This window comes from Vanellus vanellus (genome assembly GCF_965231255.1).
Source record: "Vanellus vanellus genome assembly, chromosome: 1".
Classification (NCBI taxonomy): Eukaryota; Metazoa; Chordata; class Aves; order Charadriiformes; family Charadriidae; genus Vanellus; species Vanellus vanellus.
In genome coordinates this window covers 185,243,844-185,388,022 of record NC_138905.1, presented here as the reverse complement: position 1 = coordinate 185,388,022, position 144,179 = coordinate 185,243,844, and the positions used below count along the sequence as shown (strand labels likewise).

At 37.1% G+C, this 144,179-nt stretch overlaps 1 protein-coding gene across 1 annotated transcript; it reads left to right on the top strand.

Annotated features, from left to right (window-relative positions):
* Positions 1-48,500: 48,500 nt before the first annotated feature.
* PCDH17 (protocadherin 17) lies at positions 48,501-134,788 on the top strand (the record flags this gene model as incomplete). Its single annotated transcript, XM_082494870.1, has 4 exons — positions 48,501-51,272; positions 75,931-75,989; positions 76,159-76,331; positions 134,106-134,788. Exons 1-4 carry the CDS (start codon positions 48,645-48,647, stop codon positions 134,786-134,788), a joined length of 3,543 nt encoding a protein of 1,180 aa, XP_082350996.1. The 5' UTR covers positions 48,501-48,644.
* Positions 134,789-144,179: the final 9,391 nt, after the last annotated feature.

Genomic DNA, 144,179 nt, shown 5'->3' with positions numbered 1-144,179 from the left:
ACCCCAAATTTATGTTAAAGGATACAAAACATCTAATAAATACATATATTTAAAAAAAAAAGAGATTTTTTTTCTGTTTTCAAGTAGTCTGTATATTCTGACTCACAGTGATACTCTGGCATGAAAGCTATCTGCATGTCCAAGGTGAAAGGTCAGCTGAAAAGCTTTTTTATAATACCACTCAATATTTTACTCTTACGTCCTAATACAGGAGAAGCCTCATAATGGAAAAGCTACTTTATGATAACTGGTGGAACCTAGAAAAAATACATAGCTATATATCCCTGTCTTCTACTTTTTCTGGAAAATAATACTTTCATGACATAAAAGCATCCAGATTTCACTATACATTTCACAAACTTCTCCGTTACAACATATGAGCTGAATGTCTCACTTGTGATGGTGTTGCTATCACAAAAACACTGTACGACACTAAAATACAATCACAGATGCATTCTACCATTTAATTTCTATTTATTTTTTCATTTCAAAGAACACATTTAAAAAACATGAAAGCATTGGCAGCCCTTCACAGGGACAGAACTCTAATCTTAATGAGATATGATCCTTTTACAGCTGTTATCATTTTAGTCTCTTGTAAAGAAACGCCAGCTAACCTGACTGCTGTCCAGGTCCCCTCTCTTTGACAATGGTGAAGGATGATAATATCCTGGAGTCCTAACACACTGACGCTCTGCTGAGGCATGATGCGCTGCTGAAATGTGGGGCACCACAAAGCTAAAGTGGGAGCAAAGGTTGTGGATTAGAATGAATTAAGCAAACATGGATTAAGAAAGATCAATGAGCGGGGACACAGACTCATCAGGCTCTGCTTAGATAATCTGCTTGCTCCAATGAACATTTTCTTCCAGGGTTACAGCTGAAGAAAACATACTTGAAGTTCAGTCTTGTCAGCTCCTGAGAAACTATCAGTAAATCACACAGATGAGATAGTACCCTGAAATGTAAAAACTCTGCCAAGGGCTGATATTAACCCTGATCCCCAGATAGCAAGTACTGTGCCTGAAAAGACAGGTCTGCAATCCCAGATGACGAAACCATCGGGTCAGTTGCTCCGGCTCAGTCAGTGCATTACTGAGGAAGACAAGAGAGAAGCAACAAATGATACTGTAGTAAACTGTGGAAAAGTGCAACGGGAAAAATCAAAAGGGCATTCCCCAACATTATGCATTGCTAGTGGTGACAGAAATGTTGGCAGAAGAGACCCGTCACTTCAGAGGAAATAACCTGTACAAAAATACAATCCTACGAAGCTATCACAGAAAACTCTCAGGGTTACAAAAGCTGTGGGAGAAAGTTGAAATGAGGGAAGCTCCTATAAGCCACATGGTGAGCAGGGACATAAAAAGTGTGAGCAGAAGTCTTAGGACATTTACTGACTAAGAGAAGTCTCATAAAGAATTGTGTGTCAGTCAGTAGAAAAAACAATGTCCTGACTCATGTGCATAAGGTCAAAGTTGTTTGACAAATATCAAAGAAGTCTTGCCAAATCTCCCACACTGAGATCTATTTTTTACTGGTGTATACTCCACTAGTTTGGAAAGTTAAAAAGCAAAAAAGAAAAATCTACCAAAGATCTGAAAAGAAAATATAGTAGACATCATGCTATAGGAACCACCTCAGAAGTGATGGCATGTTTGCTTAACACATCTCACCCCGTAAGACCTGATAAGATCCCAGATCTTAATCTCAACCCACTTTTGCCTCCCTAAGTGACACCAAGAGAACGGGTATTCTGTAGAATTTAGAAATAGAAGAAACTTGCATAGTCAAGTTTGTTTTTTTTTTTTTTTTTCTCTGTCACTGCAAGATTTTTCTTAGTGGTGCATTTTAACTGATTTGCCACACATTTAACTGATTTGCCGGCTGTATCACAAAGGTGCCAAAGAATTTTACAGATAAACCACTAAGATGTTTGCTTAAGTAACAGTGTACAGCCCAAAACACTACCAATAAAATTAGGAGAAGGATTGATTTCTCACAAAGTAACTGATGGAAAAATACTTACTTTCCTGCCAGGGAAGATCTTAGAAACTGCAAATGGTAAAGAAAAACATATTTAACTTCCAGTCATCTGTTCATGATCCCATAGGACAGGGACGGTACCAGCACAGAAATGAACTGCAGGATATATGAAAAAGATATTAAAATCAGAAAACAATGTCAAAACAATCTTTTATTCACATCATGAATAAAGGACTGAATTTGTCCCTTATAGCCTGTCAGAATAGAAAGAGACTTGCTTATCTCTAAAAACTCACCCATTCTAAGAAGAATAAATAGTATAATGATTCATGTTTGCCTCTCACTCAGCTTGCTTTTATATTTTTCCAGGAGAAAAAACAAAAAGAAAAGAAAAACAAACTGAAAAACAAATGAAAAAATAAAAACAAACCAAACTTAGTAAATGGGTTTTGTTTTCCTGTTTTTCCATGTTTCAGTATCCAGTGAAAGAGCCAGGAAATTGCTAACTTAGTGCTGGATCTTAACTCTGTTCAATGTAAATAATTCCATAAAACAGCAGACTGAATCAGGATGAGGATTCATCTGTCCCAGCATCCTTCCTTCAACAGACCTGAGTATGGAGAACAGGCATGCCTAGAGTGATCCTTCCTCCTGGCGTGCTCTTGCAGCAGTACAGGTCTGAGGGACTTCCTGAGATGAAGTCTCCAGACTTCTGTGTTCAATAGAGAAGACGGGCCTGTCCTCAGTCCTTTTAAGAATCTAATTACACTTTTGGCTTCTGCAGCGTCCTGTGGCAATGAGTTCCACAATTTAATTACAGCCATTATATGACAAAGTACGGGCTTTGTTTATTTCAAAACCGCTGCATGAAACTTGCGTTGAGTGCTCTCTAGATTTTGCATTGTGAGAAATAACGAACAGTTAAACAGTTTACCATGTATCTGTGGTAAAGAGCAAATTATCATCCTTCAAACAACTTGAGCTATCTGGTTTCTCATCAGGATCACTTGGAACAGAATACACCAAAAAAAAAAGTATAAATACACAAAACTGTATTTGTGTGAAAAACATAGAATCTTGAAAGGGGAGAGGGAGAGAAATTACAACAGTTATTTGTTCACAGTTTGAGAGGTATTTTTTGTTTTACATTTACTAAGGAAGCCTTGCTTTTAACCATTTGCACAAGGCGATTTTAAATTATCTAGCCCTGGGAATGTTCTAAGATATATGCATTTTTAAAGACTACTCTGTTAATGTAAGGGTAGAATGATTCCTGAAAGTACAAAGTTCATAATGTATATGATTACAAATTCCTTTTGCAATCTGTGTACCGCCTTATTCACTCCCTGATATTTAGGGGCACTTACTGAGGGAATGTAAGTGTTATTACAGTGAGTGACATACCATATGGCAAGCAGGATAAGCCGCAGCTTTGCACACTGTTGTCATTTTTCCCCTTGTACTAGAGTTTTACATGATGTAATGTTTTTCTGTGATTGTTCAACATTCTACCATTTAAGCCTGCCATATTATAAAATGTCATATTAGGGGGTTGCAGCTGAACCTCCTCACCATAAGTCTGCATTTATTTCACAGATGTCTATCACACTGTCATCCCACAGGTGCACTCAAACTTTAAATTTTTCCTGTGCCTCAGCTTCTAATGTAAGAAAAATGTATTATGCAAGATGAGGAAATGGCAGCCAAAAAAAAGTAAATCCTGCTAAATGTCACTTTACAATACAGCATGGGCATGCAAATGCAAGTAACCTTATAGGGTGATAATATTTGCACTCGCAGTAAAATGTGATGTGCAAATGATAGTGTAAGGGCCATGTTCTGAAAAGCGAAGGCCCTCTCCAGGGTAAGAGTAAGAAATATAAATGGGGGAGGGGGGGGGAGGATGTGTTCCATTAATATGGGAAAAAAATGATTTTCTCTGTGCTTCTGCCCAGTTGTCATCAATTAAAATTTTCTGGAGGTTATTTTCTGTCTTAAGTGGAGTTACAGCTGGTTTAAACGTAGTCACGTTGCTCCATCCTCAAAGAGTGTTAGAAAATAAGGAATGTGGAATGTACAGCAAAAAAAACCAAAAAGAGGAATAAAAGCTAAATAGTAACGTAACAATTCAATGTAATCACACATTTAAGGAAAAAGCTGGTTTCTATGACTGTACCTGCAAAGTTCATACAACTATGAAGGACGTTCTCTTCTCTATTCATTTGGCTTCACTTTGCCTCACCTTTCCTCTTTCCTCTTTCCTCTTTCCTCTTTCCTCTTTCCATCTCAACATGCCACGCCTCTTTTCTATCTGTAGGTCATCAGCAATGTTGAGATCTAAGATTCTATTTCGAGATCAAACTTTGCTGCATATCTACAAGAATGAACCATTTAATTCAGCTAGGCTGCTAACAAACATAGATACACTGGGAGGAAAACAATGAAAAAATAACTAAGGAAAAAATTTGTTCAGCAGGAAGTGCCATTGGTCTAAAAAAAAGATTTTCAAATCTCAGTTTGAATTTTAGATGCCCATTAGAAAAATAGTTTTATTTATGCACCAGTCAAGAAAACTGTCAGTAAAAAACAACAACTAATAAGTCTTTCAAGAACAAATAATAATAATAAAAAATCTTTCCTGAATTAGAGGAGTAACTAATAAAAATATTTTCAGTGTGCAACAATAAATATAGATTCACAACCAGTGTTATTTCTGTGCTTAAATGAGACTTTTTGGTTTTGACATTTTGAAAATTAAAGACTGGGTAGATGTGAAAATATCAAAAGACAAATTAAAATATAAAGGAAGAAAAAAAAAAAAAACAAAACCAAAATACAACTAAACTTTTAATTAAATAAATCACCATAATTTGTTCATAATTTTGGACTACATAGGTATATAGGTCAATACATATAATCCTATATTCTGAGATCGTATTGGTTTTGGTGCCAGCACAGTGTTACAATAAAATTAGTGTCTTGTTCATTGTTAAATTAATTGAGAATAGATATGGCCTAATATTTTTGAAAAATTCTTCTCTGATCAGTCATTCTGAACAAGAAAACAACTGTTGTAACAGGAATACATGGATCTATTGCATCTAAATAAATAGAAAACCTTGATATTGTTTCATAACTGCAGTTGAAGTTACTGTTTTATATTGAGACCTTTACTGCTTGCTTTACCGTGCTTGTTTTATCAGGACTGGAAGGGTTACCAGGGTAGCCTGGTAACAAAAAGCACTGCAGTAAGGAAAGTTAAAACCCCTTCTCTCTCATTAATATGTGTATTTCTTGTCTTACTTAATCTACTTTAAGTACTTATTTACCAGATATTCTCTGACTGTACTTGGTTAATAACTATCAAGCAACACTGAAATATGTGGTTAAAAATCACATCTTTATTTTTCTTCACAAACAACAAATATGATTATTAGAATCTTTCTTGGCATTAGAGAGGTTTTTCTAATTAAATACCCTCAATAAATTTCACTGATGTCAAATAAATACCTAAGGTCGCTTTTTTTTTTTTCCCACTTAGAAATCTGAAAGTCTGTTAAAGAAAAAGGGTTTTAGAGAAAACAGTCTTTAGTTAGAATTCTGATAATTTTGTACAGTTATTGTCACTTCCTTCTTTTACATAATTTTATATTAATTTCCTATTGAAGGATTTGCATTTAAATAACAGCAGCTGTCAAGATTTATGGCTTAAGATATTGGCACAAATATAATAGAAAGGTACTGAAAAGTATTGCAATTGAATGAGGTTGGGTAAAAAGGTAAAAATTGTGCTTTCCTCTCAAAGACTTTAGTTCCACTGGTGAGCTTACTTGTTATTTAAAAAGGAAACAGAAACAATTTCTCTTACAAGCTTTGCTCTCATGTTTGTAAAGCCAGCTGCAGATACTGTCCCAGCTGAGAGAGAACAGGGTAATTCTTTTTGTTCACTCTGATTCTGCAATTCAGTAAAACTTAGAGAAGATGGGAAACAACGAAAAAGAGAGCTATAAAGCAAAAAAAGTGAATGTGATTCTAAAGAAAACAAAGTCTTAAAAAGAAAGTGATGACAGCAGGCTACTGAAAAAGCAAATACACTGTCATATGCCAGAAAACTTCAGAAAAATCATATTTTTCATTTTATTTCAAAGCTCTCAAAGTGAGTTAGATCTTTTTCTAGATGATTGTTAATAAACAGATCTCATAAATTCTCATTCTCTATTGAAAATAAATGATATCCAAAATAATTTTTTTTTATTAACAATCAGTTTCTTAAATCTGTATTTGCTTTTCATCCAGCTTTTAGGTGATTTACTTTTATATGAAATTATTATTTTCTTGGCATTCACTGAGTTGCCAAAAATATTTTTATGTTTAATTTTTTTTTTTTATAGTTTGTGTTTTTTCTTACATAAAATAATGGAAAGTATGAAAAGTTTAAACTAATATGTTTTCCCAACTAATATGACTGAGCTGTAAAAATAACCATTTCAGTGGAAAGACCAAATAGTGCTGCCAGGTGGCCTTATGAACTACAGAATATAATAGATATACATTTTGCACAGAATAAAAGGATTGCAATAGCTGAAAATAATTAACAATAAAAAATTCAGGAACATAATATATTTATACCACAGCATTTACGTAAGTGGTCAGGAGATGTCTCACCTAACTTTAGAGGTCTACAAGACAACTGCGTATTTACCAGTCATTTTCAATTTCTTTTTTATATCCAATGGAGATCAATAGCCAGTAGAGGATGGAATTTATGTGATCAATTATTGACATCTACTTTAGTATTATATGAATCACTGACTGAGTGCCTATTTCCACTGATAATAAAAGAAGCCTACACAAATAACTCAGTTGTAGGTGTCTACTTAACACAGCTGTAAAGGTAAATTAAAAGAATCATCCCTAATTACTATTTTCTTTACCTTATAAGGCTCAGATGACTAGTTTTCCACTACAGTAAATTCAGACAGTGGATTATTCTACAAGGATTATAATTGAAAATACATATTCTGTATTTGTGTGGCAATAGAAATCAAATTATCCTATACAAACTATGCCATACACACTTAATTACTAAGAAATATAAAATTCACAGTAGCTGATATCTCAGCATACAGTCATTCTCAACACCAGTTTGAACCTATGTTTCATGGGAAAATTGACATGAGAACATTTAGATTGTATTATGACTTGCCAGTAATGCCAAGTGCTTGTGGAAAATTATTTGTCTCTACATTTGCAATAACAGCTCGATTGTGTTAGGAAACGTACAGGTTGTGATACATAACATGTCATATCCAGATACGGTCATCCAGATATGGTCATTTAAAAACCATTATTCATGAATAATTACACTCCTCAATGTATCAGAAAGTTTAGCTAGTTTGGAATGGGAATGAAGATTATCTTATAGCTGCAATTATGGTAGACAATAAATAGTACAATACACAGACATAAATGCTGTCATTACTAAAAATGTAGTGTTGTCTTTTCTGATGAGCAGTGAGAAGAGTAAGGCAAATAGGGTGAAAGAGTAAAAGCAGAAAATAAATCAGGAAATATGAAGAGCTGATACAAAACAGAATGGCAAAAGAATAGAATAAATTAATTCAAACAATGTAGCGGTGGATGTGGGAAAGCCTTCATTATATAAAAATAAAATATTGCTAATCATTGAAAAAACTAACTGAATTAAGTAGTTCAACACCTAACAGCAATCTATGGCAAAAAGTCATATGGAATCATCTGTAGTGTCACACAGTTTCCCTCAGAAAACCGGTTAGTGATAAGTTCCTACGCAGTGAGAAGATGTGCACAGCCAAAGGAAAGGAAAAGCTTCTGCTCTTATTTTTCAACTAAAGATGATCATCAATACATTTTGTGGTTTGTAAAGGAAAAAATACTAAAAGGTACAAGAAAAAAGTCAAATGTTTACCACTGAGGTGACAAAACTTAACAAAGAAGACATCAAATCCCAGGTTTTTTTTAGTAGGCTTGTGTTAGTTCAACACTAGTTAGAATTAAAAGATGTTTTAAATTAAGAATTCATTGCAAAAACAGGACAAATGTTTTTTATCATCTAGAATTCTTTTTCACAGCAGCTCTAATGATAAATGAGAAAGACATTTAAACAAGCTGAAATATTAATAATTTAAAGGTACTTCCTTTGTATTTTATATCACAAAAGGAAATAATTTAAACACTATTCTTTAATGAGTACTTTGTCGTTTGTGTAGTTTCTGTTTAGTGATAATATTTGTCAGTGCACAATGTTTATGTGTAGGACTTCAAATATATCTCCTAAATTCTCATGTTCAACTGTCATGATTGATCTTGCCATTACCTGTAGCTGTAGAAATCCCAATAATTTAAACTCAAGCGTTTACTGCTAGTTAGCCTAGTAAATTTAGTCTGCCTCTGAAAAGATCAAGCTTTTACAATTTTATCTTACTAAAAAGAGCTACTTATTTGCAAAGTAAAAGTTTAAGGAACCTGTTACTCCATCTGTAATAGTATATAGATGCTACAGCAAAGAAATCTAACAAATCTGGGGAAACTGGCTGTTTGCTCAAACAGCTGACTGTGTGAACCATTAAAATGGCTCATAGAAGCTCCAAAGTTTCAGCTTCTCTTTTCGATATGTATTGTCTCAGCATGCTCTAGAAAAATGCAGAACTCCTCTACCTCAGGGCCTGAGTTGGGAAAATGCATAAATAAATGTTTTCTATAGCACTCTTCATCTCAGGAATTTTATGTAACTTGGAAGTAATTAAAAAAAAGCGTGCCACAAAAACTGAATATTAGATTAAATACAAGTTCAGAAGCTAGAACAAAGTAAAATAAACCAAAATTTTCTAATGTGTATTCTTTAATACGCTTTCTGGAAAGATGTAGTCTTCATTTTTCCATGTGTTTTAGAGGACAAAATATTTTTGACCAGAGTATGGTTCTGTATCCAAGTATCTAGGATGTTCGACTGTGGATTGAGAGTCACAGACAGTTCCAGACACAGTGTCTGTATCTTATAGTTAGCACTAATTGGAGAATAACTGGAGAATACCACTATATAAGTGTCAATTTATCCAGGCGGGTACTAGGCTATACTGTCATTTTCTCTCCTCTTGACTGAGACTCTGAAAGGATTTTGCATGAAAAACTTCTTGCTTTTGGATCAAAACCACAATCGAAGTAAGTTCAGTCCCGAAATCAGCGTCAATATGTTCAGCGCTAGACAGCCAGAGTATACACATCTCCAGCTACGCGAAGAACCTGAGAAGCAGTTTTGCCAGGATTTAAAGAATTGCGAATATGGACCAAGGCACCTACGTATCACTGAATACATTTCAGTCCCCTCTTCCTTTATGCTATCTAGCTGCTTCTGCCTGCTCTTCCCAAGCAGACCATTGTTTTTGACTGGCAATCTGTGGAAGAAAAGATCTGGGCCAGAACTCAATGAGGACGACTAATAGAAATATGCATGGCATGACGCAACAGAGCGTCAGCCAACTCTAATTAGTTATCTTCTTATTGTAATTTAGTCTGATGTGCAAAAAATAACAGTAAAAGCATTACTTCTTTATATATCTAAATACGAACATAAAAATTTCATTAAAAAATCTTTTAGTGACTTTCTATTATGTCTCATAATTGAAGTAATGGTTGCTCTACAATGCATCTACTGTGCTAGTACACATTAAGCAAACATTAGCAAAACCAGAGAAATTTCAATGGAATGGAACAGTGTTATATGCTGATCATTATTTTTTTCTGCAGTGTATCTTTCAGCCCAATAACAGCATTGAATATATTTCAAATTCTCACTGGCCCTGGAAGATGTCACAAGAATTTTCCAGCCTGGTGAAAATCTCACACCACTTTATCCCCCAGCACCATACCTCAGCATCCTTGCCCTCAATTTTGGTGTCCCGTTGTTGCACAAGAACTCCAAACACCTTTTCAAAAAAATCTCGCTGCTGATCTTAACTACATCTCTTCAGTACATGAGTTTCTGCTTATTTGTTTCTCCTACCTCAGGCAACTTTCCCCTGATGGAGCTTCTTTCCCAGCATACAATTTTCTCCACTTTACTCTCATAGAACTTCTCTCCATACTGTAATCTCCTCATCGCCTGGGAATACATCAGTTTTGCCAAGATGTTTTGGATGCACTGGCTGCTTCCGTGTGTGGCGTTAGCTCCATCTCACCCCTGCTGGTACTCCTTCTGTCTTGTCTGTTGATTAACCTGTAATGATCATTTGTTAGAATCATAGAATAGTTTGGGTTGGAAGGAACTTTAAAGGTCATCTAGTCCAACCCCCCCTGCAATGAACAGGGATATCTTCAACTAGATCAGCTTGCTCAGAGCCCTGTCCAACCTGACCTTGAGTGTTTCCAGGGATGGGGCATCTACCACCTCTCTGGGGATGGCCTGTTCCAGTGTTTCACCACCCTTATTGTAAAATATTTCTTCCTTATATCTAGTCTAAAACTTACCTCATTTGGTTTGAAACCATTACCCCTTGTCCTTCCAGCAGCAGACCCTGTTAAAAAGTTTGTCCCCATCTTTCCTGTAGGTTCCCTTTGAGAACTGAAAGGCCACAATAAGGTCTCTCCGGAGCTTTCTCTTCTTCAGGCTGAACAACCCCTCATAGGAGAGGTACTCCAATCCTCTGATCATTTTTGTGGTCCTTCTCTGGACCTGCTCCAAGAGGTCCATGTCCTTCTGTTGAGGGCTTCAGAGCTGGGAGGGCATAGTACTTCAGGTGGAGTCTCACTAGAGTGGAGTAGAGGGGCAGAATCCCCATCCTCAACCAGCTGGCCACAGTGGTTCCCTTCCTCCTTCCCATTTTTCCTCCACCTGATAACAGTAAAAGTCCATTAGTAGTGCTTAGAAGTTACCTTTAGATAAAGTGAGTTTTTTTATTAAATAAGCTCCAGTTGGAGCAGAGACCTAAGCATGTGGCTAACTTCATCCATTGAAACACACTTGTTAGTTTCATGGGAGTATTTATGTGTGCAAATTATATTCATTACTACCTAAGAATGGCAGGTCATCAACCATGCCAATGTGAACTGCACTAGTAAAACAACATATCCAGTTTGGGGGGGTGTTGTTGTAGTCTCTCCTTCCACATTCCCTTTCCAGCTAACAAATGCTGCTGTACTAATCTTACAAGTTTGCTTACATAAATATTTCAGAAACTTAGCATTAGCAGCTTCTTATCCTTTACTTCTCTCATGTCCCTTGAGAAATAGTACGCAGAGAAGAGCATTTGGTAAAGAAGTAGTTTCTTATACCTTTCCAGTGTGTTTTACACTAAGGAGAGTCAGGCTGGTGAAGTAATAGCTGCTGTTTTGTCTCTGAAGACAGAGAGCCAAGGGAAATTTTATTATTTTTTTTTTTAATTTTCAGCCTTTGATATGGCATCTAGAAAGACCATTGAAATTAGAAGACTGGAGAAGTGATTCTCTGCCCTTTAACTTGAAGGAGTCAACAGAAGTCTGAAACCAGAGTTAAGCCCCGCAAGTGCAGGGACACAGGTAATTGCATAACAAGCTGTTTAGAGAACACTGAAGAAAAGACATTCAGAGAAAAAGTGAAGACCAAATCTCAGGTTTGATTGGCACTCGTTAAAACTTCTCCATAAAAAGTCACGGTATTTCACATTTTTTTAGGCAAAGCTTCATTGTGGTGGGTTGACCTTGGCTGGCTGCTGGGCGCCCACCCAGCCACTCTCACTCCCCCTCCTCAGCCGGCTGGGTGAGAAAAGAAGATGAAAAACCTCATGAGATGAGAACAGCGAGATCACTCACCAATTACGACCACAGACAAAATAGACTAAACCTGGGGAAGATTAATTTAATTTATGGACAATTAAAAATAGAGTAGGATAGTCAGAAACAAAAACTAAACTAAAACCCCTTCCCTCCGCCCCTTTTTCTTCCAAGGCTCAATTTTGCTGCTTTGTTCCTGACTCCTCTACCTCCTCCCCATGCTGAGTAGTGCAAGAAGATGGGGAACAGGGGCTTGGGGTCAGTCCATAACAGTTCCTCTGTGCCGCTCCTTCCCCCTCATGCTTTTCCCCTGCTCCAGTGTGGGCTCTCCACCAGCTGCAGTTTCCCCAGGGCGCATCCACCTGCCCTGGAGTGGGGTCCTCTATGGGCTACAGTGTGAATATCTGCTCCACTGCGGTCCTTCATGGGCTGCAGGGGGACAACCTGCTTCACCATGATCTTCTTCATGGGCTGCGGAGGAACCTCTGCCCTGGCTCTTGAAGCACCTCCCCTCCTCCTTCTTCACTGACTTCGGGGTCTGCAGGGCTGTTTCTCTCACATTTTTCTCACTCCTCTCTCACAAAGCTGATATGCAATGTTTTTTTTTCTATTTCTTAAATATGCTTTCCCTGAGGTGCCACCATCTTAGCTGATGGGCTCAGCCGTGCCCTACAGTGGGTCCAATGAAGCCAGCTCAAATCAGCCATGCAGCTGTGTCCAGCATAGGGCAGCCCCAGCCTCTCCACCCCTGCAGTCCCCTGCTACCAACACCTTGCAATGGACACCCAGTAAATGAATTAATGTAGAAACCTTTTTTTTTTTTTTAATTTGGTTTAGTTATAAAACAAAGCAAATAAAGCTTGAGACTAACTTTCTCCTGCTGCATGCTGCAATCATGTATTCCAATCAGTTTAATTAAAATAGACATTTTCTCACAAATTCTATTGATTTGGATGAACTCCATTTCTCCATGAAATATTTTTCTCATTAAAAAATATTAACCAGCCAATTATTATTAATGTTTCAAGCCAATATCAGCAGGCTAACTAAGCTTCTTTAATAACAGAAAAGGTTTAGAAAACATTCTGGCATGGAAATTTGAAAATTCAAATCAACTCCAAAGATTTCACATGAATTTTAATATTTAAATGCAATTAAGAAATACAATTAGCAGCTTTATACTGTAGTCTCACCCACAGCATATTCAGTGATTGTATCATATCTAACACATGAAATTATACATGAAAATGGATAAGAACAATTTCTCCACATTTCAGAGGAAGATGAAGTCCATTTTGATGATATTGCTAGAGCAAGGCAACAATGAGAAATGCGCTGGATTTGGAGTTCTGAAGATAAAAATAACTGAGCTTTTTGTGCAACAGTATTTCTCAATGTGTCCCCTGTCTCAGCAACTGGCATCCTTAGGAGCACTCCTTGAAGAGGTAGATGAAGAACTGGGTTCTGTGTAAGTGGACTCCTTTTTGAGGATAACCAATTCTTTGCCTTCTGAAAAATAAAGACGAAATAACAATAGTAGATATTATAATTAACAATGATCACTTTCAGAATACCTTACAGCTTCAAAACACTATGAAACCATCAAGTAATTAATGTTTAGTTAATGAAATTAACATAATTCAATATGCAAAGATGCTGAAAGAACAGAAGAGTTTTAAAATGCACAAGCCAAATACCAGAGCCCACCTGAGAAGCTGCTCAGCTTTGTAGTCAGGTGCTACACAGTCCTTGATGTGCCATGTACACACAGTGTCCAATGACAGCAGAATAGATCAGCAGAATAAATCACTTGGAAAACAATAATTCTCAAAGGAGATTCAGGCTTTTAGATGGCTCTCCAGAGGGTGAAAATCACATACCTTAATGATCAAGCTATTCAAGCTACTAATAGACAGGAAAGAATTGACCAGATAAGGGTGGTTTGATGTGGGTTTTTTTGGGGTTTTGTTTTTTTTTTTTTTTTTTTTTTTCCAAATAGTATAAGATTTTATTGCTAATTGATTCTTACAGCTTATTCACGATATGATTCTGCATTTTTATACACTTAAAAGTCCCATTGACTTAAATAGGAGTAGTGAGTGCATAAGGAATGGAGAATAAGGCCTTTGAAGTTCAGTATCATTATTTAGATTTCAGGCATGCCTGGAGACAGCACTCTAGATTAATAAAATGCTTTGCTTCAATTAGCTCTGTGTCTCCTGCATCCCTCCCCAATTCCCTCTGCCCTTGTTTAACATACTCCCTTATCCCTTCACATTATCCAGACAGGTGCTCTCTGCTACCACAGGCTGCTGGAAGTTTCACGAAGGAGATTCAGTGTGGGGAGGAGGAGGGTGTATATTGGTTTCTTGGCTCTGATGCAGGAAAGGAGAATGTGTGAGTCTGTATATGACTCTAATTTTTTCTCCCTGAGTATTGTTTCAGAGATCCTTTAAAAATACCTCTGAAAAAAATAGGTCTTAAAAGATGTCTTAAACGGATATGCTCATGTGTGGCAAGCATATTTTCACAATCTAGCACAGAAAATGTAAATCAAAGGAGTATTCTAGCTGATTAATTTTGGGGGGTGAGAGAAGACAATATAAAATACTTATATATAATATTTTGTATATATGAAAGAAATCTTTATTGTAGTGAAATCAGATTTCTGCCATGATTTTCTCTGGTTTTCCATTGTAATAAGCCCCCTCATTCCAGATTTCCTTGAAAGAGTCTTGGGAACATAATGCAACGGCCACTGAAAACTGACGCATCCAGCAAAGTGGGGGCAGGAAATTATAAGTTTCACGTTGAGTTCAATGGGAAAGTCATAAGGCCCTGCTCCTTCTCCCTTGGGGTATTTTCCTATTTTATTGTCAGTACTATAATGGGCAATCAGTTCCTGAAATGGTGCCCTGCTGTCTAGATGAAGCATTTATAGGTTTTTTAAGCAGTCCAACTGAACACTACAGAATAAAAGTCAGCCCTTCTGAGTTCAGATTTTAGGGCCCTGATCCTTCACTGAACTATGTGTCGGCAAACCTCCTGCCCACTTGGAATTCAGTGCAGGATCAGGGTCTCAATTTCTACATTTTCCAATGCAATTCAGACATTTATTTATCACAGCTGGAAACAACATTACAAGTAAAAATGCTTCTAAAAACCAAAGTGTCTGTCCTTTTTAAAAGTTAACTTTCCTAGATTTATGCACATATATTTACATAGTAATCTTCTGAATGGAGATACTGCTTCTAATGAATTAGGGGATTACTACAAAAATATATAAATCATCACAGATGTTTTCCATGCAGAAACACTTTCTTTGGAAAAGAAAAGAAATCTGTTCAAAACGCAAAGGAAAGAAGTCTTTTTGAGGACCTAACATCAAAAACCAGATCCAATAAAGACCTTATGGGCCAGATCCAACAGAAGATTTTGGCCTGAACTGAGAGAATTTAGGGGTCACTTAAGGTCAGTCTAAATTGGGATTTAGAAGCCCAAACTTGACTACAGCCCAGACTACTATCTAGGTCATCTCTTTTCAGCACTGCCTAATCCTTACAATACCTAAATCTACAAAATGCCTTCCCCTTGTGGCTTCAAGTTTGCTACTACTGGAAGTGGACATACTTGTTCAAACTTGGTTACTGAAGTTATATGCCCAATGCCCAGATAAATTCCTGCCTTAATCAGAGGATATTAAGTCATCAAGCTATCTACGTCTCCAGAAAAGTCTGAAAATACTGCTATGTTGCTTTGTTGGTTTTTTTTTTTTTTTGCATCTGCTTAATGCTCAGAACTCTTCTTCATAGAAGCTAGAGGCCCATTACCAGCCCTGAGCCATCATTGGCCATAACCTTAATGGCAGCCCCAGGAAAGGGTATGTTCCACCCACCTCCTGAGGTGGAACCTCTTTGAAGCAGGAATCATACTATTAGAAGAGATGAGTGACTCTCTCCTAGTTGTTACAGCATTTAGTAGAGAAGAGGTAAATCTGATATTTTTTCAGGTCTTTGTTCCCAGGACTATTGTTCTTGTAGCTAAATGACATAGGAAATATATATCTATTCTGAGCTAGAGCAAGAATATAACTTCTGTCCCACCCAAAGGACAGTCAGAGAACCCTTTATATGGCCACTTGACTTTTCTGTATACAATGGCTTAATTGCAAGAGCAGAAGCAAACATTTATCAGCAACTCTGCTCACCAAACTGCTGCTCCTGTCTCAGGACATCACAGAGCTTGGTGATTAAGGCCACTGCGGTATGGGGGAACAGGAGGCATCAATTGCTTCAAGATTTGAAAATCTGCTTACTGGATGAATGGTTTAACTGCCAGCCTACAGTTCAAAAGACGGAGTGCAATTTATCACCCCTTTTCAAACTCATTCCCTTTGGTGCCTATTCCCCCAAGGTGTGTAGGCTCTCAAAATCAGCATCTCACTCTTTTCATCTGAATTCTTTCACATCAGAGCAAGAATTTATTCATGGGAACTAGCTACTTACTCTCAGCTGAGTGACATATATCTGAGTTCACCATACCATTTTCATTCTTGGGCTCAATTAACCTTGTCTCATGTAAAATAAAAAAGAAGGATGATAGCATGAGTAGGACTGAATTTTCTGCAAAGAGTGTTTTTTTTTTTTTCTTTTACTACATTGAAAGACTGAGGACATGGCTGCATAGGCAGATGTAGACTCGTAGGATAACCTATCCCAGACTTCATCTGGCCAGCTATAAGCTGACTCCAGTTCCAAAGCTGGGTGGTCATGTTAACATGGCACTAAGCCCAAGTTAACCAACCATCAGGACACTCCTGAGAAAATGAGAGCATTGGCAAGTCTGCAATTTTGAAAGACTTGAGACTGTGTTTTAGTCACTCCCTCAGCCTCAATGAATAGTTCTATTCAGTAGCAGGTGATTATCCTTAAGATCAGGACCTATATGCTCCGTGATAGAGAGCTAGCAGAGACACCCTACTGTGACTGCTTTTTTGGCAAGCCTCACCAGAGACTTTGGCAGCTTGTTTTCCTCTAAAGTGTTACTGTGCTTTTGCATGGTTGCATTCTTCATGCAAACAAATATCAATGACAACCCTAAGAACACGAGGAACTGATAATAATTATTGTTTTCACTGCTGGATAGCAGAGAAAAACTGCAACATCGAGAAATATCATGCTTTCTGAACATTTCTTTAGAAAATGTATCTAATTCCTTTAGCTTAAGTAATAAAATCCAGTTATCTGACAATATATTTGAATTGTGTTTTCATTATACGCATGTACATTTTGCAAAGGATTACAATTTTTAATTAAGGCCCCATGTGGTTAGCAGAATAGCGTAATTAGTAACTTCCAATAACAATTTTATGTTAATGTTTGTGAAATAGTGTATTAGAGAATTTTAGAACAAAATAAAATAAATTAAAATATAGAATGTCTTAAAGATCACACCATTTGAACCCAAATAAAATGTTTCTTTTATTCATTTTTTTTACTCCATTCTATGTTCGACAATGTATTGTTAGTAGATATATGTTCATATCATTTCATAATGGGAAAATATTTACTTGCTTGGATTGAAAATATCTCTTTACAATATTTTTAATGCTCACTTAACCTGGCTTCCTCTGGACTACTTTGTGAAGTTTTAATTCTGGGAAGAAGAGCAATAAAAGGTCCACAAAAAATTGTGGTAAAGAAAAGAGATGAAAGAGAAAGTAATGCAAACGGAAAAAGACATAAAAGAACAAATGATTTTAGAAATGGAATAAGAGCAACACATCATCTCTTCATAAAGTTACAGTGAAAATTATTTCCAACACTTGTAGCAATAGTCTATCGTTTGCATGAAACATAATACTCAGTCTAAAAAACCACTTATGGCAGGTGTCTGCTTAATTCCTACTACTGTTAACAGTTGTTGGGGTGGGAATAACCAGAGTTTTATTTCTTGTCCACTTGCCTACAGGCTGCAGCTCTTTGCACCACATTCCCTTCATGAACCTTGTTGGCCAAAATCAGGGAACAATAAGACTTGTTCACAAGAGGGAAAGTCCCCTGTCTAAAAAAGATAAAATGTTCTTGGCAAGATGACTCCAAAGGTTTCTCTGAGACATTGAAAATTTGTTCTGGCCTGAAGGCTTTGCTCTGCCAAGCAAGCACAATTTATTTTGTTTTGTGAGGAACACCACAGTGAGTTTACAGGGAGCAGTGAAGTTTCTGCTAGGCAAGATGAGAGTTCCCATCTCCTACCATTTTGTGTTGTAATACAGGAACAATTTAGACTGCCAACAATAAGTGTGTTAATGACTAATTTTGCTTCCAAGATCTCAGCGGCAAATGTCTCATCTTATGCGTCACAGTACCTCCTAACCTCTTGATACTGGCTAGATGCTAGACAGACTTAGAGACCTGTTGTAGAAAAATGTTATTATACAGCTCTGAATTATGACATATTCTAAATGCACCAAGGCTGACAAGGCCATGTAGGTGGAAGATGTCACTCCTACTATATGCATCTTCAGTACTGAAATTCCCACACTAGCTCTTTTTTTGACTCCAAGTCTTTTGTTTACAAATGAAAAATGAGATCTCTAATTTGATAATTAATTCTCACACCAGGTATTTTTGACTGTGTCTTTTGTTTACATGTAGTTGACATGCAGGGGTTTTCTGGTCTAATATCCAAGAGACAAGAGATAAGCAAACAATGACATAAGACCTAACTGATATTTATGTTCATTTTTGGTGGCTGTTTCTTACATGTAACAAGCACATATATGTTTATTTTTTATTAGAGTTTTAAATTATTTGGGCCAGCAGCTGGAAAGCAAAGGAGAATGTTGATAATTTCTATCACTAGTTCTCTTGTCATCCCTTTGACACTAGCACAAGGTCTCTATTTTTTATCTTTCTTCAACAATCTACTGATCAAATATTTATCCTCCTATTTCTTTTGCGCTGATGGAGAAATGCCATTAGTATTTCCATGGCAAATTCTACTTCTTTAAAAGGAATAGAAAACAAAAGTTTTCATTATCCCAATGAAAGGATGTATGATCTTAAAACTTCCCATTTGTTAACACCTTCTCCCCCACAATCTCTACAATTACCTTTTCTCTCAGATGGTGTAAATGAATAATGTTACCAAATTAAACTCAGTGCTGTTGTCTTCAAACTAATGTAAATTTGAATGATGATATTTCTATTTCAAGACTGTAGAAGGTTTACACGTGTACCTTTAAGTTTACCAGTTATGAGTTAATCTATTATAAGGCATCACCTCCTTCATATCTACTTTCACTTACTTAGCAAGAATTCCTGTCTTTTTTGCAGGAGCTTTGGAGGAGACGTTATCTAATACTGGCAAAAAAAAACCCTTAGAACTAAAGGGATAGAAATGAACCAGACCTGAAAAGTTTTGTCTGACAAGTCTCCTAAGACTCCATGTCATCTGCTTCTCAGAAAAAGGAATCCTACAAAATGTGCATGTCTTAAATAGAGGAATATTCTCAGCAGTTTGGTAGATTTCAATACAAACTAAAATTGCAAACTTAGAGTTCCTTGTATGGAGACATTACTATTTCTCCGTTTCTACCATTTCTGCTGAAGTAATTTTACCTGATACATACTAGGGTTGTAATGGCCTTTTGAGGGAGCTGCTTCATGAGGGAGTGCTGTTCTCTGATAGACTATTACAGCTAGTTCTTACTTCTTTTTTTTCACTCCCATCTGATTTAGCTCCCAGTTTATTGCTCTCTAAGATAATGATACTGCACTCAACACAAGTATGTTTCATTCTCCTTCTTTGCTGCAGTCACCCATGTCATCAATTTTTTTCTCATATCATGATCTTCCATTGAACTAGTGATTCCTCTCACTGCTCTGTAGTTCATGACATTTATGCCAAGTTTGTCAATGGAATATCAATAAATTCCCATCAATGATGTTTCTGGATCTTAACATTTTTCCTTCTGACACAAAACTTTTTATCTAAGGAAGGAATCCTTGTTGTTTTCATTCAAATAAATATTTTCAGGTGTTGTCAGACAATGATCCAAATTACAGTAGAGCTTGTCTTGAGGAAAAAAACCCTTTTCAGATGTGCAAATGGGTGGCAGCTCCAATATGTCAGTGTCTGGATGTCACTGAGATATCCTGTTTATTCATAGAATCGTAGAATTAGAATCATAGAATCGCTGAGGTTGGAAGGGACCTTTAAGATCATCAAGTCCAACCATTAACCTACCCTGACAAAAACCACTTCTAAACCATGTCTCTAAGTACCACATCTACCCTTTTTTTAAACACCTGCAGGGATGGCGAATCCACCACCTCCCTGGGCAGCCTATTTTAATGTTTAATAACCCTTTCCATGACAAAATGTTTCCTAATATCCAATCTAAATCACCCCTGACATAACTTGAACCCATTTCCTCTTGTCCTATCACTTGTCAACAGGGAGAAGAGGTCAGCCCCCACTTCTCTACAACCTCCTTTCAGGTAGTTGTAGAGGGTGATAAGGTCTCCCCTCAGCCTCCTCTTCTCCAGGCTAAACAACCCCAGTTCCCTCAGTCGTTCCTCATAAGATTTGTCCTCCAGACCCCTACCAGCTTTGTAGCCCTTCTCTGGACACGCTCCAACACCTCAATGTCCTTCTTGTAGTGAGTGGCCCAAAACTGAATGCAATACTCAAGGTGGGGCCTCACCAGTGCCGAGTACAGGGGGATGATCACTTCCCTAGTCCTGCTCACCACACTATTCCTGATACAAGCCAGGGTGCGGTTGCCCTTATTGGCCACCTGAGCACACTGCCGGCTCATATTCAGCTGGCTGTTGACCAACACCCCCAGGTCCTTTTCTGCTGGGCAGCTTTCGAGCCACTCCTCCCCAAGCCTGTAGGGCTGCATGGAGTTGTTGTGACCCATGTGCAGGACCCGGCACTTGGCCGTGTTGAATCTCATACCATTGGCCTCAGCCCATTGGTCTAGCCTGTCCAGATCCCTCTGCAGAGCCATCCTACCCTCAAGCAGATCAACACGCCCCCCTAGTTTAGTGTCATCTGCGAACTTACTGAGGGTGCATTCGATCCCCTCATCCAGGTCATTGTTAAGGATATTTAAGAGAATGGGCCCCAGCACCGAGCCCTGGGAGACACCACTTGTGACTAGACACCAACTAGATTTAACTCCATTCACCACCACTCTCTGGGCATGGCCATCCAGCCAGTTTTTTACCCAGCAAAGAGTACACCTGTCCAGGCCATGAGCAGCCAGTTTCCCCAGGAGAATGCTGTGGGAAACAGTGTCAAAAGCTTTGCAAAAATCCAGGTAGATAACATCCACAGCTTTTCCCTCATCCACTAAGTGGGTCACCTTATCATAGAAGGAGATCAGGTTTGTCAGGCATGACCTGCCTTTCACAAACCCATGCTGACTGGGCCTGATCACCCTGTTCTCCTGCATGTGCCATGTAATGGCACTGAGGATGATCTGTTCCATGACCTTCCCAGGCACCGAGGTCAGACTGACTGGCCTGTAGTTCCCTGGATCCTCCTTCCGGTCCTTCTTGTGGATGGGTGTCACATTTGGCAACCTCCAGTCAGCTGGGACCTCCCTAGTTATCCAGGACTGCTCATAAATGATGCAAAGTGGCCTGGTGAGCACTTCCACCAGCTCCTTCAGTACCCTTGGGTGGATTCTATCCAGCCCCATAGATTAGTGTACCTCCAGGTTCTGAAGCAGGTCCCTCACCATTTCCCCTTGGATTACAGGGGCTTCATTCTGCTCCCCATCCCTGGCTTCTATCTAGCTCAGGGGTCTGGGTACTCAGGGAACAACTGGTCCTACTGCTGAAGACTGACGCAAAGGCAGCATTAAGTACCTCAGCCTTTTCCTCATCCTTGGTCACTACGTTACTGGCCTCATCTACTAGAGGACAGAGATTATCCTTAATCCTCCTTTTATTGCTAATATATTTATATAAACCTTTTTTGTTGTCCTTGACAACAGAAGCCAGGTTTAGTTCCAGTTTTACCTGACACCAATTTAGCAACTTAAGAAAGGAAGAAAATGTAATTTATTTTTTTTTTTTTAAGAAAAGATACACAACCAGTAGCAGCCCATGAACAATGCTTCAAAATCTGATGACTTTAGAATAGTTTGATGAAAGACTTAGGGATTAGAAGGTATGTCTACATTAGGAACTAGTATAGCGCAATTGGGGTGAATCTGTGGAGTGAAACAATTAATTCAATGATCTGTCCTCTGCAGGATAAGCATTTTAGATGGGGTACTTTAGAAAAGCTGCAGTCTTCTCTTATGCTTAAGTGCAGCAGGTGTGCCACTTTGGCACAATTCTTTGCCTACCTTCCATGTAGACCATAAAAGGCATTAAAAGATATTCTGCAGCCATCCCTTAAATAATTACAGACTGGCAAAAATATAGGGTGAAAAATCTCCCTAGAGATAAAATGACTTACTGTGTACTGACTTTGACATGTAACTAGAGACATCAAAGTAAATCTACATCTAAGAACACTCCATTTTTACCAAAGATATACCAGTTACACCCACAACTCTTATGACATCCTGAACAAGAATTGTCTTTAGATTTGTGTTAGCTACTTATATAAGTTAGGAGAACTAACATATCTCTTTCTTTTCACAGAATCTTATATAAATTTGAATTTTGATTTTTTTTTTATTTGACATCTTTCATATAATTACTATCTTGTTTAAATATCACTGTGCTATTGCCTGAGGTAAATGCATTAGAAAATCGCTATGCTCATTGTTATTGTCTTATAGTTTCATCCCCTCTGTCAAACTGAGAACTTTTTTTTTTGATTCTGCAGGGTAATTTTTATTTCATTTGCTTGTTCATTCCTAATATGGGTGAATAAGTTGCTGGCTATCTACTTACAGATATAGAATATTTTGTGCACCTGTGTCAGTTAGCCAAGCTTAAAGTGGATCAGTGCACTTTTGTCATTGTCACAGATGATAAGGTTTTTTCCCACTGCATAATAATAAAATGTAGAAAAAATACACATTACCTTTTTTTAAAAAAATTCGTTTAAATGATTGATAGCCAAATCAACTGCTGCTTGTTCTAAGTCAGATTCTCAAACTTAATACAGACTAACTTTAGGAAAGAACTGAGCACATACTTAATTCAAACTTTTGCTTCAGAAGAGCTTGGAGTGGGTGCCAAGCAAGAATTCTACATTCACATAAAGCAGTTGCAGAACAATACAGCACAGTACTTGAGGTACTTGATGGCAGGGGGAACTGGTCACTGGCTTCCCTACCCAGTTTACGTTGAACAGCCATTAGATAAAAAAACTTATGGTGACAGCAAGAGTATGGACCAGAATGCAAATTTGGCTCTTCTCTACTCAGAGCAGTACCTTATGAAATAGGAGCAATAGGTTTTATTCCAAATCTCCAGCTTCTGCAGCAATTGATCTAACCACCAAGCTACTGCGTGAAAGGCAGACTCCTAAATGAGGTCCAGCCTCATCCAGGCAGCTAATTGTGTCTCAGAGTCAGGTTCTCAAATTGGAAGGGAAAGGGTGGTTAGACACCTATTTTTTATCATTTCTTGTTGACTGATCTTGAAATCACCTTGCTCAGTACCTCCAGTATTTGTATATTCTGTTCTTAGGTGACTAATTCAGCAAAATTCAGTTCCTGTCATACAGCAAATAACCTACACTAACACACAAGCTTTCCTTTGGAGCTGGTCCTTAGGCTACAAATACTGCTTTAGGTATCTACATCTGAAGGTTTTGTACCAGTGACATTTGCAAATCTCTGATATCACTTAGGAGGTGACTAACATTTCCACTGGTAATATCCCCACTATAACTAACCTATTGCCAGAGGCCATGCATATTAACACTGAACTTCTGACAGCATTAAATTGGTAGGTGTCTAGATCATTAGATTCAAAATTCGTAAAATAGACATAATTCAGTGTACTCCATAGCAAAGCCTGAAACACATTCTGAGTATTTCGGCTATACTCGAATATCTACAACAGCTTTGGCGGGACCCCAAATCAGCAAAATCTTTGGGGCGGACCAGTCTAGATCTTTTCCCTAGACTGACCTCTCTAAAGGAGGCTGAGAATGGAAAATCCAGGCTTTAACACTCTTTTCATCTAGAACAGCTAATTTCTTTTTTTTTTTCTTTTTTTTTCTTTTTTCTTTTTTTCTTTCTTTTTTTCTTTTTTTTTTTTAGACAGAAAACCACTAAGTGACTAGGACAGATACATAAATAAACAAATAATTAATTAATTCATAAACCATTTTCCCCCACCCCAGTTTGTCCATGGTCTTAAAGGTGGGTCCTTGCTTCTACACTTTATTTCAGTCAACCTGGCAGCTTCCCAGCTGGAGTAAATGGCACAGTACTCTGCAGTTAGTAGGGACCTTGCTTCTGTCATCCCTGAAGCCTCTAACAAGGCTTTCGGTTTGCCCAAGACCTGTAAGGGCCCGATTTATTGCTGTGTCTGTCACTGCCTTGCACTCCTGTTCTCTCACGCTTGTCAATCCCCAGAACTTCCTATCTCTGTGCATGCTCAGATGTTCTCCAGAAAAGGTCCACATTACCCTACAGACGGAATCCACATGGCCCGCTCATTTTGAAGGAATATAAACGTAATTTTGAACAGCGAATTAAAAGAAATTTAAAAAAAAAATGAAAAGAAAGTAAAAGAAAATTCTCTGAAGGATTTACTGTTGTGAAACTCACCCTAAGAAAGTGATCTTTACAGCAGGTAAGTAAACATCTAGGTCATCCCATTTCTTTATGGCACTCTTATTCACCATCTCCTTGTTCATCATGCTGGCAATTTTGTATCCCAGGCCTATCAGCCCAACACAACCTTACACGGCAGAGCCAGGACAGCTTCTAACTCTGCAACACTGCAGCAGCAGTCAAGGGCTGTAATATTCACCTGCAACACTGCTGCATCTCTGTGATGTCCAGAAGCCTAGATTACCTAAAATAAAATTGACATCACGACTGCTGAAATTGTTTGAGATACAAATTAAGCAAAGATGAAATTTGAACCTATATTCAAACTGGTTTGGGTTTTTGTTGGTTGGTTGGGTTTTTTTTTTCCAAATTTAGTGCTGCCAACAACATCTACAGGATTGGTTTCATAAAGGGAGTTTGAAGTCATTGAACTCATATGGTCATTACTGGATCTCATAGCAGCAATGAAAAAAAGAAGAAAAGATGCTATGCAGAAATGTCTATCCATTGGTATTCATCTCTTAAAGCTTTCTGTACTTTGCGATACGGTGACCTTTGTATTTTCTATTGACCACCAGACTTGTATTCAATATACTATTATATTTAAATATTAATGTATTAAAGCATATAACTGTATCATATGTTACTTTTTTGTTCCATTTGTATCTTAACTTATACCAGAGGGTTTAGATTTGAAAAAAAAATGTGCAATATGTCCTTGAAAACTTGTAACTAGATCTTTATAAATATTACAAAAACAATAATTTTGCATCAGTATGGTGAACAAGTAGCAAAGTGCCTGAAGAATATAAATTGAATGTTCTCTAGAAGAATCGGTAAAGGTTAAAATTCATCATTTTAACTGATAGGCTTTCTTTGGGAAATAACGGATGCAGTGCATACAAAATGCTATGATAATTTTGTGTTTCTCCTCAGTGTTTTTTTTTTCTTTGAAAAACAATATCTCTTCAATAATAAAGCATACTTTTTCCCATTCATTCTAGAACTAAAGTTTCCTACAATACTTGTCTTCATACAAAATTGATAGTTTTTTTCACTTTAAATGGAAACTTTTCATCTGAATGGAGTGAACACTTCCATCCATTTCAGGAAAGGCTTCAATCCTATAGGAAATAAACTGTGACTTAGATTTTTTAGGAAAAGATTTAACCTAGACATGGTATGAAGACTGGTTGCTAAATACCACATTTACTACCACTGTTTCCATAGTGATTTTCAGACTGTAGCAGGCTGGAGGTTAAACTAGAAAAATAGGTATAAATACAATTTATGCCAGAAATAACAGCAGTATTTAGAAGCACCTGTTTGTCCCAGGCACTGCACCAATGCTGGCATCAGATAGCTTTTCTTTTCAAAGTCTTACTGTCTACTAAGTGAAGTAGAAAGGTACTGCCATCTTTCTACTTAGGAAATTAAATTACAGAGAAATTGAATGACATTTTTTTCCTGGTCATATAGGAAGACTGTCACAGAAATGAACCCAAGTCTGCTGAGTTTCAGTCCAGGTTATAAACTGGGCTTCAGTTTTTCATCAAATAACTTTATTCCCTTTAACTGTTATTCAAACTGCAGATTAACCTCCTGTGCTGATGGCCTGGAGCAGCTGATTTTCATGGATATCAGGTATTAATTTGAGGAGATAAGTTAATTCCAAGTAATATTATTTCTTTCTACCATGTCAATACTTCTGCCCACAAAAGACTCTCAGTACAATGCACTTCGTTGATTTGGGGCGCAAACCAGTTTTTTCATTGTTTTGCCAATTTAAAACTTACTAGTATGATTAGACTGTGGTAAAACAGGGGCATACAGGGTCCAGATTTGTACTTAGCATTGCTGTCAGTCTATCACTAGTTCAAACATTTCCAAACTTTCTCCATGAAAAAGTTATTGCCCACCCTGAGTGTCAGGTATCCCCTGGTCCACAAGAACAAGCTCTGTGGCAGACAGACCCAGTCGCTTTGCACGGAGCACCATTTTGGTAGGCTAAGAAAGGATCTGCAGGTACATGAACCCAGGCCCCACAAGCAGAAACTGCACTGTAGTGCTGCGGGTTAGGGACAGTTTTTTCTTTCTTAATTCACCTTCAGAAAGACATATGCCCCCCTGCTCAAATCTCTCTAAAAGTTCACCACAGAAGGCACAATGACTCCGAGCCCGTGTTTGTGTGAAGTTCACCCCTAATCTTTACATGAGGTAAGAATTATTCCTGCTCCCTTTATATATTTCTCTCTTTTTTTTTTCTTTTTTTTCCTTTTCTTTCTGCAGGCTATTCAGATAAGGATTTTCATTGTCACTGTTCCCACTTTACTCTGAATAAGTGGAGTGTATGAAAAAGCAAAACTCACAAAAGAATGACTCGCAAACACTGATGCCACCATTGGACTTGAATTTAAAGCTATCACACAAGGACACTGTTAACATTTATCCTCCTCTCCGTAGGCCGACAAATTAAAATATTACTTGAAGTCTCGGATCAGTTTCTGCTACAGCGTTTCATTTTGATTGATGTCTTCTATTAATATCAGTGATGCTAGTTAGCTTTAAGACACCCTGAAGGCTAGTCAACTAGTTAAAACTCCAAATGAACCTCATGCCAGCTGTTTAGCCTCTTGAAAGTTTTGCTGAGCATTGACAGAAGACCGTATCAATCACTACAATTAAGTGCTTTCAGACTGTCCCTTCTAAGGGGAGTCAGTTGAAGTACCATCTGCTATTTTGTTTTTAAAACTCACTGGTTTCCTTCTCTAAGGCAGCCGTTTCACTTTTGAAATTATGTTTCTTTTGCAGGAGAGTGATGGGTTGCTGAAGAAAACTTTTTGTTTTAATAATCAGCAGTTTCTATGATGTGACATAATTTTTGCAGTGCTCAGGGCCTTTTACAAATCAAAAGGAATCCAACTAAAACAGTAATTAATGTCAAATGACTAGTCACATACGGCCCTATTTAATTAAAAAGTTCTAATCTTTGATTAAACCTTCTCACACGTTCTTGTGACTGCAAACTGTTGTCTGAAAAGAGAAAGTAATTGGGTACATAATCTATTGTGTCTTCTAACTGACACCTGCTAATTGTCTCAGGAGCAAATGGCAACAATCTAATTTAGAAAGTTAAGAAGTGTATCTTAAATATTCAACAGATTTTTTCTGTATTAGGTATTCCTTTACTACACTGAGAATGTCTCTTCCTGAATTTTCCCTCTAAGAATTTTCTGCTCTCCAAGAAAATTATTCCTTTTTTTTTTCAACAACATGCTTTCCTATAGTAAACAAAAAACATATGATTTACTGGTCCATTTTTTAAACGCACTGTTAATTTTTTAAATGCTTCTATTAATCTTTTTTTTTTTTTCCCCCCTAAATATTGACTAATCTGCACAGCAGCCCTTGCAAACAGGTTTCTATACCCATAGCTCACAGGAAGAAAACCAGGAGGAATGATCCACAGAAATTAACTCCTCAGGAATTCTGACCATTTCAGAATTTCAGCTGGGGAAAACTGGCAGCTATAACCACCTTCAGCACTATGGTGAAGGACCTCCCCCCTCTTCCTCATCCTCTTGGGATCTTAGCTTCAGCACTAGCAGTACAAAGACAACTGTTAAGGCAAGAGTGCCTCAGAGGAAAGAATATTCTTTACCAGTTTCCACCCTTTTTTTTTTTTTAACTCATCACTGCAGAGTCTAACTCTGTGATTTAGCAAAAATTGTAGTCACTGCTATGTCTGTGTTTACTGCTGAGGTACTCTTGCTTCCTAGGCTTATGGCTAATATAACAGATAGATTTTTCTTTTTTTCTGTCTTCTATGGCACGATCGTTTATTGTTTGCAGTTTTTCTGAACGAGAATCGTGACACTCCAAATATATTGGTATTCCCAGCTGAAATTCCCAACAAGTATTTTGTCTGCTCTATGTCTTATTTTACCAATATTTTGGGAAAGTCCTTTGGCACGTTAAATGAAGCATTCTCAGGAAGAATACCACTACTGTCTTTTGATAACACATGTTTGAAAGCTGTGCATAATCTCCCAAGCCAACTGGCAGGTGAACTCTGTCTGTAAATATTTTTTGGTTATGATGGCTTCAGACACAGCTGAGCTCTCACACCTCCAGTCAAAACTACCTACTTGGGCACAGTAATTTTTAACTTCCTTGCAACCCTAAACACATCTGGACCCACCCCAGTATCTGGAACTGGTATGTTTCCACTTTAAAGGGACCATCGCATCCCAGAGGTTGTTGTGAAGGTGTCCATGTAGGATGGCCCACAGGCATCTTCTAACTGAGCTCTGCAGAGAATTCTAAGTCCACTGTAGAGTATCTATCCTTTTTCATCTATAAATGTACAAAAAAAGGAAAGAACTCCTTTCACTGTTTTACAGACAGAAACTGTAGGACAGCAAACAGAAATAACCCATCCAAGATCACAGGGCAAATCAATGGTAGAGTCAGCAAAATAAACCTGTGTCACCTGATTTCCATATTGCTGCTCTTTGGTCAAAATATAAAAATAGCTATCTATCAGTAGATGTGAATGTGTAGAGACAGATAAAGATACAGATGATCTAGATACCTTTGTGACTTTTGCCACAGCAAGTTGGCTGCAGCATACCAATAAAATAACAAATAAACACAGCAGAAGCCTTGAATAGATTTTTTTTTTTTATTTTTTTTTTTACATAGTCATTGACTTTCAAATGTCCAAATTTGGGCTCCTTGGTTAAATCATATCATTTTTCTATCTACAGTATCTTCAGTTATTCATCTTTTTTTTTTCTCCTTGTTTCATGCCTTCATTATCTCTCACCTGCTGTGACCTCTTAGCCACTGTAACCTTCTTCCCTCTAATCTCCCTCCTCTGGTCCACTCCAAACACTGTGGCCAAGGTTATCTTTCTTGTTCACCACTCTGATCATGTCAAGTTGTGTCTCAGTCCCTCAGGTGGTTTTCCGTCTCATTACACTACAAGGTCAAATTTCTCCTCTGCAATTTCAAGGCTTTGCAAGAGTCTGCCTTAGCCTACCACTGGACTGAGTCCTTACTCTTTCCTGGCTCAGATACAGTCCTGCCTACTGTGTGTATCCATATCTCATGCATGACTTCCTATTTCTATTCCCAAAACTGTTTTCAGTGCCTAAAATATCCTCTCTGCTCTCTCATGCCAAACAACCCCACTTTCTTCTTTCAGGTCTCTCCACGCATTTTGTGTAAATTTGGTTATGAGTGCTTTGGGGCAAGAGTCTTGTTTTTGAAAATATGTGTTTTGAAATATGAAAATTTGTGAAGTTGCAGGTGTAACAATGATGTTGAAGAAATAATAATTATGAAAATTACTTTGTTATTTTGCACCGCACTGTAAATAAACAGATAAAGTAACATATTCAGAGTAAATAAACAACAGAAATGTCTCAAGTTCTCTTTTCCAACAGTTTTATACTCAAGCAAAGGAAAAGGAATAGTGGTTACTATATGTGAGTCAGATACACTTGACAAATTTGATTCCCTCACCAGATTGCCTTTCCTTTGAAGGTTGACCACAACCACCTGATACATATTTAAGCTGTAGCTTGGACTTTATCATGGACTAAAGCATACTTTTGATTCTCATTAAGACAAGACCCCTGACAGCATGCTATGAGTGCTGTGACTTTCTCAAAAGAGGCTTGTAACATAGTTAATTCTGAAATAAATATGCTGCCTTTCAGCAAAACAGCTCCTACTGCAAAAAGGCAGGTACACCTAAATCTGTAAAACAAAAAAGAGGAAAGTAGATCATGGAAAGAAATCATAGGCAAAGCTTGTATCAATTTAAAATGTTGTGAAAAAGTTTATGGCAGCAGTTTGATATGTCTTCTCTCAAAAGAAAAAGCAAAGTTGGGAAAGAAAAAAAAAGCCATCGACACAGCAGAACCTTTTATTCCCAGGAGTTTCCTAAAGCAAGGGGCATTTCAGCTTGTTTATCATACAAATCTTTCCTATAATTCAACTATTAGGCAATGAGATTCTGTAATCTATTGTCAGTTAAATTAATGTCTGTAAATCTTTAACTCTGATGATATTGTACTATCAGAAGCATCTAAGGGCAACTGCTTTCAGTTTTTATTGGCAGAAGCAGTGGGAAGTGGAAGTGAAAACTTGCAGCAGCAAACCAGTAACTCTTTCCAAAGCAAACACGCTGTATGTGATCCATTTTTTTAGCTTAGCTATGAAAAGAAATAACAGAAGAAATAAAATTAAAAAAAAAAAAAAGGCCTGGCCACATAAGGATTGCATCTTGATATGTAATTAACTTGATTAATTAGCAGTACGCTTCTTAAACTGTAACATGTAGATGAGTTACGTGAGAAAAAAGAATTCACTAAAAATTTCGATATTTGATGCTACTGTGGGAAAACAAACCCCTTCCCCAATTTATCAAAGTAATTGAAACAGCAAAAGAGATAAAAATGTGTCATCATAAAGTGATATAGAAATTAATCTGCTTGAGAGCTCAGCATGTTACGCTGATCACTAGCTGCCTAAATTCAAACATGCATTCACATTATTTGTGACACATACTCCACGCATCTGGAGACATAGACTACAATGCATGCCAATTGTTCATCTATCTGCTCTAACAATGTTGATAGAAGTTTGCTTATCATTCCTTCTTTGAAACACAGCAACAATGCTAGAAACACTGACATCTACAATTAAAACACATCTTGTTAAATTCAACCAGACCTGTTAACGTCAGGTGTGATTACACTGGTCCTAGTAAAAAGGTGTGTGCCAGAGACTCTACTCTCCATTCTGTGGTGCTAGTGAGTCAGTGTTGATAATGAGTAAGTCTAAATATTTTGATTGAAAGTATGTTATTTTAAAAAAAAAAATCAAAATCTACTGGAACAGACTACTTTTCTTTTTCAACATATCTCTGAACCAAATTAGAGCAATATTTCAGTGTGACAGCCTAGTATATTTACATACTTAATGTTAAATAATTTACATTACCTTGTACTGGGATAGTTTTACTCTGGCTGGTATAGTAGAAATCTTATACATTATTGCTTGTGAACTAAATCATTGTTGTGCTTACCTATATTAAGATAAAAAAAACTATTTTCAGTATTACAGTGTGTACTTTTGCTGCCATGGTAATCAATGGTAAAATTCTATCTGATTTCAGAAGGATGAAGAAAATTCCCCATGTTTAAATCTAGCTATCTCTCCTAGACTTTCCTTTCTAATTAATTGAATTAATTTATTATTCAATGTAAATTACTCAAAGTCATTTATTTGACTGAAAATAAACAACTTATTATCGGAAGTGAATTCTCATTTACATTTTTGCAAAAAGTGCTGTATGGACAGAAGCAATGACATAAAGAGATTGTGATATTTTTACTTTTAAAAAAAAAAAAAGAAGGAAAGAAAAAAGTATATGCCTTTGTTTAGGCTCTGCCACTAGTCATCACTATGTTTTTTAGCTCAGGGGTCTCAGTTTCCTTGTTGTGGAACACAGCATCTTTCCATATAACATTCCAATTTTGTCCCAGTGTGATCTTCAGTCCTGTGGCATTTAGAAAGCATGGCAAAACCTCAACACTTGTTTATTTTGCAGGTCAGTATTCCAAATAATTGTCCTGGTACATAAGAAATATTAGGTGCATAACTGTTAATCTTGACATGAGCTATTTAACCCACAGAAGGGAAAAAGCACAGGTTTTTATCATTTTTTTTTCTTCCTAATTAATTTCATAAACATACTTAATACCAGAAAAGGCCTTTTAAACCAAATAAGAATTTGTTCTTCTATTCAGTAGGGTAAGAGTCAGGTCCAGGTTATACTGTAGCTGACAATGAAATGATTTAATCATTTTAAATTTATGCCAGTCATACACAACAGAAAGTCCCCCAGAGTATTAGTATTTGCCTAACTCTGTTTATTAACCATCTTTGTTCTCTTTATGTGATCAGGTGTGAACACTAACTATTGTCATTTTTCTTTTTGGTCCCCTGACTGGAAAGAGAACATGTGAGGGGTCTAGAGCACAAGTCTTATGAAGAGAGGCTGAGGGAACTGAGGTTGTTTAGTCTGGAGAAAAGGAGGCTCAGGGTAGACCTTATCACTCTCTACAACCTCCTTTCAGGTAGTTGTAGAGACATGGGGCTAGATCTCTTCTGTCAAGTAACAAGAGATAGGACAACAGGAAATTACCTCAACTTACGCCAAGGGAGGTTTAGATTGGATATTAGGAAAAATTTCTTCACTGAAAGAGTTGCCAAGCATTGGAACAGGCTGCCCAGGGAAGTGGTGGAATCACCACCCCGGAGGTATTTAAAAAAGATGGTAGATATGGTGCTTAGAGTCATGGTTTAGTGGTAGTTTTGGCAGTGTTAGGTTGATGGTAGGACTTGATGATCTTAAAGGACCCTTCCAACTTAAATGATTCTATGAGTATCTCTCTGCCAAAGAGCATCCACAGCTTCAACTCTAAGTAAGCACACTGAAAAAGGAATACTTTCACCAAACACAATAAAGAGATTAAATATTAATCTGCAAATTAACTTTAGTTTCTTAGTAGAGGCTATACACTGTGTGTATGTGGTCATCTAGTGACGTATTGCTTAGGTCTGCCAGCTGTAACTTTGTATTATTTCTTATTCTAAACTCTTTGAGCTAGACAGAATAGACAACAATTTGGTCTCCTTGAGGGTTTTCAAAATCCTCTTGTGATTTTTTTACAATTTTTCTTTTATGCACTTACTGTATGATCAGTGGTTTTTCAGAGTTTTGGGCACGATTCCCAGGGTACTGTAGCCAGTTGTTTGAGACAGTTCCTGTTTAACACAAGGCAATAAACAATGACCCCTGTTTGTGAACGTTATCCCATAAAGTCTGTAAACGAAAGAGCTTGCTATATGAAATGCTTAAGAACAGTCACAAATTGAAATTTAGAATTCTTTTCATTCATTGGTTAAAAAAAACAACAAAACAACAAAACAAACAAAAAAAAACCTTGAAATAAATTGTGATTCAAATTTCATTAATTAATGAAATGTGTTTCTCTATAACTTCAGTTGCTCGGGGACTTCTTTGATTTTTTCATCACATCGGACAATTGATAAAAAGATGATCATGTCAGTGAAGGATCTGGCAGTTCTTTGATGAGTCTTTAGTAGGAAAACTCAACAAGTCGCTACTTGGTAAAGTTCTGCAAGAGAGCAGAATCAGGATTACAGCCATAATACTGTAGATACAATTTACGTCTGCTGAAGAAGTGAATGCTATACTAACATGACTACAGCCTTTAAAAATCAGAGACCATGATCAGGATTGCCACTTTCTCTTAGTGAAGAAAATAGGAAAGCAATTTAGAATGCCCTTCTTCAGCAGTTTTCTACATGATTATGTCTTGTAATAAGAGCTCAATAATGTCTGAATTCAGGCATTTTTGTGACCTGATAGATTTCATACAGTTCAGGTTCCTGACACCATGTTGTGGTTTAACCCCAGCCAGCAACTAAGCACCACACAGCCACTCGCCCACTCCCCCCAGTGGGATAGGGGAGAGAATTGGAATGGTAAAAGTGAGAAAACTCGTGGATTGAGATAAAGACAGTTTAACAGGTAAAGCAAAAACTGAACACATGCAAGCAAAGCAAAATACGGAATTCATTCACTGCTTCCCATTGGCAGGAAGGTATTCAGCCATCTTCAGGAAAGCAGGACTCCATCACGTGTAATGGTTCCTTGGGAAGACAAATAGCATCAATCTGAACATTCCCCCTCCCCCCCCCCCCCCTTCCTTCTTCTTCCCCCAGCTTTATATGCTAAGCATGGCGTCATATGGTCAGTTTGGGACAGCTGTCCCAGCTGTGTCCCCTTCCAACTTCTTGTGCACCCCTAGCCTACTCACTGGCAGGGCGGTCTGAGAAGCAGAAAAGTCCTTGACTCTGCAAGCACTGTTCAGCAATAAGTGAAACATCCCTGTGTTATCAACACCGTTTCCAGCACAAATCCAAAACGTTACCTCATACTGGCTACTGTGAAGAAAATCAACTGTATCCCAGAGAAAACCAGCACGCATCACATATTGGCAGTGATTTTATCTTTCTTTTGGTCATGTGGTCTTCTCTGATATACAGGGTTTTGATAGACATTCATCACTGTAGCATGAGAACATCTAATATTAGTGTACCAAGCAGTACAAATTAATCTATTTTAATTTTGCTCTGACACTCTTGCTTCAAAGAGAAAAGTGTTTCGTCTTAATAAATTAAAGTTACCTACATGTAAATTTTGCTATATATTTCCATTAAAGCAAGCTAAGTAAAGAGAAAAACCTTGAACCTAAAGCAGAAACTTGCTGAGGTATAAAATGTTCATTGTTTCTCATGGGATTTCATTCCACTGTGTATCGGGTCTGTCCACCAAAGGTGTCAGGTCCTTCTCCAGATAAACTATATTTATGGCAGACTGCTCTACTGGGACAAAAAAGCAAAATTGTCAACCACAGTCTTCACGAAGGACTCGGTTTTTCGATACCCTGAATCATTAAGCACTTTCAGATAAGACTGAGGCATTGAACTTGATTGATACACCCGGAGACAGGCTCTGTGCTCTCACACGTCAGGTGGCAGCCAGCATTACAGAGGAGTTGCACTGCAGGACCCCGTCAGCCGGAGTTTCCCGTGCAATGAGGGTGTATGGCCTCACCATTACGGGAATTAGGATGTAACTGATGCCAGGTCATCATTCACAGTAACAAAACGGCATGTTCTTGTGCCCCTGAGATGTTTACATACCCTTAATGTGGCATGTAAATTAAGTAGTTAATTAAAAAGTAATTTTTACTTCTTCAGTAAAACTTTAAATAGCAATCCTCCAAAAAGCATTTAATTTAGGTTTAATAGGAATCACTACACGTTAAACAGGAACTAGTTATTAAGAGATACAGAAGTAAAAAAAGGATAAATATCAATTATATATTCCCTACATCTGAATAAATATGTTTAAAATAACTATCCTATTTTAGTAATGTAACTGACTCATTAGATCCAAATTAAACACTTGTAGTGTAAACCAAATCTTAATTTAAAATATTACCTATCTTAATATAGTACACTCCCCTTTACACACTACAGTGGACACATTTAGAGGAACAGGCAAATGGCAGAAGTTAGCCATTTAAATACTTAATGACTGTGCACGTTAAATAAAAACTGTCTGCAAAATATATTTTGTAGTGATTTATTTGCGATTCAGATGTTATCTCTAGATGTATGTAAAGCCGTTAAGTCTGCTAACAATTTAAGATATTATAATAAAACAGAAAATTGTAGCAATTCATTTATGTTAATTTATTGACGCTATAAATTCCTCAGGGCAGAAGCCATGAACGCACTTTCCAGTGTAAAACTAAAAACTATTTTGGTACCTAACAGAAAAAACTTAACTAGAAATACTAACTAGGATTTGTATTTGTATGGGTTTTTTTTTCTGTTTCTCTTTCTTTCTCTATCTTTCACATAGGTGATCCAAAAATATGTGCTTTTTTTCAAAGATTTTCAGAGTAACAAGTGACTTTAGATACTGATCGATAAGATGTCTTAAAGGAGCTAATTTGCAGGACATGAACACTTTGCAATTTTTAAAAATCAAGCCTCCTTAAAACATCTTGCATAAAGACAGATGAATTCACTAAACATTTTTAGTGGTGTCAAGGATACAGTATTTCATATTTTAATCCTAGGATCTGGTTTGGGGTTTTGTTTTTTTGTTTTTTTTTGCAGCAGGTTATAGGATTTTTTAAACGTTACTTTTGCACCTTGGCTATTACATTTGGTTCTGGGTTTTTTTATAGCACTGGATTCTGACTAATCACTTATGACAAGACTGTAAGACAACAGTTTGCCTGCAGAAAGGGGGATGCATAACAGCACCATCCCAGGAGCAAACGGTGGAAGGAATTATGACTTTTAGAAACATAATTTCCTCTCTTGCTTGCCCCTGGCCCTAAGGGGGGCACAAACTCCTACTGCTCCGTGCTGGCAGCCAACTGTCAGGTCGGCTCATCTCATCTCAGATGGCCGATGTGTTGAGGGGATGAAGCCAAAGCCCTGCATGTCCCTGAGCACCGGCTGCCAATGACCCATCAGGACCAGGACCGGTGGCCCTGCACAGGCTGCTGTCATCACTCTCCAGCTTTTGCTGTGACCTGCAGTGCCACTAGCCCATGCCAAGAAGCAGGCCCTCAAGTCTCCCTTATTTTCCTGCACACTGGGGTTGAGAGCTTTTGACAACCCTATTTGGCAATTACACCACTGAAACCAGTATTGAGGCCTCAAATTGGTAGGCAAACAAAGCAAAACAATCATCCGCCACCCCGTTATCTAGTTGTAGCTATACTGGACCCATCAGGCAAAGAACCTCGTCTGGTAATTCCTGTGAGCACTTGCAAACTCATCAGAGGTGGGGCCCTCCCTGGATCCTCACTTGCCATCAAAAAATGAAAGGGAGCTTCGTACACATAAATGGGTTGTGTTGCATCTACAGACGTGTCAAACTTTGAAAACCTCATGCTCTAAACAGCCTTGCCTTACTGCTAATTGGTATGTTTTTCTTTAAAAAGTGAAGATTCTAACCTTTTACTTGACAGATATGTGGGTAAAATGCCACATAACATTTTGAAAGCTTATCTATAGTCTGCTGTTTACGAGTCTTGTTTATGTTGGAGCTCACACAGGAGTATACAAATGAAAAGAGTTAGCAGGAACAAAACTGAATGGTTGGCTTCAAATAGATGTGTAAACTAGAGAAAAAAGGTTTTCACCTACAGAAAGTCTAAAGATGTCGCACCCTTTTGAAAGGCAACCATACAAATGTGACACTTGACTCAACAGATTTTTTTATTATCATTATTTATTCCTAGTTGTGTCCCTGGAGTTTTGGGGTGGAGAGTAGAGACAGTTTCATTACCTGTTTGGGTTTTTTTTTTGTTGTTGTTGGTGGTGTTTTTTTCCCTTTCTTTCTAATCTTATGAAATTGCAGCTAGGAGAGAGTAAATGGGATTCCATTTCTCTGTGAGATTTAGCAACAGAATTGTTTACAGTGTTGCAATCAGTCATGTTTAAAGTAGAGCTACTAACTGCATAACTGAATAAGGGAATACTTTGGAAACAAAAGGGTTGCATAACAGGCAAATTTAGTTTGTAGAATCTTTAGTATGCAATGTATAAGAAATTTCATAAACCCTAGGGAGACTTTGCAATTTTGTCAGTGGGTGCAAAATGCTAACTTAGAGAAACTAAAATGACAAAAGTATGGAAATAACTGACAATCAAAAACCTGGCATAATTTCTTTTTGTTGTTGTTGTTAATTTTGGTTTTGTTTCCAGTAGGAACAGTGTCTCCTGAAAATTTATATGCACAGATTACTTTGCACTTATAGTTCAGGCTTATTCTCTTCAGGAAACTAAGCACTGCACTTGGAAACCAAATGTTTCAAAGACCATGATATCTTCATCCCACCTGGGGAGTAACTGTAAGAATACTAGCAGAAGTGATTTTTTGTTGCTTAGAAATACACAGTATTTTACATCTAAATTATTTTGGAGTCTTCCTCAATCCTCTGCTTCCTGCCACTACTTGGAGGTGGAAGCACCAGCTCTGAATTTCCACAAAGACATTGGTCTTGCCTTCACAAGCAAATTGCTGACCTGTCTGACTGATGTTACAGCTCTCAACCTCTAAGTAGTGCTCTGAGAGAAAAAAAAGTGATGCATTGAACTCTGCCACAATTCCTTGGCTGCTGCCAGTAAACATTAGCTCTGAAGCAATTGTAATACTGAAATACTGGAAGAGAGTGAACGATAAAAACCTGCCATTCCATAAGAAGCAATACCCTGATGCCTAAAATTTGGGAAAACATTCTGAAGAAGTGACTCAAACCTCCTGCAGCTTGAAGGTGTGAAATGTGGGAAGCCTGCAACGTTCCAGTTAAAAAACTTGTTGGCTCTGCTGTGCCAGCTGTAGGTTCAGCTTGATTCAACAACAATACCAGCCTGCTCTCAATAGTATTGTAACTTAGAAGGTGCATTTATTTTCTTCTTAAATGAGGTCTAGCGACACACTATATTGAGATTTCAGTGATTTTAAAATTATTAATTATTATTATTAATAATATTAATAGAATATCTTAGTATTATTAGGGATGTTCTTGCATAAGGAACATAAGAAATATGCAGCATCTTTCTCAGACTGTGTTGAGACAGTATTTGTTTAGTCTTTTTGTTTGCTTGGTTTTTTAATGAAGAGAAGGAAGAAGATTCCTCCCATACCTAACCTCACTGGGCATAACCTTAAAGTCTACTTGGTAGAGCATCTTTCTTACAGTTCCATGCAGCACATGCTCTTGCCCTTAGACTGCTCTCATGAAACACATTTGTCTAGACTTTCATCAGGGCCCCCATGTTCTTTGACTTTCCTGACCTTTCTGATATGTTCTTTAATTTTACTTATGTTCTTTAATGTTACTTTCATTTTGGCTTCTCCAACTTTGTCTTCTGTTGGTACTCTACCAGTACTTCTATCTGCACAATGTATGTCATTTCTCTAGATCTTTGAGCTGGATCTGCTTCTACCTTTTCCTTAAAGTGAGTACTACCAGCACTCCCCCAAAAAAGTTTTAAACCCCAAAGAGCAGATTTTACTCCAAAACAAAGCTTCATAAAATGTCCAAAGTGAGACAGAATAGGAAAGGTGTAGATGAACATCCCCTGGCTCATGCTGCTGTGAGACAGCAGGTCCACTTGTCTGTGTACAGTCTCAGTCCAGCACCTCCACAGGTTTGCAGAATATTAAGCACAGTCCCTTCCCCAACCCAAGAAAACTTTTTCTTTTCTTCCCCTCCAAGACTTAATAGCAGTTCTGTTCCCTGCTTTTCTCAGCACTTTCTGACTTTCTGGAGTTTCTGCTCACTCTTATCTCCCCCCCCCCCCTCCCCCTCCCCTTTCCTCCTTCTTTTTTATCCTGCACTTCCATAAGTTTCTTCATTGTTCATTCTCAGGGAAGACATAATCTCCCCCTTTCCAGACTGCAGCCTAACCCAGGAGACAACAAGAAGACAAACATCTGTCCTGTCCTGCTACATAATCTTTAAAGGGCATAGGAGACATTAACGTACAATACCTGCAGACAAATTAAACGCCATCTACTAAACCAAGTATTTAATAATTTTGAATTAAATTTGTAAGTTTCTAGACAAATATTTAAATCGTTATAATAATAAAGGGTGTATGTGCTCTAATATTTAACAAACTTGTCACAAATAGTTCACAAAATAAATTTTCATCAATAAAGTACTTCATTATTCAGTGAAACAAACCATATTGCTGATCTCTATAGGGTACCATGAAAACAAAAATTGCCAGTTTTTAAAACATCCATAAAATATTTGCTTCAGAAAAGTTTCTAAATGCTTCAGAGAATATCCTTTATTTGAAAATGCAAATATTTTCTATTCTATGTTACAAAATCTAGTGTCTATATTTACCCATTATATTCCTATCTCACTAATGATACCAGTGCATGCATGACAACAACATGCCAAGTCATATCATACCATCATATTGCTGTGCCATATCAAACCCACAGAATAAGTGTCATGTTATAATAAAATGGCTGAAATGTTTTAATATTTAGTATTCTAGGTTGTTTTAAAGGAGGCTACGTAAGTAAGCAAACAGCCCGCTTGGCCGTTACCTGAGTGTCTCTCTGTCTCTCCATCATTCTGCCTATTGGACAACTTCAATCAAATTTACGAGGGGGACTGACATTTCAAAGGTGGTCATAGTTTAAATTTTATTCCAGTTGGCGGGTACGTATGGGACATAAATTGATACCCGAACTGAGAGAAGGAAAAGTAACCGTTGTACCTTTCCAGGCAGTTGCTGCCTGGCCCAGCAGCACGTCCCTCTCAGCCAGCCACTCGCATCTGCAGGGTAACCATCGCTGAAGACACAGGAGGAAGCCTGTAGTAGCGGCAGTCGGAAAATTAAACGACAGACCTGTAGGACATCGGTTTTCATTAGTTCAATTGCTCTTAAATAAATTGCTTAATTTATTTTTTTTTTAAATCATTAAGAAAACTTCTACTTAGTCTGTTTGAAACACACTGCGTTTGATCTCAAAGTGTGTCCTGTTTTCACTGTAATAATAATAAAAAAAAGATTCTGCATTCTGTGCTAAGCAGTCATTAGATAACATGCCTGAAAAGAGGCATGAGAATCCAAGTCCTAAGCCACTTATCTGTGCCTAACAAGTCACCCTTTCTGTCAGCCTAATGAATCTTTGTATGTGTTTGTTTGTTTGTTTGTTTGTTTCCAAAATGACACAGGTACAACTGTACAAGCAATACATCCCAGCCGGAGGGAAGAAGTAGGTATCAACTGTTTCAGTGACAATCTCAACCTTATCTGCTACTTGCTAATTCCCTTTGACTGAAGGCTTTTTAAATAGCCCTATGCCCCACTTCAGCACCCTTTTCCTATTTTTCTCTTTTCTTGGCCCCTGCCCCTCCATTAGTCCACTAACATCATCTGCAGACACCTTCTCTTGCCTCTACCTACTGTAATGTTATTTCTTGTTCACTTTCTCAGGAACTATCGTCTCCTCTACATGTCTTGCTGATGTGCACTCACATTTAAATTGACATAAAACTACTCACATTCAGAGCAACAAAAGTAATTTTATCTATTATTCCGTTGCTACTTCGAAACAATGCTAACAAATGGAAGAAATGTCCTTTTAATCTGTGTAAGTTGTGCTACTTTGCTATTATGGGATGAATCAAATCAGTGGAAAGGTTTCTATTGATTTCATTGAGTTTCTGGACAGTACTTTTACATTTCTCTAGATGCCGTATAATTTCTATTTTTAATTGTCATTGCAACTGATTTTCCTAGTACTAAAAGCAAAGGTTGCCACACCGTAATTCCTTGATCACCCTTTTAGTCCTTTTAAAAGACAAACACATTTTGTACCTTTTAATCCTCACACATAGTAACTGATCTTAATGACTGCGTATTTTTAACAGTTCATTTACCTCATTTTCAGATTCTGTAAGAACGCTTGATGACTACCATTTAGTTAGATGCTTTTCGCTCTTTAAGAATCTCTCTGTCGACACCTCAGTACACACCCACATCTCATCTTTGTTACTAAAAAAAAGTTGACCTGAAGAAATGTCTTCATTTGCTATGAGTACTGGAGTACAGCAATTTAATTTCTCTGCATTATTTTTTCTTTTATAGCTGGCCAACTAATAGAATCATAGAATCATAGAATCAGTGAGGTTGGAAGGGACCTTTAAGATCATCAAGTCCAACCAGTAGGCCCGCCAGTTCTGTCATGGCTTCCTCATATTGGCAAAGCATATGTTTGGGTTTTAGCAGGTAATTCATTCTCTTATATGTGGATTCTTTGTTCCTCAAATTCCCTCCTTGGCCTTTCTAATTTTACTTCTTTCTATTGTTTTCAAGATGATTGGATTTGGGCTTTCCAAATGATACATTTTAGGCTCAAATAACTTAAATATTGAACCTTGACATTTAACTATATTGATCTTTTCCTTCCCTTCCTATTTTCTTTTATTTGTTTAGGGATATTTGTTCTGAAAGTTTTGTGCTATGCTTAAGTACCCTCCACACAGACACTAAAGATTTTCATTTCAACACTTCTGATTGAGGATACTTCTTATTTCTTTCTTTTTTTTTTTTTTTTTAAGTAGAAAGGCTTACCCGTCTTTGCTGAGGACAGAATAATAAACTACTAGATTTTGTTATGAACTTTTCCCTGAAAAAGTCTGAATACTGTTGCATTATGTTCATGATTAATCAGCGTTTTTTTAAAAAGTTGGTTTTGAGATGTGTCTTGTTACTATCAGTTATTTTAGTTGACGGCAGAATACAGCTTCCAATAAACCCACATTTCAAGTATCAAAAACTAGTTTTCCAAAGCATAATTTACCCCCCCACCCCAATATAGGTTATTGTTAGGGCTGTTATATTGGGCTTTGCTCCTTTGTTGAGCTTCTCCTCTACAGTGTATTTAATGCGTTCTTGATCTGTCAGATAGTGTAAGCGTTCTATATGTGTATTCTTATTATTAAGAATTTGCATTTTATCTATGTATTAGCCTCTTCACAGTACAGCTTTCTTACCAAGTTGTTAATAAGCATTTTAAAATTTTGTTTCTATTTTGTCTTATTTTTTCCCCAATAAATATACACTATATATTCAATACACAGCGACGTGGCACAGCACATAGGTATTATTGGCACTCATTGGCATTACCTTCATACATTGTGTTTCTGACTTTTCTATGTGAAAAACAGCAATTTCCTCATGAATGTATAGAAAATTATTATGCCAGTCTAAGCTATCAAATATGTAGTGTGTGCTACAATTTGACAGAAAAAAAAACATTTTAGATATACTGTAAAATCATCGAACAAATAAAATATTCATTACTTGCACAGGTGGATTAAAATCAATAAATGCCATTTTGTTGTTATAAACTGTCTGATCTAACAAACATCAGCCTGGCAGAGGCATATATTCATATGCAGGCATAATTTTTTATCTGGCTTTTTCCAGCTAGGCACCTAAGTCTCTATTGGGTTTAAGAACCACAATTTTTAAAGATGTCAAGATGATATGATTTCCAATAAATCATTAGAAATTGCTAACAATTAGCTATATCTGAAAATGAGTATTAAAAAGTGGCTCTGTTGAAGTTAACACTAAACACCACAGTGACTTGTAGGGCAAGGGGTAAGCGTTTCATTTATGATCATCACCTGATAGTCATAGGTTTGAGGATCTAGTGCTAGTGATTCAGATTTTATTTTTCCTCTAAGTATTCCATGCATGTCGTTGGTATCAATGGGATGTTGTAAGCTGCAAGGTGTTTGATAAAAAAGGCAGATTTTACAAGCAAAGACTCCAGTTACTTGGATAAAGGGTTATATAGTTTTTCTCTTAATTCAGAGTCTCGGGTACTTGTTTTACAAACTGCAGAGTGCCCTAAAATCTATTGACTTCATTGTGCAGTCAGAATATTTATTTTGTAATGCTGAGTCATATAAAAAAAAAAAGCTTTCTCTAGGCTGGAGAAAAAAGTGATGGAGACAGTAGCCTCCGGGAAAAAAGTCAAATTCATCTCGGGGTTTGGGGCGTTTTTAACACAAGTAAAACATGAGAAACATCATCATAAATATATTACTATGGCTACTGTAATAGTGAAATTATTGTTTTATCCTGACGGGGCTGTCCTGCTCCCTCAGAAAGGAAACTAGAGTTTACCGTATGTGTACGCACTCGGGCACACACACACATAGTATATACCCCAAATGCAGCAGTATCTCTTGCACACTAGAGGGAGCCATCACATAATTGCAATGACCCTTTTTTTTTTTCCCCAATTAGCAGAACTTGCATACTTGCAAAATCTCTGGACACCCTGAAACATCCGGCAGGTTTGGCATAGGCTAGGGAATAAGGAAAGGAAAGCACAGGACTCAAGTTACAGTGAAACGAGGTCTCCTGATAGCTCAGGGACTTACTCTGATGTTTGTTCCATTTTTAAAATTGTGCTGCTCCCACAGGGGACTTCTCCAAATAAGTGATTTAGCCGAATACGCCGATTTTCCTCAGCCAATCTGGAGCCCTCATTCAGTAAGCAAAGCCCGTTTTGTAAACATATCCTTTATTTCGTCTGTCTGTCGCTCTCACACAGAAAGTTGGCACGTCTGAGAGTAGTGATTTTACGCTGCCACTAATGTATGTACAGTTTATTTATATACTGCATTTTAACACAGCATTAGTTTTATAATGGTTACTAGCAGACTCGTTCTGCATGGCAAACTATCCGTTTCCAAGCTACAAAGAGGTCTCCAGGACGGGAAGATGGGTCTAGAAAGAACACGCATTTGAATTTATAAATTTGTAAGACTTTCTCCAAGCCAAAAGATATTTATGGATATAATAACTCAGAAAGGGCTGAGGGTTACCCTATTGAGCAAGGCGAAAGAGCCCCTTCCTTAACTGAATCTTTTAGGAGCCGCGCCTAAAATAATCGTCAGGAGCGTCTTGTAACCGCTCCAGAGTTGGTTTCCCTTTTTTTTTTTTTTTCCTTTTTCCCTTTTCTTTTTAATTTTTCTTTTCTTTTTTTTTTTTTTTTTCTTTTCCCCCTAAATTCACGCTACTTACACGCTCGTCACTCACAGCTCACAAATGGCAGCTTCATTTCGGTACGCGCGGGTCGAGACCGGCGCTCCGGCAAGCCGAGCACTCACCTTTCCAGCCTCGGTCCTACACACCCCCCCCCTCCTCCCCGTCCCCCCCATCCCCCGCGACCCTCCTGCCACGGCGGGGGCGGAGGCGGCCGCCGCGCCGCTCCGGGAGGGGAAGGGATGGGAAAGGAAGGGAGGGGAAGGGAAAGGCGCTGATGCGGCCCCGAGCCCCGCACCCGCCGCGCCCGTCCCCCGCTCCCCCGCACCGGGGGGATGCTCGGGGAGGGGGAAACCCACTCGGGGCGGCTCCCGCAGGTCGGGGGCGGGGGCGGCGGGTCCCCATCCATCTACTCTTCCCCGCCATGCATCCTCGGCGCGGCGAGGGGGGTGCTCCTGGCTCTCCCGGGGATGGAGGGGGTGGAAGGGTGGGACGGGACACGGGGGACTGTGCGGCGGAGTCCGGTCCTCGTCCCTCGCAGTGCTTTTGGAGGAGGGCGAGGGTGTCGCGTCCCCTCCAGGTTCCCCCCCCCTCTCCCCCCTCCACCCCCTTTCCCACCCGTCATCACGGGAGACTTGTCAATATGTCTTAAAAATAAATAAATATGGGGAGGAGGAGGGGGGGGGGGGGATAGTAATAAATAAATAAATAAAGTAACGCGAAGAACGGGGGGGGGGGGACTGGGGGCGCGGCGCTGCGGTGCGCGGCGACGAGACACCGCAACCCGCCCGCCCGCCCGCCCGCCCGAGCCCTTCGCGCGTCGCCCGTCTCCCACCGAACCGATCTAATCAATGACACCCAGGCCCGCCGCGGCCCCGCCCCGCCCCGCCCACACCCCCGCCCACACCCCCCCCTCCCCGCCTATCCCCACCACCGCGCTCCCGCCCGCCTTCTGCCATTGGCGGGTCGGCGCCGGGGCCGGGTCGGCGCCGCCGCCGCCGATTGGCTGGCGGGGAATCCGTATCAATGTTTAAGCCGCGGCGTGAGGTGAATAGAGGCAGTCGGCGAGCGGCGCTGGGCGAGCGCGGCGGAGGCGCGGCGGCCCCCGCCAGTGCTGCAGTGAGGGAGGCGAGGCGGAGAGGAGAGAGAGAGGAGGGGGGGAAAGAGGGAGAGGAGAGAGAGAGAGGCAGAGAGCGGCTCCAACTGTTGAATTTTCGCTGAATTTCTCCACTTACCTGCGGGCGGCTGGTGAAATGGATCTGGTTTCTCGGGAATCGGCGCTGCTTTCGCGTGCTGTCTGGCTAAGACTGGCGACCGTCTGTTTGAAAGGGGCCACCCATCAATGAGGCAGAGAAGAAAATATATATATCCATCTCATTATTTTTTTTTCCCTCTTCTTTTCTTTTTGAAAGCCTCGCTACCACAGGTTGCAGAATTAACTGTGTACTTTGGGTCCGGACTCAAATAAAGGAGAGAAAAAAAAAAAACAAACCCAAACAGTGCAGAACTGAGACTCGGAACTAGATCTGTGACCTATGTATTGGGAACCTATGTTTTGGTTGGTGTTTTTTTATTATTATTTTTTTCTCTTTTAATATGAAATATCTCTGATTTATTTCACACATAACACTGAGGAAAGGTGGTTAAAAACACTCAGCAAAGCAGGAGACAGACGCGCCTCTGTGCCAGTGAGTGGATAACAGCCTTGTTTTCCTGATCCTCAGTCTCCCGGAGAAAGAGGTATAGTAAAAGTGTAGCTGGATCCAACACCCCCCACCCCCCCCTTCTCTCCCTCTCCCCCTCCAAAATATAAATCTGATTAATATTTTTTTTTCTTTACTGTCTATAGAGTGAGTCAGAGAAGCGTTAGGAAGAAGCTGCAACTAATGTCTGTGAAGGGAGGAACATGAGGCGATAGTGAATGTGATTTGTTCCGCTGGATCTGACTCATCCAGCAGATTGAAACACCTGCATTTCTGGATGTGCCATTCATTTATTTCTGGTTGCTAAAAGAACCTGAAATAAAATTTAGCTACCCTTCCCCAATATTTACCTATACACCGTATCGCTGGGAAAGGTATAGCAGAGAGGCGGAACGCATCTGGCGTTGCCGCCGCTCCTCTCCCCTGTACCAAGATGCCCAGGGAGGAGGTTAAAGCTTGAAAGGACTGCAAAAAATGCATCATACCGCTCGCGGAACTGCATAGGGCTTAATATAAGCGAATTAGCCGATTAAAAGATCTACCACTTTATTCACCGCCAGGATTGTTTTTCCTCTTCTTCTCCCCTCCCCTAAATGAAGAGGACTAGGCGGCAGTGTCATTGGAAGGAGATGCTGAATAGAAAGAAAAGAGAGGCACTTGACAGCGCAGCCTTGTGAATACAGAGACTGTTTCCCTTTTAGCGAGAGACTGAGAGTGTGTGTGTGTGTGTGTGTGTGTGTGTGTGTGGTGGCTTTTCTTTCTTTCTTTCTTCCCCCCCGCCCCCCTTCCTTTCTCTCTCTCTCTTTTTTTTTTTTTTTTTTTTTTTTTAATCTATGCGTCCAGCCACGGGTTGCCTGTTGATTTCCTCTCGGCTGGAGAGAAAAGCAAACTGGAATTAAACTGCATGGAGAAAAGTGCAGCTCCTCAGACACGCATACGCACACACGCATAGACAGACACACGGAGGGAAAGGATGTGGTGGTGGCGGCGGCTACTGGCCTGTCTTAAAGAAACCCAAGTGTGCATCTGATTGCACACAGCCTGTAATTTCTCTCAAAATATATATTTACTGCTAATGGTGGCGGTCAGTCGGTGGGTTTCTTATTTTTTTTTCCCTACAAAGGGACGAGTTTGAGGCTGGTAGTAGAGAGAGAGAAAGGAAACTACAAACCCGGACACTAGTTTTTGCTGGGGAGGGGGGGGCGTTGTGTGTTTTGTCTTCCCCTCTTGCCCTGCAATCCTCATTCCCTCGCCTTCTGTTTCGGGAAGGAAAGAGTGAGGGTGTACGAGACAGAGAGGGGGGAAATACCGATGGCAGCGAGATGCAGCTCTCCGCCGCAAGCAATGCAAGATTAGATCTCTAAATGCAGCAAAACACTCCCTGAAAACCAACAACCCCGCGGTGCAATCAGACATTTCACTGCCTCTCACTGCACACGAAGAGGGCTTCAACAACAAGCTGAGACTTTTTTTTCCTCTTCTGTCTCTCTCCCACCCCTCCACTCCATCAACCCCATCACAAGCGAGGGAGTAGCAAATAAGCTTTTCTACCCCTGCTTACAGACCTGTGGCCACCCCCCTTTCCTATGTATATATAAATACACCTATTTAAAAGCAAATCTTTTTGATCGTTTTTAGAAAGAACAACCACTGCCGCCGATTTTTTATTATTGTTATTATTTTTATTATCCTTTGTACATCTGCGGGGAATGAAGGATCGGGAACGCTTCGCCTGCCCGGAGGAGAAGATCTTTTGCAAATTTTCTCATTTTTGAAATCCTCCCACTGCCGAAGTTGGACAGCCGAAGTAACTGCGAGGGGACTGCAAGCACGGCAGGCGCTTGCTGAAACGCTGCCGAAGCTGCTTCCCCCCCCCGTCCCCCCCCTCTCCTCCGCCTCCGGCCCCCCCGATTGCTCCCTCCCTCTGAGCTACATGGTCCATTTGCTGCCTCTCATCCTGTGTCTCTGCAGATGTTTTAGAGCAACAGGTTCAGGAACTTAAAATATAGGGGTGGGGAGAAAGAAGGCAAAGAAAAAAAAAAAGAGAGAGAGAGCCGACGGAGGAGGAGGAAGAACAGACCCAGCGCAGGAGGCAGAGAGGCAGAGAAGACGGGGACAACGCTGGTCTCCGCTGCAGCTGCTGCCACCCCCACCCCTGCTCGGGGATGTACCTTTCCATTTGTTGCTTCTTCCTCTGCTGGGCTCCCGCCCTGTCGCTGAAGAACCTGAATTACTCGGTGCCGGAGGAGCAGGGAGCGGGCACGGTCATCGGGAACATCGGCCGCGATGCGCGGCTGGCGGCGGGCGCGGCGGGAGGCGGGATGCTGCCCGCGGAGCGGGGCGCTCCCGGTGGCGGCCCCGGCGGCGGCCGCGGTCCCAAGTCCACCTTCCGAGTGCTGGAGAACTCGGCCCCGCACCTCCTGGACGTGGACGGGGAGAGCGGGCTGCTCTACACCAAGCAGCGCATCGACCGCGAGGCGCTGTGCCGGCGCAGCGCCAAGTGCCAGCTATCCCTCGAGGTGTTCGCCAACGACCAGGAGATCTGCATGATCAAGGTGGAGATCCAGGACCTGAACGACAATGCACCGTCGTTCCCCTCTGACCAGGTGGACATGGACATCTCAGAAAATGCTGCGCCGGGCACCCGCTTCCCCCTCACTAGTGCCCACGACCCGGATGCCGGGGACAACGGGCTGCGCACCTACCTGCTCACTCGGGACGACTACGGCCTCTTCTCCCTCGATGTGAAGTCCCGTGGCGATGGCACAAAGTTTCCAGAACTGGTCATTCAGAAGCCATTAGACCGTGAGGAGCAGAGCCACCACACCCTGGTGCTGACGGCACTGGATGGCGGTGACCCACCACGCTCGGGCACGGTGCAGATCAATGTGCGCCTCATTGACTCCAATGACAACAGCCCTGTCTTTGAGGCAGCCTCCTACGTGGTAGAGCTGCCGGAGAATGCTCCACTGGGCACTGCCGTCATCGACCTTAATGCCACCGATGCTGATGAGGGTACCAACGGAGAGGTGCTCTACTCCTTCAGTGGCTATGCACCCGAGCGCGTCCGTGACCTGTTTAGCATCGACCCGCAGAGTGGCCTCATCCGTGTCAAGGGCAACTTGGACTATGAGGAGAGCGGCCTCATTGAGATCGATGTCCAGGCTCGGGACCTAGGGCCCAATCCCATCCCTGCTCACTGCAAGGTCACCGTCCGCCTCATCGACCGGAACGACAATGCACCCACTATTGGCTTTGTCTCCGTTCGCCAAGGAGCACTGAGTGAGGCTGCCCCACCAGGCACTGTCATTGCCCTGGTGCGGGTCACCGACCGTGACTCGGGCAAGAATGGGCAGCTCCAGTGCCGGGTGCTGGGCGGTGGTGGCGGGCCCGGAGCTGTCCCTTTCACCCTGGAGGAGAACTATGATAACTTCTACACTGTGGTCACTGACCGGCCCCTGGACCGTGAGGCACAGGACGAGTACAATGTGACCATCGTGGCACGGGACGGGGGCAACCCCCCGCTCAACTCCACCAAGTCATTTTCCGTCCGGATCCTTGATGAGAATGACAACCCACCCCGCTTCAGCAAGAACCTCTATGTGTTACAGGTGCCCGAGAACAATATCCCTGGAGAGTACCTGGGCTCTGTCTTGGCCCAGGACCCTGACCTGGGCCAAAATGGGACAGTATCTTACTCCATTCTGCCGGGGCATGTGGGCGATGTCTCCATCTACACCTATGTCTCCGTCAACCCCACCAATGGTGCTATCTACGCCCTGAGGAGCTTCAACTACGAGCAGACAAAGCACTTTGAGTTTCGCGTGCTGGCCAAAGACTCTGGCTCACCCCACCGTGAAAGCAATGCCACGGTGCGCATCACCGTGCTCGATGTCAACGACAATGCACCTCTCATCGTCCTGCCTGCCCTCATCAATGACACTGCTGAGTTGCAGGTGCCACGCAATGCTGGGGTGGGCTATCCCGTGGGCACCGTCCGTGCCCTGGACAGTGACTTTGGGGAAAGCGGGCGCCTAACGTACGAGATTGTGGAAGGCAATGAGGAGCACCTCTTTGAGATGGACCCCACTAGCGGTGAGATACGCACCTTGCACCCCTACTGGGAGGAGCTCAGCCCTGTGGCTGAACTGGTGGTAAAAGTCAGTGACCATGGCAAGCCCAGCCTCTCCGCAGTGGCCAAGCTCATTGTCAGGGCCTTGGCGGGGCCCCTGCCCGAGGCTGGCGAGCCGCAGGTGAATGGCGAGCAGCATCGGCGACCACACTGGGACTTGTCGCTGCCCCTGATCGTGACGCTGAGCACTGTCTCCATCATCTTGCTGGCTGCCATGATCACTATTGCCGTGAAGTGCAAGCGAGAGAACAAGGAGATCCGCACCTATAATTGTCGCATTGCCGAGTATAGCCACCCTCAGCTGGGAGGAGGGGGAGGCAGTGGCGGGGGAGGAGGAGGCAGTGGCAGTGGAGGGGGCAAGGGCAAGAAGAAGAAGATCAGCAAGAATGACATTATGCTGGTGCCCAGTGAGGGCGAGGACAGCCGGGGCCCCCTCAATGTCATGAACGTGGTGAGCAGCCCATCCTTGGCCACCTCACCCATGTACTTTGACTACCAGACCCGCCTGCCCCTCAGCTCTCCCAGGTCTGAGGTGATGTACCTGAAGCCCGCCTCCAACAACCTGACTGTACCCCAGGGACATGTGGGCTGCCACACCAGCTTCACAGGGCAAGGGACTAACGCCAGCGAGGCTCCCCCGAGCCGGATGTCCATAATTCAGGTAGGAGACTTTTAGAATACCCTGGACCTCACTTTAGACGCTGGTTTAACTTTACCTTTTGTCTGCAGTGAAATCTGCTGTAAGGCACCACTGAAGGGATCAACACAAGTCACTAAAGAGAGGTGGACTTAATGAAAGTGGAACCAGACCACATCTGGTGGGTCTGGTTCTGCTGTCACTCTGGTGTTTCCCGTGTGATTCAAAAGTGAATGCCCACTGAAACAGAGTTACGGCAGTGCAAAAGAGATGCATGCGAGAGTGCAGGCAGGCGTTTAGTACGTTTGGGGCACATTGGGGTATTTTCCCAGAGGATCATCAGACAGAGGTGGGCGCTTCCAGGGGTTTCACTTCGTTTTGGTTTGGGGTGGAGAAGGGGGAGGGCATTTCTGAAGCAGTCTTATCATCTGCAGTAAATAACAGGACGTGGGAGAAACTCTACACACTGAGGACATCTATTGCAACAGTGTATTATAGCCCTCCAATCCTGTATGTAAATATGAGCTATATTTCCAAGATGTATGTTTTTAATTTTTTTAATTTCCTTCTTTAGAATATATACACATAAATATTTATTTTTTTGATGCAGAACAGTATCATTGGGACCCCGTTGCCTCCTCCTCTCCCCATAAACAACCAAACCTTCAGCGTTGAAAATCCTGCTTAGTCAAATAGAAAGAAAATGTATGTGGTGATTCCCTCCTACTCCCAAATGTAAAAAACCCTCACATCCTGTCATAAAACAGCAAACCGACTAGTCAGTTTTCCAGTAGCCTGAGTCAATATTGATGATTGCTTTATAGCGAAAGACTTACATGCTCTGTCTTCTACCAAAGCTCATTTAGAAATTACAGCTGGGCTGCATTCTGCTGCCAGTTATATCCACACTGTCCTCTACCGACTTCGGTGAGTGTGAGAAATGGCAGAATTTGGACCATTGGATATAGGGTGCTAATCAAAGAATGACTTAATTTTTAGCAGGTAGTTTAAAGTCCAAACTCGGAAGATGTATTCCAGAGCAGTGAACTCTCAGAGTGAAGGTGAGGGCAGAATTTGGCTCCAGTTGATTTAATTTAAAGTATTACTTCATGATTAATGCAGCTTAATGTTCAAATACTACAGGTATGTTCCAAAGTGATTTTTAACACTTGGATTGAAAGCAGGCTCTGGATAATGACTATTAAATATATTTGAAATGTCATATCTGTTTTATCCTGTGCTTCTCCTAATATGCTGTTCTGAGTCATAGGGGAATGAGCTGAGTGTATCAGAAGTGACACAGACTCATTTTGTGTGTGCAGCTAGTGGGGAAGAACTTGCACTGTAGACACTTGATGTACCAAAAGAAAATTCATAATACCTTTGAGTTATCACACCCTGCGGTCGGTGAACACCGAATGTTCTAGTTGCCAGCTGCATCTAATGTTTTAAACCAAATAGAAGTGGCCATCGGTAATTGGCAGGTTAAGTAGCCAAAATTCCAGTAACCGATGGCCTATAAATTGAACATTTATAACTGGGGAAGAAAAAAAAAGAAAAAAGGCCGTCTGTACAAGGTCACTGGGAACTAATCCTCAACCCACTATTGAGTTGTGTCACAGAAACAATTTCATTTTATGCCTATCATGAATTTGTGTTGCTATCAATTAGGTGAGTGGAGCAATACTTAAAATCTGAAATTGATTTTAACAAAAAGTGACACTTCAGGAAAGAGTTTAGGTTAGGGCATAACCGGAGATAATTTGATTTATAATTCATGCTTTAAAAAACAAATAACTTTCAATGACACTTGTTTAAGTAATGTCAACTTTTTACTGTAAAATGGAGTTGTCAGAATGCTAAAAAAAAAAGAACACATTTTTTTTCCTACTGACAAGTGTAATAGTTACTAAAAGACAGACAATTATACTTTCCTACAACCATGTAATGTCTATATAAAGCAATTAATTCATGTATTGATGCTACTGAGTAGTAAAGATTCAATTGTAGTGTAAAATCCCTATGGAAAATATGACTCCTTTTTTTACAGTGTTCACTGTATAATATCAATATTTTTTTTTTTTTTCCTGAGATCTATATAAAGCTAAAAGAGGAATTTCCTCCCTTAAAAAGGTGTGTTGTGGTTTCTATAACAGTTTTTGTTATGACAACTGTGGGAATGTTAACCGTAACTCCTCATAGCACATACTGGTTTATCTAATACAGTTTTTGCTTTCCCTGAACATCTACACAGAGTGTTTTGGATGTTTAGATGGTCCATCCAGTAGATTAGGAAACATTCATTTTTCCCTAGTGAACAACCTGTTCAAACATACTTATTGATACTATGTTTTGTAGTTGTATTGACAAAACAAATACACAGTATGAAACAGAGTAGTCGGTTTCTATTTAGGAAAGACCCAGACTTAAAGTAGCTAGATGAGAAAATCTGATACTCTTTACTGTAAATTTGCATTACTAAAATACATTTTATATTCTCCATCTCCACATCCCTGGAGTAAATTTTATATAAAATTTGCTTTTAGAATGGTGATACTACTTTGTGTCTGGTCCTGTACTTCTGCCTCATGTAAAATTCAAACTGCGAACTTGGGGAGAAATAGTAAAGGATCTCTAGTAAAGCCCTCTCTCTGGATCTACTATATCCTTAGTCACTCCAGGAAACCTGTGTCTGGAAAGGCAAATTGCACAGTTAGGAATCAAAGGCATAGCCAGTGGAAAAAAAAAAAAAAAAAAAGATACAGGATCCAAACAGCTGCTTTATCATCTTCTTTCATTAGTCAATTCAGAAAAGCAGTTTTCTTCGTTACCTCAGTAAAGAAAAGCTAAACAATTGTGTAAGTGTTCTCTAGTGAATATTCACTTCAGTTTTTCCAGATATATTGCTGAGCCACAATAATCTCACACTATATAATGCATACAATGGAACTGATTTTCTTCACTCTCATTTTCTCGGCAAGTGTTTAATGGCAGAATTCACTAGCAGGAACCTGTTATTAAAACTTTATGTTTTTATGTATATATATGTACATACTTATATATCCATGTATATATATACATACTAAATATTATATTATTACTTAGAACATCCAAACAAGTCTATAAATATTTAAAATCAAATAAATAATTTATTTCTCAGTAAGATCTAAATTTTCTCACTCTTATTAGGCATGCATAACACTTTTTTTGCTTTGCAGTAAGAGCTAGTAAAGTCCACAGGCTTTATGATTCCCTTATTTCTCATGAATAGTATTTTATTCTACAGATAACCCGATCTATATCCATGAATATCTGTGGAGTAAAGTGTTACTTAGTGACTATGGGCTTCAGACTGACCCAAAATGACCAGCAGTTGAAGAAAATATTGCCCGATATGTGTAAGAGTGGTGTAATCTTACCTCTCTTTAAGTCACTTCTGTTATACATTAGTCACACGGTTTAACAACTTGTGTGTACTCACTACTTTGTAGCATTCAGCTATGTGCCATGGTTGCATGTGTTACTTATATGAATCAATGAACATCTTCAGTGTCATAAAAATTAAATAATTTAAACAAGTATACATATATATGTATAAAATTGTGGACGGATAGCCCAGGATGCAGTATACCTCCAGCTTTTATTTGGCGCAAGTGTTTAGGGCCCCTGAAAATAGGCCATTTGTGATTTGATGCGCACATGAGGTTGATGTGGATGAAGAACAGTGTTTAGTAACGTACTGGGAAGTCAGAACAGCTACACTTCATCATGTTTCATTGCTTATACCTTTGGCAATCATATTCTGAACATACTTTAGAAACAGTGCTTTCAAATGCAAGTCAGTTAAAAATATTTAAATATAGGCCAGTGCTATACAATTCTCATCGCCAGATTCAAAATTCCATGTGACCTTTGAAACACTTAAGGTCCAACCTATTCATTTTTATCTGGGAGAAAAAAGAGGAAAGCAGGAGAGAATGGAAACTCTATGTGGCTGAAAGATTCTTGTTCACTCTAGACCATAAAGGCTACTGGGAAAATTCTGCTCATCTCATTCTGGTGAGTAAATCACGCTGACCTACTCACCTGACTAAAAAAACCAAGATTTTGCTTTATTTTGAGGAGCAGACATTAGAAAAAGAAACAACACATGCAAACATAAACATATGTGTTCATATCTCTTCTGCCAAAAAGTTCTGAGTTAATCAGTTTGCCTTTCCCTGGGTGAACAAGTCACAATTTCTTCTTGCAGGTTTCCAATAGGTAAAAAAGTGGATGGATAAAGGGAAACAAATAGTTTCTTTAAAGAAATAAGTTCTAGAAATAGATTCCTCAAAGTGACACAACAGTAGTGTAGAAAACTATCTACTTATGCAAGGGGTGTTGATCATCCTACCGATTATTTATTATCATACTCGTGGTGCAACATGGAGGAGTCTGTAAATGTACCGGGAATGAGACGGGAGTGAATAAAGGAAACGGTGGTCACAGCTTTTGCTAAACGACAGCTAAAAAAAGAGTGACTGTGTTGCAAGTAGCGCGCAAGATGGGAATCACCGCAGCTGCTGTATTAGGCAGTCCTGTAGCATTTTAATATAAAGTACAGATCATTCTTAATATTTCAGGCACCCGATGTTTATGATGTGTCAACAGATTACTGTCAAGTCCCAGTGCAGCTTCATTGCCAGGTGTCTAGTAGTACTTAAGAAGACAGTCTTCAGGGCAAATAAAAACCATAAGCTATATTAGTGCTGCTCTGTCTTTAGATATACTATTCCAGACTTTACTTTGGGAAATTTCAACTCAGAAATTTCAAGACTGCAAAAAGCAGTCTTCGGCTGCTGCAGTATAAGGAGAAGCAGATTTCCTTACAGAAGTTCCATTCGTTCTCAGTGGTTTTTATTCCTATCTGAAAACAGAGGTATTCATTTTTTATTTCTATATCTTCTACTGAAAATGAGGAATATTATTCTTTCTCACAAGAGCTAGGTAAGAGTTAACATTTTGCGCCAAGAGGGTACCGGGGCAGTTCTACACATTGGCAAGTTTGCAGATTTGTAGTCTATAATTCTCAAAATTTCACAGCTGCATATTCTGGGGCTGTATCTAAGGACACGAGATTGTCATCTGATGAAACTTCAGAACTACCTGAATAAGATGCATTATGGTATTTTTTACAGTGTTTTACAAGGTTAGAAGTCTTACAAAATAACTCCTGTGAGTGTTTGCATTGTGTAAATACAGTCTGCAGGTAACATGATTTTGTGTTACGTCATTCTGTAGCTTTAGATTTACTTATTCAATGAAGTCAATATCAGAGTTGTCTGTGCAAGAATTTCAGGACAAGAGCTTTTCTGTATTTTAATGAAACATTATTTCGTTATTCATCAAGATACGCTACATAGTATTGTGACACAAAGTACATATATTTTAGGACCAGGTCTGGCAACATACTGCTCACTATGGCATCTTCCCTGGCTGCTGAAATAAGCAGAGGAAGCAGAATTGGGCTCCTGTTTTGTGATCAAGACCACCTGCTCTGGTCTTGATCTTGAGCTCCTTGCCAGTATTGTTTATAGCAAGATTATTTCAAAAGGATCATTCCAGATATATAGGTCCATATGAGATCTAAAGAGCTTTCCAAGATTAAATGATGTAATATAGAACAATAAACATAACAGAGAAAAAGACAATTTAAGTCTGAAGTAGAATATTGACATTATGAAAAAGAAAATGACATTGCCAGAACAGAAATTCTCATTAACCAATAAATTCAGAATAATAATGTCTCTGTAGAACTTGCTGTTTTATAAAGTATAAGAGTGGAAGGAAGTTAGTGCAGTTGAAATAAATGACATGAAGCAAGTCATACAGCATTTACTGGATCACAGCTCTCAAAGGCTCTGAAAGTTGTCTGTGCTTTCCTCATCTCGGTGTTCCCTGTCACTGCCTAATCTTAAATGGGAAAGTTCACATAAATTGGTGATTACCAGTGCAAATTCAGTGACTGATCCTTTGAAGAGTTATCTTTTAACAACAGATTTGATCAGGTTTCTGTTATCCTTAGCCATGTTGATGGAAAGGCCTGTTCTTACTCATATTTCCGTCAATAGCATAATTTTGACTTCATCAATGATTTCAGTGGTTCAAGAGTAAATTGTGACTAAGAGCCTTACAGAGTGCAGCTAAGAATAGTGTGATTGGGTCCTTTATTTTTAGATTTAATCTTTTTTTTGTGATGTTTTCTTACAGCTTCTTTGCAAACAATTAAGGAGACTGGAATTTAGATGATTTTGTAACTATGATGTGAACTGTAATGTAGTCAGGTGTGCAGCTGAAACAAGAAAGCAAAGACTTCATTGAACATTTTGCTAAACATATATTTTCATGTTTTCATATATTTTTGAAAGCGTACATAATATAACATTATTCTTAAAATCCAGCAAATACTGTTACATGGAATATTATCGTTAGATACATGTAATATATTCACAAATATCACTTGGTATTAAGAAAGCATAGATATAACCTGGCTTCTCTAATGAGGCAAAAATGTCATTAAAAAAATAATTTCTTCCCAAGTCACAACATTTGTCTGTAAACCAGTTGGGATTTTGTTTTCAAATGAAAAAAAATTTTTTTTTTCTTTTTCCCCCAGCATTTTTTCTTCCTTTTCACTATCTTCCTCCCCAGGTAACATCAACATACTGGGTAATATTTACCGATACGTTTTTAAAGATCCTGCTTGATTTCTCTTTCTTTCGCTATTTCTATAAAAGTTAAAATGCTTAGTCAAATTAGTTTTAGGTTTCGCTATGCAAGACACTCATTCTACATATAAAATGTATGTATGTGAGCTGTTGTTTTCTTTCTGAAGAAAACATGTAGGATGGATGGCAGAGGTCTTGACATTCCTCTTCAAGACGGAGGAGTGCCTGCACGTATAAAGAAAAGATATTTTGACACTAGTAGTAGTATTTTCCAACTGGTAAGAATTTTCTGTGAAAAGAACTTAAACAATGATTTGTTGACCGGAGCAGAAATACAGCTCTGTTTTTATCTTTAAAAGTATAGAAGCAATCCTTTGATGTCAAAAGGTCAGAGTAGAGCAGTTGGGACAAATTTTTGCAGCAGATAGCCTGAGAGCTACTTTCAATTGTATCTTTACTTCAACTGTAAGAAGAGAAGTAGTGAAATTAATGCTAAAGGGTTCAGAGATACGGGAAACAAGTGAAAGTCTCAGGGGACTGCAGGCTCTTACCTAAATAGAAGAGAAGAAAAAAAAAAAAAAAAGAAAAAGAAAAAGGCATTAGGAAGAGAGTGGCAAAATGATTTTGGGGAAAAGTTCCTCGAGTTTAAGTGTTTCATTTGCTATGTTTTTAAGAAGAAGATTAACTGGTTGTTGCTGCTTTTGCTGATATGGTGAGATGAAATGGAGTAGTGTACAGCCTGCCATAAATCTTAGCCAGAGTGAATTCTGAGCCCTAGGAATATATTTGTCAGGGTCTTATGCTTTTTTTTTTTTTTTTTTTTTTAACAGAAGAAGATTCTGGATTAATTACTGTAAATCCTATGAGAAAGAAAAAAGAGATAAATTATGAAGCATTTTAGATAAAATACTCAGTATTAAGTACTGCATTCAAGAACAAGCAAATTCATATGAATGTCCCTGTTAATTAGGATATTAGTCAGTGCTTTAAATAACCTCCTTGAGCAGTCATATATTTTCTAGCTAAATCCCAAAGGCTGCTGATACAATTCCTACTTATTAAGGTCACACAAGAAGCATCTCTTTCTTCTACTGAATTGATTCCACTAGTTAGCGTTGTAACCTGTAGAGAAAGGATAGCATAAGATCAATTCATCTCTCACTTGCTTGAGATGAGAAAATAGCTCCTTTTTTGGTGATGTGTCTTCAAAATTGAGGAGTCCCTCTACATACAAAGACATTAGTGCACAGTTTCAGCCAATCATTAGTGTCACTTGTACAGGACAGCATAAAGATCAATGTGCATCTCACTCGTGCAGTGAGGTGCTATCTCCTCTCTCAGCCCCCATGACAATCAGTCCCATGCTGATCTATTTTCAATTTAGTACGCTATAAGCGATCTGGGCAAGTAAAATCTTTCAAGTGAACAGTATTTTATTTTAGCCACGGACCTTTCTGCTGGCTTTGTGATGTGTGTATCAGATCAGAGTTCCTCTGGTTCATAAAGTACTTTTACCCATAATAGAAAAGTTTTTAATCGCATCCTGTTCCCTGCTGCGTGGTTGCGTGCTGCAGTCTCCATGGCACGCCAAAGGAGGACTCTAAAAGGGAAAGGAAAAGCCTTGTTACAAGATACAAATGCAGAGTTTCAGCTGCGTGGGTGGGACCTCTGATCGATGCATTGTAAATTCTTGCAGTGATAGACATGCGAAATTAGTTTCAGGCAGTGTTTCAGACCATCTATTGATATATGTGTGACACGCTTGTATTTGCCTGTACTAGTTCTAGTGACACTATGATTACTGGTATTTGCAGTCCTTGCCCTGGAACACTTCCAGGCAGTTTTATTGTATTGAAATGGCTCTTACAGTTCATTGAGCATCCAGCATAACACTGCTGAATATGATTGGCGCGTTTGCATATATTTATTCAAAAAAAAATCAGGCAGTTAAACTGCATAATTATGGGAAAACGAATCATAACAATAAAAGACCATTTAAGTTAACAAGCTTTGTGATCAAAGGATAAATACAGGTTGGATAAATGAGACTCTAGATGTAACTAATCTACATAAATAGGCTTTGGTCTGATTAGGGGAAAGGAATATATTAAAATAATCTAAAGGTATTTAAAAAACATTTTACTTCAGTACTTTTATAACATCTAGTTCATCATATCTTTAACATTTCTACTCAATAAAAATAGCTGTGTTTAGTGATAAACTACTTTTATATGTTATATGTTTTTATTTCTTGATTAACAATGTTTACGGCGCAAAGAAACATTAAACTAACACAACTGAAGTAACATCATGAGTTTTCATTCCAGTTTGAACGCGTCATGTGTCAAAAACCTTAAAAAAAATTTAATGTCTTAATTTCAAAATTTTTAATGTTGCAATGTTTTTTGATTGATTTTTAATTAAAGAAAAACATTAAAGGGAACATTTAAAGGACAATTTCTTGTTTACTGTCTTTATCAGCAGAGAGCAGCCTTTGTAGTGTTTGAAAGCTGGTGCATTAAAAATCAATTTCAAGTCTTCAAAGCTATAAACTCTTGCTTGCTTTGTAGATATATACTGTTTTTAAAATCATTGGAAGCACACTTGACAACTGAATTAAAAACAAAAGGTAAATAATGGCTTCATCAAAATTTGAAGGATTTTAATGTATTTTTAATAATAGCTAGGGATTTTTTAGAGAGCAGACATGTGAATCACAATTTGTAGCTTTTAAATGCATAATTTGTTCCTAAAGAGAGTTGTACGTATTCTTTTATTAATAGAGTTTTCTTTCAAACTTCTGTTGGTATTATTCTGTTGTTTTTAATGAATGCCATGATTCAAACACAGAACATGTCAGTCAGTTTCTTTACTTACTATATTTCTGTCTCGTTCTTTACTGATTGCTAAGCAACCGCTTATGGTTAAGATTGTTTAGCTACAACTCAGTTAAAAAAAAAAAAAAAAAAGGTGAGCTGAAGTGGGCTAAACACGTTTTCATTAATTCCTAATGAAAAGATTTAAATTCTATAAAAATTTAAAGGTGAAAAAAAGAAAAGAATATTGTTTTAGTAGCGCACCTCAGGTTCAGCACTTGGGCTTCGTTCCTACCAGTACTGAGGAAAAGACTGCTTTTTCACAAATCTACAAAGAGCAGGATCATGTACTTAACCAGCGCATAAGTAATTTCGAGGCCTATGGAAACTAACTTATCTGTGTATAATTGTGTTAGTATTATGTCTTTCAAGGCATGGTCCTTAAAACACTTATTCAGTGAATATTTTAATTTAGGTCAATAGCACCACGGAGTTAAACAGATCGTTTACAGGAATGGAGTTGTTGATGTGCGCAAGCATGTGCAGAATTCAGCCCAGAATCTGTGAGCCTGTGTTAGCTGAACTGCTCCCTGTTGCTTCTCTCCTTTGCTTTAAAAACTCTGCAAAGCTGCAAAAGCCGTTCGTTTCACTTAGCCTCCAACTGCATTCTGTAGTACTCTATTGAGATAGTCCTGATGTCTGAATATTTGATATTTTTACTTTTTCGCATAGATGCGCGTAATTTGATATGCAGATTTGAAGATCATAAAAACAATCCTGCTTTGATGATCGTGAGCAAGATTATCCAGCCACAGCTGTAAAGTACCAAGTGTGTTCTTTTCTGATCTCTTCATCATTTCAGTGGATCAAATGGCAATGAGAATATAGTGGAATTTAGAATGCTTGGGAAATAATGAATTTAAAAGCCTTTTAAAAATGGCAACCAGAAAGCCTTAGAAACTCTTTAGTTTTCCAGACTATATGTCAGATGATATAACTATGTGTATGAACGCGTATGTGGAGAAACATAGGTAAGAGAGCAGCATGGATTAAAAAAAAAAACAACTATCTAGCTGGATAAAAGATGTTATTAAAGTCCAACGTGCATGTCATGTTTTTTTGGATATTGTTATGATCTGTACATTGTTGCGTAGCAGTATTTTGGAAGATGCTGTCAATCTGCACCTTTTGCTGCAACCTAGAAAGCGTCAGGTTTAGAGACAAATGCTGTTGTCATTTTTTTTCCTGAGGCAAAAGTATAGGTAAGGAGGGACCTTATTTTCCACTTCATGGTGGAAGTTATACATCTTGCTTAAAACCATGTATCCCGCTGTCAGAGTTCAGGATTGAGAGTAATGATGAAAAGGAGGTTGAAGTCATGTGACACATGAGAACGATCAGCACTCACTTGCTTCCATCAACTGTGTTAGGTATTAAAAAGCACATGATGATTTGCATCTCATAGCTCCGAGGCAAGGAACGTGTCAGTCAGCTTTGTAGCCATCGGGTGAAAAAGAGAGGAAAACAGAATGTTTTACGTTATTTCTTTCAATGCATAGTCTTCATTTTGTCTAAATCTGTAAATGCATTTTGTCTGTTTAAACCACCTGTAGCTTCTTTTCAGGCTGAACAGGATATAGTATTGCAAGGGGCAGAATTAACTGGATGAATTTATTTTATTATTTATTCATTGGCCACCATATATATGATCTTTCCCAACAGTATGCGTCTCATTATCGCAATAATGCGATTGTAATGAAATAATAGTTCCTTCAAGCGTGAAATAACTCATTTTAAGTACTTTCCTGTGCTCATTTGTTTCGAACAGGCTTCCAGAATTTTGAAGAAAACTTTAATTTCAGTTCGTTTAAAATATATGTAGACCACACACACTCTTTTCTTCATCCCCGATACTGACAAAGCAACCTTAGGAACGGGTATTTAGATTTCCAGATTTTGACCTACTTGTTAGTCTACTTTACTTGCATGAAAGTAAAGCAAGGGAAAGCTGTTTCTATTAAGCAAATGTAAGCTTCAGGAATTTTGGTTAGTATTGGCAAAGATCTTTAGATAAAGATAAATTGCTTGCAGGCACGCTGCTCTTGCTGATACCAGTAAATGAGGAAAGAGGTGTACATGTTGAATAGCCATAGGGGGAGATGAGTTTACTTAAAGGAAAGGTTTTATTCTGATTTAAATTTTGAGTCATAGGTTTTCTATAGTATTTTATAATAAAGACAATTACATTGTAATTTGGGTTAGAATGCATGCCCAGTTCCCCATCTCAGAACCCAATTTGTTACTACCTGTGGCTATTTCTATTAAAAAAAGAAACATAATTACTATGAGTCTCAGCAGTCTAAGAGTAAATTTTTGCAATTACAATACCTCCCTTGGGCAGATGTGTGAAAATGGCAGATTAATTTCTGCCAGTATCTGTCTATTCCTTGCACATTCTTAAGGTTGCTGGTAGCTTGGATTATCATTATGTTGGTGCTGTTTGTTATGCTGTGGTTAAGGTCAAAGCAGCAATGCTATTATAAATCTTTAGGAACAGGGCTCTGTCCCTTGGAAAGTCTCTGTGCTGAGGTTTGATACACAAGGTCCTAGGAGTAAGATCCTAGCTCTATTTTCATGGAAAGTGAATGAGTTTGTTCTTGATCTTAGCATATTTTAGAAGGGCATTTTTTTACTTTATTACTTTATGCCTGAGAAGATTTAAACAAAAAAAAGACAACAAACCCAAGTTTACTCATTCTTAGCAATTTATGGTGAAGCTAATTAAGTTGCATGTAAACTGAAGGCCACCCAGTAGTCCCTTAGTATTGTATGGCTTTTGTTTTATTCCCAATGGCACGATGGTGTGTTTATTTAGAAAGAACCACCAGTAAGTTAAGATGGCCCTGAAATTATGTAAATGAATAACTTTCTATGGAAGTAATCTAATTCATCTCCTAATGAGTTTTTCTACCCGAAAACAAGTTTTGAGGGCATATGTATAGAAGAACTGCATGCAAAGGCATTGTCCTGGAGGTTACTCTCTGCAGCTAAGCACTTAACTCCATGTTGAATTCCAGTGATGTTGGAAGTTGGTGTGGCTTCATGTGGGCTCATGATCCACCTGCAGGGAGCAGCATTAGTCTGTGTTACACATTATCCAATTTGAATATTCAGGAAGAGCAGTATGAGCAATCTTAACAAGATATTTTTTCCCCTTTGCATGAGTTTTTGTCTGGAATTTCTTGCACTGTACCTGTCGTATTTTCATTTCCTTTCCTATTTTGAAAGAGATTTCCCCTGACACACATTTCTTCTGAATGTTAGCTTGGGGACTTTTGTGATGTGAACTTTATTTAGAGAATGTTGCATTAACTATTTTCTTTAAAAGTTCATGACTAAAACCAGTAAATAAAAACCTCTAAGTATATATGCATCTTCCAGTTGATGTTGCATGCTTTCTCTTTGAAAAAGGTGCTTATGTGCTGGGTGAGCATCCTGCTAATTAGATACAGAGGCAAAGCCATAATTTAATCACTGTGTTCTAACTAGCCCTTCAGTCAAATATTAGCATTCATGTTCAGTCTCTCTATCCCTGGTGAAACTTGCAGCAGCAGTGTCCTAGATGTTGACAAACCAACACTGGTTTGGAACACAAAGATGACTTTTCCTAATCCTGGAATCTTTGCAGAGAATGTTTCTTATGTAGATCTTCCTTATCTTAACAGCAAAATCTGATTTCAGACTCTCGATATGGCAAGCTGTAATGAGAGTGGTAATCCAGAACTTTTTTTTTTTTTTTTTTTTCCCAGGCTGTTATGAATTTACCAGTACAAGTCAGCCCTCAAATACCTGAGTTTATAAATTACCTGTGGAGATCCCTAGATAAGTGGGTGTGGTGCTCAAGACAAGGTGATCCTATCGAGAAAGATAACCATTTTTTTCACTTTTTCTGAATCAACCTAATATAGAGACCTGTATGAAGACATTGTAGTAGGTTAACACTGAATTGACAGAGTTGTGGATGGTTATACAAAGCCCTATAGCCAAACGGCCTTATTTTTTTCTGTCCAAGCCTACTTGACCACTGCTACTATATTCATGGTGCATTCGATCAAACTTTCCGTTTTATGAGGTACCTCATCATAGGCACATGACTGTTATGGCTTTAAAATATATTTAGGGACAGAACCTCTTGCTAAATTTGTGCAAGCCTAAATTATTTATCTTATGTCACAAATAATAAATCAACTCATCACCATTTTACAGTTGAAAATCTCCTTGCACAGGCATGTGAGGCTGTAAAGTTTGATGATCTACTATTCTGTCATAAATTCAGCCATTATTTTGGCAGCATATTTAGTGATGTGTCTTTTTCTAGTGCTAAGAGGAAATAATTATGCCAAGGTATTTGTGTGAAAGTAGGGCTTTGTATCCTGTCACAAATTGTTTATAGAATACCTTGTTGGGGATTTTTAACAAAATGTTGAAATAAATAGTTGCGTGACTAAAATAAGCAATTAGACAGAAGGCAATATTATAAGTTTTAACATCTGTGATTTTCTTCCTGCTTCCTAAGGAATTTAAGTGAATCATTGCTTTTCTGGGGAAGGATTTTAGGATGAGGAAGGGGATAGCTTGCAGCTTTAAAGGAGAGGAGGTGATCTAGATTTACCTCTGTTGTTCTGATCGTCACCTAAGAAGAAAGTTTCGGAGTTCCTCTTTATGTGTGTTTTCTGTGCAGGCAGCGTGGCTTCAGAATCAAGTCCTGCTTTATCTTCGTTGCTAATTTTTTTCACTCTGTAGAGAAAAAACACAGAACCGGAGTCTTGTGCCACATAGAGTGTTTGCGGCCTAGCTAATCACCTTTCCCCGTCACTGCCATTACAAATCTGTTTCAATGCTGTCCATAGAGAAGACCATATGCCGGGATAAAGGAATATTATGTTTAAGAGTTTATTCTCATTTTCTATCACTATTGTAATCTTCTTCCTGCTCCTTTGCAGCTTTCTTCAGCATACAACATATGTATCTGTGGGAATGTAGCACGCTATGTAAAGACTCCCTTATCCCCTAATTGAAGTAAGCAGACTGATCCAAGGGCTATTGAAACCAATTTGAAAACATCCATTGATTTCAGTGGACCTCAGGTCATGGCTTGAGGGAGTTTTATTGTTGCCTTTAGTGAGATGGACAGAAGAAGGTAAACATAGTGGATAGATGTTAACACAAACTTAACAGATTTAAAATATCCAGTGTCTCTGTTTCCCCTTACTAAATATTGTGAGTACAAAACAATTTGTCAGTGTTAAAAGGCCATAATTTGATCTCCTTCTCCACCATATAGTACTGCAGTGTTTGTAAGCTTTTATCTGTTTAGAAAACATTTGTGATATGTTGCTCTTAGAAACAGGAAAACAGCAGTGGTAAGAATAGGACAAATTCTACAACACTTACTGGCTTCACTGGGAATTCCTGCTGAGTAAGAGCTTTCAGATGTATCTCAAAATTAAAAATAAAATGCCAGGAGCTCACAATTGCACTGTAGAATCTGCGTGCGTGACAGAAAGAAAGGAAAAATAAAGTTCTGTCTTCCATACAAAAAAAAGGGTTCTAAACACAAGGAGAGAAAAATATTTTTGAAATTATAACAAATAATTTGATCATGTCCTTGAATTTCAAGGCACTGTTTTTGAAGTTTCCTTCTAATTTTAATGTCTTAATTTCCAGACTTCATATTTAACATGTAGATTGGAATGAAAAAAAAACAAAACAAAACCAAACCCAACAACCTAATGCTACCAAAGATACACTCCCAAATGTATTGTTATTTTGAGGTCATGGTATGATATTCTTAGAATAAGCTGGATGTTGTGATAAGTGCAGATTTCATTCTAGTTAGCTAACTGTAGTTGAGTCTGTTATGGAGTAAACATAATATCTGTTAGGAATACTGAGGTAGACTCAACATGGTGGAAGCCATAGATAAAAGGTGCATTAAAGCGTTTCAAATTCAATCATTAGGTTTCATTGCACCCATCTGCTACCAGAAAATATAATTGGCAACTTGATTCATTGACCTTTAACTGTCATTTTGGACCATGTTTTTTTAAAATCCATATTTTCAAGTTAGAGCTAGAGAGTTAATTTGATAAGAGAATGCCCAGTACATTGTAATGCAATTACTTTTTTCTTTTTTCTTTTTTTTTAAGCAAAAGGTTTTTTTTTTAAATATAATCAGGTTTAATGGTCTGTTGTATATTCTGCTAATTCAGTCAAAGTAGTTATTTAATATTGAATGTGGTTAAAAGCAACTAATGTTCAACTTCATTAAGGCTTCTATTAAATAGAAGGCTTGCTGAACTTCTACTGTTTTTTTATGTACAAACTAGTACCTCTTATTAATTATTTCCAGGGGTTTCTGTTACACTAGAATTATATTTACAAGCTTCAGTTCCACCAAGATTATACAGCACAGTACAAGGACTAAATAAGCATTGAAATTGTGGAGGGCTTCGTATTTTGTTCCTAAAATGTGTTTTATCTCTTTCCTTTTATTTTATGGAGCAGATATTATCTTGTGCAGGTGGGGTGGAGTGCATACATCTCTTAGCAGTTCTGTATGTGTGGCACATAAGTAGACTGTCTTATAAAATAACAGTGTAACTTAGAGCAAGCAGGAAATATAATGTGATAATTGAGAATGATCTAATATTTTCTCAGCAGTGGTAAACAATTATACTATTCTGTCATCTGAAGTTTATCTAATGGAAAAACATGATTACAAGTGTTTCTTTACACAACAGGATACAATTCCTGAAATATTTACGTAATATAGAGACAGATGTATGTAACCTAACCTTATAATCCCATTTCACAGCTCTCCCAAATACTGGGGAGCTCGATAAATAGGAAGCCGATTATATTGGCAGTATAACTCCATTAATAGGATTTGGATTTGCCTTATTGACAAGCCAGTACTGTTAATATGATCCAGTATATTAAATTGACAGGAAAACTGGAGCAATAGAATGTATCTGCAGCCTAATTGACAGGGAAGCTCTTTCAAAAGGTTCTTAATGTGGTTTTTATTGACAGAGTAGCTTCAATAAGTACATATCATTGGTGAACAGTGTAAATATATTGGATGCAACTGTACTAGCAGATTCAGGTGAAGTAGTTATTGTGTTTTCCCATACTTCCATCTCTATTTTGATATAAGTCATATCAAGCTCTTTCATAAGATCTTCACGAATGCCTCTTAAAGCGCCGGTCTAACTGCACTGCTCACGGGCGTCTGACAAGTTGTGAATTATTTTAAATGCGTTCATTCTTAAATGAATAGAGGCAATACAGAGCAATGTAATAATGTGTCATGAATTTCATTATGTTTATTTATTGACATTGTGATAGCAGAAACACCGCTATTGTACTTTCAGCTCGAGCTCTTTATGTGGTGTGATGTTTGGCACCTCTTCTGACGTTCTGATCTTACACCTTCTCCAAAAAGTAGTTCAGCTTAAGAGCTCATATTACAATTACATTTTCCTAGTCCCATTTGACAGCTTTCCACATTCTCTTCCCAGACCATGCTAATTTCATTAGATGCTTACATTTCATGTTTCCCCAGTGCCAAATAAAATGAGGCTCAGAAACCTGAAACCATTGTGAAATAAACAGCAATTTGAGTGTGGTCCAGAAAATCTTCCTGATTCCCTTTTTCAGTAGAAGGAAGTTTTGGGTTCAAATTCCACACTTTTTCCTAGTCTCATCTTTCTTAGAGAGGGAAGTCTGCATTTAAACATATATCCGTTCTGTCAGAGGAGTTGAAGGCTTTTGTTAAGCTGACTTCCCCACCAAAGAGGCAAACTTGTTCCTGTAAGGCTTCAGTCTTTTATTTCATACCAAAAAAAAAATCTGATTAACCCTATCTTTTCAGTGTCTTTTAAGTCTACTTTTTTTATCGGGATCACTTAAAAATATGTCTCTCTATAGCGACCTTTCAGCCTCTTCAGCCTTCAGGCTTGGTGCAACCATCATGAGGTGAGAGAAAGCTTGCCTGGGCCTTGTGTCTTCGAATCCTTGCACTGTACTAAAACCCTGCAGTGGAGGCTTTTGTCTTCTTTTGTGCCTTGTACATTGAAAAAGTAAACTGCTGTAGAAATTTAAGAAAGAAATGTTTTCAGTAAGCCAGTAGTACAAACACAACTGAAATATCTTAATATAAATGCTTAAGCAATAAATCAATTTTTTTTTTTTTTTTGGTGATAAATATGGTGCTTGTTAAAAGAAAGTAATACATGCACCAGGCATTTATATGGGGAGAATCTGCCTTCCTTCGCTTACGGGAAAGGATGGTAGTCTCTGTCCCCAGCGTTTCACTTTTCAGAAGACACTGTACATTTGACTGAATAACTTTTTCCCCTTACAGTTTTGCTTTTCTTATTCAAGAGAAAGAGAAAACATGAGCCACCAACACTCTTCAGTAAAGAGTGCAGCAGCCTGGTGAATGATATTGCCTTGTGGATCTGACTGGTTTTGTTGCCCAGTGTTTTTAGCGTGCTTTTGAAGAATGTTGCATCTGTCAGAAATTCACATAAACACACTGTAGGCCTTGTAACACCAAAATACATATTGCGCAGCAAGTGTGAAACTTCCTAAACATGTACATGTCATATAAATTATGTCTCAAAAATATTTTCGAAAGAATGAGACTGGAGAGCACATATTAGAACAAGATTTGTTAAAGCAGCCTATTTAATTTTCTCCTTCAAAAAGCTAGAATAACTAACTAGAACTTTATGCCCAGCTTTGGGTTTGTTGTTTTTGTGTTGTCTTGTTTTTTTTTTATTTGTTTGATTGTTTGTTTGTTTGTTCTGCTGGGCTAATACATTTACTTAATGAAGGAAGTCTGGTGAAATCAAAACCTTCTACTTCAGGCTAAGTGTGTACACTCACTGGCAGCCTTACACTGAGGAATCTTTGTGAAAAATTGTACTGTGTTGAACACAAACTGTTCCTAACAAAATGAAGACAATTGTCTGCTCTTTCAAAACTAAATTTGGCAGAATACAATTCTTTTGTCTTGAAATGTGATTGCCATTATATAAGATCTTTGTTTCATGGGGGAAGGGTTAATACTCAGAATTAACTTTTTCAAGAAAAGACACAGAAGATGCTTGAGTTAGATGTTAAGTGGCAGTCTGATAAAGGGGAGAGATGTTCCATTTCATTTTTGCATTTAATGTTTAATTAAAAAGAAGTTAGAGTCAGCAAAGACATTTTGCTTTATTATAGTTCCAGGTATGAACACCTACATAAAATGGGGTTGCATTGAATCATTTCTGAAAATGTGATACTTGTTCTTGTAATTCTGAGAAAAAATTATGAATATTCTAGTAGCCTAATATTCATAAATCTGATTAATGTTTAAGTACTTTCCTTTTTTTTTTTTTTTTTTTTTTTTTACATTTTAGAATACATCTTTCCCTAATATGACAATTATTTCAGGGCATAATTTGTCAAGAATACTTAAATATTGCATTTTTCTCTCTCTAACCCCCCTTCCCCCCCCTCTTCTCTCTCTCACTTTCTCTGTCTTTTTCTTTGTAGTCATGTTGATTTTAAGATTATTTTTTTTTAGGAGAGAGACCTGTGAAATGGAAAACTTTTTCTTTTCTCTTTCCCTAATTTTATTCAAGCAGTATAGGATATACCAAAGATTACTAGAAATCTTCAGAATTATGGCATAACAAAGATTTTGATAAAAATTAAAAAAAAAGGGGGGAAATATCTAGGAACCTCTTATTTTTAATAGGCAGCCTGCTTTTAATAGAAAATCTTGAAAGTAGAAGCCTTGTGAAGTCTTTTACATTGCCTTACTGAGAAATAGCAGAATCACTGAAATCTGATTGATTAATATGGGGCTGTAATTTTAATCCTGACGTTTTTGAAAAAAATATATTTGTGTGCAGAATCACAGAGGACGTCCTTTTTATTTAGAAAAAATTTACAATTTTTCAACAGAAGTAAACACATATACTTTGTGAATATGAACTTATTAAAAAAAAAAAGAAAAGCAAACGAGATTAATGTAGCTCATTGCTAAAAATATTCCCCATAATTCATTGTGTAATGCTTTGCCCAGGCTGCTTCAAACTATTTCCAGTGATGAAGCTTTCACTTTTTTTTTTTTTTTTTTTTCCTTATTTGAGTATTTAAGGTTAATGGATCCTGGGAGGAATTTGTTTCCGATACTCTGTTCTTGGCCATAATTTTTCATTCTCCTTTCTCTAAATGAAACTTTTGGAAATCATAGTCATTCTAAAATTAATTAGTAGAACCTTAACAATTGACTTTCAACCTTCTGAATGGTTTTATTTTGAAATTATAAAATTCAGTGTTCCAAATTCACCAAAAAGACCAATACAAAACAGCAATTGTAGTTTATCTAAGCCTTTGTGTGGTCTTAATACGCAAGCTCTAACACGTCTAATAGAAGGAACAGTTTCACAGGCAGTTGATGATAACACTTGAAGGATGTTCCACATGTTGTTCACAGAAACACTGGCCAGTAAATGATCCTTCAAGTCACATTATTAGACTGTAGCAATTATATTGTCACATCTGAAATCCCATACCAGTAAATGTGTATTTTGCACAGGTTTACTTTGACTGTTCTTTTACTTTCCTTGTCCTCAGCTCCCTGATGGAAAAGGTAACATAATCAAACTCTAAGATATTTTTTGAAAGGTAGTAACCCTCTTTTTAAAATTTTGGCAGCTTTTGAAAGCTTTATATGAGTTCTGATCTCTTTCAAAATGGCATTTTTTATGATCTTCATCCTTCTGAGAAAGCTGTATTAAATGCGTGTACAGGAATCCTCAGGAATTTTTCTGCAACATTGCAGTAATGGCAGTGTTCCTAAAATTTAAAATTTACTCTAGGGTCACATATTAGGACAGATAGATGGAAGAAAGTATTTTTAAGGGGACATTGTAGCAACTGTGAAAAAATATGTCTGTTGAATGGTTTAACAGCATATTCTCATTGGAAATGAACTGATTCCAATAATCCATGAAAATGAGCCATAAAACCAGGACCTCTTCTCTAGGGGAGTTATGGACAGTTAGGTTGACATCATAGACTTTTTAATTCTCCAGTATCTACCCAGGGCAGTGGACAGTTCTGCTTTTGCTTTAGTTTTAGAGATCATTTGTCCCAGTATGTTTTCTTCCTAATGAAGAACTTGTATCTTAGTTGTTGGCAACCTGATTGATACTCCAGCCCTCAACCTTGAATCACAGAGACACAAAACATGTCTTTACGCTTTAACTCCAGTGACTTTTAGAGATGGATTCTGCCTAGGAGTTTTCTTGGAGGAGGGTGGAGCTTGTTTTATTTTGTTCTTCAGGAATTTAGCAGTACTGGCATTTGAGTAATTTTTGGTTATTTATCGTGAGATTGCAATTCCATGTAGTTCACTTCTGATACAATACATCTTACTTAGCTTTACCTGTTACAATGAGCATTTTGCTGGTCATCTAGATTCCCCTAGAGTTCCTGGAGAAAGTGATCTCTGGGAACAGTACGTACCTAAAGCTAGATGCCCAAAATGTGATGAATTATCTTTTATGTCTCTGATGCTTATAGAGGGATCTTAGCTGCTTAGCTTCGAGTAGCTGACCAGCTTTCAGGTGGTTATCTGCAGGTGAACTGAAGCCTACCTTAAAACTGGAGGCAAACAGAGAGATACGGTGGTTCTGATTTCCTAGAAAGGGCTGTATACCCAGAGAAGAACAAAGAGTTTATTTGCTGTTGATAGATTTTTAAAGTAGCACTCATTTCTGAGTGTTACAGCTATGCAGTGAAAAGAGGTATGATTAATGCATGAGCTGCAATGTCTAATATCACCTCCATAGATGTTAAAGTGTAAAAATTTTAAGTATATGACCTCTCACTTCAGCTGGGATTTAAAAAAAAAAAGGTGCTTAAGGGAGTTAAACATTCATATCTCTCTGTAATCCATTGTGAAGTGGATGCTTATCTTTCTAAGATTCCTCTAAACTGCCTCGCCTTAAATTAAATGTTTGTTTATTATCCCAATTATTGTATAGATTTTATCACACATGAGGCAATTCTCTCTTTGCTGCCTGTATCTCAGGGTGCTCTGTTACAGCTCAATGCAAGCATCATACTTTCATAGTTCATAGGAGAAAGACTAATGCTTTTAGAGCAGAAGGAAAAGAATTCAACTCAGCTTTGTGGCTGTATATGGTTATCGAGTATTTACATTTGTTCTTTTGCAGCAATGAACTCACTGTAACGTGGCATCCAACTGTTTGTATTGCTGCAAAATACAATACGAAGTAATTGGTCAAACTGTGACCGAGTTAAAAGTCATTATCATAAATACCAAATTTCTTAGAAGCAGCTCCCATTTTTAGGACGGCAGCTACATTGTGGTCATAACTTCTGTTTTCAAATTTATATCTTGGCTAGTCCAGGGTGTGCAAAATGCTTTTTTTTTTTGTTATGAAAAAGCAGAAATAAAAAGTATGACCAGCTCTTAATGTGGTCCAGCTTATAGATAAATTCTTAACACCACCTTTAAGGAGGTGTTATAATTAATTCCAGGGCAAAAGTCTGACTTTTCTAATGGCAGAGAATTGATGAAAAGGCAGTTTATAGTGGGAATTTTGCCTGACAATGACATGGAAAATGGAAATGTTGATTCTAGTAGCATCTGTGTTTAGGAAGAGGCAGATTTCTTACGTAAGTAAAAGCATAAGGTCAATTTTCCTGGGCATCTGTAGTTGAGATATTAGACCTAGAAAATAGACATGGTCTCTGCAATTGTAAAGGTTTATTTGGATTGAGAAGTATTGGACTCTGTGAGTGTCACAACGATTATATGTGTATGTATATGGGGTAGATTTGTTGCATACGAGAAATACTAGCTTACAATTTGAGGCAAGAAAAGAATAAACGGCAGAGTTAAGGCTGTTCCAAAATACGACGTGCTACATTTAAGAGATTACATATAAGAATGCTGGAATATTTATCTTTGGGCCTCCATTTCTTTTTTTTTTTTTTTTTTGTTTGTTTTCAATGTTTGTTTTTCTAACTTGAAACATGTCAAAAGTTAAGACAAGCTTTTATTCCAGTTGCATATATTAAAACCAGGATCTTGTCTGTTTTTACGTGCAAAGCACTAACCTGCCCCCTAATTGAAGTGGCCAGATTTTAAAAAGTTTGGTTACCTGTCGCTGAAATCATTAGCTTCTGAAATGCTGACTTGGAAAAGCTGTGACACAACACTGAGTTTGATGTCCCAGTCCTTCAGAATTCTCCTGTAATAGAGCGTATTGTTTGCATTTCTTATGCAGTATTTAAAAACTTTCACAGGCCCTTCTTTTAATAATGCTGCTGAAGAACATGTCTCTAGTTGGACATAAACACCCAGATTTCCAACTTATGTGCAATTTCGATATGATTAAGAAACATATACAATTATAAGTATAGGAGCTTTTTGCTATATTTTGAAAACAGATGAGTAAAACCTGATTCTGTCATACAGTTTATCATAAAAGAAGAGTCACTGATAAAACATCAGATTGTTTTTGTAATGACATATGCAATGCTACGTGCTCCACAGCTTAAATTAGAAACAGCTTCAAAATGGTAACACCGTGTGTGTTTTAATCCTAATTTTTGAACCAAAGGATTTAACTAGAAACAAGAAGAAAGTACAGTGTAAATTGACTTCATACATGCCAAACAGAATATAATTCTTTATCTTCCATCCCTTCCGTAAATCACACAAGGTATCCATGGTATAAAAGGACATGTATTTATTTCACATGCGCATTAAGACTGGCAGGTAGCTACCGGCTTTCTGTTGCAAACAGCAGAGACTGTTAAATTTCCAGTCTAACTTCACTCGTCTTTTCCAAGCTCCGATATTCCAGCCATAAAAGCAGTAGCAAATATTTCTGATGACCACCTACCTATAAAACCAAAGCAAAGCTAAAAATATGGAGTGGGGAGTGGCAGGGAAAAACAAATATCTAGGAGGCCAGTCACCTGTGTAAACACTTGTTGTGCGACATTAAACCTTACCTTGGGTCTTCTGCTCCATTAATTGAGCACTGCCCGTGTTACCGATACTGATATGCGAGATGCTGTTGCAAACCTCATAGCTGCTGCGAAGTATAGTGGTGTGATATGAAGTGATGCAGAAAACAGTAGAAGCTCTGTCAGTAGGTCAGCTGCAAGAAGAAGTGACGTGTGTGAATGTACAGTATATGGAGTTTTGTGAAAGATGCAGTCTCTCTTTCTCCCAAAGAACTTCAGCTGATGATACAAGGGGAATTCAGTTCCCTTTGGCAGGACTCCATGTTGGTCTGGATGCTGTAAATACTTCTGCTTCTACAGTTACTTAGCTCATGCTGCTAAAAATATACTCGTGACAGACTTAATGAAAGTATCTTCTTTTAAAAACTACTTGTCTACAACAGTCATTTAATGTTCTTGTTTGCATGTGTGGTTCTCATTATTCTGACATAGCTATTAATACTGATGAAAATTAAAGAGAGAAAATCCAAATATTTTCATACTCACACTTTTCCAATCACATTTAAGAAACCCCACAGCTAATCAACCATAAATTTTCTTCACTTTTTTGTTTACTTTTTTTCAATTCAAGAGTAATATAGCAATATATGAAATTGTATTACAGCAGTAAGGGCTTCAGAATCCCAGTAGATGATGTAATTATGATTAAAAATTAGTATTATTGAATAATTCACTTTTGTAATATGCAAAAGTAATTTTTTCTCTCATTTTCAATAACCATCAGTCTTAATATCTAACTAATGAAAAAACACAAACAGTGTCATCTGTCAGGTTACTAACAGAGAATGCCACTTATTGGAGCCTCATTGTTTACTTTAGCAGGTAATTTGTGGACCGGAATCATTTAATTGTTCTGAGCACATAATTACATGCCAGCATTTTCCAATTTAATTAAAATGTACAAATCTGAAGATTAAGGGAATTTTTGAATTATTAATCATTTCTCCTCTAGGAAATCTTGTTGCTCTGCAGGAGATTTGTCCAGTGTACAACTATACGTATTTTTTTCCTTCTCTTTCACAGACAGACAATTTTCCCGCAGAGCCCAATTACATGGGCAGCAGGCAGCAGTTTGTTCAAAGGTAAGGCCTATTAAATAACTTTCTCGGCTTTCCCATTTGCATTCTTGTCAAAATTGCTTTGCCAGAGAGTACAATTCAACTTAGAACAAGTAAATACAACTCTCTCTCTCTTTCTTTTCTCTCTCTCTTTTTTTTTTTTTTTTTTTTTTTTTTTAAATATGTATTTCAGTAGCTCCACGTTCAAGGATCCAGAAAGAGCCAGCTTGAGGGACAGCGGGCATGGGGACAGTGATCAGGCTGACAGTGACCAAGACACTAACAAAGGCTCCTGCTGTGACATGTCTGTTAGGGAGGCACTCAAGATGAAAACTACTTCAACTAAAAGCCAGCCACTTGAACAAGGTGAGTGAAGCCTCCAATGCTTACAAAAGTGTAAAGTTTAAGCCGTCATTATAAACCTATTAGTACTGCAGTTACCGTTTCTCAGGGTGGAATAGCCCACTGATAATACTATCAGAGAAAACAGTAAATCTTGTAGCTAGCCCAGAGCAAAGAACGTTCGGTATCTGTGAGAATTGGACATGAAATGAAACCGCAAGTATCCAAAGTAGATTAAAAAAAAAAAAAAAATTAGTACTTTTCTAAAATGATTAGAATATACTTTATCTCCACTGGCATTGCCTGTGATATAGTATATATAGTCCTTCTACCAAAGCGTGATTTGGAAATTCAAACTAGACATGACTGCAACAGATGAAAGAACACCAGTCATTTACATTCCTCACGTAGTTTGGAGATGAGGAAAAGAGACTTGGGATGTCAGACAAGAATAAAAGCAGATCAGAAGATGTTTTCATTTCATGGATGTTTTTTTCCTATTTGTAATGTGGATTTCACAATTAATAGTGGTGTGAGAAGTGTCAAATAATAACATAATCTGATTTTCAGTATAATTTCATTCACATCCTGTGGAGGTACCAAAGATGAGTGTCTGTGAAAAACTAAAATGACTTCTATCAGGACAATGACAATCCTCTCTGAAAGCATTCATTCTGCCAAACAAGCGTGTTTATTTCCATAAACTCTGTGTCCAATTCGTTTTTTTCCAGATGGGTTTTATCTAATTATGAGATCTTTTATTTGAAGAGACATTTCTTTTTTTAAAAAAGCATCAGACAGACCACGCACTCCAGCGTTGTGTGTGTGTTTTGCTTCTAGGCTGTAAGCAACGAAGAAGTGCACCACTAAATTATTTTTAAATGCTTTGTATGTTTGCTATTATTTTAGTTTGTTGTGGGAAAGATGATTCAGTGTTAAAGACAGTTAAAATACTATTAAATAAGTCACCCTTTATAAGAAGCTATATTTCAAATATGGCAGAAATATATTATAAGCTTTTTATTAATTGTTGATTAATTGGACCTATGTTTTTTGCCTCTTAGCCTAGTTTGATCTGTAGTACAGTCATCAGGAAATACATGTTCAGCTTCATTTTTCTGATTATGTTGAGACTGCAATATATTTTTTGCTGTGTAGAATATTTAGAATGTTGCAGTATAATTTATTCTGTATATATTTGAAGGTTGACCTCATATTTGACCTTATTTTCCAAGTAATAAATGCCAGAAAGATTATTTTTTCCTGACCTTTTGCCACAGCAACTCTTTGCTTATAATTGGACATTGATCTGTATAAAGATGCAGTACTGTTTTTTTTTTTTGTGTGTGTTTTTTTTTTTTTTAAAGAAGCTGTTTGAGTGTGTTTCTAATTTTCTCAGATTCGTGTAAGAAAAAGAGAAAATCTCTGGATTTCCATCTATCAAGTATAGCCATGAAAGAGTATTAAAATTTTAAAAGTTTTATTAGGAGAATTATTTGTTACTCAAATTAAAATGTGTGGGTTTTTTAGAAAAGAACTGTATGGCCAGAGTTCATAATATTGCAGTTTGGCCAGCAGCATCAATCCCAATTCTGGTCAAAATATAAGAAGTCTAGTAAGCAGATTAAGCCAACATCTCCTGTTGCTTATTTTCATTATAATGCAAAGAGTGGAGGTTTACATTATATGTAGATGAGGGGCCATGACAGTCAAGAAACAACTTATTCCAGTGGCTCATATAAATTCCTCATATTCTTTTTAAACATATATTGAACTGTGAATGCTAAGTACTGTCAGCCACCGAACTGCAGCAATGAGTGTTTATGTGAATTTTCTTACTGAGAAAAAAAGAAAAAGAATGAAGACAGAGAGATAAACTACTTTTTCTTTTCTTTTCGTTTTTCTTTTTTCGCCCCAAATATAATTACAAATGGTAATGATATCCATTTGTTTACTTGTACAAACTCTTTCGTCTCAAGTGTGCTGTAATAAAATCATTGGCATATTATGAAAACTGAACCTGCAGTGAGCACCTTATGGGGTTACACATCATTGCAGTAACAAATGTGGTGCAATGTGGTGTTCCCAATGAAATCAATGATCACTTGTCATTGAGCTTAGTATGATTAGGGTTCTTAGCCCAAAGTAACTTTTCTCTTTTGAAAGAAAATAAACAAAATTACTTCCTCTAGTCATAAGTCAAGTTGAAGGAGGGTGAGAAATATGGTATATGTGACTAGGATAGAAAAAGGATTGCTTTAGAGAATTTTTTTTTTCCAGGAAAAGGAGATGGACAGCTTGCTGGAAACAGTTGTCTCCAGCAGTGCCTGAAGCAGTATCAGAAGTTGTGGTTGTGTCATCATTCTGAGTTGTGTGAAGAGATGAGAATTCACTATTTTGTAGCAAAGTTTCAGGCTTGATTATAGTTGTTTAAAGATATTTAAAATAGTTTACCTTCTTTTATTAGAACAGTGCTAATTATCACATCTTCTGACATTTTTGAAAAATGATCAGGATTACCTGTTAATTCATGATCTTGACTTGAGATTCCTAATTTAAAAATGAATTAAGTTTGAGTTTGACATCCTCTGTATGTAATTCCAAACACTATTGTCACTGGTCCAACCCTACCTATGGCACCAACAAGAATGTTAGCAGTACCAGTAGTTTACAATTTTGAACAACTCTAGCCTAGGCAACTTGAAAATTAAATGGTCATATTGAGACAAAAATTGTGTCAGTAGCACTGCAGCAATTGTGCTTCTATCAGTAACAGAGAAGTAGGAAATTCTATGAAAAAAATATTTTTTGTAGACAAGACATCTGATTTCAGCACGGGACAGGAGGCAATCAAGCTTACTTTATGATTTGCATTAAAATAGTGAAAACAGTGGATGGTAAGGCCTCAGTAAGTTTACTATTAAAATGTTTGATTTCAAGGAAAATATCTCCAGATAGCAAGTTTTGTCTGGTGGTGATTGTAAACATTCACATAAATGGGAAAGATAATGCAAATTAGATATCATTATGAAATGCTCATGAAAGCTTATTCTTAATGGAAAGAAAGGGGGGAAAAGCCCAACCCTATAAAAGTTATCAGGACAGTAAGTCTTGAGTTAAAATAAGCATGTCCCATTTTAGTTATCTCGACCATATATCCTCTTGCTGTGAATTCCAAGCCACTTTCTGCATAAAAATATCTAGCTGTCTCTTAAGCTTACTTATGCTATCTGAATCAGCTGTCTTACTAAGCAGCTTGTTCCATATGCCTGCTACTCTTTCAATAGAATGATTTTAGATAGATCTGTTTTGTTTACCTCTCTTTTTTTTTTTTTTTTTTTTTTTTTCATTTCTCTTGCTGAGACTTTAAACCCTATCACTAGTTTGGACAGTTTGAGATCACCCTACTTAGAAGTCTTACAAGAATTACCAGTTTTGAAGACATCTGTCAAGCAACCCTTTTATTTCACCTCAAGTAGCACACATTATTCACATTTTATATTTAAATAACAGAATAGTTGTTTTGTTTGGTATGGTTTAAGCATAACAGCAATAATTTGTGTTTCTTGAAAAGATATCCAAAGCTGGAAGTGATACTGTAAACCATAAATGATACCTACGAGGAAGCCGTACAACAGCAAGATGTACATTTTATACTTAGTGAATACTGGATATGTTTACCTTATAATCAGTAAAACAATATAGAGTTATGGACTTTTCTGTAGTTATTCATAAATCATTGTCTTCATTAGATTTTCACAGGAATATTTTCTTCCTTTTTCTTTTTGTTTTTTACTGTCTGTATTTTCTCATTTGTGGTGGGTTGACCCCGGCTAGACACCAGGTACCCACCAAAGCTGCTCTATTGCTCCCCCTCCTCAGCTGTACAGGGGAGAGAAAATATAACGAAAGGCTCGTGGATCAAGATAAGGACAGGGAGATCACTCAGCAATTACCATCATGGGCAAAACAGACTTGACTTGGGGAAAATTAATTTAATTTATTACCAATCAAATCACAGGAAGATAATGAGAAATAAAACTAAATCTTTAAACACCTTCCCCTTACCCCTCCCTGCTTCCCAGGATCAACTTCACTCCTGAATTCTCTACCTCCTCACCCTGAGCAGTGCAGCGGGACGGAGAACGGGGGTTGCGGTCAGTTCATCACACATTGTCTCTGCTGCTCCTTCCTTCTCAGTGGGAGGACTCCTCACACTCTTCCCCTGCTCCAGCATAGGGTCCCTCCCACGGGAGACAGTCCTCCATGAACTTCTCCAACACAAACCCAATACATTGCTTTAACATGAAACTACATTTTTCGTGTCATTGTCAAAAATAGCTAAGGGATTAAGTACCTCCAAATTCGGTAGCTTTGTTTATGCGTTTTTGCTTTATCGCTGCACATTGCACCTTTCTTTCAACATGTTTGTTTGCCGTTCACACCTGCATCCCATAGAGGGGGCATTTCTGCATGTGCTATTGCTTCATTAACAGTAGCACGGATCCTGAGAAAAAATGAAAACTGGAGGCACATCCTTGGAGGAAGGGTAAAAGAAAACTCTTCAGCATTTTTGTCCTCTAGGACCTGTACTGTTCACCAGGCTTCTCTGTTGAACAGCACGGTTTTAATCTCGGATATAGATGACTAGTATAAAAGGACTGTAAAGTATCTTCAGAAACAAACAAAGAAACTTAAAAATGTAATACTTTTTTCTTCATCATCACAACAAAAATACATTTGCATCACAACTGATGCATGTAACAGTCTTAGGAATAAAAACTATTTCAGTGTTACAGAATCTCTATGAGTACTGTTAACTCTTAAGTTTGTCCACTGAACACATTAACTGAACAAGCCTGTGGTAGTTTGTACATTTAAGTTCTCAGTTTCTAAACAAGAATGATCCCTGAAATCAAGGATTCTGCATTATCCATCCTCAGCAGAGCAGAAATTATCAGAATTTTTTACCAAGATTTTTTTGGAACTACCCATTGATTTTCTTGCCATAATCTTGCTTGAGTCTGTAGGATAATTAAAATCCATTCTGTTTAACTGAGTGAGAATCAGTCTAGACTGATAAGTGCAGAAAGTTCATCAAGCAAATTTCTGCTGTCTGACATCATCACCAATGTTTTCCATGCCATTGGGGATGATGGGTTCTTTTACGAGTACATCAGTTTAATGAGATAATGGAAAAAGAAGATTGTGGAGAAATATTTCTTTTCTAAGTTCTCAGAGCTGGTGATGGCCTCTGCTGAGAAACCGGTGGGGGCTGGGAGTTCCCCAAGAGCTGACACAACCTGTGAAATATTTTGTTCAACACTGCTTCCTCCCATAGTTTTTTTCCCCTGGACAGAACACCTCCTATCACATTCTCTCTGTGCCCAGAATGTGAATAGCTGTCAGACTGAGCTACTTGTTCTGACGCCACCTAAGAGTCTTTATGTCCAGAACTATCATCCCTTCCAACTCGCTTACCCCTAACAAGGTCAGGTAAGATGTTAACTTGCTGTTGTATGTCAGAACTGGCATACAATACAATTCTTCACTTTCATCAGATTAATTGTTATGCAGGCAAGCTACCAGATACACATAATTGTATTGAGACTCTCTTTCCTTTTCTTAGTATGAATTAGTAGTAGTATCTGTTTCTAGAACTGTAAATTCTGGAAACTGTTAAGTGAAGCCCACACAAAATACGTTTTTTTCCCCTTCCTTTCACTTCTTCTTTTCCATATATTTTTCTTTCTCCTTTTTTTGGCTTCTGTGCTTTATGTAAGTGCCTGTGATCGTAGATGAAGACTAGCATAGGCCGAAGACGAACTTATCTATTCTGTAACTGCTTCTGATTGACCAAATTTGTTATCAACACCCTGGAGATATTTGATTTTTGCCTTATTCTAATAGTGGGATTTTTTAATTTAAGACTAAAAATGTATGTAGAATTACAGACTTTTATGAAGAATAAGGCCGTATTTATATTCATTAGATGTCCACTCCAGTGTGTTTAACAAATTCATTATGACATTTAAGCTACTGCCAATACTTCCGTCCTACTTTTCTGCTGTGACTACCTTGTTCAGTGAAACAGTACTTCTAAATTTAAGAGAATTAGTAGCATTATTATTGGTCTCATCCTTCTTATGAAGTCCTTGTTGAATGGTAATATTGAAACTTCTATTGGTGTTAAACTTTTAAATTAATATATTTCACTTTTAGTCAGAGGAGTACTCATAAAAGTTTCAAATGTTCTAAGTGCCTTGATCTGAAACACTCATTTAAAGTTGATCTAGATAACACTTTTGCAAAACTTCCTTACGTAGGCTGAGCTAGGCTATGAAATGTTCTGTAATGCCCTTTTTTTGAGAGATCAGAATAATATCCTCCCTTTGAACCTGAGTTAATGATCTAGAGAGAGGAATACAGGTCAGTTGCCTTTGCTGTACAGATGATTGTCATAACCTTTCTAATGTTAATACCCGGTAATCCATGACATATCTGTTACCGTATTATGTATTGAGCAAATTATATAAAGGATTTGGGCAAAATAACGACAAATCTCCTGTACCTACCAACTTCTATTTACTCAGAGTATTAAAGATGTCTTTTTCCCTCTGCTGTAGTTACACTGAATATATTTCTGGTTTTAAGTTTCATTTTTAGACTGTCTACTAGTCTACCAGTCAATTTAGGTTCACTTTTTACATTTCACTTATTATAAAACTGAGATTCATGAGTGACACTGTGTGAGGTCAGGTTGAACGATAATCAGGTGTGCTTCGAAGCAGAGTCCAGTTTGTTTGGCGTTTCCTCGTTAGAGATGGGAGTGTTCCCAGGCACAGCTTTCCTCTGTAGTGTGCTCTTCTCATAAATATATGAGAAACTTTGGATTTTAAGCAAGCCTATCCAGGTGAGGAAGGAGAAGTTTGAGGAAACAGGTGTTTGTCCTGAAAATAGTCAGAAAAGGAAGCAAAGTGGCATCCTACTGGATAAGCGATGGATTAGTTTAATACCTCGACTACTTACTTATCTGCCTTCATTGATACAAAATAGAAAAGCAGTGCAAACATTCTGGCAGCTGAAGTGACAGTGAATACACTTTGCATCAGAGTATCTTAGCCTATTATTCCCGCCTGCTATTGCCTATTATCCTGCTTTTCAACTGAAGTTGAGTTCTGCCAAACCAGGTTTTTAATCAGGTGCACGTTCCAGCATCTGGCAGATTATTATCAGCATGTATCTAGTAGCAGTGAAGTTCTGTGAATAGCATATCCCACATTTAATTAATGTATTTAGCCACAAATTAGGGGGGGAATTTCTATAACTGACTTTCAAAACATGCAGGAAGAACTTTCTGCGTCTATACACACAGAAAACATGTCATGGTGACACAAAGAAGGGATTATAGCCATTCAGCACAGCTTCAGCTATGCACCATTTGATGCGTTGTGCTACATTTTTCAGGTAATTTCATTTCTCCCCCCGTTATTCCCATTTATTTTATAATTAGAAATTAATTCAGTGGTTGAAAATTATCTTTTTTCCCTATATTTTGTTTTAATTGGAAGCCTCATCACTGAATCAATTTAGATGTATCATTGCTAACACCTTAAAAGGTTGAGACTGTACAAATAAAAGTATTAATAAATTTCCGAGATGCCTTTGCTTAGCTTATTTGCAAATTAATGCATACCGTGCACTTTAAGATCACAAATCTGTTACCATAAGCCTCACGTCTGAGATGCGAGTGCAAATTCTAACAGTTGGGTGCTATAACTGTTGGTGCTCATTTCTTCATGCTTTACTTTAGAGGCAACAAAGCAGAATATCCCTCCCCTGCAGAGGAGTGTCACTAGTCACTAGTGTAAATCTCATTACTTCCCTTCTATACTCTCTGTTTTGAGACCGCCTTTCCCAGGGCTGAGCTCAGTCATTGTACTGCAGTTTGTTCCTGGAAGGCTTAGAATCCATGAGTTATCTTTTTGCTTTATTCCCACTAGAAAAGCAAGAGAAGGATTTGCAGTTCTCGGTAAGACGAGGCACTTCTATGTCAAAATCATTATCTTCAGCTAACATTTCTTCATTTCAGATTCTTTTTATAAATTGAAAGAAAAGTGGGGGCATAGAAAGATCAACAACTTTCGAAACAAGGAAATCGGAAAATAGATAGTTTTCGTTGTTTCAGGCTTTATGCATTTCCCTGGGCAGTAAATGGATGTTCTCTGCCTGTGCTTACTTTTGTTAATGAAAATTTTAGGACATATATTCATATACTGGATGGATATGTAATATAATGGGAACAATTGTAACAGGACTAGAGAGTCTATTCCTGCCTCTTTGTCTGTGTCTGAAAATGTCCTTGTATGGTGTATTTACAGTTTTTTTTTTTAATTAAGCTTACGTAGAATTCTAGTTTAAAAAACATTTATATATGAGAGTGTGTGTGTTTATTCAGTTATATAAAGGAGACAATTAAAATAAAACCAACATCTTCTCTCTTTCTCATTTTAAATCGATGTTTTATGACTGTATCTCCTCTTATTCAGCAGAAAATACAGATATGATAAACAACAAGTTTTGACACAATCCCATTCCAGTCACATTCTTGTTACCAAAAGGAAGGACTATTCTGCAGATGGAGTTACTGTAAAGCTGATGTGTATTAATTGGAAATCTGAACTTGGACTGTAGTTATCAATAGTTTTATGTCCAGCTGGGGAAGACGTAACAGAAGTGTCTTAAATAAGAGACGGGAGTTAATTATTCCATTCAGCAATGCTTCAGTTGGGATAATACTAATTGTATTTTATTCTTCTGGAACAAAGCATATCTCCTAATTTCTGTATACAGTAATCCAGTCTGTCCTTTTCCTGGATGCTTTTTCTGTGTATATACTATTTTTCTCCTATGCCCTGGTTTCCAGAGAGAAAAAAGTGGTATGATTTAATTTGGGTCAGAGTTGCAGCACACTCTAATTAGTGACACAGCCACGGTACTCAGTTTGTAGGGATACTTTTAAGGAAGATCTGGACAAATTAAAAATCAACAAAGACATAGAATAACAGCAGAAAATAGAGGCTTACGAAACACGGCCTGAGGGTGAAGTTTAAAAGAAGTGTTTGTTTAGAATTTGTGTTTGTTAATATGAACAAAGCCTGGGAGGAAACATAATAAAAGTCTTTGTGTATATAAAAAGTTGTTATAAATAGGATAGTGATTGCTTTTTCTTTCCTTTTTGTTTACTTTGCTGGGACAGCCGTTTAGGTTACATATGAGGGAGAACTTTGCTATAAAGATAGCCAGGCACTGTAGCAGGCTACCCACGTACGTTAAAGAATCTCCCTTCCTGGCAGTTTTTAAAACAGGTTAAATACACATTTGTCAGCGGTAACCTAGATTTATTTAACCTACCCAGGACCAGAGGGTCCACTCTAGCCCTGCTTTTTATGATGCCATAATTAAATGTGAGGATGCGATATACTGGCTAGTACTGAGTAAAACATACTGAAACGGAACACTCGTGCTGACCTGTTCTTCAGCCTTTTGTCTGTGAACATCTTCTTTTATGGGGAGAGCTCACCGTGTTAGAAAATCACAGAGAACGTGGATTATGTAGTGCTTCACAAGAATCCCTGATAAAATATAATATGGACTTTGCTCAGAGGCAGAGCTGCAGCATGATTAACTAATTACTGCTCAGTGAAACTTTGTCTACTCTCGGTACATCAGTGATATATGCGTGCCATGTATCAGCCTCTGTGCACCTACTGCCCATCCTGATTTCCAGAATGGCAGAACAGCTGGTTTCCATTCCCTGCTGCTGCTTTCTCCTATTCCAGCTGCCGCACTCAAATAACCTCCCTTCCCAAGTGGACTTCATATGGTTTGAAAGGGACTTAATGTACCTCAGTGCATAGGGAACTTTTGATGCATATTTCATCATGTTTCAGTTCTTTCTACAGGGAACACTGCATGTACAACAGATGTTCCCTGACTACTACCCTTTCCTGAAGGTGACATGCCCTTTTTTGTGTTTCATCTCTAATGTATATGGAGCTGGTAGTGTCTGCGTGGTACTAAAAAAACGCTGCTCCATGGCTGCCCCTGTGCTGCATGCCAAGCTATATTTAATTCCATCTGCTCCCCTCTGCAGCACGAAATGGAGAGGAGCATATGCCCAGTATAACCAAGTCATACTGTGGCACAGAAAAATACCCTTTATTTAAGACAAGTAAATGTATTTTTTAAATTTAGGACCATATTCTTCCGGCTTTTTATAAAAAGACTGTCTCATATAAATCGGTGGGGATGTTCATGTGACTACCTCTCAAAAATCCTTCATCTCTTAATATTTCTTTTAATATTAATAGTGTATAAGTATTTGTAGCACGTGTGTTTTTATATATGTACACACACTCATGCACAAATACAGAAATAAGACATTATTAACTGATGTCCCTTAAAATTTGATTTTGTAATCTATATAAATCTGTATCTAGAGTATGGAAAATCGAAAGCTTTAAGATGTTCTACGCTTGTTTTAAAACTGTAAACATGAGAACAATTCACAAATTTGTTTACATAAAAAAATATTTTCATCATAAAGCTTGTTTTGGGAAAGTATAACACTGAGGCAAAGCTGTCAATTTAAAATATAGTATACAGTTCAAAAACAGTATTTAAAAAATGAAGGTTTTTTAATATAGTTAATAATGTATAGTACTGTACAGATAATGTAAATATATAGCATTATATATATAACAATATAATTGTAGTGTCTGCTTAAATATTATAGGGATGTGCACCTTGCATTTTTAGAGACTAGTCTATCAAGTTAACCATTTCTCAGAGTTTTGAATTAAATTCTTCACGCAGAATTTTATTATCTGACCCAAATTTTTCCTTGAACAAACGAATGTAGTTCTTACATAAAAAGTGCAATTTAGGTTGCACAATGGACATGATCTCTAGGCAGTTACACAGTTCAAACAACTTTCCAAGCTCTGAGGCAAACATACAGACTAAAAGCAACAGAAACAGAGGTGGAATTTTGTCTGTTCTCATACTGGGAAGAGACTTCTGCAGCATATCTGTAATCTGCGTGGCCTAGGGAAATGTATATTGGATTTGTGTGCAGTGCTGAATATGAATAGTCCTACACGTCATGTGTGGGATTAGTTTTAGCCTGTGGTATTTCTTTTCTACTTTACCAGTTTGATTCGATACCCTACGGTATTTTGTTGTTGTAAGCAAAGTTCACATAAAGACAATGCCAATCTATATGTCTATCTAAAAAACTTTTCGACTTTTTTTTTTCCCAAGGTATATAAAATTCATACTGCACCTTTATAATAATTCAGAAAGTACCAGCTTCACATCTCTTTTACAGGAATATTTTGCTTACAGTAGAAATTTTGCACTTGTAATGTGGGAAATCATATTATGTGGCCCTAACGATGTGTCATTTTTGGGCAGCAACTCCTAAAAAGGATCAATATTTTTCTCTATGAAAAAACTGCAAAATAGTCTATGAAATCAATTTCTGTCAAATTGTCAGCCTGATTTATTTTATAGACACAGTATTCCCCATAGGCAAATAATTTCAAAAAAGGCAAATTAAAGCAGTTTAACTAAAATATCTGTAAGATTTCCGTCTGTTATAAAACACAGGAAGTTGAATGTGACCCTGAGTTATGTCAGGTACCACTTTCTTTTCTCTCTGTTCTCAATTCAAAGTTTTATGATGCAACAGTACCTGGCGGGTACCCAGGCAGGCATACCTGGGTGCATAGGAAAGGCGGGCGTTTTTGAGGGGAAGTGCATTGATTAGAGAGGGATGGAGAAAGAAAACTGCACTGAACACTGCAGTCACTGCTGCAAGGGAAGCTTTAAACCCATCTTAATTTGTCAGTGTGCTGTAGCTGCTTTTCGCTTCTTAAGAGTACCCAGAGTAGCAGAGCACACTACTGAATTGCACTATAAAAATTAAAGATGATGTAAAGTTAATCCTGCATATCCTTAAATCACTGGAAATACCATATAATCATAGAATTGTCTGGGTTGGAAGGGACCTTTAAGATCACTGAGGGCAACCATTAGCCTAACAGTGCCAAAACCACCGTTAAACCATGTTCCTAACCACCACGTTTACCCATCTTTTAAATACTGCCATGGATGGTGATTCAACCACTTCCTTGGGCAGCCTGTTCCAGTGTTTGATAGACCTTTCTGTGAAGAAATTTTTCCTAATATCCAGTCTAAAGCTCCCCGGCACAACTTGGAGGCTATTTCCTCTTGTGTCCTATCACTTGTTACTTGGGAGAATAATAGTATAAAATATTTTTTTCTTTGGCATTCAAGATTATAATAAACAAATAAGGACATTCTCAAAACATATATTTGGATGAAATTACATTGTAAAATTCATATAATAATGTATGGTAAAATACATTCCAGCTTGCAACTGTCTCCAAAGCAAGCATTATTATATTAACTGAGGACACTTACATTTACATTTATTACAATTTTGAAACAATAATAATAATTAAAAAAAACACGTAAATTTTAAACAAAAGTATCAAAAACTTTGAACCATGTAGCAAAGACTATATCAGTTATCATTATATGGTTACTTCAAGATAAGTACAGATTTTAAATAGTTCGGACTTCTGAAATGGATTTTGCTTATGGATACACCTTCTGTATACAGAACTATTGATAATATCCATATTTTTGTTACATTCAGAGTCTATTTATTCATTCCTTATTATTAATGTTTAATTATATTCCTTTATTTTTAATGTTACGTGTTTTGTGTACATTCATATTTTTTCTTAGTATATGGTGAATAGCAGGAATATACACGTTGTTAGAATTTTGACACAAGAAAAGAGTCTCTCAAAGACAGGATAGATGATCAGTGAAAATTGGGAATCCACCTTCCTCTTGCTTTTAAGAAATCTTACCCCATTTGTAATTCACTATTATTTTACAGTGATCTCAGGAAATGTGTAACCTCTGTAAATAAGCCGAAAGATGTCTTTAAATTTGTTAAAGACATAGTTTCAGATGTTAGTAGAATTACAGATCATTGTAAATTTATTACATTTTTGCAGCTTTTCACAGGTATACATGACTACAGTAGCTGGCTCATCATTTATTAAAAAGATGACTCATATTTAAAGTTTTTACAAGCACATTTGAAAGATAAGTACTATACTGCTGCTTTCCTTATTTTAAACTTGATTCATTTTCTGTTATGCGGAAGTATGGAAAGACAGAGAGAAAAAGAGAAAGAAAAAAGAGATAAAAATATTAGACGTTTAAGGTATGGGAAGATAATATGAACACAGAGGAGAAAAAATACAAGTAATCAAAACATGGATTTCTTAAGAAACAAGAAACTGCCCTACTGTTAGAAGCAGTGTGCTTTTGATGAATTTAACTCTTTGGCAAAATTGATCAAAAATTTCTATTTTTCCTATGCACTAGCTGCAATCAAATAATCTTAAACTGGAACACATTCCATATCAGACAGATGCTTGTGGTTTTGCAGTGCAGGTTCATCAGCGTCAGCAGAGTGGTACCACCTTACCCGTTTGAACTAACACAGTACGATATTATTTATTGTTATAAAGCAACAAAACATAACTTTTTATTTTTAATCCAATGTCAAGTAACATCATTCTTTTGCATAAGCTTTTGTAGCTGAACAAAACTAAAATACTTCCTCAAAACATATATGATATTTTTACTTAGGGTTTCAGTATCTTTGTTTAGGTTACTGTCAAGATTTGGGAACAGAGTACTCTGGAAAACACAACAGAAGTAAAAAATTTTGAAGTTCAAGACAGCTAAAAATACTCTTCACAATGTTAATAAAATCCAGAAAATACAAGTGGACTGCATCTTCATTCAGAGTGAATTTTACATTTCCAAAACAGATTCAAAACTAAGGCTCAGATTTTCTCCTAGATATTTAGTCCTTTATAAGTAGAAGGAAACTGGAAAACCTAGACCTTAAGGTTTTGTTAGTTGAGGAAAAAAAAAAGAAAGTTTAACATCCCAGTCTTTTACATTTTCAACCCTGTTGAGGGAAAGAACAGTTCACAAGTTCTGAGGAACCTTGTCCCTACCATTTCACCTGCCATCTTACCTACCTCTGAGCTAGTTACCCTGATACCTTATAGTTAATTAGTTCATGAGCACTTTAGGATTAAGGAGGAGAGTAATAGGCACTTCTGGAGCATGACTCATTTGACCTATTTTAGATGAACCACACTTTCAAATGCTCATTCCTCTCTACTGTCAGTAAAAGATGACTAACTCAGATGTAGTTCAATAATAGTAGATATCCAAAGTTATGAAAGATAAATTGCAGTTCAGTGTTTCTGCAGGAACCAGCTTTTTGCACACTGGCCGTTGTTTATCAGAGCTTTTTTGCTTCCATGTCTCTTATTCATGTTACAGGTGTTAATGGTTCCAGCCCAAGTTTGTTCTGAAGCCATCATCATTAATTTATTCAGCAAACCTTTCCAATTTCATCAGAATCATGATGTGGAGGTGGTGATTCTCTCTTCCATGTGAGAAATATGATTTCTATTTGCACAGCTGTTGTTCCCTCTTCCATGTATTTGCGGTTGGGAACTGTTTCTTCACTCACAAAATTGGGTTCCTATGTAAGGTTTATAGGTTTTGATATTTTGCTTAAATATTCATCTATTTGGCTTTTCTTTTGAATTCTTATGGCCAAATTGATGGTGCCAGAAGCAATAAAGAATAGTGTGCTGGAAGTGTAAAATTAGAATCTGAGATCAACCTGTATTTTGGCTTTTAAAAAGTCTTGTGTGCTGAAGTGCTTTACTGAAGTGAGTCACAAAAAAGGAAAGCGATGGTCTTAGATTACACAGACTTCTACTTAAAATCAAAATAAATTAACATATTTTTCTGACCATGGGAACTATTATAATTTAAGTTAATTAAATACCAAGGGATTAATAAAAACATGTTAATTTAAGGATTAATCTCTATATAACATATCTGTACCTTACATAGTGTTAATCTTCAGTAATTTTTTATCATTTGGTTAGTTGAAGTAATTCATGATCTTATTAAACCTAACTTCTTATTAAATCTAAGGCAGTTCTTGTATGTTCATTAAATAGCAATGGATTCTGGAATAGCCATTAATCCCTGGCAAATACATTTAAGAATCAACTGGCATTTCATAAACATACAGTAACAATTCTATTGAGTCTAAGTAAATATTTATTTAAGATACTTAGGGTCTATCCTGTTGTATCACACTGACTGTAGTATGTGCCATTATTGGTGGTAAGGTGAGGTTTATCTGCAGGAGTACATGCGCCTTTGTCATCTCAACTCCATCACCAGAGCCAGATGCGGGAGACGTTGCACACGCTGGCACAAAGAGGTCTTCTTCTAACCTTTCTGCACTGTGTCCCTGAAAGAGATAAACTAAACTAAATATATATTCATATAGCTACGTGACTCTCAGAGTTTTCTGCCAAATAGCTGTGTGAACTGGGGTTGTGGGGTTGTCTTTTTTTTTTTTTTTTTTTTTTTGCACTTGTAGATGACCTGGCTTTGCCAGCAATACTTCACAATATAGATCTGGTCTCACAAGTTGCTATTCAGCATCAGTGTTATTAGTAATGAACACAGATTGCTTTCTTACAAGGCTCACACAGATAAAGATTGGGCTGTATTTTTGGCGAACTGAACGGGATTGTCAAGAACGTGTCATGTACCTTCTCATGTTCAGAGTAGCCCTAATAACAACTATTTAACTCTGTAAGTTCCCCTCAGAACTATATCAGAGAGTAAATTGCATATGTTGTACATCAGTCAAATACCTTTGACTGTCTTTTGCTTTTATGTTTGCTCTTTCAGCTTTGTTGACTGATAAACAAATAGTGGAGTAAACATTCCATCTTGACTTTTTTTCCCCTCCAGGTAGTCAGTTTACTTTGCGAAATCTGACTACTTTGTTCTGATAGTTTATTTTCCTTTTTTCTTATCCACAACACAACCTTTCCTTTAAAAAAAAAATATATTTAATTACTTTAACAGAGGAAGAGAAGATGGTGAATACATTTCGAACAAAAACATACAAACAAAACCCGCCCATTTTATAACTGTTTTGTTTTGTGAAACCCTTAAGTAGACAGTTTTTAATGACTACAAATTTCTATTTCAGAAATTATGGGAAATGTAATTCAGATTAAGATCCTACTACACTAATTTATGCTTTGCTATTCACAGTTTTTTACAGTTCACAGTTAAATTTACAGTTCACAATATATTCCAAGTTTATCTACTTTATATAATGGGAAGGCAAAAGTGTGCATTACTGGATGTAGTATCAAACTTTCTTTAATTTGTGGCTTTACACAGCTTTTCATATCTCTGTATGTTGTCTTGTACCATTATACATCAATAGAGTCAACAATTACCAATTTAGTTCCTTAACATTGTTTCTGATTTGGGCTTTAGACCCCTCAGCTTTTTGAAAGTTAACTAAGTTTTTTATTTCCTTTCATAGAAAATAATCAGAAAACTTAATTCTAATAAATCAGAGAATTAAATGTTCTGTTGTTGAAAACAACAGAACAGATAAGATTTTTAAAAGGAAGTTCAGCTTAAAACAATAATTTAGTAATACTAGTGATCATATTAAAAAACTATTGAAAGGGTACACACATTTTCTATTGTACATTTGAAATTTTAAACTATACTTTCTGCGACTTTTCATAATTCTGGTCCCATCTGTCTTTTTCTATATTGCTATTCTAGCGTAGACTGTAAAATGTTACTCCTGTAAAATGTATCTTATCTGGCACAGTCATGCAGTTAGCTACATATGCATTTGATTTTATGAAACTAAACTCTTAATAAGGAATTCTTTTAATTTTTCTGGTGCAGATATTTTAATATCTTTTATTAAACTGAACTAAGCTAGTACTTAAAAATAGCACCCTGACATTCAGAATAATGGATATGAAAGCAAAAGTAATAAAAATTGCTGGGAAGGTGCAGTGCAAGCACTGATTCAGCGACTACCACACTGATTTAAACATTTTCTTTATTATGTAAGATATTAATCTGCAGAAATTTAAAAACATATGAAAACAACCCTGTCTAGTAAGGGTCGAGACACGGAAGTTACTGTGAAGTAACAAAGTACAAGTCATCATGCAGTCTAGGGCAACTGTACTATATGTATGCCCTTCACTGATATCAGCTGAAGGTAATTCAATCATCCACCTAGATGTGACATCTGAATCACCTTGTGGAATTTCCTGTCGCTCTTCAGGGACTGCACAAAGACTTTAGGACAATTACACCCCTGTGCAACTAAGGGTCTCAAAAATAATGCAAGGAAATAAAAAAGAAAAAGATATTTTTCCATCAAATCCGGGAGGATTTTTGTTCCATGAATTTGTCTAATTGTATGATGGACCCTTTGCATCCATAATTTCCTGCACAATGAACTGCACAACTTACGTAAGTGTGTGTACAAACATACCGCTGTGGATTGAAACCTGCCACCTGATAATTTAATTGGCAGTGCCTCTTTCTTGCTTTAGGAGAAATAGTAAATAAGTGTTTCCTATTAGTCTTCTCAGTGACAATCATGATTCAAAAATCTTTTCATATTTTCCCTTTGTTGTGTTTTCTCCAAGCCAGAAAATCTTAGTCTATTTAATCTCTTCTCTTACGAAAGCCTTTTCATAACTTTGATCATCTTTGCTGCCCTTTTTTATCTTTTCAGTTCTATTATATTCTTTTGAATATGGCATGAACAGAACTGCATACAGAAGTCTAGACAGCAGCAGCTGTGGATTTAAACAGAGTAATGTTTTGTGTTTTAATCTCAATTCCTTTTCCAAGATTGCTTCTTATTCGAACTGATTCCTTGATGAGCTACGAGCTGTCATCTTCATTTAAATGTCCAGAATAATACCAAGATTTGTCCATACTTTGTGAATTGTTACTCTTTTTCATCATGTACATTACCTGCATTTGTTGACACTGAATCTCACATGTCATTTTACTGTAGTAATTTGATAGCATGACATCTATCTGCAGCTCGTCACAATCACTCTCAGATTTTACTACTCACATTTGCCTAGTACCAAAGCTAATTTAAATGATAGTGTTACAACACTCCAATTTCATATTTGGGGTTCCATATGGTCTGCTGATTTCTTAGGAGTCATTTACCTATTTTCTCTAAAATTTAGTGTATTAATCTTTCAGTTTCAGGCAGTTTTATGACTCATATCTATCCCCCAAAATAACTGCATTGTGGGAATCTCCCTAGGCTCCTTCTATTAAAACCTTTTTTCCTTTGCTTTATAATTTTTTTTTTTTTTAATTGAGGGGTGGGTATTTGTGATTTTATCTTCTTTCAGTGTTGTATTATATGGTGATTTTCTGTCAGCTCTACTGATCCACCGATTCTCTGACAGCCTTTCATTTTTTTTTCTGAAATTTTTGTAAAAATTGTCCTCATTACTTGCTATGTCATGAAAAAAAATCTTCAAAACCTTTTCCATCCTTCCCTACAGTATTGTAACATTTTATTTTTTTTTTACTTTATGTATTTTTCTCTTCCCAATTTGCACACAGTTCCCACTTTTTTAAGAGTATCTTTTTACTTCTAATGGCCTCCTTTACTGTTTCACCTTGCTGGCTATTTTTCTGTCCTTTAAAAGTGTTTTTGATAAGTGGTATACAGTTACTCTGAACTCCTAATACAGTATCTTTAAGCAGTCTGTCATGCTATCTGCAAGCATTTAGTCTTTTAGTTGTCCTTTTCAACTTCCTTTTAAAAAGCTTTGTCATGTTCAGGTAGTTCCCATTTTTTAAGTTAAATGTTACTGTAGTCATTATTTTCGCCTTTTTCTTTTCTGCAAGAGACATTGAATTTGAGTGCTTTATGGCCAGCATTGCAGTGTAGCATGTAGATAATTACATTTTCAATGCAGCCTATTGAATGCTAAAAAGTAAATCAAGCAAGGAATGTTTATCCTCTTGTGAACCTTTTGACTAGTTGTTTTAAGTGCAATGTACTTCATCGTTCCTATATAATTTGTATCTTGGCATTATAATTACACTGGTTTCCGCTGGGTATTTTCTTTCTACTGCTTCTGTGAGGTATCTATTACATCACATTCCTCACTTAGAACCAGCTGCTGCAGTTCTTATCTTTTAGACTTCAGAAACATATAGAATCAAGCAAATATTTGGGTTGGGTCTTGTCACCAATTTTTATGTGCCCCTGTTCAACTGGGATTTTATTTGCTGAAGTTTTTCTTTGCTACTCCCTCTCCAAATATGGTAAATGTTTACTCTAGATTTTTTTTTTCCTTTTTGAGTGTACAGTTTGTGACTTCGCTCTAGCTGACAAGTTATTTGAGACAACGTGCTTTTCTATGCATGACACTTGTCTTTAATTTAAAAACACTCTCTTATAACCAATCTAAATGTCTCCAGCCTTTTTTCTGCGCTAGCTTGTATGATACCTACCCTTCTTGGATGTGTTCCATTCATTACAAACATTTCCTTGATTGCTAATTAAAACATACTCTCCTCTTAGATAAGTCAATTTTCAGCCCAAAGTAGTATATGAGCTGTAGCAACTAAAATCAAAAAGCAGAAGTAGAATCTTTGCAGAAATGTGAAAATGTTGCAGAAATGTAATGTCATTTTCAATTATTTCTTAGGCCATAACAGAAAGACAGAAAAAAAAAAAGAAAAAAGATACATTTATTCCAAATCAATTATAGAGAGATCCATAGCTGTCTCGTTTTCATTTTGAATTTTATCCTGCACTTGTGATTCATTGACTCAAGTCTGTCTTTTCGTAATGAATTTTTATGAAACAGAGACGATAGTTATACCTGTTGCTAATGTTCAAGTAAAAATGCAATGTTTTACTTCATTTTTCTGGAAAAAAACCCACATTATATTGGTAGTCTCCAGTGACTGCCACAGATTTCTTATTTCTGTCCCCTTCTGATTTTTATTCTCACACTTCTTGGGAATTTTTGCAAATAGAAATAGCATTTTTAAGTAAGTGTAGTGGCAATGTCCACTTTTGCTTGGTATGTTAGTAATAATGCATATCAAAGATAAAATTTTACTGAAATTTCTTATTGTTCCATTTTTACATAATTTGCCAAATGTCTATTTTAAGCTTGTTCCTTACCCTGTTGTCTTTTTGACTTTTCTCACCCTTGGAAAAATACTTGTAGAGATCTTTCATAAGTTATTGTTGTAGAATTCCACTTGGGAATGAAAACATCCGTTTTTATTACTATCTTTCTCATTCTAGCACAAGTCTTAGTGGTTTTGTCTTTTTCTACACTGGAACAACTGTGAAAATTAGTCCAAATTAACATTACAGGTAGGTTAGATAAATCACTTTAAATCTCTTTATAGATATCTTTATTTGGGCTTAAAATACTCTTACTTTGACTGAACTTTAATCAGTTCCAAACTAAATGAGAGTAAAGTAAATCAGGAGCATGTTAGTTCTTAATGGAATAAGAATAAAAATAAGGAAAATAATAGGAGTATAACAATATGAATATAAAAATATCCACATAGTGGTTTAATGCTATTGAACAAATCTTTAAGTTTGCCTGTTCAATTGATAAGGATTAATTTTCCAGTGTTTCAGGGTAGCCTCAGGTGGAAGCACATGTGCTCTGGTGTTCACCGATGCACTATAGAGGTTTTTTGTCAAAGCAATACCTTAGGCTGCTTGTCCACCTAATGTCCGCTTTACGGACTGCGGTGGGATCTCTTTGGGTTGCTGTGGCTCCTAAGTAGTCTGCCATAGCTTCATGGGGTGCGCTGCAGCTTCATGGCTGGGTCTAGTAAAGGGAGAGTCAGAAGACGTAAAAGAAGCATATTGGTAATCCATCTTTATTCATCGTTGCTCAGATCCTGTCAGGTAACACCCTCATAGCCTTACTTTGTGCGAATAAACCATAGGTACTGTGATCCCGGAACCAGGCTCCATGGTCTGGCCACAGCCATACATGTAGTCTCTTTTACCTTGCAGCACAGAAAAGTCACCTGCTTTTGTAACTGCCGAGACCCTTTTTCACCCAGAATTTTTGTGAAGGTCCAAGATAACGTCCAAGAAGAGCATTACACTAAGCAGAAAGATCACACAGCCGTGATTCCTGACTGTGCTGACTTCTGAATCACGTCTGAAACAACCTGGCAGAATGACAGCTGCCCCAGGCCTAAGGTGTGCCCGGTATCATTCCAGCTGCATGGACATTATAGGTAGAGCAGTTCCTGCTGTGGCACTTTTACATTTACTAACCCAGATCCATCCAAAGGATGCATAAAGAAGGAATCAACATTTTGAGCTCCATAGAGTGTCACACACATCTTCTTAGACAAGGATAGGAGCCTCTCTTTATCTGCGAGGTTTTACATTTTTTCTTAGAGTCTCATTCAATTACAATATATATTCCCTTAAGAAAAGCAAGCTTCTTTCCATTTCTGCTTTAAAAAGAGGTTACAATAAAACCTGAAACTTGTGGAATATTTGACCCAGTCGTGTCCCGTTAATAGCTTGCTTGCTGATTCAAACGAGCAATGCCATCAGTCCTGTATTCAGGATTTCCTTACTGAAAAGAACAAAACAGGTCTGAATGTAAAGCTATGGTACACTGCACTGTCAGGTTGAACAGCTCAAAGGTAGACAAGGATACCTGCAACTCTGTTCAGCTGAGCTTGAATTCCACCCTGATGCATGCTGAGAATTAGCATTATATGCTTTATTCTCAGTGGTGACTGCCAGCCGTGTAACTCTTCAAGCGTATCCTGCCATTTGTTCTATCCGGCAGAAATGGTTTTGATTTCAAAGTAGCTCTTCCAGCTATTTTGTAGGAATAGTGTGCAAGGAGAGTGAGTTTGGACAAACAATAAATAAACACTGACAGTAGTGTTATATGAAGGGAAACAAAATTGCTCCCGTTTCCTTCTAAAACGCGTGAGGATGTAAAAAATGTTAGTCATATTTCTAGTGAAAAGACAAAGAAAGACCTGGTCTAGTGGAAGCTGTCCCTGACCGTGGCAGGGGGGTTGGAACTAGATGATCTTTACAGTCCCTTCCAACTCTAACCGTTCTATAATTCTATGATACAGCACATTCATTTTATTAAGTAATGTATGCTAAAGTCCATAGGATTCAGATCTTACCTACCCCTTAATCACATTTCCAGGGGCCTCTTTTCACAGCCTGTGAGAACCAACAAACTCAATCCTTTAGATATTGATGTGACCAAACTGTGAGATCTGCTTGTGCTCAACTGCTTACTGGGACAAAATCCAGGATGGGACCTCACACCTCTGCTGAATACATTTTTATCTCATTGCACCCTGGTTTCCATTAGAAGAATGGGAATTAGGTACGTGGAAGGGGAGCCAGAGGCAATATGTGTATCCCAGTAGATCCACAGCATGCAAGTTTGAGGTTGCCATGGAGGTGTTAATGACAGGCTTGGCTTTCCAACCCTTAGCTTACAGATGTGGCATGTTTTATTTACTGCTGTTTAGCTTCAGTTTTTGCTTACTTTCATTATTGTTATTGGTTTGATTACTTTCTCATTGTGGGATAATCTGACCGGAGACCCTGTTTATTTCTTGTGATGTGTCTTTTCCATCAAATGACAGCCATCAACCGAGAACATTTTATTTCTAGTCTTGAGAGCTTCACACTCGTGAGAGTGGCCTAGAGGGACACAGCTGTCTCATTGTGCAGTGAACAGAGAATTATTCTCAGATGCATCCTGCTCAGCAAAGCCTTAAATATTATGGCCAGGTTCTTAAACTGGCATCGAAAGTAAATTGAGAACTGGTGGAAAATATAAATTGTTGATACGATAGGTTGTAGTAGCTTGTCCTTTTCAACAACTAATTTTCTTGTTCTGTGCATATTATGCTTGTATTCCCGATTCTGATTTCTACATTGTGCTCACTACAACAGTATGAGCAGGAAGAAATTATCACACTGATGGTTGTTATCAAATCCAACTTAAAAAAAAAAAAAAAAGACAAGATTTATTGAGGTAAAAATGAGGAATTCCTGTTCCTTTCTTTGCACGTCTAATGAGATCTTGAGACTTTGTCCTACTTGAGTAAGCATACGGTACATAATTTAAGGAAACAGAAGACATTCCTGACATATAGATATTCAGAATGTTCTATTTTCTTCCATCATCACATCCTTCTGCAGCTGGCTGACCTTGAACCAGCTATTTATTGCCCTTTAGATTTTGTGACACCTTTGTGATGACATTACTTCAGAAGCAGATGTAAGGCTAGGGTCCATCAGTTTGTGGCTCATAGCAGTTGTACCTATACTGGCTTTGTAAGGTATGTAGAAAGCATGTAACTCATGGCCCTAGGTTGCATGGCAAGACTCGTGTCCCCACTGGGAAGAATTCACATCTTAGAAGTCTCTTCTGTGACCAGCTTTCTTGGGCAGTGACAATTCCTAGGAAGGCATTAATGTGTTTAAAACAAGAAGGAAACTTTTAACATTAAAGGGAGAGATAAAAATGTGAGTGACTGTCCACGATAAGTGCTAGTTCCTGATGAGCACACGGTCCATCACAATCTCTCCAATGTTAGAAAGTTACTTTCACCATTTTAAGTGGTCTAAATCAGTTAAACTGTCCTGGTTCCATCAATACCTTAAGTTCCCCTTTATCCAGCTGGGGATTTTAAAGGAGAGAGATCTTATGTAGTCCTGTGGCAAGCCAGTTCAAGAAGATGAACTGACAGAGAACTATTTGGGTGTTTGTTTTGTTTTGTTTTGTTTTGTTTTTTTTTCTTTTAACCAGTTGAGCATACTCATCATAACATTAAAAATAGGCAGAAACAGATTCAGAGTGGATGCCAGGCTTAGCTTTACATGTTGTGGAACCACAGCCTAAAGAAAGGAAAAGCTTCCTTCTGTCACAACGAGTTTTTTCCTAATAATGTTTCCTAGCCCGAAAGGTCAGGAATCCACACTGCAAAGCTGCTTAAAGCAAAACAAAAGGATGGCAACTGCCATGTTTTTTTTTACACCTCTGTGTAAAAATCTTATTTTTGACCAAATGAAGAAAAGGACAGTTACTTTAGCCTGTTGCAGTTTATACAGTTTTCTGCAATTAGACACATACTGGCACAGAATTTTTTATGTGCGTTTTCACAGATGCTGCAACAAAGAAGAAAAAGGTCTTCGTTCATCTTCTAAAAAAATCATCCTTTGAATAAGAGTTCCTGCTAGATATAAGCAAGATGTTGCAAGATAGTCTCAAATTATTTTGCAATATTTGTTCCTGCAATTTTGTCCTATTTTATTTTATCTTTTTAATGTAAGTTACTTGTTTTGTATGCAGCTTGAATGAATGCCCATTCTGAGCATGCAAAGAATGTAGATCTTAAAGTTTAAGCAGTAGGTTATGTTTTCAAATTAACCAACCAGAATTACAGCAAGATGGAAGCCATCATTGTGTAAAGTATGAGGCATCAAACTCTTAAATGGAATGCATTCATATTACATCAATTTTTAAAGGAGATATCTTAATTAGAAATCCTATCTACAGATAAGAAAAGTTTCACTATTATTCATTAATTTTTGTTTTATGTTTGTATTACAGGCCTAATCAGATTACAAGTCCCCTTTTGCTAGTAACTACCCAACCAAATGTGTACTTTCATCATTCTGAGCTGAGCAAATGGTGCAGATTTCTGTTCGGTTTTTACTTCTGTTTAGAGTAATGACTTTATGTTCTCCCATCTTAAATTGGACTATTACAAGAAGGATATCAAAGAATAATCTGTTTTTCTTGCAAACCATGAATGGCTACTGTGAAATTACTTGTTTCACAACAGAAAGTTCAGACTTGCACTACACACAAAAAAAACCTAAAAGAATTTTAAAGATTTTAACTTCTATAGCAGCCAAATTTTACAAAAAAAATATAAGTGCAGACACAACGCACCTAGTCAAATGTACTTAAAATCCCAAGGTGCTAATAACAAACTTTAAAATTATTTTTTAAGTAGTCTAGATAAAGAAGGTAGACATTCCACTTCTAGAGCATGACGTTTCTTAATGTTTCTAATATTAGCAGAGATATTTTATGAAAGAGCTATAAATGGAGATCTGCATTGGGAGGGATTTCTAGTTCCAATAAGGGTGCAAGACTGAAATTTTCCCCTTAGTAGAACAAGAAGAAAAAAAATCAGACATGAGGACTGCCAGTACTTACATGTGTTTAAATTCTTCTCACATCTCCAGTTGATTGACATCTTCAATAAGCTGTTAATGACCCACTCCATTTGCTTTAAATGAGCCTTAAATTTTTAGATCTGGTGTAGTTTTGTAGGAAGTTGGAATTAAGTAGATTTAATTGCCTTTTTTCAGTTTTTGTTTTTGTTTTTGTAATTCATCATTCAAAGGAACAGTATGCTTTGCCATAGTAATAAAGTTTCTCAGTAATCTTTTCTTTGATTTAAGTTCTAGATGCAAAACTGTGTACTAGTTATAATGAATCAGTATTCCTACCCGAGCTAGGCTGTGTGTGTTAGGTACCACTTATTCATAAAATAAGAGCTTTTCGCGAGCTGGCTTTCAGTGTTTTAAAGTAGTAATTTAGCAGCTGTCTTGGATAGGGCTGTAAGCATGTTGGAAATCAAAGGTGACTCTGGTTTTCTTCACGAGATGGGTTGGTACTGCATTTTTATTAGCGTATTTGCTTTCCTTGTACTTTGATAGTTTTAGTCCCTGGGGCACAGAGCTGAGAAATATAGATTGTAACTATCATGCCAGATAAGGAAAACAACGTAAGTGATGATGCAAAATGTATTGTCTCTGGCAGTGAACAAGCAGAGACCGGCTTGTGTAAAACAAATTTTTACAGTCTGCCTGTGATGGTCTATTCTCACCACAGTGATACCTGCTGAGGAGCTGTGTTATATTTAGTTGCATTGTAATAGCATTTCTTTCAAGAAATGAATTACATATCTGTAGAGAAGTGATGGTACAGGCAACCACGGCTGTTAGTATGCAGTCGACATTTTATATTCAGGCATAAACTTCTATACTGGTGCCAGACACTAGCTAATCTGTGATTGTGATAGCAGAAAAATATTGGCAAGAGGGCTGGGAAGTGGGGAGCTGGACATCAAAGCGCCTATCAGTGTAAGATTTTATTGCTGCAGAATGAATAGCACATGATCTTTCCCCACTAGGAATGAATAAAAACTTAGAAGACATGATAAGTAGTCAGCTATCCTACTTCCATTCATGTTGGGCGTTCATATAGGCAGTACTTCGCAATATGAAATCTGAACTCAGTCTTCTGATGTGGGCTTATTAACAATATAGTCCCGGAATCTGTATGCAGTCAACTTTCCACAAATATTTATGCTAGAACATATTTACATAAAGTGGAGTGTATACAACTGCAGATTTTACGTGTGGGATATGGAGAATGGCAGTCCATATGATCTCGAGCAGAGAACAGATCCCCCACGCCTCCCTGCATAACCTCTGCAGTCTGTACCTCCCTTCAGAAGGAGGATAGCCATGGATTGCACTTATCTGGTAGACCACACTTTAGCCACTGCACTTTGGAGGGAAGGGAGTATGCCATTAGCTCAGTTAAAATGAAATACAATATCTGGTATAAAGTAATCTCTGTGCTCTCGGTGACCTCATCCCTGCAAGGCAGCAGCTAATCAGCGTTATCTGGTGGGGTCTTTCTATTATGTCCCCTCTCTTACAATTCCTATCTGCTCAACAAATGACATATGATCTTTCATCCTCCTTTGTGCCTCCAATAAGCATGAAGTCTGATGGGGGGGGGGGGGGGGGGGCAGGAGAAGAGGGAGACTAACCTTTTCAGCTCGATTACAGAGAGAACAATTTGTTTTTGTAATTAGAGCTCAGCAGTGATCTCTGTTTATTTCACTGATAGTCAGCTCGGTGTAAACAGAACTCAATTTTGACAACTGTTTAGCTCACGGCACAGTTTTAAAGTATTAAAGGATAATGGAAGACTTATTAGATTAGCTTTTGCCATGATCTTTTAGTGTCCCAGATAATTATTATTTGTGATACAGCTGAATGGTTTAGGCTTGTATTATTATTATGCATGCATTTCTGTGTAATACTTTATGTACTGTTGATGGGCACTAAAATATGCATTAGGAAGTATACATTTAGTCAGATTGCACAGATATGAGTGGTATTTTCAAGTGGCTCAAATTGTTCTTTTTGTGAATTTTATTTCATTTCCATCATAACAGTTCTTAGTTCCTGAATTTTCTTTTTAAAACAAATCAGTTCAATCATCTCCTTCATCATTATTAATACTCTTAATCATTCTTAGTAATACTTGTGTGACTTCTACCACTCTCCTTTGATCCAATCATTACATTACATTTCTCCCTCAGCATTTTACTTTTAACATTCCCTGCGTTTCATGTGTTTTGGTGTTATTGCATATTTTTTCTTGCACTATCACCTTTTCTATCTTTCTTATTTAGTATTGTAGATAATTCCTGCAAGTCACATACTGTTTTTCACCTTGGTATTTGATTTTACCGCTTATTACCTCTTAATTAAGGCATTTTGCTTCTATCTCTGATCTTATAATTAGCTTTGTACCTTTTGATCACCTTTTTTCCTATTTTTCATAAGGCATGTCTTTTTAATCTTTAATCTTTCACTACATGTCCCTACACAGTTTTCCCTTTCTTATTCTTGTTTTCTGCCTAACTTCATTCTATTAGTTTGAATCCCTCTGATCAAAAACATTGCTTCTAATCTTATTTTTTATTTCTAGTAAGAATTTTGTATACTATTTTGTTCCTGTTTACAGCTATGTAGTTTTCTTTTTTTAGGAGGTTAAATTTGCAACTTCTTGGCAGTTCCCTATAGATTAGGGCAATACATTTGAAGGTGATTACCTGATCATCCTGTACATAGCCTAAATTACTGGAATACATGAGCAAGAAAAAAAAATATATGGAGTTTTCACATTTGAATAATGCACTTTCTCTTAAGGTGCATCGGGAAAGTGAGTCTGTGTCAGTGACTAAGTGGGTACGCTTAACAAAACATGAGTGAAATACAGTTGTATTTTCATCTCAGTCTCCAAATGAACATTGGTGGCTCACGTTATGAAAGCACAAAGATTGCTTAGGGCAAAGAGAGTTCTGTCAAGGTTAACGGCCCCAAATCCTTCCTCCTCTAAACATCTTTTAATGTTTCATGGGTTTTTTTCAGATTATTTTTTAAATTTGCTCTTCTCAACAGGAGTCCAACAGGAAAAAAAAAAAAAAGTAATAGTAACTGCACTGTGTGATCCACTTCACTGTTTGTCTTTTATATATTAATCTTTGTGCTACACTCATTTCAGTGTGCTACCATCCAACAGGCTGGTTTGTTTCTAGTTTTGTTTATGTTAGTTATTTCATGCTTATGATTAGTATTCTTGCTCGTTCTGGCAAAACTTATAAGCATCCAGGCATTTCAGCCATATTTTCAAATTGGAAGTGAAAGGCATATATCTGTTTCTAAAGAAATCAGGCTTGTCAACTGGGCATAGCGCAAAAAGATCACTATCATCACTGTGTAGCAGAAAAAAAGGATTATACATATATATGCACTCCTTGCACATATGCTGCCAAGTTATCATAAAAAGAGCAGGTAGTTCTCTGAAAGTCGGCCCTTTCCCACATTGCTTTTATTATGTATTAGATATTCCTATTCATTCTGTTGATACTCATCACAGCAGTATCTGAGTACTTCCCAGTGGTGTATTAAGCTCTTGACTTAAGATCTCTCATTTTCTCTCCAGAAGGAGAAAACAGCTGAGTGCCTCAACATTAAATTAATACATTTTTGGTAGCCTATATCTCAAAGGACTCCAATTCTAGTTAAAATTTTTAATTCTGGTTGAACTATGAAATCCAGATATACAACATTTTATCTGACAAGTGAAGACCTGAGTAAGGGCAGATCACTTTCTGCTTGGTTGAGATACTTTTGTAGCCAAACAGCAAAAAGGGAAAATCTTATTTATAGGTTGTCTTTTGTGACAACTTCCTATCAACAGAAAACGCAAAAGTAAAGATACATGATTTATATAATCATAGAATCACAGAGTGGTTTGGGGTGGAAGGGACCTTTAAAAATCACCTTGTCCAACACTCTACCATGGGTGGGGACTCACCACCATAGTAAAAAGTTTCTTCCTTATAGCTAATCTAAACATACTTTCTTTCAGTTTAAAACCGCTGTCACTTCAAGCCCTAGTAAAAAGTCTCTCTTCGTATTTCTTATAAGTCCCCTATAATATATTGAAAGGCTGCAATAAGGTCTTCCCCTGAGCCTTATCTTCTCCAGGCTCAACAACTCCAACTGTCTCAGCCTTTCTTCAAAGGGGAGGCATTCCAGCCCTCTGACCATTTCTGTGGCCCTCCTCTAGACCCTTACTAACAGGTCAATGTCTTTCCTGTGCTGAGAACCCTGGACCCGGATGCAGTACTCCAGGTGGGATCTCACCAGAGTGGAGTAGAAGGGGAGAATCACCTCCTTCGACCTGTTGGCTGTGCTTCTTTTGATGCAGCCCAGGATATAATTGGCTTTCTGGGCTGCAAGCGCACATTGCCAGCTCGTGACCAATTTTTAATCCACCAGTATCACCAAGTCCTTCTCTGCAATGTTGCTCTGATTACATTCATCTCCCACTCTGCATTGATATTGGGGATTGCCCAACCCAGGTGCAGGACCTTGCACTTGGCTTTGTTGAACTTCATGAGGTTAACGGCTCTTCTTCCTCATTTTTGACAGCCAAAGAAGAGAGAGAGCTTACTCCAAAACTATTTTAGTCTCTATATTAAGAATTTAAGCTGCATTTCCCTCTGAAAGAGCCTCTCTTTTTCCATTGAGTAGGTATGGAGCATAAAAAGACTAACTTCTTAATTTACATATCTAAGCAATATAGACTTCCCAGAACACAGATTATGGTCTTTATAGTGGTACAATTTCAGCCCCAGGAGACTACAGTATAATTGTGAGAGCTTCACAATACTTCTGTGAGTCTTTTAGCACCATTTACTCTGCTGAACTAGTAAATATTCCTTCATGAGCTCATCTTGTCCCTGGTGAAGGTAGCAACATTTTCCTGAGATAAAGAGAGGTAAAGCTGCCTGCTACGTGCAAGCTGTTGGCTTTTCAGTCCATATGATGTGAATATATGACCTAATATATATGATGTATCATCTAATAATGATATATAGACAGGACCTGAAAGTGCCTTGAAAATCGTGCTGTTTACCACAAATGAGGGTCTTAGTTGTGGAGGACAGGTTCTTTTATTGCTCATTTCTGACAAAAAGGTGTAGCACGTTCTCCCTAGATCAAACAAGCTAGACAGATACCATGGTTGACAGTATTAAATAATGCAGAGATACAGGAGTATAAGAATAATTAATATCTTATCTTTCTCTTTAGATCAACCACCACTGTACTGTCAAGTCTATGCCGTGACCCAAGTCCAGACTGAATTTTCAAGAATATTAAATTTTCTTAGATTTTTTTGTTAATTAACATCATCTTGAGCTTGCTCAGGATCTAGATGACTGGCTGGTGAATGTTAGTTTGTTATAGTTGATGAATCTCTTAACATTTGTTAGAATATTGGTTTTGGGTTTGTTTTTTTTTGTTGTTGTTGTTAGAATATTGTGGGTTTTTTTGTTTTGAAAGGAAAGATGACTTATTCGACTGTCTGTTCTAGTTAGGATCAGTACCAGCCACCTTCCAGTTGTCATTGTTTGTCTTCCTAAGATGTAAAGGGCATAATTCAGATTTTTTGGATCACCATTTTCTTAGGGTGTGATCCTCTTTTTTTGGTGAATAGCTGTATTGAATTTTGGGACTTCTGGTAGACACATACCTTGTGCTCATTTCTGAAGTACAGCCAACAGTCTAGGAAGCCTTCTGAATACGAGCTACATTTGTAACAAAAGTTCTTGGTATGGTTAATCTGAGGCATTTGTAGGTTAGTATCCTCTGTCTTGACACAGAAGGCCAAAGGTCAGGGCAAGACAGCTCCAATAATCCCCAAGTCAGTCTTTCAGAAAGCAGCTGAACGTTTCCTCAAGCAGTTTCATAAATTAGATTAAATAAATATGATATCAGGTCAGAAGCCCTATAAACTCTTTCCACGGGAAGTTGTTGATAGCTTAGGCAATTAGCTGTTTTTTTTCATGCTTTGCTAATATCCAAATAATCCATACAAGTCACATTTTTCACAATGTGTAACTAAATGGCACATGCAAGAAGACAAGGTTAATGCTGGAGTCTGACCATATATATATTTTTTCACTCCATTATAAACAAGGTATCAGTGAGCTCCTTTTTCAATTCTTTAATGAAAGATCCATAAATGGACACTATTATTTGAAATTAAGTTATCATGCCTGAAGAGTTTGTTGTGTGTATAAATATATATTTTATAAAATTAACATTATAGATGCAGAATTGCACAGAATTGCATATTTACAAGGCTACAGATTCAAGCAGCAGATACCAGATAAAACTTATTTCCTGAGAACTTTGACGACAATGTCAGAAAACTCAGGTGATTAAATCTGGAGATAAGAATATCAATCAGATCTCATGAGGAGGAAGACAATTACCACAATATGTAGAGCAGTACATATATTGAAAATAGGAAAGAATTGAAATGAAATATCAGAAAATAAAGGGGAAAAAAGAGTTGAAGCTAATTCAGGAATTTCACCATGTGAAATATCAGTCTGCCAGTGCACACCATGTGGGTATCCAAGAAAATGGGACAGAAATCTTTCTTTTAGAGGCACCTAGTAAACTGAAAGCTCAGTATAGAGCAGACTGGCAGATGGAAGAAGAAACCAAAAAATATTCATGTGTTTAATTGTAAACTTTGTAAATAACATATTTTAAAGCTAGGAAAATTTCCCTCTGCAAAGATATGAGGACTTTCTTCCTACAGCTACCATGTCTTGGTAGAACCTTAAAGTGATGTTGTGTGTATATAGTAGTAGTATCTTTACTGCAGCACATGGAACATTACTTAACAGCAATTACAAAATCTGTGTTTGTGAATAGTAGCAAAAAATCTTGAATAGAAAGTGTTTTTTTTTTTTTATTCTAACAAGAAATAACTGTTCTCTGCTCCTGTACTTGAATTCTAAGAAGCTTTGATTTTACATAAAATTAGTTCTCCAGAATTACCTTAACATACATTTTACATGTATGTAAAATTTAACAAGTGAACATCCATTATCAGTAGCAGTATTGTGTATTGCTCCTCCTGATGTCACAAAGTCATGTCCTTGTGATGTCTTGAAGTTATGAGTCTGGTGATATTAGTCATTTTAAGGACACATAATTGTGCATCTTTTTCAGATCAGCATAGTGAGCAGTGGGGTCAATATCATAAAATGGCAAATTAAATCCTTGTAGTAATTTACTATAGTAATCTATTTAGTAGAATTATTATCAGTAAATGCTGAAACTGAAGAAAGTTGTATGATGCTTGGAAGAGAGTATGTGAAGCTAACTGAGGAGGATCTAATTTGTGGTGCAACAATACAGTATTGCATAACTTTTTTGTTCATACAAACTATAAATGGTGTGCAGAAAAACTCTACCATAAACCATAGCATGGTTATATCATTCTCATATATAAAAGCTTTTTGTGTTTGTATTGACGATGCTGTTGTATTTTTTTTTTTTCATTTTTCTTTTATTTTTTTTTAACACCACCCCCCCCCCACACCCACCCCCAATAATCTAATAAACTTCACTCTAAATTGCAGTCTGGCAATCCTAATTTTCTAGACACACCTGAGTGCACAGTAAGTAGCAACATGCTACATGGCAGGTAGTTCTAAGCAGACTTCCAAGGTAATTTCAGGATATACCAGATGCAGAACGTCTTTCGTTTTCTTCTCACACTCTTTAGCATTTCCTGCCTGCTTCCAAACTGCCTCTTCTGCTTTGATTCCTTTGCTGGGAGCAGGTGAGGACGGTGTGGAATAAAAAGAGTTTTCTGCAATTTCGATAATTTAAAAGTGAAACTATAAAGATACTTTTTTCAAGCATATGCTGAAGAAGTCCTTCATGGAAATACTATTTTTCGCAAAGTAAAATTTTGCATTACAAAAGAATTTTTCTGTTACCTATGCACATATTTATGGCTAACCTGACTGGGCCATTACAAAAGCTATCCATGTAATCTTCCATTATTAAAGGAGCTTCTAGCATAAGATACTGTTTAAAATATCAAATTCTTTTTCTTACCTTATTACAAAGGGGAATTTGAAGTGGAGTTTGGATTTGGTTACAGTTTTTTGGTTTTGGTTGTTTGCTTTTTCTTTTTTTTTTTTTTTAATTTGAAAATTATTTTTAACCTTCTGCCTGGGAAGGAAACCAGATATCTTTCAGAAGAACAAATGAAAATGAAATAATCTCATAATCTGTAACTATCCTACATGTAATTTTGCCCAGAGAAAAGCTACTAATGTTTCAGATTTTTTAAAATTCATATTTAGTTAAGAAAACTTTAATTCATCTATGTCAAACCTGCTTTACTACTGCAGTGGCATAATTTCTCTTTTCCTTTAAACCCTTCAGGTTAGAAGCTGCAGTTTTGTGACCCTCTTAAAGAACAAATGTTTCATTGAAAAATAGTAATTTACATGTGTCTTCTCTGCTCATTTTTAACTATTCCTCACGTCTTGTGAGGCAAATGAAAGCAGAAAATATTTTTCCTCCACCAGGAGCCATCAGATTACGTGCTGTCTCATTAATAAAGGGTAGTATCTCATGTAACTATAATATAATAAATGTGAGTGAAACTCCATTAAATGTAAAAATTTCATGCAGCAGGCAAGATGGAAAAATATTGCAATCAACATTTTTTACACAAGTCTGCCAGAAAACATGGAAAATGTACAATAGTTGCCCCAAATACCAAGAATGTAAAAATAAACCAGTGATAATATAGGAAAAAAAAATCCAAACAGGTTAGTCAGTCCTCAGCATGCAAATATAAGGAGTTATACATTACTAAACCCACGGGTAAAATGTTCACCCTTATCAGGCTTGTTTGGCTTTCATCTTTAATAAACCAATTCAACATTTATGGAATAATTCCAGTTAAGGTATTTATGGGAACTTGAAGATAGACTCCTCTAATACAATAGGTTGTACATTCAATTACACTTACTGTGCTTTATTTGTTTACATATATCACATAAAATGATATTTTAGCATAACCATTCTATTTCAGCATAACATTGTCCTTTTTAATTTTTATCTTCATTTTTTTCTGGTGTGAACTAAAGTGAAGATTTACTAGACTTTTAGTGCTTTTTTCTCAGTTAACCCCAACTTCTTTAAACATTTTTTTTCCCAAATGAATTAGGATCCTTTATTCATCTTAATCAGTGAACTCTTTGGAAATTCAGGGGAAAAAAGTGTCTCATACCTGTTTCTGCAAGGAGGAACTCTTATATTTTAGTGGACCTTTTGAACATCTGTCAGTGTAACATTTTCCCATCTCTTTTAGGCTAAATGTCAAGTGCTAATTACTCAAATGAAGTACTGCAAAATAAGGAGTATTTATCATGGAGCCATGATTACTTTTGAGATGCATAGTGAGTTTACGTCAAATATAGAAAAGTACAGTGAACCTATTTTGGAGAAAAGAAAACATGTAGATAGACGTATACCGAAAGACTGTCAACCTTTATACAGAATGTCTTTAAAAGGTCTGGAAGGCTTTCTGGAGTGAGTGTGATGAGGGACTATCTATCTCAATCAAATTCCTTCTGCTTTAACTGGACAAACTGTGAATTTCACTCCGTTTAAATGTGCTACCTGTCACAATAAGGGCCTTATGAACATGTGCATTTTCCAGACTTATTTTCAGGTACTTCCATATGTTGTAAGAGCATACTTCAAGATCAGAAAAGATACGTATACAAATTAAATGAAAAGCCAAAGGAAAAAAAAAAAAAAAAAAGAAAGAAACATCTGCAGGGCATCAGTGTGAAAAAATGTTTAAGCTGCTTGTTATTAACTGCTCAACCTGTTTTATGCTGGATTTCTGCATAATTATGTTACAGAGGAGGGGGAAAAGAACAGATGTTGAATAAAGATTGAAAATAAGAAAATGAAACTGTTGAAAAAAAAGTAGTTGTGGTTGCTCTCAGCTAGACATTTTTTGGCAAGACTTTTAGACAGCAATCTATTTCTCAAATTCATTGCCCATTTCTGCAAGATTAATGTAAAACAGAATGTTTCTTTTTAAGTCTGATCAGTTGAACAATTATACAGCTCCAATAATCCCCAAGTCAGTCTTTCAGAAAGCAGCTGAATGTTTCCTCAAGCAGTTTCATAAATTAGATTAAATGAATATGATATCAGGTCAGAAACCCTATAAGCTCTTTCCATGGGAAGTTGTTGATAGCTTAGGCAATTAGCTGGTTTTTTTCATGCTTTGCAAATATCCAAATAATCCATAAAAGCTACATTTTTCACAATCTTTATGGAATAAATGTCAATAAGCTATACTTCTGTGTTTTTCTGTCCCCTTTTCTCACACTTGGGTCATGCTTTAAAGCAAACTGAACTATCATTTTTTAAGAATGTCTCAATTTTTTTCTCCACTTGATATTTTCTGGCACGGGGTTTGAATGCATTACAAAATTGCTGTTAGGATAGATGCATCTAAAAAATGCGGCTGAAACAACATGCAGAGTTACTACACTAAATCATTTGCATCACCACTACGCTGTACATCCCCTTTTACCCAGAGCAGATTATTTACCTCAGTGGAAGTTGTTCCTGAATACACTGCAGCAGCCCGTAACTAAAAGATTTGTATGCTTTAATACAACAGCTACTGCACTTCTTCAGAGATAGCTATACACAGGTTTAAGATAAAATCAGAGACCATTTTGGGAGAGGGATTCAAATGTGAAATGAATCCTTTCCCCAAAGTTTTAATTTTCTTCTTGTTAACTAAAAATATTTTATTTTTCAAGTATTCCCGACTTTGCTTTCCTTTGCTATCCTCACCCTACATACCATCACAAGTAAACTTCAGTCTGTTGAACTTCTTTCAGGTGAGCAAATACTTCATCTGCTAGCTGTCTTTTGTGATCCAAAATTTACATATGAGATTAGAAAACTGTGTAGGGTTTGTTTTTTGAAAAGTTGCAGCTTAAAACGTCACAGCTCAGAATTCAGATAGACTGTTATTTATTGAAGAGCTTACAAGTAATTTGATGAAGAAACCACATATTTGTATGCACTTTGTATTCAAAGGATTTAGACATAAATTTCCTCTGAAAAAAACACTCAAAATAATATCACTGCCTTATTCTATTTGCTTTGGTCTCGATAGAGCTTCTAGAAGAAAGTATGTCATTTGGAAAAGGTATAGATAGGAAAAAAAAAAAAAAGACCACGTGAACTTGTGTTACTTCAGGTGTGTGGTGTGTACATACACGTTTTCTAGATACATTCTTATTACAGAACCTCACTGTAATTGCAAGTGAATAGCAGTAGCTCAATATTATAGTATGTTTAATACTGCTACTGCACCATTACCACCAATCTCTATAGGAAAGAGTGGTTCACAGCTACCAGCAGGTTGATGGATCTGTCTGTGGAATCAGAACAAATCTTTCTTATGATTCATTTTTTGCCCCAGATAAACCATAAAATGAAGACAGCAGATTGATGGAGGTTTAGTTTTTCTGCTCTTGTTTTAAATAGTAGATGTAGAACAGGTTCTTCTATTTTATAGCCTGAAGCTCAACTGTCAACATAAAAGATGTACGGACTTAATACCCGAGAGCTGGGCAGAAGAATTTCTTCCCACTTTTTTTAGAGCAGATTAAACACCGCACAATATAGCTCATTACTACCAACTGTAAATTTGTTGAAAAGGCAGTTTTTCCTAAAGCTTGAAATACTTTGTCTTATTATTACCCGCTTGAAACATTATTTCTGCTTTTTGCCTATGTGAGTGCATGTGACTGACTTTGTGTCTCATTTGGTGTCATGTAACTGTGGCCAGTATACAGTTATGAGTTTATGAAGTCTGTACTTCATCAGGAAAAAAACCCAGAACTGATTACAGTAGGCGAATTAAAATAACCAAAGGTGATAACCGTTAAGGTTTTGTTCAGCTTTAGAGATTCTGTGGCTTATTTTTAGTTCTGGTTATTTCTGTTCAATGAAAACGTAAAATTGTGGACACTTCCGGATGTCAGCTACCAATAGAACATTGCATTACGTGTTTTGAAGGAGGAACAGAGGAAGAGAAATACAAAAAGACAGAGAAACAAGATGAGGAACAAAAGACTGAAGAATAAAAAAAGAAATTAAAAATAATTATTAAATAATTATTTCTTTTCACATATTTGTCAGTAGTTTATATTTCATGAAAGCAAACATACTTTTCAGAAATATGAGCTTTTCAGTTCAGACTGTTCATCACTACAGATATAGGTATATGTTTCTGAAAGGAGATCCTCTACATGGGCATAGGATAAAAGGTCCTGCTGTCTTCATTTCAGCTTAACTCCTTTTGGGTAAAACCCTGGAGGTGTGGAGCAACTTAAGTTAGGCCTCAGCTACAGTCCAGTTTTGGACATCACATTACTTTTTCCAATAAAGCAAAATTATTTTTTTTCTTTTGATTATGGAAATGATAACAGTTAGGAATTTTTGCTATATACTTGTGATAGAACCAATACTGGTAAAACAATCTTCAAGTAAAAATGTTATGCTGAAATTCATTCTGGTTTAGAGTTTATGGGAGAAAAAACTTCTTTAGTGTTACATAACATTTTTTAAGTTTTTTAGTTAGTACCAGTGTAATAGAAAAAGGCAAACATAGCCACACTTAATACAGCTGACTTTAACCACAACCACTGAAATAAGCTAAAAGTTAAGCTTGAAGGGATTTGTGACTTAGTGAGGAAAAGAAACTGTTTTAGAAGGTGGACTCAGAGTTTTTTATAATCACTGATGTTATTTTTATTTTATTTTGTTTCTAATAGGATTTTGCCTTTAAGCAGAGCAGGTATATACCAGACATTCTCTCTTACTGCATGTTTGCCAACATATATTATGTGCATACTTGTAAATTTTTGTTTGTGCTTTGAATTCTTAAGAATGATCTATTGATAGATGTTCCATTTTAATTTTTTTTTTTTTTTCTGCTCATGTAGAAAATGGCATGCTTAAGCTTGCTAGGTTTAAAGTTTGTTGACCTGAAAGTTTGTATTCAAAATTTTTCCTTCTTTGTGTGAACTGATAGTGGATACTGCTTAAAAATTATCCAAATAAGTGATACTTGTTGTGGTCTGAAGGTTTGTAATATAGTGCATGTTGTAGAATACTAACTCTGAACTTGAAATTCTGATTTAAGAGAAACAGTTCTCAGCAGAAGTGTTTCCTTGGCTTTTGGTTTTTTCCCTCTTAATCTTTATATTTTGATCTGATAGAAATATATTGGCCTCTTATGGTTAATTTTGTCCTGTAATCTCTTGGAACTTCTCCTTGCTTGTCATTGCTCCAAGTGTGAGAGTGCAGAAGCTAATCATCTGCTTGATTTTTTGAAGTAACACTAGGACATCTTTTTCCTTATGGAAGAGGTAGGGATATAAGCAAGTTAACTTAAATTAGTTCTTTCTTGACTCGTGTCGGATGATATGGTTTTCATTAATCATGTGTGAGTGCATTGTGTGATGTAACACAGCTGGGTACAACAAGCTGGAGCGTGTCTTCCAAGAAATTTCAAAACAGCTTTCTTGAAAACTGCTGTGAAAGAAATAGCACATTTTTGTAGCAAGACTGATTAATCAAAATAGGACTTTCCTAACACAGAAACAAAAAGAATCCAATTAGATGTCAGTTCTGCAGCTCTGCTCATAATCACTGCCAAAATTCTGTGCAAAGTGTCTTGTTATAGAAGACAGTATTTAGGGTAGGGAACCAAGTATTTTCAAGTATTTCTGCCTAAAGATGGTAACATACATCTATATTTAGACATTTGGAGGGCAATTTTGATCCACATTCATACACCTAACTAACAATGGGATTCAGATCAACTGTAAATACCTACATTAGCATGCACATGATGTTGACTCTCTTAAGTAGGTCTCCATGTACTATAACGGGAAGTTAGACACCTATCTGACATATGGACACCTGCCTTGGAGGCACACAAGAGTCAGAAACTGGGGCTACATTCCACTTACATTCCTTAGTTAGGTGTAAATATATGTACCTGTCTGAGTGAAAAGCACAAAGCAGTGCTGCGTGTTGAGTGAAAGAGTCTGAGCTCGTTCAGTGGCAGAATCAACCTGGGCATATTAGTCAATCTTTTCAATCAGGCTAATCTTCTTCTCAATGAGAAGTCATTTAAGTGTATTTTACATCAACTTGACCAGAAAGTTATATTTGAAAAGCATAGCCAATAAGTAGTTTATGTTAACATTCATGACCTCCTAGGAAGATAAAAATGTAGGGAGATCAGTCTTTCAACAACAGCTATGAAAAAATAAAAAAAAATATTGATTTTTAGATATATTTTCAGGGTTTGTTTTTGGTTTGTTTTTTTTTTTTTTTTTTTTTAAATAACTCTGTGAAATTGCAATCTGTCTTTGCCTGTTTCCCTGATTACCCATAATTCTGAACCAGTATCTGCTCAAGGACACAGGCCTCAAAAATAAGTTTCCACAAATTTTGTGGAAATAGAGAGCTGTAATAGACTATATAAGTGCCCAATATAAGTGAAAAACTGATGTTACAGATTATTAGACACTGAAGACTCTTGACTGAAGAAAGTCATTAACAACGCTTCAGTTACTGAGAAAGCTTCAAGCAGACTGTGCCTTCCAAGACAAGTTAGTCAATAATAATTCAAAAAAATTGCAGAAAATAAGCTTTAATTAGTTCCATTTCTTATGGAGCTGTGTTGTTGTTAGCATGTAATCTTTGTAGACAGTGCCACAGAAACAGGTCTAGTGAACAGAATTAAGCACAGGGAGACTAACAGCTCTGTGACGAAGCTCAAGGAGGACAAAACTGTCATGACCATGAATATCAGTGGAAAGCCAGTGAATGTGCAAAAGCATGCAGACTTTTGAAAAAGTTTAAATTTCCTATGGTGGCAGATGGAAAGTCAGAAGATGGAATTGTCAGTGAGGTGACACTCCGAAAATCAGGGACAAGCAATCTGACTTGGGAGGCTGGCAAGACATTTGGTTTGCAAATAATGAAAGAATGTACGTGCATTTAATGCAAGTGGGAGTTGTCTTTTTCTTTCCCTTCTCGTACTCCTTAAGCAGACAATTTCTATTTATTATAATAAATTATAGACAACTGATAGGTCCTCAGCTTCTCCTGATGTGCTCCAGGTCCACTTCACTGAACGATAGATTCTGCATGCCTCTGGGAGGTCTCCATTAGAGAAAGGGAAAATGTAAACACCACCAGCATGTTTTGAGAGTGCTACAGATTTTGCTCTGTGCATGAGAGATAAGCAGGTGGTTCTTGGTATAATTATTAATTACTCACAATCATCACCAGTTGTATTCATGGGACAGGATACACTTCTATGATAGAATAAGATTACAATATATGTCCTTTCTAATGCCTTACGGCATCTTGTTAAATTATCCTCTGTTTGTGATTCTTTACCTGCTTTTACTCAAGTATCTCTAAAGCCGCTTGTTAAGAGAAAGCGTTTAACAAATGTCCTTGTGTTCTGGGATGAATACATTATGGATATAGAATTGTCTTCACGCATCCTACGATCACCCCTTTTCACCTCTTCATGTGGTGAACACCTCCAGCTTGTTGTCACTGCACTTCATTGCAGCATAGGAGGTTTACAGGGTCAAAGTTAGTCTTGTATCTTTTGTTCTGTCATGCAAGTCTTTACTCTCATACTTCAATTTTAACATGGCTTTTTTGTACTTTTATAATTACTTTTATAATTTTAATAGGGTAATTAAGTACTCATACATTTGTACAACAAACGTCTGAAAATGTATGTATTGTAGGCACATATTTGTCCCCACAATATAGATTCAGCAATATCCTTGCGAACATTTATTTTTATGTATGTATATGAAGGCGCTCTCTGACAAAGTGTCAGTGGGATACAATAAATTGCTTTTGTCCTGTAACTTTGCCAGGCTCACCTGTCCCCACACCACCAGTCTTCTTTGCCAGGATCTGTTCTAAAATTCCAAACCTATATGTACATCAAAGAAATGTAATTAAAAAATTAAATTGTCAGATAATTATCTTGCAAAATTGTGAGCAATCCTGAATTTTCACAATTAAAATTAATATCTGCACTAGTAGCAGCTTTTCTGTCACTATTATATGTCCTAGTTCAGGAAGGTGATGTATTTTAATCATGTGTGATCTCACTGAAAATGAGAGAAATTGTATATTCCTTCTGAAAGTCTAATAAAAAAATGAAAGATTAAAATATATACTGTAAACAATTGAACAACAAATTCGATAGAAGTTACCCTGGTGAGCAACTAGCACACCTGACAGCATTGAAAGAGGACACATAATGACATGTTTTAAAATAATTTTGTCTCTTTTCCCATCCTAAACACTTGCCATTTCCCATAATTTTGGTCAGTAGAGAGAGGCTTTAGACAGGCAAAAGAAATCTTAAATTCAGGTGTGTTTTAGCACCCAGGCTATTATTACATTTTAAGATAATCACATGGCATGAGTTAAGGATTTTATCTATATTAGAGATCTGTTCTCAGAAGGCTTGACATTCCCCATTGCAGCCTTTGATAATTCAATTAGTCTTTCAAAAAGTTGGGAGTAGCTGATAAATTCACTTTAATGTTAAATCAAGTACCCCAGCAGGTTTCTTTTAATATGATCATTTCTCAGGGAGCTTAGCTCTAGAGGTGATACCTCCTAAATGCAACTTTCTGCAAGGAATATGTGGGCCTTTGGAGCAGATTAAAAGAACTGTCTGTACCAACATAGTTTCTCACCATTAATAAAGTCACTTCAGACCATGACAGTGATCTCATTCACTCGGATGGCTGTCCATCTAGTTTAATTTATTTTAATTGGCAGCCCTAGATCCCTCCATGGAATAGATTCCGTGAATATGATGAACGATCCCAGGAACAGAGAATGTCATAAAACAAGCTGAATTTAACCCTTCTCTTTAAACATTGTCTTTTGGGATTCCCAAATCCTATTGGCAGACACTGATTGCTGAATAATAAGTAGGAGGGGATTAGCTAGATCTGCATTGACTGTGTCTTTGGAGAATGCTAACAATAACCCCAGTTCTGTTTGCCTACCTCTAGGAAATGAACAAAGAATATGTTAGACGCAAAAGATGAACAACAGGATTTAGTGTGGTAAATAGATGTGTGTCCCTGCAGAAATCAGATAGCAAAGCAGAGAGAAAAATCCCAACAAGAAAATGCTGCTTACTACTTATAAACAGTTGGCCTTAATAGGGAGATTGTCATTGACCTTCTGTACAGGATTACAGCTTTGCTAGAAGGAAGACTTGAATTTTAGGTGTATTCATCCGTGTCATCAAAGATGCATGTTGTCGTCATAGTTAGAGCAGGATAACTGTGACACTGAAAGCTTATAGAAACTGCTGTATTTTCCTCTCCAAAGGTAGAAAATAAAAAGTGGCAGGAATGTACATATCCCTCTCTGTGTGAAATGTTTTATTCTGTATTTTTACTCCACTTTGATTTCCCGATTGAAATTAAATAGGCAATTATATTCAAGGATAACATTTGATGATTGTTTTATAAAACAGATTCTCACAGTAAGCAAAGCAAATATATTACTTTAAATATTATTTTTTTCAAGGAAAGATTGCAAACAAACTAATTTCTAATGAATTAACCCTAGGAAACTTTAGGGAAGACATTTTACGTAAACTTAGATTTAATATAGGATTTCTCTTTTTTTTTTTTTCCCCTCCTTGAAAATCAGTCTTACATAATAACTTCTTTTTATTCAGAATGGTTAAACTATTAAAGAGTTGCCCTTTATTTTCCCATGCTATTTTTATATTTTTCATATGATTTGTTATGATTATTTTTTTTAAATGGCCCTTAGCATTTTTCTACTGAAAAAAGCATGCTCTAAAACTCAAAATATCTACCCGAATATTTGTTGTATTCCCATATATGTTGTGAATATTAGACTTACTACTCTGTCCATTATGGTTCTGAAATACTTCTTGAAGTCGTGCAGGTGCAATGAACTGTGGATGAAAACGTTGAAGGCAGTTTGTAACATCAAGCTGCAGTTGAATTGATTTGTATATCATGCAGACCAGTAGGCTGTAGTAGCTAAAAGTAGCTGTGGTAATATATCACAGGAACATCTGATAATGCAGATGCACTCTACAGGATTACTGTCATTGGTTTTCCACTTGATTATGTTTAAAGAAAAATTAACTGCTAAATAAGTGTGTCAGCTTTTCAGAGGACTGTGACTGATGTTTTATGAACAAAGTTGTTGACAGTTGTTCATCATCTCAGTCTGACTCTCAGAGAAAAACTGATTCAACATTGTGGAATCAAAAAGCACATGTCAAGTTTAAACTGAGAATTTATTTAAAGAAGGAATATTTGGGTTGATGTTGAAAGCCACAGACTTAATGCATAGAAGAGCTCAGTCCTACTAAACCTTTAAAATAAGAATTTTGAGATCAGAATTGTTTCCGAGAATGGAATCACTAAATGGTGGGAACACCAGGTATGCTGCTCCGTATCAATAAATTTTATTTTGTCCTTGGAAAGGAGAGAAGTGATATACTATGATTTACTTTTGGGCATCTCAGATAACTTAAAGTCTGACTCCAAAATCCAAGGCTAGAAATTCTGTACTGTCAGGACAGGCAGGTAGGCCTGAAAATACCAGTGCATAAATATGGACTATGATTCACAAACCTCCTTTCCTTTTATTTTCCTAGTTAAGAAAAAGCTAAACATATGCGTTGGTAATATTTGCAGAAGATCTGTAGGTTTGTGCTGTAGATGAAAAGGAAAACTGGAATTTAGCATCTTTGCAAGATCTCCAGTACTTTGCTGTGTTTAGGATTCAGCTAGATGTGTGAGCCAACAGGGCCTGGGCTGCAAAAACAAGGTGCGGCTGGACAGAAGAGTTGGCAAAACGGATGTTGGCTCTCATCTGCCTCTGACTCTAAATTCTAGCAGGAACTAGGATGACATTCTGGTCATACCTAAGGTGACAACTTGTTCTGTAGACAAAGTGTAGTTGATCAGAATCTGGATTTCTTTTGCTGAATTTCTGGGAATAAAATAAAATAAAATAAATAAAATCAAACAAAATAAGCTACTTCACACCATGTCAAGCTTCTTGCTTGTGTAAAGGTGGCATCCCCTATACATCAGCAAAGCCACTCCCTGCTATGGTTCTGACAAGAACTTAGTTGGACCTAGAGCTGCAGCATCAAGAAGAGGCTGGATCAGCTACAATTTGCCTCAGTGAAGAACAGCAGATCCGAATGTGTTCCTTCAGGCATTCAAAATGCAGCACTTTTTGACACAAATTTTAACTGTGTAAAAAATGTAGTTGCTTGGTATAAGCATGGTGGCACAATATAAGGGGGAGAAGGAATATTGCTCTACTTTTGCAAGAAAATAGCTCAGTAGAAAAATACCAGGAATCTTGATCTGACTAGATACCAAATGAATATTCTATGGAACTTCCAGAAGTTATATGTCCATGTAATCACTAAGTTATTAGCTTGCAAGGGGAGAAATTTCCTACCAATGGGAGGACTATGTGCATTAGGAGCATATCTTGGAAAGGGGGACGCGTGATGCCGAGTTACAGGCCTAAATCCCATCTACATTAAATTAGGGAATATCGGGCCCTTGGACCCAGACAATTTTCTGAGTACTGAAAATCTCAAGACAGCTAATAGGAAAAGCCAGACCAATGGGTATATGTCTCTAGCACAGAGGCAGATAAGTTCAGAACACCATCTCCATGCACATTCATAGGTAGGCCTGTCTGGGAAGCGTTTTAGATGTGGAGTCTATCACCGATATTCTGAATGGCTCTTTGAGTGCATCTTTCTCCATTGCCTCTAGAGACAGCATAAGAATTCTAGCCTAATTTTAATTGTCAGAAATTAGATTATGTGGCTATCTCTGTTTCTTGAATGAAATTATTCTCTCTCTTACAGCTGCTGTTAGGCATCTGATGAAACTAATATTCAGCCTCTAAGTCTACTTCCTGTGGAGGTTTTTTTCAGTCTCTTGATTGACAGGAGCTGTCCCTTAAATACCAGATGCGATGGAAGCTCTCTCTGGTTTGCTTCCCTGTTGCATGATAATAAAGCTTAAACAGAAGTAGTGAAAAAGCTATGGCCTGTCTTCCTGCTCACTAGGATTTAGTGCACATGGTAGGAGGAAATCCAGCTCTTCAGAAGATGTCAGCTGTAGGAATGCCTTTTCCCTGAATCCTAAAATAAACTTAGGCAGGTACAATTGCCTTAGGAAAGACTATGCTTTATAGTCTTGCTCAAAGAAATAAATCTTAGTACAAGAAACACCTTGAGCATATTTCATTTTTGCTATCATGAATGATGTCAGATATCAAATCACCAGCATTTTTTTTATCTTACTTTACAGGAAGAAGTTATTTCTGTGTGTTTTCCCAATTAGAAGCATTTTTATTTTTTTTTTACTTTGCTGTGGGGTTTTGAGATGAACATTGACACAAAGGTTAAAATAACTTCAAAGGGCCTTCAATTTAGTATTAGTTCTATGCAGCTACCTCCATCTTTTAGAGTATTATATTCTGCATGGTCTGCCTAACCAAAGAACAAGATTTGCCATGCTCTTTGATCTTTTAAAAATATATAGAAACCTGAAATCAAGTGCTTTGCCTGAGTCTTGACTTTGCTGGCAACAGTGAGCTGAATAGTGTACTAACAGGTAGAGTCCCCTTTATACCACCTAAAAAAAAGAGATGACATCTTCAGAATCAGTTCAGCAATGTCTGGCAAATGATTAAATGCTCTGAAGTCTGATGTGGATAAAAGAGGGAGGTTCAACAATCAAGAAAGGGCGGGTGGTGGGGGGAAGGAATTCCAGCTCAAACAACCCCATTTGATTAAGAGGCTGCACAAGTGCCAAATGTCATGCTAAGAAAAGAGCACAATCTCTATTTAAAGTTATTCAGAAGGCAGAGCTAAAATATTTTGCTGATAGACATAGTGCAGAGCTCTTTGCATATCTCGCCAATAATGCAAAAATAATTCTACAAAAATCACATATATCCTTCCATTTATTTCTTTTTCATTAATCATCCAGGTTAGAGGCTTTTTACATAGTAATACTAGGGACAATTAAGTCTGTTTAACACAGAGACAGATGCCAGATGTATGCATGTAACAGTTACAGAGGAAGCATATGCATAGTATCAACTCTACAAATAGTCGGGCTCCCTAGGCACTCGACAGTTTTGAAGCTAAGGGAGGGAATGTTTTTATGTTATAACATTTTCCCTTGGTGGTAGCAAATTAGCTGCCTTGTATCCATCTTCAGTTGGAACTGCAGAGAGTCACTTGAGAGCTTACAAATAAGTTTAGAGCTCTGCTAAACTGTTTCTTAGATACCTGAGAAGTGGGATATATACCGCGAGTGTGCTGTAACAGGTAGACTTAAAAAAAACATGGTTTTGTTGTTGTTTTTTGAGTTTGGTTTTTCTTTTTTTTTTCTGTAACGTAATTTTTTCTTGCCTTAATTCTGTACAGAATTTATTCAATGTCAGACTGAGCTTTACTTTCAGATATGGTACCGCACACACAATTTTTTTCTCCTTGGGAATTAAAGCAATTCCTTCTCTGAAAGAAAAACAAAGCGAAGTTATGTTTTTATTAGGAAACCCAGAGACTGTTTTTGAAAAACCATGCAGTAGATATTGGGGGTCAGTTTTCTCTGCTTCCCATTACCTGTGATACTAAGAATTCAAGCCAATAATACCTGTACAGGTCTCTTGCCTTTTCTTTCCAATAGAGCAAAAAGGCTGGGGGGAGGGGGACCTATTGAAATCAAGTCATGGTGTAAAGCATAAAGGAAACGCTAAACCAAGTAAATATTATAGTCATGAATTCCAATAAATGAAAACATGTCTTGAAATGCCCCAGGAAAGTTGAACATGATCCATGTCTAGAAAAGGTTTTACTGCATTTTACATCACGTCTTCCCCATTTCTAGGGGTGTAGTGTCTTCATCACCTCTACAGAGTAAAGATTTTCTTAAAAGAAGTCAATAGATTGACACTGACTGACATATTCGGAATCCTTCAGCAGCTTTAAAGGTATCAGCTGCATCGTTTACTTGTTTTGCCAGAACAGTGTTTAACTTACCTGATGCTTCACTGTTGGATTTCCTTTGTAAGGTGTTCAGATGAGTAAACTGAGAGCACAGCCAAGAGAAATTACCCTGAATGTATCTTACTTGGTGGTGATGTTTGTAATTAGCCTTTAATTCTATCATCTCCAGGACTAAAATACGTTTTTTATAAGACCGTGATGAGGGCTCAGATTAGGGGTTGCTAAAGACCAGAAAAATATCTTTTAACAGCAGGCTTAAAAAGTTAAGATATTAGTGAAAGCAATAAACACATAATGACAACATCTTTGGAAAGAGTTCCCAAATTGCCAATTTTTCTTAAAGGTATGTTTTGTCACACCACAATATTCTGACATCAACACAAAAGTTGAAGCTATAACAAATGCAAAGATGACAAGTAAAAAGATGACTCTCAGTTGAGCAGCTCAGCTGCTGCAAATAAAAATAACTAACAGGAGAGATCTGTATCAGTGTTAATATCTATAATCTCCTCAATCCTTGAAATATAAGAAAGCGATCTGGAACTTAAAGTTCTTGATGAAGGATCTGAGGAAAGGAAGATGTGAATATTCTGAAGTCATCTTCAGTAAGTGTCTTTCAGAAATTCATTTATAGTTCATGGAGAAACTCAAAATATGGTATTGAATCTGTTTACATGTACAATTATTTTTGCCAAACTAATTATATGTAGAGAGTCAGATTTGAAAAAAGCATCCTTAATTATTCTTTCTGATTGATCTAATTGGAGTACTATCCAGGCAGAAAGCTAAGCAGAATAGCATTATGAAAATCAAATTCCTAAGAGAATGCAGGTGCTTCATAAACTGGCATAAGGGTAATCCCATTTTGCAAATCTATTTTGAAGGTGGTAATAAAACACAACCCCAGCAATCTGCTAAACAATAGTCTAGGGCACCATCTAATCAAACAATAATGAATATGTTACTTATCATAGAATAGGGAAGACTCTATACGAAGCTCTTAAATAATTTCTTTTTTCCTAAGAAGGTATTTCTGTATCTGTATGTCCAAGTCAGAGTTCCTTAAGATGCCTAGACAACTTCAGGGGTTTTCTGAGAGCAGCATCATGAAAAGTGCTCTTCCTCCTGCTCTGTCAGATGCATTGTACCTCCCATGAAGTCCAAAGTATATGACCCATCTACGACATCAACCTTTTGAAGCAGAGAATGATACCCAGTGGGCTTTTCCATTTATCAGTATAAAACAGACATGGTCTCATTACGTCTGGTAAAAGAGATTTTGAATGTAAATCCAGGCATGCTGGCAGGAATGAGGAGGAAACTACTCTCTTTCACCAAAGCGAACAGATTTTGAGTGGTTCAGCATCCACATAGCCTTTAGTCATTTTTTTTCTGAGACTTTGTACAGGAAAACAGATAGCATTTGAAAAGCTTTACTGCACTGATTCTGTTTTGGGCAAAATCATGCTCCTACACAGAACCTGACAGACTTCCATTCAAGAGAGTCTACCTATAGTCAGGATGTAAACAGAGCCATCAAAAGGACATGGAAACAGATTTCTTCAGAAGCCTGCCGTGTCTCTCTCCTCAGTGGCACCCTCATCAGTCAATGTCTGTAAACAAGTTGTCATATCCAAATTTGAGACAAGCTTACACAGCAAAAAGCTTGGTGCCTTTTAATTAAAGATTTGTATACTGAGATAATTGGCAACTGGTGAGGAAGGCTCAGTGGTGTAATATATAGCTAATCGTTGGTGGCTTGACGGTGTGACAGATGGGGATAGCTTCTTTAAATTATGGAGCTTTTATATTGGTATTTTCAGGAAATGTCAACAGCATGATTATATTTTCACTAATGGTGTCTTTCCTTCCCATTCATTGCTTTTGTTAGTCATAATCACTTGTTACCTCTTGTCTCTAAATGTAAAATCTATTAATATTTGTATAGGATGCCTCACAGTGGGCCTGGTTAATGACTGGATTCCTAAACATTGCCACAGCACAATATACAGTGTTAGCATTAAATACATATTACAAATTAGATATGGAAATTATTGATATTATATTTATGACTAGCTCGCAATAAAGTTAACAAAAAAGAATGTGACTATTATGCAAATTCTGCAAATGCGTACACAAATTCAGTTAGGTTTCAGATTTAAAAGTCATTGCAATTTTAGGTGCCAGTACTGAAACAATCCCTCTGTAAAATCTGTGGAACTGCCTTGTGTAGGAAAACATGTTATATTAAAAATGTCCTTTCTAACAGATCCATAAGCCTGTTCTCTTCTGTTAATTACTGCAGTTTTGTTTCTCTTCTTTTCCAGGAAACAACTTTTGGGCTCTACAACACAGATTTGCTGTTTAAAACTATGAATCTGTCAGATCACTAAAATTTCCCTGTAGCTTCTCAGTTAAGCGCAGGGCTGGCACAGCTAACCTCTGTACCTTTCCTTCCCGCAGCCCTGGGCCAGGACGAGGTTTTTATGGTGGGATGGGGAAGAGGCCAAAATATCTGTTCGTTACTGTCGTATGGTCTTCTTACTGCGAATTAGAGTAGGTGCCAGCCTGACTTGTAGGCAAACGTTAGAAACCAGAACTGAGTGTCCATTCTCAGCCTCTCCTCTTTATTCCCTGATAGGAAGAAATGAGACGCCCTTTTTACTAGTCACACATTTTCAGTTCACTGCCAACTATAAAATTCTGTGTTTGTACCTTTGAGAAGCATAGTGAAAAATTTCAAGGGCCGTGAGCTGTGCCTGGGCCACAGATAGAAATTGGTTTTTGGCTGTGGAAGTTTTGACATTGTTGTGAATTTTGGAAGCAGAGCCTATCCCTGTCTGTGACTCACAGGTCTGATTTGCCTCCAGAACAGCAAGGCAGAGGCCAAAGACCCATTGTTGGGATCTGTGGACCAGCCCGCTGTGAGGATGGAAAATTTGCAGGTAACAGAAACGTTTTCTTGCTCTTACACTGTCTTTAAAGAAAAATATGTGATTGCCATTAAATCATAAGCATGAATTTAAAGCATACTTCCATAAGAAAAATGTTCAATGTTCTGTAGTGCACCATGTGACCCTGAAATATTCCTCCAATATTTATGTTTTGGGACAAATGTGAACTAGAATTAAATCCAGAGGCCCACCATTTTTTTATTGCTTTTGAAGTGTTTTGTGCCATGTCAATACAAAAAATATATTCTCTTTATCCTGTGTCCAGAAAACAAGCAAACAAAGAAAACCCAAACAAAAACCCAGCAACCAACAAAACTGTGTAAAGGGGAAACTGTGTAAAGATTATAGACCTCAGAAGCTTATAGTTATAATATCAGGAAAAGACCATGAGATCCAAGAGGTTTAAAAAAGTGGCAGTCCATTCTCATTTTACTGCCAGTCATTTTGCTAATCTGAGCAGCATAATTGTTTTGCCTCACTGAAAGGAGCCTTTAAACAGACAAGCCAATATAAATACTCAGATTGGAGACAGCTCTGTTTAATAACAGCAAGCATGTGTGTAGAAGTATTTGTTTACCTCTGCTCATTTATGTCAAAATCAATTGTAATTAAAACGGAATCCAACCACAGTAGTAGTACTTTAGCTGATTGTTCTCATCAAAAGTGTCATATAGCCCCAGTGTTTAGGACATGTCAAAGCAGCCCATTATTTTTTTCCTGTAATAAATACCTACTTATAGTCCTTTCATTTCTTCAATAAAAGCAATTGCCTGTCTCAAATAAAAAAGTAAGACACCATTTCACCAGAAAACCATTTCACCATAAACCATAAAAAAGTAAGATACCAGTTCTGGGAGGTTTTCTGGAATTACTGAAGTTCTGGAAGGCAGAGTTATTTATATTCTCTATTAGACATTAGATGCCATTTATTGTCCATCTGTTTACACATATGTACAGAAAATGCAGATCTTTCATGTCTATTCAAGGTATTAAAATATATAAAACATATTTTATAAGTCTAAAGCAAGTACTGGTGGGTTTTTTTTACACAATGTATTTGTGGATAGACCAGAGAAATATACGCTACAGAGGATTTTACACCTTGTTTCATTATTGAGTGAATTCTAAATGGAAATATTTTCAGTAATGAACACAAATTCACAACAGCAAGGGTGAAATGAATCTGTCTCCTAGGGAAGTCAATGTGAACTCCATGAATGCATTCAAAGGCAGATCTTTTTCTTTGTAATGTGAAACAAGGGTCAGAAAACATGTGCATTACTGTTCACTCTGTAATGCAATGAAGAATAAAACATTTCAGGAGTGAAGGTAGATCGTATCAGCAGTGTGAAACTGTATGCTTCACAAAAAAAAGACATACATTTTGGAATGGGTCCTCCAGTGTATTTTTTATTTGGGGCTGTTAGTTGATAGACATTCTGGTCAACTCAGTCAGCCAGTGAGCCACCCCTGACAGTTAATGACTATGTTTTAGCTTCCATATTTATAGAAAAGAAGAAGAAAAAAAAAGTCAATTAGGAGGAGGTGTTTATGCAATAGTAAAAACTAGACGTCACCTGTTGAAAGAGAAAAAAAGATTAAATAAGTAAAATATCTGAAAGATAGGCTAGCATTTCCTAGGACAACTAAAAATAATGAAAGCTACTGACATTTTAAAATATTCAGTGTTATTCATGTATATATATGTATATATTCTTGTTTAGCCTTCATTGATGAACATATGGTGATACAAAGCTACATTTTTTTATCTTTTGTGAGTAAAAAGTTCTTAGAAAAGAATACACTTGAATGAGTGTTTACCACGTCAAATGTTATAAATTATAATGATCTGAACTCTGTCTGCCTTGTGTAACTTCAAATACAATCTGATAACATCATTTACAGGTTTTGGGGGGAATATGAATGTATAGGTCTAGGTCTAGGTCTAAGTATATGGTCCAGGCTTGTATATAGGGAAAATCAGATTTTAAACATATGTGTATATACATGTGTTTACATACATATATACGTATATATAAAAGCATATATAGAGATGTGCATATACATATATTTAAAGTCTGATTTTCCCTATACATAAGCCTGGACATTTACTTTTACATGTGGAGTACTTTGATACAGAGTATAGTGTTCTTCATCACATAAACATAGTACATGAAATATTTCTTGAAAATCTTTGTATGCTGATGTTTTATGTATGTGTGTTGTTTACTTTTCATTTGCTTTTCTGCTTTGTATGTTTATGTGTAATTTAAATAATTAGGGTCCAATTAAATTAGAAAAAAAAATTGTATTTATTAACTCAGTTTGGCTACGTTGAATCACTGTTTAGAAAGAAATAATTCTTGAGTTTCTTCTTCTGTTATCATTATGCAAATTTCATATAATTAGTGAGTCAAACTAAGATATCTCAGTTTTAGCCATTGAAAAGAGCCAGCTATCTAAAGCTTTAATTAATTAACTTTATAGTGCAACATATATAGGGTGCAATCAGTACCCATATTTAATTCTGTTCACCATATTTATGAAGAAAGTGTAGGAAAGTAAAGATAGCATAATAAAGGTATCTTTTGCTTTAAGCTTGCTACAGAAGATAGATGTTAAATATAGCTCCTCTGGTAAAATAGAATAAAATATGTAAGATACGTCTTATGTTGAACCAAAATACATACCTTGCATTGCATTTTATATGTTGCCAACATAACTTTCATCCGACACCATCCTAAATGTCTATCCAGTGTACATTTCCTATCTAGGTGACTGTTGTTTCCTTTTCTTTGTATGGCTCATAATTTAGCAGTTCTATTTTGGTGTATGTTCTCCCCTAAGTGCATAAAGCACTTCTGACTGTTTACCCTTAAAGCTCCAGAGAGTTAGGAAAACCTCTAGGCTGCTTCTGTTTATTGTACACACTTGCACTGTTAAGGGTTTATTTTCAACAGGAGGGAGACAAGTATGGAGATAAAGACCAATGGCGCATATCACTCTACCAGCACATCTTGCTGTACAGCACAGTGTATGACCTATTTTACATATATATATATATTTATATATTTACCTTTAAATTGATTCTATTCTCTCATATATACTAATTTGGCCCTTGGTGGTGATAGTTCACTTTGTGTTTATAGTTTCTGCTGCTAGTACGAAAGTGCCTGTTCGATTTTCTTCACTGTCTGCTAGCTGTAGCAGTCAAAATTACAGGCTAATGGTGAGACGAGCAGCTTATAATGTATGATAATCAATACTCAAAATCCGTTTCCTATGATGTGACATAAAAGAGTGAAGTGAAAAGACACAGATTTTCAAGACTAGAGCACAAAAGCTCATGCAATGCAAGTCGTTTTCACTTCAAGGTCATTCAGTATTTGTTTCTTCTACTTTTTTGGCTTCATATTTAATTCAGTCACAGCTAGGATGCCCAGGGAGCAGAAATGGAAAGTTAGTCAATACTGTGAGCATGAATGCAAGTATAAAAACTGCTTTAGCAAATGCAGGAAATGAGAAGGGGAAGGAAGACATGGCATGCAATATATATAATATATATATATATGCTATATAATATATATCTCTTTTACTTAGAGATTATGAGCAAATTCTATTTTTATTGGCAGTAATGAATAATGTAAATACTGTGTAAGAGTTATCTTCATACCCAGCGCATGTGTACACACATGCACAAGAGCTGAGAATTTAAAATCTTAGAACATAACTTAGTTGTAACAGAATTAACCTAATCAGCCTTGAAAATCTCAAAGCATAGTTTTTGGCACAGTACTGAATATCTAGTGTAGTTCTTTCCAGTGGCTAAGATCTTCTCTTATCTTAACCTTTCATCTAAAGTTTTTTCATTTCAATCTCAGTTCAGGGAATAATTTTATTAATTTTTTTTAAACAAATACAGTTCAGTCAAATTTTAGAATGAGAGACAGTATTGAAATAGAATTTCACAGTTGTGTATTTCATACAAATATATATGTTGACAATGTAGATAGCATAGAAATTCTATATAAATATATAAACAGTTATTTAAGGTATTTGAAAATAATATGACACAGAACTACTACCTGAAAGGCAGGAAGAGTTTCCCTTCTACAGACGGTCTTTCTGTGGTTTAATGAAATAAGCTGTAATGCATTAGAATCTTCCCAACTGTGTTCACTGATGGTCTCCCAGTACACTATGACCTCTTGACACATTAAACACGGTTAGAAAGTTTTACAGGAAGTGCTACTTTTTTTTTTCTTTTTTTCTGTGAGAAAGAAAGGAGCAAAGAGAAGTCCTGCTTTGATGGAATAATTGAAAAGAGAGAGAGCACCAGAGGGAAGTGTTGGTCCGTTGATTGTGCAGTCCTGAGAACTTTACAGTAGCTAACATGCAGCACGTTTTTGTTGTCATCTTTTGTTAAAAAGGGATGAAAATTATTTAGAAAAAAATCATACAAAGGATAGTTAAGTTTACAAAATAAAATCGCTGGAAATCTGATTAATTGCTTAGGAAAACCTTAAAAAGTGCCAGAAAACTTTTACTCAGCATTGTCATGAATTTCATAAAAGAGAAAAAAAAAATTAAATATGGTTAGGGAAAATCCTAAATAACCCACTTGTTATTTCTCCTTGCTATATAGGTCCACTTTTAAAGCTAGAGGCTGAGCTTTCCACAAATCTACCCTGTAGGATTAGGAGGAAGAGGAAAACAACAAAATTAATTAATAGCAAGTAGGCTAGGATGGCTCTGCTGTGGGATCTGGACAGGCTGGAATGATGGGCCAAGGTCAATAGTATGAGGTTCAACAAGGCCAAGTGCCAGGTCCTGCGCTTGGGTCACAACAACCCCATGCAGAGCTACAGGCTGGGGTAAAGTGTCTGGAAAGCTGCCTGGCAGAGAAGGACCTGGGGGTGTTGGTCGACAGCGGCTGGTCAAGGCCCTTCTGGATAGCATCCCTTTCCTCTAGTGAATCAACTACACCTCTCAGCTTGGTGCAAATCGTAAAGTTGCTGAGGGTGCACTCAATCCCCCTGTCTATGTCATCGATGCAGATATTAAATAATGTTGGTCCCAGCGTGGACCCTTGACGGACACTACTCATTACTGGTTTCTACTTGGACATCGAGCCATTGACTGTATCTCTTTGCATGAGCCTTTCCATCTAACAGTCCATCCATCACACCCGTATCTCCAATTTAGCAGCAAGAATATTGTGAGGGACCGTATCAAAGGCCTTACAAAAGTCTAGGTAGATGACATCCATAGTTCTTCCCTTGTCCACTGATGCAGTCACTCCATTGTAGAAGGCCACTAGATTAGTCAGACACAATCGGCCCTTGGTGAAGCCTGTCTCTAATCACCTCCCTGTCTTCTGTATGTTTTCATATATCTTCCAGGAAGATCTGTTCCATGATCTTACCAGGCACAGAGGTGAGGCTGACTCACCTCTATGAATTTTATATTGAAAAACTTTCTGTTACATTCTTTTCCTCAAGAATCACTCTGTGTTCTCTTCTCTCTGTATCTCATTCTCTCTTGCCTTTGATATTTTTTTAGAGCTTACACCTGCCTTAGATCTTCAACTCTTCAATGAATGGAGCAGGTTTACAGAATGACACTTTTTCACAGAACTGTATCATTAACAAGTATCAGTTCTGAGTAAATTATCTCACCCTGATTTAACTGATCATTGTGACATAACAAAATTTTATTTAAATTTACGTCTTATTTATTCATGTCTTCTTAGAAATGTGAACAGTCAAAGCTGTTTACGCTATTGGATTCTCATAGATCACCTTTGGTGTTTCTCTTGTGTCAGGTTTCTGCAGTGCAACTGTCTATGAATATGGTGGTGATATTATAAGGTTATTAGGAATTTATTTTCTAATTTAGAAAGATGATGATCACTTAAACTTTCCCTGTCTTTGGGTCAACAAGTTCGTTTTGCTTTTTCTGAGGACCTGTTGTGCATGTCTGTGTGTGTGTGTTTCATCCTTACATTTAAAGGTTTACTCCTAGTTTTTTGTCTAACAGGAATTCCATGCATTTTGTAAATACTGGATTTGTCAAATAAAATGAATATTTTAATCCATCTTCCCATTTTGTGGAAGAAAATGCTTAATAGCTAAAGACCAGTGTATAGCTGATTGAAACTTACAGATGACAAAAAGATTTATTCTATCAGTATTGACTAGAGAGTAGTGAGAAGAAGAAGAAAAAGAAAGCAACTTGGATCAGAGTTATGTTTTTCTACAAAACAGATTTCAGATGTATTTTTGGAATTTTTCTTATGCCTGACATTGGGCTACAGTCATGTGTACAATTATAAAATAGTAAATGGTGGCCCAAACATATTCTATTGGTGTAAAACGACAAACAAGCTAAGGTTTTTAAAGCAGAAAGTTTTCTTTATGTCTTTGAATTGTAGAACAGAAAATATTAAAATTTATGTTCTTAAAATGTAGTGAATAAAAAAAATCTTATTTAACTATATTCTTTGAAAGAAATAAGAATATAGAAATCCTATCTGAAAACATTATCAGTTCAAACAGTGTGTCACGGTTTGTCATTCTTCTGAATTGTATGTATTGAGCAAATCCATTTTCACTTACTTGCACCAAAATAAAAAAGGGGAAAACTGATTACACGATCCGTACTCACGTCTAATAAAATTGCAATATGCACTTTTTGACAAGCTTATATTTAATGCATACTGATGGAAAATTCTAGTTCTCTGTTCTCAGCAGGAAAAGCAGGCTTTTTAAGAAAGCCTTTTTATTTTGTGACTGTCACAAACATAACAATTATAAATGAAATGGAAGTGACAAAAATGAAAAGCCAGCTTGCTGATTTTTATGAGTGTTTGTATTTCCAGAAAGGCAGTCATTGCTCAGTTATTTGATTTGAAAAATTAATCCTGATAATGCCTTTTGAGTTCCTTAAGTACTGTTCACTCTTTCCTAGGATGAGTTTTACAGAACAAAGCCTAACAGATTTCTACAGCAGATTAGTTTACAGATGAAGCTCAATTCCACTGAGAATGATTCTCTAATGACCCCTTTATACTTCCATTGGGCTGTATGAATGCTTTAATACGTAGAGAACGGAGTTAAATAAATCTATTGTCTCAACTAACAGGTTTATGCAATCCTTCTGAAATATTTTAATTATAGCTTCTTCTTTTTCTCCATAATTAAGAAACCAGATGTCAAGTAAGCCCATCACGTGTTGATCATAGCCTATCCATTAGTTTAAAGAAATCCACTTATAATTAGAGCTTTTTCTCTTTCTCCTTTGTTTTACAGAGCAAGAAGAATGTGTTAACTGCACAGATGAATGCAGAGTGCTTGGTCATTCTGACAGGTGTTGGATGCCACAGTTCCCTGCAGCCAGTCAGGCTGAGAATGCAGATTATCGCACAAATCTCTTTGTACCCACAGTTGAAGCTAATGTTGAGACTGAGACATACGAAACTGTGAATCCCACTGGGAAAAAGACTTTTTGTACATTTGGGAAAGACAAGAGAGAGCACACTATTCTCATTGCCAATGTTAAACCTTACTTAAAAGCCAAACGTGCCCTGAGTCCTCTGCTTCAGGAGGTTCCCTCAGCATCGAGCAGCCCAACCAAGACATGCATTGAGCCTTGCACCTCAACAAAAGGACCACTGGATGGTTGTGAAGTGAAATCAGGAGCCTTGGCTGAACCAAGCAGCCAGTACTTGTCAACTGACAGTCAGTATCTATCACCTAGTAAACAGTCAAAAGACGCTCCCTTCATTGCATCAGATCAGATGGCTAGGGCCTTTGCAGATGTGCATTCCCGAGTGAGCCGAGACTCGAGTGAGATGGACTCTGTTCTGGAGCAGTTAGACCGTTCAGCCCGGGATCTAGGTAGGGAGTCGGTGGATGCCGAGGAAGTTGTGAGAGAAATAGACAAGCTCTTGCAGGACTGTCGGGGAAGCGACCCTGTGGCCGTCAGAAAGTGAGGGGGAAAATAAGGACAGGCTGGCAGTTACGTTCCTCTTCTGCTGATTAAAAGTAAATGAATAAATAAATCCCCTGGTTTTAACAGATTTACAGGAATGAAGGAAGACCAATGCTGCTTTAAGGCTTTTAGTGAACATCTGAAGTGCCCACAAGTATGTTCTTTTCACTGCTCTTTCTTTTTGACAGATAACACTGGTTTCATTTTGACCAAGCTTTCATTAGGACAGAGTCAAGTACACTAAGAACAAAACGAAAGAAGGAAAGACAGTGCCATTTTGACAATCGGATAGGAAGGTGTGAGAAAGGTGGAATGGAAATACGTCTGATACATTAAGACTGTCCTCAATAGCTGATGCTGACTTTACTGTTTACGTATAAACCCCAAGAAAAACAGGGTTGAATAATTCTGATCTGTGGTGGATTTCCAGCAGTCACCACAGGCTTCTACTGAAAGTCCTAAAAAGAGTTCTTGTAGTAGTCCAAGTGACACCAAACATTAACATTCATTTGTGGTAAACATTTATGTACAAAGTTATCTGCCACAAATATGGAAAAAAAAAAGAACAAGAAAACGAAAAAACCCATTCCAGATCATTATTCAACAAAACATATCCTGATCATTAGTAAAACACTTCATATCATATTAAGATTAAATGTAAAATGATATAGTCCATCTTGTCCTGCACACACATAAGCTAATTCACTTGATAAAAAAGAAAAAGAAGATTTTAATATCTATTTAGCGTTTTAGTGTCCAACAAAACTATAAATAGTTAGCAGTAAGTTTTAAAAAAAAAAAGAAGTAAAATAAAGGTTAAAAAAAACATAGTTACCTTTAAGGGTAATACACAAAATAAATTAACATTATTAACACTTTTTTATTCATTTTTGGACACTAAAATAGCTCAGGAAAGTGAAAATGTCTTAGACATCCACAAAAATCACGTGATCATTTAAATGTGCAAATGTAAGAAGATTCAGTGTGTTTACATCAAATGACATATTTTTATTGATTTATTGCAGATTCAGTGCATATGAGCCAAATTGTTGAGTGTATAAGAGCTATATTGTGTATTTTATTAAATTAATATATAGTTGTGTTGCAAAAATATTTGGGCTTATATTGTAAATGGCAAGTGTTGCCTCGGTAGCTGTCGAACTCTATGAGTTTTGTTTTTTCCTGCTTCCTTTTCCCCATGGATTGTGGGAAGCAGCGCCTCAGAGCAAAGTCTCTTGTTTAATGTATGGTCTACGAAGTACTGCAGTACATAATCTGTTCAAAATGTGTTTGAGTGAGCTGATGGAGCTAACTGAAAAGCCTACAAATACATCCATCAGTCATGGTTATGTGCAAGTCCTTGTAGAAGCTTCTATCGCAAACCCATGTTTAATAACAAAAATTACACTCGAACCAACATTTGGAACCTCCTTGGTTGTTTTTTTTTTTTGTTGTTGTTGTGTTGTTTTTTTTTTTTTAACAAACACATGCAGTGAGCCTGCTTAATGTAGAATTCGATTGATTAAGAGATGCCCCCATTTTCAAAATTTTGCTACTAAGTTCATAGAGCTGAAAAACATGTCAGTGCCAATGTGGCATGGGCAGCACTTTATATGATTCTTTAGAATGTGCGATTGCTTATTGCAGTTCTAGATACACACCACTTATTTTGGAGGATGTTTTTAGTTTGGTTTTCGTTTGTTTTGAAAAGTATTTGCAGAATAATTTGGGATATAGTTTCTACTTTTCATTATTTTGTCTAAGGGTGCTTTTATTGCATTTGAAAAATTCAAAATTGCCTTCAGATGAAAGTTGAAAAAACAACCCACATTCAAAATGAACTTGCACAGAACAAGAAGCAGAAGAATAAAATGTTTACCTCAGGATTTGTCCCTTACATATTTCAGATACTGTGTTGGAAATACCACTATGGCACATTGTTTAAAAATGTTGTATTGGGTTTATTAAATTTAATCTGTACTATACAAACATATATAAAAGAGGCTGGCAATCTCAAATCCCACAAAGCGATAGTTTTCATCATTTCGAGAAAGAAAGTTGACCCAACAGCCTGTTTTGATGTTGGGATTGCTGCTAAATGGTGATTTTAGCTAGTCAGTCCTACAATGACTTGTCTTTGGGAGACAACCATTCTGACAGTTTGCTTTTAGCTCCTCCTGTTAAAAGAGTCTACAATTACATGTAAAAAAAGGATCTTGTACATGTTTTATCAAGCTACTCTCCATGTTTTGGACAATTTATGTATCTAAAATGTGGTGTTGTCTGTGTTATATATTTTTTTTTTTTTTTTTCTGGCCAGGAGACCCAAGATTGGTTTTGCTTGATAGCTTGATAGCTTGAAATTCCATAGTGGAGAGGATTTCTTATTGTTTGATCAGTCTTTTATACGTATTTCTGTGGTGCCCATCACTTCAGTGTCTGTGCACCAAGTCTTTAGCTCTGCCAGTGAGATCCATTATTCAGCAAAATCTAAGCCAGTATGTAAATGCAGTCAAGTGATGGAGATTTGTGTATTTTATAAATGATTTTAACACTGAGTAACCAATTGTACAATTCATGTATGTTTCTGAAGACATAAAACCACAACATTCTGAGAAAGGGCTGTGCCAATGTAAGAGGAATTTACCTTAAGGCTCTCTGTCACTAGTGATTTACTAGCTTTAGCTGTTTAACACATTATCTGTATTTAGTAGTGATTATTTATTTACCACTCTGAGGTAATTCAGAATTCATGACTCACAGCTTTATAGAAGAGTTTAGGAATTCTTGCTTTTATTTAAGTTGGCTGACAACTGCCTTTTGTTGTAGATCTCTGGCATACTGCTTCCAATAAGGATATCCCAGGTTAAAAAATTTGTTTCACAATTTGGAACGGGTATATAACAAACCAATAAACCTGCAGAGCTTATACAATGTGAGTTTTGCTGGTTCAGTCAAAATTAACATGATTGTGTGTAAAAGAAGTACAACACACGCATGAATCAAGAAAGTATATTTTCTCTGTGGTATCTCTACAATCACCACTGGAGAAAGAGGCAGCAATGAAAGATAAAGTTTATGACTTATTTCTCTTATTCCTTACATACATGTTTTATAAGACTGAAAGAAAATATCTGCCACGTGATTATAAAACGAATGGCAGAGTTAAGGGAGGCAAGCTAAATAACTAATAAAATTGTACTGTACACTGTGAAAAGCAAATGAGGCGTTCAATATCTTTTTTTTTTTTAATTAATGAAAGCCATCAACTGGGAGTTCCTTAAACAATTGCCCAAACAAATCAGGACTTCTTTTTTTTTTTTTCCCTTTTTCTTTTTTCTTGGCATATTTATCAGGAAAGAGATTCTCCTGAACTGTGATTTGCCACTTGAGGATAAAGGTTTCCCAGTCCAAGTTACCCCTAGAAGTCAAACATTGCTCATAGTGGAGCAAGATACATCATTCAAATAAACTTTCAAGCTGCTTTCTGTCCAATGGAAGGGAAACTGCTGAGGTCAAGAAGGGGTCTGAAGCCTAGCATTAATGTTTAATTACTTTCTTTTGACATCAGGCAGTGATTATTATCGCATTCATTCAAATGGGAGTTTTGGCTATCAAGATTTGTTGATTTGAAGTGTAATTGAATGAAACCTGATTAAGGTTTTGACTTCTCTGGCCCAATTGTGATACAGGTTGGCATTCGCATTTATCAGCCCCTGTCTCCCCATATGGCTCAAAGTTGCACCAATGACTGGTGAATGACACAAAAAACAAACAAAAGCAGCATACATTGTATGGATTATCTCAACCGCTATTGTTTAATGGCTGTGTTTAATGTGACCTATCTGGAAAATGAGGACTACGAATAAAAAGCAATTACTAATAGTGGTGTTGCCTGCTTTTGCATTCATTAACACAGAAGAAATGTGTTAAACACTGCGTACCACAGGGAGCCTGATGGTAATTACTTTGGAAAAGCAACTTGTGGCAATGCGGCTGTTACAGCTAGTTATCAGTTTGCCAAAAAAATGACAGTTCCTGCTTCATTTATTAGAAACGTGTAACCGTTTTCTCTCAACAGGAAGGTGGTGAAGAGTTTTCATCAAGCTGGGTAGGTTTATCTTTTAAGCAGCTGATGTGCTGAATCCCTACAGGCTGTTATTTGCTCATAGAAAAACGGAGCTGAATAAAGGATAGTTTGGTTTAGTACACTGGTGTGAGTTCACCAAAAACATTATAAATGAGGGTATAAGTTCTCAAAGACTGTCAGCCCAACATGAAAGATCAAAACACTGCTTGAGTATACAAGTGGAGAAAAAAAATCTGAAGAATGTAATGGGTCGGGTTTTTTGGGTTTGTTTTTTTTTTTTTTTTTTTTTTTTCCTAAATGTGTCTTTCTTAAGAGCCTGAGTAATAGAGGTAAAAAAATTTATTCATGTTGCTGTAAACAACGTGACAAAATGCTGAGAAAAATATGACTAAGTTCGATGTCTGGTTCTTTAAGCTTGTTGTTATAATTTAACACTTTTATTAACCTCTCTTTTTGTGTTTGTTTTTTGTTCTGTTTGAGCATCACGATCAATCCATCAGAGTGTGTGACTCTTTTTATCTGCTCCTGTGTGACTGTAGAAATGACATACCAAACAGTGTAAATCCTCCACACCAGATTTTTTGGGGTTGGGGGATTTGGTTTGGGGTTCTTTGTTTGTTTGGGTTTTTTTTTATGATTAATTAAGTTCATTTGCATTGCTTTTGAAACTTAAATAAAATTTTATTTTGTTCAGAATACTACAGGTATTAAGAAGATACGTACTAATCCTGCAGGCAGAATTACCTTTTACTGATCGAGTGTTTTCTGCAGGTCTTTGCCAGAATCAAAACTAGCCTGCATCTGTTTAGCTGACTATCCTAGGCAGAGAACCCCCCCACCTTGCTTTCTTCCCTTTTTCCTGCTACATATATTTGTCTTTCTACAGGCTGAATTCCAAAATCTAGCAAGCCATTGTCTGTGCAGAGTCCTGCCAGAATGTACCTTATGCTGCTGAAGGCCTCGTTGGACATGGGATGTTGCTCTCTTGCTGTCTTCAACTGTGTGTAATTCAGAGCTTGGCTATGTAGAACAAGTCATAAACCATCCTGGCTTTTCTTTACCCAGAATACAGAGTCATTGATTTCTCATTTGGAAAATGGCCAGTCTGTCAAACAGAGATTCTTAGATCTCCTTTAAGCCAACCACGTATAACTGCTTCAGGGTGTTCACTCATGGGATAAATACCCTATCCTTATCCTTTATTGAGTCTAAGACATGAAAGCAGCTGAAAGCTTATTTCTTCAGTTAGTAATGTTTCCCTAAAAATGAAATTTTTCTAGTAGAAAGAAGGGACGGCTCTCTGCCGTATGTATAGCTTGATTTGTGAAAGGTCACCTTAGTATCAGTAGTGCATGCAGAAATGGAACAGGGAATTAATGAGCCATCTAAGAATTTTCTGAGATGTATATTCCATAATGCATATGTTATGATTCAGGGAAGAGAGCACAGTATCTTGGTTTATTTATTGCTGATGGTTCCCTATAATGCACGGCCCACAAAAATGTTTAGTTCAAGTTTTGGGGAAACATTTTTCTCTGATTGGGAGACCAATTCCTTTTAATATATATATTTTAAAGGTTTGGTGGGTTTTGTGTGTTTTTTTTTTTTTTTTTTTTCTCCTAAATATATGCTGGTCAAATTGTGGGCCCTTTGTTATTTTTAAACATGAAAATAGTGTTCTGACATTGTTCCCTCCATGGTTCTTTAGGGCTCCTCTAATCCTTTAGGGCTAGAGAGAACACCTTTTGTTTGGCCAAGACTCCAAAATGTACTTAAATGTTCTGCAATTTATCTTGGTAAGAAGCAAGAGTACAGACTTGGCTTGAAACATAGATTATTGGACAACAGATTTAGATTTCGACCTACTGAGAAATTGAATAATTACAATTCCATCTCTGAAAACATATTGCATTTAGTTCCTTGAACACTAACTCTATGGAATTGTTATTAAAGCGCACCTGCCGCACTGCTGCCAGAGAACTGGGGGATCAGTTATCCTCAACTTTTTCCAAGTCAAAACCAACATTGAAGTTGCATCTGGAACTCAGCTGATTGCTAGTGCAGTAGAGAAAACATATTTGTAATATGTTTGCAAGAAGAAATACTCCTTAAAAAATTTGCAATTACATTTTGTAATAACTGCAAATTTTCCATCATTTTAGGGGCAATCACATACAGAACTCTTTTCAGTGTTTTGATTTGAAAGTGATAAAAAATGGATTACTGTGCTGGCATCAACATTAAAATGGAAACACCATATCTGTCTGACCACCAGAAAATTACATTTATCTATTTCTATTATTACTGTCTTTAGGAAAATGTTCCATGCATCTATATTTTTAACCCTTTTACAACAGGCATCTTTTATGATGTTGCATGCTACAATGATTTCTGCAAGTGCACTTTTTATTTTTTACCATTCCCTCCTTTTAATATGTCCATTTAAAATATTTTATGTTGCAAATTTATCTCATGTAGAGAATTAAGAGCAGATTTCTCATGTGTCTTCAAAGAAGTTTCACAGTTCATACCATACAATTAAAAAATATTAATCATGATATTTGCAGGTAAGACCTCCATTTATTTCTTAAAATTCTTGGGTTTAAAATTTGATCCTATTAAAGTTGCTAAAATATATTAAAACAATATTTTTATTTTCCAAATAAAACAACTTTTTATGAACAAATTATTAATTCACTATTGTGAGTTCAGTGGGAGATCCTGTTGAGAGGAATATCACACTTAGTAAACTCATCAGCTCTAAATCAGGATGTTTCCTTGATAATTAAACATTTAGCTACTTCACCTTTAGTGAAAATTATTTCTTTTTAGATTTTTTTTAATTGAAATCATGAGAAAAAATAATCTGATATGTATATTCTGGATAACTAACTAATGCATTTAATATCTTCTAACTATACTATGGTTCATAACAATGCATTTCATTATGAGTACATGTTTAGGGACTGTCTTAAACCAGATAGGAAATTGTATTTACTCTGAATACCCTTTGATTTTCTATGCTTAAAGCTGTATTTGCTATAAGAATGATTTTCTATTCCCTTGTGTCTCATTCTAAATTGAGAACAAAATGAATATAAGCCACTGCTATACCATTTAATAAGGATTTGTATAAGACTAAGTGAATATAGTAAATACAGCAGAAAAGAATACATGTGAAACTATTTTAATAACATGATGGTACCATTGTGCTAAAAGAGATTTAAAAATTAGCAACTGTTAATAAGCCTTTATCATTGACCACAAGATAAGCTTCTTAAAAACATTGAGGCTTTGCCTCAGTTCCAAGTCTGTAGTAATAGGAAGCTCCAGAATAAGAGCACTGTCCAGACTCCGGGCTTCTTTCGTGCCGTCTTCTTCTGTAGGTTGGTAAACTCTCCAGAGGTTGGTAATTATGCTTCCATAATAATTTTTGCACTTCCATGCACCCGTGTAACTGGTTCCCTGTCACTCAATGCAGTTGAATTCATCTTTTTGTATATGTCAAAGTAAGACACAGCAATCTTTTAAAAGGAAAAGAACAATTACTTTTTTAAAAAGTAACAGGCTTTGAAAAGTAGTCTGCAGAACAAAAAAGAAAAAAAAAACAGGAAAAATGGCAAATAAAACCTTGTTCATGGACTCTTTTTTCCTCCACAACTCAGTTGAGTAACACTGTTGATGACTATAAATACACCACGATTCTTTTCTAAATATACCTGTTCCAGTGGACTAAAATAGGAGAGAGGAATGGAAAATCTAGAACCCCAGGCAAAGCCTGTAGAATGTTAGTAAATCCATTCAGTGCTGTAATTTCCAAAGAAATCACCTTTTAAAAAAGATTCATTTTCCAACACTTATTAATATTCTTCTCTGGACTGCTAAGACTTAAAACGACAACTGCAAAAGTTATTGCGGTTGGAGTTAGAAATCAAGCCGGAGGAGGAAAGAGAATATGATGCTTTGGGCAGACTCTCTGTCCCTGTTACTTCTTATCCCTTTAGCAGAGGTGAAATGTCAGGGAACCACCTTATTACTGCAGCAGTAGGAGAAGTAGGAACAATTGGAGGAGCTCTGAATCGAGTGCTCTTGTTCAAAAAGCTTTCACGGAGGTTTGCCAAGCCTACTGTGGGATCGGGAATGTAAACCTGAGACAGCTCTGCTGATAACCAGTAATTCCTCTAGTCTAAGGTGTTGTTCACATCACCTCCTGCCTGGTAGAAATTCAAGCTTCTATGGGCAATGACAACACAACTGTGAGGAGCTACTAGGTGCTGCTGCCAAATCTCGAATCCTATAGCTTCTTGTAAGTGGATGCCAGCTCTCCTCATTCACTTTCTTTATTTCCTTCATCCTGAGTGTTTGTAAGGCATACTAGAAAATGCTAGTCCATATTTCCAAACTTTGAAGAGTGGTCTGGAGAAAGACCAATCCTCATTCAATGCATGTGTTGTTTAGTATAGAATGCATTTTGCAGCCAGATAAAATTCAGTTAAAATTGTGTTTGAAGAACCACCTGTTTGCTTAGTTTGGGGGTTTCTTTAATTATTATATTTGTATGTCCATACCGAGGATTTTATTTGCACAACTATGCAACATTTATGTAAAAATGGAAGTTATTATGAGCTGTAATTAATATACTGTGTTTCCAGCCGACTCAAAGCACTTTGCTCAGCATCCTTAGCTTTAAAGACTGCATCAAAGCAGTGGTAAAATGTATACTAGATTCAGTAAAGCACATCAGCAGCCCTAGGATTTCTCTTCTAGTGGTGACTAGCATTACTATCTACATGTGTTGCAGACTTGTTGGATTTTATTTGTGCTGGGATCTTGCTATTTAAAATGAAAAAGAAAAAAAGAAAGCAGTATAATTGCTGATTTACCACTACTGTTTAATCTAATTCAGTTCTTAATGGTCCATTTGCATAGCAGAATTTGCATTTTATTTCACAGAAAATGTTATGACTCCACCTGCCTTAGTTCAGACAATGTATCAGAAAGGGGAAACAATGGTACAAGCAAAGGAGTGACAAATCTCATACCTTTACTAAGACAACTTAAATATTGAAGGGGAAGGGAGTACAGGTGCACCATCTTTGCAGGCGAAACAAAAGTGCACCTCCCACCCCCCCAGTTCCATCCCTCAGTTTCTATTTTATTGGGTTTCCACAGCTCAGAGGAAGTAATTTTCAAATGTGCCGCTATCACGTGCCACTATCCTCATAAAATTTTATTCATTGTGAAGACTGTGACAGAGAATGTGCAAAGATATATGCAGTCATATAGTGCCTTATCAAACTGT